The 105,188-nt window shown below is 43.4% G+C and overlaps 5 protein-coding genes across 20 annotated transcripts in view; 1 reads left to right on the top strand and 4 right to left on the bottom strand.

Moving 5' to 3' along the window:
- Positions 1–4,360: 4,360 nt before the first annotated feature.
- On the bottom strand, positions 4,361–21,007 carry LOC125750896 (trichohyalin-like). Of its 4 annotated transcripts, XM_049029239.1 has the most exons (3): positions 20,218–21,007; positions 4,711–4,977; positions 4,361–4,662 (listed from the first exon to the last, which is right to left on the bottom strand). In XM_049029239.1, exons 1-3 carry the CDS (start codon positions 20,947–20,949, stop codon positions 4,438–4,440), a joined length of 1,224 nt encoding a protein of 407 aa, XP_048885196.1. In that variant the 5' UTR covers positions 20,950–21,007; the 3' UTR covers positions 4,361–4,437. The 4 variants fall into 4 exon arrangements, with proteins under 4 accessions (XP_048885196.1, XP_048885195.1, XP_048885199.1 ...); XM_049029238.1 differs by having other exon boundaries at positions 4,361–4,977; XM_049029242.1 differs by lacking the exons at positions 4,361–4,662; positions 4,711–4,977 and adding an exon at positions 12,099–12,718 and having other exon boundaries at positions 20,464–21,007.
- A 5,546-nt stretch (positions 21,008–26,553) lies between these two features.
- Positions 26,554–64,418, bottom strand: LOC125750849 (echinoderm microtubule-associated protein-like 3). 3 transcript variants are annotated; one of them, XM_049029161.1, is made up of 25 exons: positions 64,071–64,418; positions 49,960–50,136; positions 49,517–49,631; positions 47,180–47,614; positions 45,212–45,328; positions 42,209–42,237; positions 41,335–41,364; positions 40,968–41,088; positions 40,434–40,583; positions 39,925–39,994; positions 39,527–39,637; positions 39,029–39,124; positions 38,492–38,626; positions 37,688–37,826; positions 37,062–37,213; positions 36,525–36,650; positions 36,316–36,447; positions 34,370–34,437; positions 31,326–31,414; positions 30,963–31,060; positions 29,719–29,806; positions 29,482–29,580; positions 28,269–28,399; positions 27,509–27,780; positions 26,554–27,386 (listed from the first exon to the last, which is right to left on the bottom strand). In XM_049029161.1, the coding sequence occupies exons 1-24, from the start codon at positions 64,093–64,095 to the stop codon at positions 27,538–27,540; spliced, it is 2,976 nt and encodes a 991-aa protein (XP_048885118.1). In that variant the 5' UTR covers positions 64,096–64,418; the 3' UTR covers positions 26,554–27,386; positions 27,509–27,537. The 3 variants fall into 3 exon arrangements, with proteins under 3 accessions (XP_048885118.1, XP_048885119.1, XP_048885120.1); XM_049029162.1 differs by having other exon boundaries at positions 26,554–27,382; XM_049029163.1 differs by having other exon boundaries at positions 27,528–27,780.
- A 3,321-nt stretch (positions 64,419–67,739) lies between these two features.
- Positions 67,740–82,803, bottom strand: si:dkey-28a3.2 (uncharacterized). 7 transcript variants are annotated; one of them, XM_049028759.1, is made up of 9 exons: positions 82,586–82,803; positions 76,307–79,977; positions 75,637–75,792; positions 74,713–75,357; positions 74,046–74,101; positions 73,578–73,639; positions 72,651–72,962; positions 71,814–71,938; positions 67,740–71,484 (listed from the first exon to the last, which is right to left on the bottom strand). In XM_049028759.1, the coding sequence occupies exons 2-8, from the start codon at positions 79,811–79,813 to the stop codon at positions 71,835–71,837; spliced, it is 4,842 nt and encodes a 1,613-aa protein (XP_048884716.1). In that variant the 5' UTR covers positions 79,814–79,977; positions 82,586–82,803; the 3' UTR covers positions 67,740–71,484; positions 71,814–71,834. The 7 variants fall into 7 exon arrangements, with proteins under 7 accessions (XP_048884716.1, XP_048884718.1, XP_048884712.1 ...); XM_049028761.1 differs by having other exon boundaries at positions 72,636–72,962; positions 74,713–75,306; XM_049028755.1 differs by having other exon boundaries at positions 72,636–72,962; positions 82,586–82,801.
- A 1,184-nt stretch (positions 82,804–83,987) lies between these two features.
- Positions 83,988–90,034, top strand: zfta (zinc finger translocation associated). Of its 3 annotated transcripts, none has more exons than XM_049027906.1 (5): positions 83,988–84,486; positions 85,186–85,692; positions 86,367–86,702; positions 87,400–87,840; positions 87,929–90,034. In XM_049027906.1, exons 1-5 carry the CDS (start codon positions 84,351–84,353, stop codon positions 88,357–88,359), a joined length of 1,851 nt encoding a protein of 616 aa, XP_048883863.1. In that variant the 5' UTR covers positions 83,988–84,350; the 3' UTR covers positions 88,360–90,034. The 3 variants fall into 3 exon arrangements, with proteins under 3 accessions (XP_048883863.1, XP_048883866.1, XP_048883864.1); XM_049027907.1 differs by lacking the exon at positions 83,988–84,486 and adding an exon at positions 84,523–84,966; XM_049027909.1 differs by lacking the exon at positions 86,367–86,702.
- A 452-nt stretch (positions 90,035–90,486) lies between these two features.
- rtn3 (reticulon 3) overlaps positions 90,487–105,188 on the bottom strand; it is a 19,196-nt gene continuing 4,494 nt past the window's right edge. For 2 of the 3 annotated variants that reach the window (XM_049027904.1, XM_049027905.1), the window contains 6 exons: positions 95,453–95,660; positions 95,138–95,276; positions 93,809–93,878; positions 92,883–92,929; positions 92,581–92,639; positions 90,487–92,327 (listed from right to left, as the gene is read on the bottom strand). In XM_049027904.1, the coding sequence (XP_048883861.1) occupies positions 92,285–92,327; positions 92,581–92,639; positions 92,883–92,929; positions 93,809–93,878; positions 95,138–95,276; positions 95,453–95,660 (566 nt within the window). In that variant the 3' untranslated portion in view covers positions 90,487–92,284. Of the gene's footprint in view, positions 92,328–92,580; positions 92,640–92,882; positions 92,930–93,808; positions 93,879–95,137; positions 95,277–95,452; positions 95,661–99,252; positions 102,154–105,188 lie in introns of all 3 variants that reach the window. The other variant, XM_049027903.1, reaches the window with a different exon arrangement.

The following is a 105,188-nucleotide window of genomic DNA, read 5'->3' as shown; positions in this document are numbered from 1 at the left end:
AAGATAGATGCTGCTGCTTTTAAATCATTAACAAGGTTGTTTATTGAAATGGTTTATTGAAAGGCATCTAACAATTTCAAACACATATGTAAGGAATAATTGACTCCGGGCCGTTGAATTATTAGAAAATAATGCACACCCGAGGTGGTAATGCCGTTACACCTCGGGTGTGCATTATTTTCTAATAATTCAACGGCCCGGAGTCAATTATTCCGCTTATACTACGGTTGCCACACCTCAAGACATCGATCAGATGATATATTTCAAGGGATTTGTCCGGTTTTTCTACTTAAATCGCTATTGTGAGTAGGATTATTTCTTCCGCATCTCATCCAACGACTCTTTTGCTAGTTCCAAAACGTCATTTTAAAGCTGGCCATGGAGGCTTGAGCCGTTGATATCAGACTAATGCAGTTAATAATGAAGTTATTAGAAAGAGAGCGAGAGAGACAGAGAGAGAGCTTGTATGAATTAGGCTACCTCTGTGTGTCCCTCAACAGTGTTCTGAAGCACCGTCTCTAAACTGTAAGTCTGCTTTAAGATGCAGCACTGTTATTACCTCGCTAGTGAGAAATGTCATGTGTAGCCTTTAAGTTGGTACACTAGGCTAACTAATACTGCTGCAGCCCAGTTGTTGAAAGTTTCATATTCACCGTAAATATTAAAATTTGCTTTTGGAAAATCGTCTGTCATGTTGTTGTTTTTGTTAGTCCTGCGTGCTGTATAGGTACTGTATGCTAATTTCCGTTATTACAGTTAACTATGCGAAGTGATATGGAACTGTAATGTGGTCAAGAGAGCTGCCTGGAACTACGTTCGCCATGCGTTTCCCTGAAAATAATTGCACACCTCAGAACGTTCGTCAGCCAATCAGATTCAAGCATTCAACGGTCCCGTAGTATAAGGAGATATAATAGACATTCGCCTCACAATTATATTTTATGTAATTTTATCTTTAAAGTGACCTTATTAAATTTGTTCCCCGAAGTAATAATTTCATCCCACACCCTGAGTGCTTTTGCACGCTGGTTATATGTGCTAACAGCATTTCCTACCCAGGGAGTCTGATCGAAACCCAAAATCAAGCTGCTGCTGTGAGCTCCTGCTGAGCACCCTGCTCGGAGGCATGTACACTCGACGGACGCTACGGAGTGTTGAACAGTGATTTCTATCATCTATATTCTTGTCCTCAGTAGGCGTTATGATGCTGATGTGTCACTGAACGTGTCAGCCAATGTAGTCCATATCTGGTTTGATATCGTACTCCTGGGGATACCTGCATTTCTAGGGACACATTGAACTGCTTATAGACTTTTCCCAGTTTAGACCGTAAACCCGAACTGGACTGTGCATGAGCAGATATGTATCGTTTCCGCTCACTACTGCTTCACGGCAGCTGGGCGATTTCACAAATTGATTTATTGCAGTTTTTTTTTTTTTAAACAAAGGTTGTACTTAGCACTTATTTGAATTATTGTGTATATATGTGTTTTTAGGGGGCGGCATGGTGCTGCAGTGGTTAGCACTGTTGCCTCACACCTCTGGGACCTGGGTTCGAGTCTCCACCTGGGTCACATGCGTGCGGAGTTTGCATGTTCTCCCCATGTCATCGTGGGGTTTCCTCCGGGTACTCCGGTTTCCCCCCACAATCCAAAAACATGCTGAGGCTAATTGGAGTTACTAAATTGCCCATAGGTGTGCATGTGAGAGTGCATGGTGTGCGAGTGTGCCCTGTGATGGGCTGACCCCCCGTCCTGGGTTGTTCCCTGCCTCATGCCCATTTCTTCCGGGATAGGCTCCGGACCCCCCGTGACCCAGTAGAATAAGCAGTTTGGAAAATGGATGGATATGTGTTTTTAAATTACAAAGATTATTTTATTCAAAAATAGTATTTAGCACGATTTGGATTATTACAGTTTAATAATAGTTTGTAATTATGACATGTTATAATGTATTTTTAAATTATTATAATCGTATTTTTAAATAATTTGTAATTTAAAAAATAGTCTGTGGTACATTGGGAGGAGCTACAATTTGGCCGTCATTGTTATTATGAATTATGACGTCATAAGCGGGAGGGGGGAGCGTATCCCTTATTCTGATCGGTCGAGGGGTTATCTCCATATACCATACATTGCCGATAGGGGGCCATATGGTTTGGGTGATAAGGGTTGCTGTTAAACTTTAATAGAATAAAAATACATTACATGTATTTATTTGTGTTATTTTTAATTACGTTTTTAAGGAATAATAAAACATGTGGCAGGATGAATGCAAGCTAGCGCATACACATCTAGCGGGGCCCGTCAGGCCGCAGGCACGTGTTGTTAGGAGTAGGCACAAGCGCCACGGCGTATTTTAAAAGAATGTGGGGATCTGATCGGGCTGGTAGGAGTAGTTGCATGGCACTGGTAATTACACTATATTGGCAACCACTTGAGCCAGGTCATATGACCTACCAGGAAGTTATAAAAGGCTGCCAAGATGGAATCTCATTCTCTTGCTGCTGTGTTTTACAACTGGACATGGGGTGGGTTCTTCTCCCCTGTGGGTAAGGAAAGGAGGAGAGGGTTGTTTGAGAACTTGAATGTTTAATTTCAATTTTACCAGGGTGACTGCTAGCAGCATGTAACTCTTCGTGCAGGACGCGGAGGTGACTGTTTGGAATTTTATCATTTGACGTGATCCCCTACGAGCTGATGGGCTACAGACACTGAGGCTCTGGTCACTTGGGTTATACTGTGGGATTTAAAAGGGTCTATGTTTCTTTGTTGATTGTTTCTTTGTACCTGTAGCATTGGAATGCTTCCTCTTGGTGTTGCTGTGCTGCGAGGGCATTAAGCATTCCTGCAAAGGACCAGACTAGCCACTGTTTTAGGTTTATTTGATAAGCTTGTAAGTTGTAAGTGTAATTGTAGTATTGTATTTTGGGCGGTGGACATCGGCCGCTACCCTCCCCTTATGTTTGTACATGGGATCTTTCTGTACAAGGCCGGATCCGCACAGGCTTTTGCTCTGCTGTTGGGGTGCCACACTGAGTGGACACTGTACTGTTGTGTGTAGTGTTTGTCATGTTGCATGCTGTGTGGTGTTGAGTTTTGCTGTTTTCTTTGTCACCAGGGGCCTCCTGAGCTGAGAGCTGCGTGTGCTGATCTGACCTTACTATCTGGAGGATAGTCAGCTGCCCCCCACCCCCAGCAACCTTCATTTGTCTGATTTTGGATATTTGTAATAAAGTGGATTGGGTTTTATTTTTACATGCCTCTTTGTTGTCTTTGTTACGGGGAGGGTTCGAACTTAGCCACGTTACAGAAGGAACATTAGGGGTTACCAGGAGGTGGCGTAGTCAGAGCAGTGTGGGTATTCTGTGCTTTGGGCACCACAAGAAAGCACCGAAATGTTTTAAAGAAACTTTAGCGTTAATTTAAAAGGAAAAAATAGAATCAAGGAATAACCCTGTTAATTCCTGTTTAAATAAATTAACGCAAGAGAGTCGGCTCCTTAAAGAAAACTGTGTGGCTCTATGCGCATGCGCTACATGAGAGCGAGCCAGAGAGGAGAGCGCATTCGCTAATTTAATCAAGAATTAACCGCGTTATTCCTTGATTCTTGTTGAAATGCTTAGAGCGTTTTACTTTACATTGGCAGAAAAGTGCTTCATTACTTAAACCCCTATAACCATAACGTTTATTTGAAATAACAGGCGCTCCTCTGGTGTCGCCATTTTGAAACGGGCTGGCCAATATCATTTCGACCGCTTTTTTCAAACGGACCTGCCGATTATGGCCGAGCGCTGGGACTCGCTCATTTCGCTGTTTAAATGCTTTCTTCAACCCAACACTGGTAAATACCGCTAATGTTTTTCCTTCTAATTCTTTAAGCATGTTGATTAAATGTAATGGGTTTAAGTGCTTTCTTTTAAAACGACGTGCTGTATGTTAATTGGTTTCGCTTGTGCTTGTTTGAACTCAGCATTTGCTCTTCTGCTGCTTTCGGGCATGTTTGCACGGGTTTAAATTCCGCCTGCTTTCTTCTAAAATAACGCTAAAGTTTTTCTTAAACATTTTGGTGCTTGCTTTTAAAATACGCCGTGGCGCTTGTGCACACATGGCTGCGGCCGGACGGGTCCCCGCTGGACGTGTATCTTGCATTCATTCCGTTATGTTTTATTCCTTAAAAACGTAATTTAAAATACAACATAAATACATGTAATGTATTTTCGTTCTATTAAAGTTTAAAGGCAACCCTTATCACCCAAACCATATGCCCCCCTATCGGCAACACGTGTAATAGACATTTGGAATGTTCCTGACATTTAACATCACCTACTCACATTCAATTGAAAACACATGTACAGGTCTTTTTCGTTTTTAATGCTTTATTTACAAGTATTTACATTTTTAAGTAGTACTGATTGAACATAGAACACTGACTGTCTCATCCACTACTGGCCTTGCTCTTCTCCACCATTGCCTTGTACTCCTCCACCATTGCCTTGTACTTCTCCTTCACCATTGCCTTGTACTCCTCCTCCACCATTGCCTTGTACGTCTCCTTCACCATTGCCTTGTACTCCTCCTCCACCATTGTCTTGTACCCCTCCTCCACCATTGCCTTGTACTCCTCCTCCAGTATTGCCTTATACTCCTCCTCCACCATTGCCTTGTACTCCTCCTCCTCCATTGCCTTGTACTCCTCCTCCTCCATTGCCTTGTACTCCTCCTCCATTGCCTTGTACTCCTCCTTCACCATTGCCTTGTATGTCTCCTTCACCATTGCCTTGTACTCCTCCTCCACCATTGCCTTGTACTCCTCCTCCTCCAGTGCCTTGTACTCCTCCTTCACCATTGCCTTGTACTCCTCCTCCTCCATTGCCTTGTACTCCTCCTCCTCCATTGCCTTGTACTTCTCCTCCTCCTCCATTGCCTTGTACTTCTCCTCCTCCTCCATTGCCTTGTACTTCTCCTCCTCCATTGCCTTGTACTTCTCCTCCTCCTCCATTGCCTTGTACTTCTCCTCCACCTTTGCCTGGCTCTCCTCCTTCTCCACCTTTGCCTGGCTCTCCTCCTTCACTGCCACTGTCTGGCTTTCCTCCTCCACCTCCACTGTCTGGCTTTCCTCCTCCACCTCCACTGTCTGGCTGTCCTCCATCGCCAATGTCTGGCTGTCCTCCATCGCCAATGTCTGGCTATCCTCCTCCATCGCCAATGTCTGGCTATCCTCCTCCATCGCCAATGTCTGGCTATCCTCCTCCATCGCCACTGTCTGGCTCTCCACCACCATTGCCTTTTTTCCTTTCCCTTTTTTTGTAAAAAGCTTCTTCAGCCAGGGTTTCTTTTTCTTTCCTTCTTTATCCTTTTTTCTTTCCTCCTTTGCTTTTATAGCTTCTCCAGCGTCCTTTGGTACCGCTGGCGGCCTAAAGCAATTGAGAAAAATCCACTTCATATTGAGAGATGAGATGAGATGTGTCTTATTCGAAATCAGATTTGTTTTGAACTGATACTGGTGCCTACAGCAGAATTTATACCTTCAGAATGATGACATCAGAGTTGTCACGGTGACATTGTGTTCTAGAACTCAACTGTAGGTGCCATATTTGGTCAGTGGTTCAATTTTTTTTAATTCTCTGCATTTTTTATATGCTTTATTCAGCTCATATTCTGCAGCATATATTGTATGAATTTCCATATTTACCTTAATTAGTTTACTCGCAGATAATATTCTGTACTTGCAAACAATGCAGAAACCTACCAAACATTGCCGGGGCGTTCCTGTGCTCACAGAGCGTAGTGAGCTTTACTTTACTCAGGAGGAGGACAGGCTCACATTTTCTGACCGTGGCCTTGCTGTGCTATATTGTGAAAGGTGCTGAACTTAGTGATGAGACAGTTAATACCCAGATTCTGGAGATCGCCTCCTCAAAGTGAGGCCCAGTGACTTCAAGCTGGGAATCGGGGCTTGCTAAGTTTATGCAATATCACGTGACCGATGACTTCCGATTCATCCTGAGGTGTAAGAGGCTTCGAATCCTGTTGGCTCTTCAAAACTTTTATATAAGTGAGATGATTCTAATTAGCAATGGTAGTGGAGGCCAGTTTAACCAAAGAACCAACCGCCAGGTGATGGGTCACAGCAAGGAGGGGTATGGGGTTGGGTTTCAGTGTTTGGGTACATTTAATGGAGGTGAGATAAAACATTTGGTAAGGTTTAGCAGCGTCTGTAATATCCCTGCATTGTAGGCAGAGCTTTCTGGATAGATTCTGGACACACACACCCTCGTATTGGACAAATTGATTCAGAAAATGGATGGATGAATGGATGGAATGCAGTGTTTTTCATGTGTTTTCATGAGTGGAAGTGAACTTTTATTTATGTGTTTAGTTTATGTGTAGTTAGTTTAGTTGTTCCTGGCAGTAAATACAGTCCCTGGTTTTTATGTGTGCGTCACTGACGAACGTAAGTACTAAGTTTATTGATTATAAGTGATAAGTGACGCTGTGCTAATTTAGTTTACTTAATTGCGCGGCTAGGTTAACGTGACCTAGCTTGCTTACTGTTATAATTATCGCTGACGACTGTACCGTTGTATACCTCGGAAAGATATTTTCGTTTATTTCCCGTCCAATCATTCCCTCTAATACGAATTGCTGCTAATGTAATGTATTGTTGTGGGTATAGCCGAACTTATCAATGTTAAGGCGATGTGGTACAATTATGCATTATGTTAGTGTATTATGGTAATAACCATTGTAAGCACTGTGGTAATTTGTTTTTCCTGTTTGTTTGTTATAGAACCATAAATAAATACAAACTTACTTACTTACCAACCCACTTCGTCTGAGTGTGCATCCCACTGACCTCAAGTAAGATAAGCCAGAGTACAACTAATTGCTACCCCCCTCCTGATTGAGAACGTGTATCTGGTGAAATACGGTCAGCAGCCCCCCCCCCCCCCCCCCCATCCTGAATCGTGACTGATATCCCACAGCGAGTACTACCCTCCTGCAGCAACCCCTTACAGTTTCCCAGGGGAGTGTGGCCCCCCTTTCCCACACCGCATCAAATTTTTCAGTTTCACTCATTTCTCAGTTTATGGGTTATGGGTATGAGCCTGTGTAAAATACAAATTTTTTTTTTTTGCAAACTCCAGCCTGGCTCTTCCATGCTTCTCATTCATGAAGGGCTTCTTTCTTGCTTTATGGGTCTTCAGCGCTGCTTCTAGAAGCCTGTCCTACCATCACGCTTCACACTTAATGTTTTCCATTCCTTTTGAAGGTCACTTGAGGTCATCCTCCGATTTGTTAGACACTGACGGATAAGTTGATGGTCATCTCTGGCATTAGAAGGTTGCTTCTGCCCTCTACCTGGCTGGTTTTTGATTTTTCGCAGTGTCTCCTGCTTCTTCCCCCTGTTCTTGTGTACTGCGGTCTTAGAAACTCACGAGCATGGAAGCAGCCTGCCTCACAGTGTAGCCTTCTGCCAGCAGAACCAGGATTAAACCAGAATTTAACAATGCAGATTTTAAAAAAGTATATAGAGTGGTCTCTTAATTTTTTACAGAGCTGTGTATTGTTTATATGTATCTATTTTATGTTTTGGCTGCATGTTTGAACCTGAGACCAGTTGTCAAATGGAGTCTGTCTGAGAATACTACATTCACACCCCCAAAACCTTCATATCCCAAATACTGCGTCATGAAAGGTGAAAATTGGTAGGTTTATGCTGGTGAAATAATGAAGATAGATGCTGCTGCTTTTAAATCATTAACAAGGTTGTTTATTGAAATGGTTTATTGAAAGGCATCTAACAATTTCAAACACATATGTAAGGAATAATTGACTCCGGGCCGTTGAATTATTAGAAAATAATGCACACCCGAGGTGGTAATGCCGTTACACCTCGGGTGTGCATTATTTTCTAATAATTCAACGGCCCGGAGTCAATTATTCCGCTTATACTACGGTTGCCACACCTCAAGACATCGATCAGATGATATATTTCAAGGGATTTGTCCGGTTTTTCTACTTAAATCGCTATTGTGAGTAGGATTATTTCTTCCGCATCTCATCCAACGACTCTTTTGCTAGTTCCAAAACGTCATTTTAAAGCTGGCCATGGAGGCTTGAGCCGTTGATATCAGACTAATGCAGTTAATAATGAAGTTATTAGAAAGAGAGCGAGAGAGACAGAGAGAGAGCTTGTATGAATTAGGCTACCTCTGTGTGTCCCTCAACAGTGTTCTGAAGCACCGTCTCTAAACTGTAAGTCTGCTTTAAGATGCAGCACTGTTATTACCTCGCTAGTGAGAAATGTCATGTGTAGCCTTTAAGTTGGTACACTAGGCTAACTAATACTGCTGCAGCCCAGTTGTTGAAAGTTTCATATTCACCGTAAATATTAAAATTTGCTTTTGGAAAATCGTCTGTCATGTTGTTGTTTTTGTTAGTCCTGCGTGCTGTATAGGTACTGTATGCTAATTTCCGTTATTACAGTTAACTATGCGAAGTGATATGGAACTGTAATGTGGTCAAGAGAGCTGCCTGGAACTACGTTCGCCATGCGTTTCCCTGAAAATAATTGCACACCTCAGAACGTTCGTCAGCCAATCAGATTCAAGCATTCAACGGTCCCGTAGTATAAGGAGATATAATAGACATTCGCCTCACAATTATATTTTATGTAATTTTATCTTTAAAGTGACCTTATTAAATTTGTTCCCCGAAGTAATAATTTCATCCCACACCCTGAGTGCTTTTGCACGCTGGTTATATGTGCTAACAGCATTTCCTACCCAGGGAGTCTGATCGAAACCCAAAATCAAGCTGCTGCTGTGAGCTCCTGCTGAGCACCCTGCTCGGAGGCATGTACACTCGACGGACGCTACGGAGTGTTGAACAGTGATTTCTATCATCTATATTCTTGTCCTCAGTAGGCGTTATGATGCTGATGTGTCACTGAACGTGTCAGCCAATGTAGTCCATATCTGGTTTGATATCGTACTCCTGGGGATACCTGCATTTCTAGGGACACATTGAACTGCTTATAGACTTTTCCCAGTTTAGACCGTAAACCCGAACTGGACTGTGCATGAGCAGATATGTATCGTTTCCGCTCACTACTGCTTCACGGCAGCTGGGCGATTTCACAAATTGATTTATTGCAGTTTTTTTTTTTTTTAAACAAAGGTTGTACTTAGCACTTATTTGAATTATTGTGTATATATGTGTTTTTAGGGGGCGGCATGGTGCTGCAGTGGTTAGCACTGTTGCCTCACACCTCTGGGACCTGGGTTCGAGTCTCCACCTGGGTCACATGCGTGCGGAGTTTGCATGTTCTCCCCATGTCATCGTGGGGTTTCCTCCGGGTACTCCGGTTTCCCCCCACAATCCAAAAACATGCTGAGGCTAATTGGAGTTACTAAATTGCCCATAGGTGTGCATGTGAGAGTGCATGGTGTGCGAGTGTGCCCTGTGATGGGCTGACCCCCCGTCCTGGGTTGTTCCCTGCCTCATGCCCATTTCTTCCGGGATAGGCTCCGGACCCCCCGTGACCCAGTAGAATAAGCAGTTTGGAAAATGGATGGATATGTGTTTTTAAATTACAAAGATTATTTTATTCAAAAATAGTATTTAGCACGATTTGGCTTATTACAGTTTAATAATAGTTTGTAATTATGACATGTTATAATGTATTTTTAAATTATTATAATCGTATTTTTAAATAATTTGTAATTTAAAAAATAGTCTGTGGTACATTGGGAGGAGCTACAATTTGGTCGTCATTGTTATTATGAATTATGACGTCATAAGCGGGAGGGGGGAGCGTATCCCTTATTCTGATCGGTCGAGGAGTTATCTCCATATACCATACATTGCCGATAGGGGGCCATATGGTTTGGGTGATAAGGGTTGCTGTTAAACTTTAATAGAATAAAAATACATTACATGTATTTATTTGTGTTATTTTTAATTACGTTTTTAAGGAATAATAAAACATGTGGCAGGATGAATGCAAGCTAGCGCATACACATCTAGCGGGGCCCGTCAGGCCGCAGGCACGTGTTGTTAGGAGTAGGCACAAGCGCCACGGCGTATTTTAAAAGAATGTGGGGATCTGATCGGGCTGGTAGGAGTAGTTGCATGGCACTGGTAATTACACTATATTGGCAACCACTTGAGCCAGGTCATATGACCTACCAGGAAGTTATAAAAGGCTGCCAAGATGGAATCTCATTCTCTTGCTGCTGTGTTTTACAACTGGACATGGGGTGGGTTCTTCTCCCCTGTGGGTAAGGAAAGGAGGAGAGGGTTTGTTTGAGAACTTGAATGTTTAATTTCAATTTTACCAGGGTGACTGCTAGCAGCATGTAACTCTTCGTGCAGGACGCGGAGGTGACTGTTTGGAATTTTATCATTTGACGTGATCCCCTACGAGCTGATGGGCTACAGACACTGAGGCTCTGGTCACTTGGGTTATACTGTGGGATTTAAAAGGGTCTATGTTTCTTTGTTGATTGTTTCTTTGTACCTGTAGCATTGGAATGCTTCCTCTTGGTGTTGCTGTGCTGCGAGGGCATTAAGCATTCCTGCAAAGGACCAGACTAGCCACTGTTTTAGGTTTATTTGATAAGCTTGTAAGTTGTAAGTGTAATTGTAGTATTGTATTTTGGGCGGTGGACATCGGCCGCTACCCTCCCCTTATGTTTGTACATGGGATCTTTCTGTACAAGGCCGGATCCGCACAGGCTTTTGCTCTGCTGTTGGGGTGCCACACTGAGTGGACACTGTACTGTTGTGTGTAGTGTTTGTCATGTTGCATGCTGTGTGGTGTTGAGTTTTGCTGTTTTCTTTGTCACCAGGGGCCTCCTGAGCTGAGAGCTGCGTGTGCTGATCTGACCTTACTATCTGGAGGATAGTCAGCTGCCCCCCACCCCCAGCAACCTTCATTTGTCTGATTTTGGATATTTGTAATAAAGTGGATTGGGTTTTATTTTTACATGCCTCTTTGTTGTCTTTGTTACGGGGAGGGTTCGAACTTAGCCACGTTACAGAAGGAACATTAGGGGTTACCAGGAGGTGGCGTAGTCAGAGCAGTGTGGGTATTCTGTGCTTTGGGCACCACAAGAAAGCACCGAAATGTTTTAAAGAAACTTTAGCGTTAATTTAAAAGGAAAAAATAGAATCAAGGAATAACCCTGTTAATTCCTGTTTAAATAAATTAACGCAAGAGAGTCGGCTCCTTAAAGAAAACTGTGTGGCTCTATGCGCATGCGCTACATGAGAGCGAGCCAGAGAGGAGAGCGCATTCGCTAATTTAATCAAGAATTAACCGCGTTATTCCTTGATTCTTGTTGAAATGCTTAGAGCGTTTTACTTTACATTGGCAGAAAAGTGCTTCATTACTTAAACCCCTATAACCATAACGTTTATTTGAAATAACAGGCGCTCCTCTGGTGTCGCCATTTTGAAACGGGCTGGCCAATATCATTTCGACCGCTTTTTTCAAACGGACCTGCCGATTATGGCCGAGCGCTGGGACTCGCTCATTTCGCTGTTTAAATGCTTTCTTCAACCCAACACTGGTAAATACCGCTAATGTTTTTCCTTCTAATTCTTTAAGCATGTTGATTAAATGTAATGGGTTTAAGTGCTTTCTTTTAAAACGACGTGCTGTATGTTAATTGGTTTCGCTTGTGCTTGTTTGAACTCAGCATTTGCTCTTCTGCTGCTTTCGGGCATGTTTGCACGGGTTTAAATTCCGCCTGCTTTCTTCTAAAATAACGCTAAAGTTTTTCTTAAACATTTTGGTGCTTGCTTTTAAAATACGCCGTGGCGCTTGTGCACACATGGCTGCGGCCGGACGGGTCCCCGCTGGACGTGTATCTTGCATTCATTCCGTTATGTTTTATTCCTTAAAAACGTAATTTAAAATACAACATAAATACATGTAATGTATTTTCGTTCTATTAAAGTTTAAAGGCAACCCTTATCACCCAAACCATATGCCCCCCTATCGGCAACACGTGTAATAGACATTTGGAATGTTCCTGACATTTAACATCACCTACTCACATTCAATTGAAAACACATGTACAGGTCTTTTTCGTTTTTAATGCTTTATTTACAAGTATTTACATTTTTAAGTAGTACTGATTGAACATAGAACACTGACTGTCTCATCCACTACTGGCCTTGCTCTTCTCCACCATTGCCTTGTACTCCTCCACCATTGCCTTGTACTTCTCCTTCACCATTGCCTTGTACTCCTCCTCCACCATTGCCTTGTACGTCTCCTTCACCATTGCCTTGTACTCCTCCTCCACCATTGTCTTGTACCCCTCCTCCACCATTGCCTTGTACTCCTCCTCCAGTATTGCCTTATACTCCTCCTCCACCATTGCCTTGTACTCCTCCTCCTCCATTGCCTTGTACTCCTCCTCCTCCATTGCCTTGTACTCCTCCTCCATTGCCTTGTACTCCTCCTTCACCATTGCCTTGTATGTCTCCTTCACCATTGCCTTGTACTCCTCCTCCACCATTGCCTTGTACTCCTCCTCCTCCAGTGCCTTGTACTCCTCCTTCACCATTGCCTTGTACTCCTCCTCCTCCATTGCCTTGTACTCCTCCTCCTCCATTGCCTTGTACTTCTCCTCCTCCTCCATTGCCTTGTACTTCTCCTCCTCCTCCATTGCCTTGTACTTCTCCTCCTCCTCCATTGCCTTGTACTTCTCCTCCACCTTTGCCTGGCTCTCCTCCTTCTCCACCTTTGCCTGGCTCTCCTCCTTCACTGCCACTGTCTGGCTTTCCTCCTCCACCTCCACTGTCTGGCTTTCCTCCTCCACCTCCACTGTCTGGCTGTCCTCCATCGCCAATGTCTGGCTGTCCTCCATCGCCAATGTCTGGCTATCCTCCATCGCCAATGTCTGGCTATCCTCCTCCATCGCCAATGTCTGGCTATCCTCCTCCATCGCCAATGTCTGGCTATCCTCCATCGCCAATGTCTGGCTATCCTCCATCGCCAATGTCTGGCTATCCTCCTCCATCGCCACTGTCTGGCTCTCCACCACCATTGCCTTTTTTCCTTTCCCTTTTTTTGTAAAAAGCTTCTTCAGCCAGGGTTTCTTTTTCTTTCCTTCTTTATCCTTTTTTCTTTCCTCCTTTGCTTTTATAGCTTCTCCAGCGTCCTTTGGTACCGCTGGCGGCCTAAAGCAATTGAGAAAAATCCACTTCATATTGAGAGATGAGATGAGATGTGTCTTATTCGAAATCAGATTTGTTTTGAACTGATACTGGTGCCTACAGCAGAATTTATACCTTCAGAATGATGACATCAGAGTTGTCACGGTGACATTGTGTTCTAGAACTCAACTGTAGGTGCCATATTTGGTCAGTGGTTAAATTTTTTTTAATTCTCTGCATTTTTTATATGCTTTATTCAGCTCATATTCTGCAGCATATATTGTATGAATTTCCATATTTACCTTAATTAGTTTACTCGCAGATAATATTCTGTACTTGCAAACAATGCAGAAACCTACCAAACATTGCCGGGGCGTTCCTGTGCTCACAGAGCGTAGTGAGCTTTACTTTACTCAGGAGGAGGACAGGCTCACATTTTCTGACCGTGGCCTTGCTGTGCTATATTGTGAAAGGTGCTGAACTTAGTGATGAGACAGTTAATACCCAGATTCTGGAGATCGCCTCCTCAAAGTGAGGCCCAGTGACTTCAAGCTGGGAATCGGGGCTTGCTAAGTTTATGCAATATCACGTGACCGATGACTTCCGATTCATCCTGAGGTGTAAGAGGCTTCGAATCCTGTTGGCTCTTCAAAACTTTTATATAAGTGAGATGATTCTAATTAGCAATGGTAGTGGAGGCCAGTTTAACCAAAGAACCAACCGCCAGGTGATGGGTCACAGCAAGGAGGGGTATGGGGTTGGGTTTCAGTGTTTGGGTACATTTAATGGAGGTGAGATAAAACATTTGGTAAGGTTTAGCAGCGTCTGTAATATCCCTGCATTGTAGGCAGAGCTTTCTGGATAGATTCTGGACACACACACCCTCGTATTGGACAAATTGATTCAGAAAATGGATGGATGAATGGATGGAATGCAGTGTTTTTCATGTGTTTTCATGAGTGGAAGTGAACTTTTATTTATGTGTTTAGTTTATGTGTAGTTAGTTTAGTTGTTCCTGGCAGTAAATACAGTCCCTGGTTTTTATGTGTGCGTCACTGACGAACGTAAGTACTAAGTTTATTGATTATAAGTGATAAGTGACGCTGTGCTAATTTAGTTTACTTAATTGCGCGGCTAGGTTAACGTGACCTAGCTTGCTTACTGTTATAATTATCGCTGACGACTGTACCGTTGTATACCTCGGAAAGATATTTTCGTTTATTTCCCGTCCAATCATTCCCTCTAATACGAATTGCTGCTAATGTAATGTATTGTTGTGGGTATAGCCGAACTTATCAATGTTAAGGCGATGTGGTACAATTATGCATTATGTTAGTGTATTATGGTAATAACCATTGTAAGCACTGTGGTAATTTGTTTTTCCTGTTTGTTTGTTATAGAACCATAAATAAATACAAACTTACTTACTTACCAACCCACTTCGTCTGAGTGTGCATCCCACTGACCTCAAGTAAGATAAGCCAGAGTACAACTAATTGCTACCCCCTCCTGATTGAGAACGTGTATCTGGTGAAATACGGTCAGCAGCCCCCCCCCATCCTGAATCGTGACTGATATCCCACAGCGAGTACTACCCTCCTGCAGCAACCCCTTACAGTTTCCCAGGGGAGTGTGGCCCCCCTTTCCCACACCGCATCAAATTTTTCAGTTTCACTCATTTCTCAGTTTATGGGTTATGGGTATGAGCCTGTGTAAAATACAAATTTTTTTTTTTTGCAAACTCCAGCCTGGCTCTTCCATGCTTCTCATTCATGAAGGGCTTCTTTCTTGCTTTATGGGTCTTCAGCGCTGCTTCTAGAAGCCTGTCCCACCATCACGCTTCACACTTAATGTTTTCCATTCCTTTTGAAGGTCACTTGAGGTCATCCTCCGATTTGTTAGACACTGACGGATAAGTTGATGGTCATCTCTGGCATTAGAAGGTTGCTTCTGCCCTCTACCTGGCTGGTTTTTGATTTTTCGCAGTGTCTCCTGCTTCTTCCCCCTGTTCTTGTGTACTGCGGTCTTAGAAACTCACGAGCATGGAAGCAGCCTGCCTCACAGTGTAGCCTTCTGCCAGCAGAACCAGGATTAAACCAGAATTTAACAATGCAGATTTTAAAAAAGTATATAGAGTGGTCTCTTAATTTTTTACAGAGCTGTGTATTGTTTATATGTATCTATTTTATGTTTTGGCTGCATGTTTGAACCTGAGACCAGTTGTCAAATGGAGTCTGTCTGAGAATACTACATTCACACCCCCAAAACCTTCATATCCCAAATACTGCGTCATGAAAGGTGAAAATTGGTAGGTTTATGCTGGTGAAATAATGAAGATAGATGCTGCTGCTTTTAAATCATTAACAAGGTTGTTTATTGAAATGGTTTATTGAAAGGCATCTAACAATTTCAAACACATATGTAAGGAATAATTGACGACGGGCCGTTGAATTATTAGAAAATAATGCACACCCGAGGTGGTAATGCCGTTACACCTCGGGTGTGCATTATTTTCTAATAATTCAACGGCCCGGAGTCAATTATTCCGCTTATACTACGGTTGCCACACCTCAAGACATCGATCAGATGATATATTTCAAGGGATTCGTCCGGTTTTTCTACTTAAATCGCTATTGTGAGTAGGATTATTTCTTCCGCATCTCATCCAACGACTCTTTTGCTAGTTCCAAAACGTCATCTTAAAGCTGGCCATGGAGGCTTGAGCCGTTGATATCAGACTAATGCAGTTAATAATGAAGTTATTAGAAAGAGAGCGAGAGAGACAGAGAGAGAGCTTGTATGAATTAGGCTACCTCTGTGTGTCCCTCAACAGTGTTCTGAAGCACCGTCTCTAAACTGTAAGTCTGCTTTAAGATGCAGCACTGTTATTACCTCGCTAGTGAGAAATGTCATGTGTAGCCTTTAAGTTGGTACACTAGGCTAACTAATACTGCTGCAGCCCAGTTGTTGAAAGTTTCATATTCACCGTAAATATTAAAATTTGCTTTTGGAAAATCGTCTGTCATGTTGTTGTTTTTGTTAGTCCTGCGTGCTGTATAGGTACTGTATGCTAATTTCCATTATTACAGTTAATTATGCGAAGTGATATGGAACTGTAATGTGGTCAAGAGAGCTGCCTGGAACTACGTTCGCCATGCGTTTCCCTGAAAATAATTGCACACCTCAGAACGTTCGTCAGCCAATCAGATTCAAGCATTCAACGGTCCCGTAGTATAAGGAGATATAATAGACATTCGCCTCAGAATTATATTTTATGTAATTTTATCTTTAAAGTGACCTTATTAAATTTGTTCCCCGAAGTAATAATTTCATCCCACACCCTGAGTGCTTTTGCACGCTGGTTATATGTGCTAACAGCATTTCCTACCCAGGGAGTCTGATCGAAACCCAAAATCAAGCTGCTGCTGTGAGCTCCTGCTGAGCACCCTGCTCGGAGGCATGTACACTCGACGGACGCTACGGAGTGTTGAACAGTGATTTCTATCATCTATATTCTTGTCCTCAGTAGGCGTTATGATGCTGATGTGTCACTGAACGTGTCAGCCAATGTAGTCCATATCTGGTTTGATATCGTACTCCTGGGGATACCTGCATTTCTAGGGACACATTGAACTGCTTATAGACTTTTCCCAGTTTAGACCGTAAACCCGAACTGGACTGTGCATGAGCAGATATGTATCGTTTCCGCTCACTACTGCTTCACGGCAGCTGGGCGATTTCACAAATTGATTTATTGCAGTTTTTTTTTTTTTAAACAAAGGTTGTACTTAGCACTTATTTGAATTATTGTGTATATATGTGTTTTTAGGGGGCGGCATGGTGCTGCAGTGGTTAGCACTGTTGCCTCACACCTCTGGGACCTGGGTTCGAGTCTCCACCTGGGTCACATGCGTGCGGAGTTTGCATGTTCTCCCCATGTCATCGTGGGGTTTCCTCCGGGTACTCCGGTTTCCCCCCACAGTCCAAAAACATGCTGAGGCTAATTGGAGTTACTAAATTGCCCATAGGTGTGCATGTGAGAGTGCATGGTGTGCGAGTGTGCCCTGTGATGGGCTGACCCCCCGTCCTGGGTTGTTCCCTGCCTCATGCCCATTTCTTCCGGGATAGGCTCCGGACCCCCCGTGACCCAGTAGAATAAGCAGTTTGGAAAATGGATGGATATGTGTTTTTAAATTACAAAGATTATTTTATTCAAAAATAGTATTTAGCACGATTTGGATTATTACAGTTTAATAATAGTTTGTAATTATGACATGTTATAATGTATTTTTAAATTATTATAATCGTATTTTTAAATAATTTGTAATTTAAAAAATAGTCTGTGGTACATTGGGAGGAGCTACAATTTGGCCGTCATTGTTATTATGAATTATGACGTCATAAGCGGGAGGGGGGAGCGTATCCCTTATTCTGATCGGTCGAGGGGTTATCTCCATATACCATACATTGCCGATAGGGGGCCATATGGTTTGGGTGATAAGGGTTGCTGTTAAACTTTAATAGAATAAAAATACATTACATGTATTTATTTGTGTTATTTTTAATTACGTTTTTAAGGAATAATAAAACATGTGGCAGGATGAATGCAAGCTAGCGCATACACATCTAGCGGGGCCCGTCAGGCCGCAGGCACGTGTTGTTAGGAGTAGGCACAAGCGCCACGGCGTATTTTAAAAGAATGTGGGGATCTGATCGGGCTGGTAGGAGTAGTTGCATGGCACTGGTAATTACACTATATTGGCAACCACTTGAGCCAGGTCATATGACCTACCAGGAAGTTATAAAAGGCTGCCAAGATGGAATCTCATTCTCTTGCTGCTGTGTTTTACAACTGGACATGGGGTGGGTTCTTCTCCCCTGTGGGTAAGGAAAGGAGGAGAGGGTTTGTTTGAGAACTTGAATGTTTAATTTCAATTTTACCAGGGTGACTGCTAGCAGCATGTAACTCTTCGTGCAGGACGCGGAGGTGACTGTTTGGAATTTTATCATTTGACGTGATCCCCTACGAGCTGATGGGCTACAGACACTGAGGCTCTGGTCACTTGGGTTATACTGTGGGATTTAAAAGGGTCTATGTTTCTTTGTTGATTGTTTCTTTGTACCTGTAGCATTGGAATGCTTCCTCTTGGTGTTGCTGTGCTGCGAGGGCATTAAGCATTCCTGCAAAGGACCAGACTAGCCACTGTTTTAGGTTTATTTGATAAGCTTGTAAGTTGTAAGTGTAATTGTAGTATTGTATTTTGGGCGGTGGACATCGGCCGCTACCCTCCCCTTATGTTTGTACATGGGATCTTTCTGTACAAGGCCGGATCCGCACAGGCTTTTGCTCTGCTGTTGGGGTGCCACACTGAGTGGACACTGTACTGTTGTGTGTAGTGTTTGTCATGTTGCATGCTGTGTGGTGTTGAGTTTTGCTGTTTTCTTTGTCACCAGGGGCCTCCTGAGCTGAGAGCTGCGTGTGCTGATCTGACCTTACTATCTGGAGGATAGTCAGCTGCCCCCCACCCCCAGCAACCTTCATTTGTCTGATTTTGGATATTTGTAATAAAGTGGATTGGGTTTTATTTTTACATGCCTCTTTGTTGTCTTTGTTACGGGGAGGGTTCGAACTTAGCCACGTTACAGAAGGAACATTAGGGGTTACCAGGAGGTGGCGTAGTCAGAGCAGTGTGGGTATTCTGTGCTTTGGGCACCACAAGAAAGCACCGAAATGTTTTAAAGAAACTTTAGCGTTAATTTAAAAGGAAAAAAAAGAATCAAGGAATAACCCTGTTAATTCCTGTTTAAATAAATTAACGCAAGAGAGTCGGCTCCTTAAAGAACTGTGTGGCTCTATGCGCATGCGCTACATGAGAGCGAGCCAGAGAGGAGAGCGCATTCGCTAATTTAATCAAGAATTAACCGCGTTATTCCTTGATTCTTGTTGAAATGCTTAGAGCGTTTTACTTTACATTGGCAGAAAAGTGCTTCATTACTTAAACCCCTATAACCATAACGTTTATTTGAAATAACAGGCGCTCCTCTGGTGTCGCCATTTTGAAACGGGCTGGCCAATATCATTTCGACCGCTTTTTTCAAACGGACCTGCCGATTATGGCCGAGCGCTGGGACTCGCTCATTTCGCTGTTTAAATGCTTTCTTCAACCCAACACTGGTAAATACCGCTAATGTTTTTCCTTCTAATTCTTTAAGCATGTTGATTAAATGTAATGGGTTTAAGTGCTTTCTTTTAAAACGACGTGCTGTATGTTAATTGGTTTCGCTTGTGCTTGTTTGAACTCAGCATTTGCTCTTCTGCTGCTTTCGGGCATGTTTGCACGGGTTTAAATTCCGCCTGCTTTCTTCTAAAATAACGCTAAAGTTTTTCTTAAACATTTTGGTGCTTGCTTTTAAAATACGCCGTGGCGCTTGTGCACACATGGCTGCGGCCGGACGGGTCCCCGCTGGACGTGTATCTTGCATTCATTCCGTTATGTTTTATTCCTTAAAAACGTAATTTAAAATACAACATAAATACATGTAATGTATTTTCGTTCTATTAAAGTTTAAAGGCAACCCTTATCACCCAAACCATATGCCCCCCTATCGGCAACACGTGTAATAGACATTTGGAATGTTCCTGACATTTAACATCACCTACTCACATTCAATTGAAAACACATGTACAGGTCTTTTTCGTTTTTAATGCTTTATTTACAAGTATTTACATTTTTAAGTAGTACTGATTGAACATAGAACACTGACTGTCTCATCCACTACTGGCCTTGCTCTTCTCCACCATTGCCTTGTACTCCTCCACCATTGCCTTGTACTTCTCCTTCACCATTGCCTTGTACTCCTCCTCCACCATTGCCTTGTACGTCTCCTTCACCATTGCCTTGTACTCCTCCTCCACCATTGTCTTGTACCCCTCCTCCACCATTGCCTTGTACTCCTCCTCCAGTATTGCCTTGTACTCCTCCTCCACCATTGCCTTGTACTCCTCCTCCTCCATTGCCTTGTACTCCTCCTCCATTACCTTGTACTCCTCCTTCACCATTGCCTTGTATGTCTCCTTCACCATTGCCTTGTACTCCTCCTCCACCATTGCCTTGTACTCCTCCTCCTCCAGTGCCTTGTACTCCTCCTTCACCATTGCCTTGTACTCCTCCTCCTCCATTGCCTTGTACTCCTCCTCCTCCATTGCCTTGTACTCCTCCTCCTCCATTGCCTTGTACTCCTCCTCCTCCTCCATTGTCTTGTACTTCTCCTCCTCCTCCATTGCCTTGTACTTCTCCTTCTCCACCTTTGCCTGGCTCTCCTCCTTCTCCACCTTTGCCTGGCTCTCCTCCTTCACTGCCACTGTCTGGCTTTCCTCCTCCACCTCCACTGTCTGGCTGTCCTCCATCGCCAATGTCTGGCTGTCCTCCATCGCCAATGTCTGGCTGTCCTCCATCGCCAATGTCTGGCTATCCTCCATCGCCAATGTCTGGCTATCCTCCTCCATCGCCAATGTCTGGCTATCCTCCATCGCCAATGTCTGGCTATCCTCCATCGCCAATGTCTGGCTATCCTCCTCCATCGCCACTGTCTGGCTCTCCACCACCATTGCCTTTTTTCCTTTCCCTTTTTTTGTAAAAAGCTTCTTCAGCCAGGGTTTCTTTTTCTTTCCTTCTTTATCCTTTTTTCTTTCCTCCTTTGCTTTTATAGCTTCTCCAGCGTCCTTTGGTACCGCTGGCGGCCTAAAGCAATTGAGAAAAATCCACTTCATATTGAGAGATGAGATGAGATGTGTCTTATTCGAAATCAGATTTGTTTTGAACTGATACTGGTGCCTACAGCAGAATTTATACCTTCAGAATGATGACATCAGAGTTGTCACGGTGACATTGTGTTCTAGAACTCAACTGTAGGTGCCATATTTGGTCAGTGGTTCAATTTTTTTTAATTCTCTGCATTTTTTATATGCTTTATTCAGCTCATATTCTGCAGCATATATTGTATGAATTTCCATATTTACCTTAATTAGTTTACTCGCAGATAATATTCTGTACTTGCAAACAATGCAGAAACCTACCAAACATTGCCGGGGCGTTCCTGTGCTCACAGAGCGTAGTGAGCTTTACTTTACTCAGGAGGAGGACAGGCTCACATTTTCTGACCGTGGCCTTGCTGTGCTATATTGTGAAAGGTGCTGAACTTAGTGATGAGACAGTTAATACCCAGATTCTGGAGATCGCCTCCTCAAAGTGAGGCCCAGTAACTTCAAGCTGGGAATCAGGGCTTGCTAAGTTTATGCAATATCACGTGACCGATGACTTCCGATTCATCCTGAGGTGTAAGAGGCTTCGAATCCTGTTGGCTCTTCAAAACTTTTATATAAGTGAGATGATTCTAATTAGCAATGGTAGTGGAGGCCAGTTTAACCAAAGAACCAACCGCCAGGTGATGGGTCACAGCAAGGAGGGGTATGGGGTTGGGTTTCAGTGTTTGGGTACATTTAATGGAGGTGAGATAAAACATTTGGTAAGGTTTAGCAGCGTCTGTAATATCCCTGCATTGTAGGCAGAGCTTTCTGGATAGATTCTGGACACACACACCCTCGTATTGGACAAATTGATTCAGAAAATGGATGGATGAATGGATGGAATGCAGTGTTTTTCATGTGTTTTCATGAGTGGAAGTGAACTTTTATTTATGTGTTTAGTTTATGTGTAGTTAGTTTAGTTGTTCCTGGCAGTAAATACAGTCCCTGGTTTTTATGTGTGCGTCACTGACGAACGTAAGTACTAAGTTTATTGATTATAAGTGATAAGTGACGCTGTGCTAATTTAGTTTACTTAATTGCGCGGCTAGGTTAACGTGACCTAGCTTGCTTACTGTTATAATTATCGCTGACGACTGTACCGTTGTATACCTCGGAAAGATATTTTCGTTTATTTCCCGTCCAATCATTCCCTCTAATACGAATTGCTGCTAATGTAATGTATTGTTGTGGGTATAGCCGAACTTATCAATGTTAAGGCGATGTGGTACAATTATGCATTATGTTAGTGTATTATGGTAATAACCATTGTAAGCACTGTGGTAATTTGTTTTTCCTGTTTGTTTGTTATAGAACCATAAATAAATACAAACTTACTTACTTACCAACCCACTTCGTCTGAGTGTGCATCCCACTGACCTCAAGTAAGATAAGCCAGAGTACAACTAATTGCTACCCCCTCCTGATTGAGAACGTGTATCTGGTGAAATACGGTCAGCAGCCCCCCCCCCCCCCCCATCCTGAATCGTGACTGATATCCCACAGCGAGTACTACCCTCCTGCAGCAACCCCTTACAGTTTCCCAGGGGAGTGTGGCCCCCCTTTCCCACACCGCATCAAATTTTTCAGTTTCACTCATTTCTCAGTTTATGGGTTATGGGTATGAGCCTGTGTAAAATACAAATTATTTTTTTTTGCAAACTCCAGCCTGGCTCTTCCATGCTTCTCATTCATGAAGGGCTTCTTTCTTGCTTTATGGGTCTTCAGCGCTGCTTCTAGAAGCCTGTCCTACCATCACGCTTCACACTTAATGTTTTCCATTCCTTTTGAAGGTCACTTGAGGTCATCCTCCGATTTGTTAGACACTGACGGATAAGTTGATGGTCATCTCTGGCATTAGAAGGTTGCTTCTGCCCTCTACCTGGCTGGTTTTTGATTTTTCGCAGTGTCTCCTGCTTCTTCCCCCTGTTCTTGTGTACTGCGGTCTTAGAAACTCACGAGCATGGAAGCAGCCTGCCTCACAGTGTAGCCTTCTGCCAGCAGAACCAGGATTAAACCAGAATTTAACAATGCAGATTTTAAAAAAGTATATAGAGTGGTCTCTTAATTTTTTACAGAGCTGTGTATTGTTTATATGTATCTATTTTATGTTTTGGCTGCATGTTTGAACCTGAGACCAGTTGTCAAATGGAGTCTGTCTGAGAATACTACATTCACACCCCCAAAACCTTCATATCCCAAATACTGCGTCATGAAAGGTGAAAATTGGTAGGTTTATGCTGGTGAAATAATGAAGATAGATGCTGCTGCTTTTAAATCATTAACAAGGTTGTTTATTGAAATGGTTTATTGAAAGGCATCTAACAATTTCAAACACATATGTAAGGAATAATTGACTCCGGGCCGTTGAATTATTAGAAAATAATGCACACCCGAGGTGGTAATGCCGTTACACCTCGGGTGTGCATTATTTTCTAATAATTCAACGGCCCGGAGTCAATTATTCCGCTTATACTACGGTTGCCACACCTCAAGACATCGATCAGATGATATATTTCAAGGGATTTGTCCGGTTTTTCTACTTAAATCGCTATTGTGAGTAGGATTATTTCTTCCGCATCTCATCCAACGACTCTTTTGCTAGTTCCAAAACGTCATTTTAAAGCTGGCCATGGAGGCTTGAGCCGTTGATATCAGACTAATGCAGTTAATAATGAAGTTATTAGAAAGAGAGCGAGAGAGACAGAGAGAGAGCTTGTATGAATTAGGCTACCTCTGTGTGTCCCTCAACAGTGTTCTGAAGCACCGTCTCTAAACTGTAAGTCTGCTTTAAGATGCAGCACTGTTATTACCTCGCTAGTGAGAAATGTCATGTGTAGCCTTTAAGTTGGTACACTAGGCTAACTAATACTGCTGCAGCCCAGTTGTTGAAAGTTTCATATTCACCATAAATATTAAAATTTGCTTTTGGAAAATCGTCTGTCATGTTGTTGTTTTTGTTAGTCCTGCGTGCTGTATAGGTACTGTATGCTAATTTCCGTTATTACAGTTAACTATGCGAAGTGATATGGAACTGTAATGTGGTCAAGAGAGCTGCCTGGAACTACGTTCGCCATGCGTTTCCCTGAAAATAATTGCACACCTCAGAACGTTCGTCAGCCAATCAGATTCAAGCATTCAACGGTCCCGTAGTATAAGGAGATATAATAGACATTCGCCTCACAATTATATTTTATGTAATTTTATCTTTAAAGTGACCTTATTAAATTTGTTCCCCGAAGTAATAATTTCATCCCACACCCTGAGTGCTTTTGCACGCTGGTTATATGTGCTAACAGCATTTCCTACCCAGGGAGTCTGATCGAAACCCAAAATCAAGCTGCTGCTGTGAGCTCCTGCTGAGCACCCTGCTCGGAGGCATGTACACTCGACGGACGCTACGGAGTGTTGAACAGTGATTTCTATCATCTATATTCTTGTCCTCAGTAGGCGTTATGATGCTGATGTGTCACTGAACGTGTCAGCCAATGTAGTCCATATCTGGTTTGATATCGTACTCCTGGGGATACCTGCATTTCTAGGGACACATTGAACTGCTTATAGACTTTTCCCAGTTTAGACCGTAAACCCGAACTGGACTGTGCATGAGCAGATATGTATCGTTTCCGCTCACTACTGCTTCACGGCAGCTGGGCGATTTCACAAATTGATTTATTGCAGTTTTTTTTTTTTTAAACAAAGGTTGTACTTAGCACTTATTTGAATTATTGTGTATATATGTGTTTTTAGGGGGCGGCATGGTGCTGCAGTGGTTAGCACTGTTGCCTCACACCTCTGGGACCTGGGTTCGAGTCTCCACCTGGGTCACATGCGTGCGGAGTTTGCATGTTCTCCCCATGTCATCGTGGGGTTTCCTCCGGGTACTCCGGTTTCCCCCCACAGTCCAAAAACATTCTGAGCCTAACTGGAGTTGCTAAATTGCTCGTAGGTGTGCATGTGTGTGTGAATGGTGTGTGAGTGTGCCCTGCGATGGGCTGGCTCCCCATCCTGGGTTGTTCCCTGCCTCCTGCCCATTGCTTCCGGGATAGGCTCCGGACTCCCCACCACCCAGTAGAATAAGCGGTTTGGAAAATGGATGGATGGATGGATGATAGGTCTCTTTGGGTCAAGGTCAAAGTTCATCTCACAAAAGGTTTTTTATTTTTTTTTTACTACATTTGATTATTTAAAAACAGCAAAGGGTTTAGAATAACGAGCTGATTATTTGTAATAAAATATATACTTATATGTGCTATTTGTATACAGACATTTTACTTGGTCCTCTTCATGAGAAAAGTGTTCAAGTTCTTTTTGAGCCTCAAAAAGGTATCTGGGGGTAATTTTGAAACTACACAAAACTCGCTTAAGCTATAGTTGAACCAAGTAGCTACATTAATAAATTATAATAAAACATGTCTGAGCTCTGGGAGGTGTGTATAATTCATATGTCAATTTGAAATGATGCTGCTTTATTGGAATTCTCTTTTCACCTACCCTATCTTGCTCTCTGTGACACAGATGTAGGTGAGAGTAAGCTTGGCGGAGAAGGGCGGCCAGCTGCAGAGGTCCACATGGAGATGAGGTTTAAGAGCCTTTCCTGAAGTCATTATTCTGCTAAGGCCAGGCTCAAACTGATGATCTTCCAGTGATGGACATAGAGATTTAGCTAACTGAACATCATCAAAACCAAAAATTACGATGCAAAAACTTTTTCTTTTGAAAAATCTTTTGAATTAAAATGGAATGACCTTGCGGGGCGGCATGGTGGTCCCAGGTTCGAGTCTCCGCCTGGATCACATGTGTGTGGAGTTTAAATGTTCTCCCCATGTCGTCGTGGGGATTCCTCCAGGTACTCCGGTTTCCCCCCACAGTCCAAAAACATGCGGAGGCTAATTGGAGTTGCTAAATTGCCCGTAGGTCACAGGGGGTCCAGAGACTATCCCGGAAGCAATGGGCACGAGGCAGGGAGCAACCCAGGATGGGGGGCCAGCCCATCGCAGGGCACACTCACACACCAATCACTCACACATGCACGCCTACGGGCAATTTAGCATCTCCAATTAGCCTCAGCATGTTTTTGGACTGTGGGGGAAACCGGAGTACCCGGAGGAAACCCCACGACGACATGGGGAGAACATGCTAACTCTACACACATGTGACCCAGGCGGAGACTCGAACCCGGGTCCCAGAGGTGTGAGGCAACAGTGCTAACCACTGCACCACCATGCTGCCCCCTATAATTAATATATTAAGTATAATTAATTTATCTAGCAAGAAAAGGGGGTTACACTCGCAATGACTTTGGCAAGAAGGTAGAACATGCACTTAATTTACATTGTGAACTGAAATGAGCAGAAAAACTTCTAAAAATGAATGCATGAGAATCAATCAATGAAAGCGAAATGTTACAGTGAAATCCAGTGTTTGAACTTTGTACAATTAACATTATCCCAACTTATTAGGTGTATTAAAATTATGTCATTTATAGCTCTAATTTAGCCCTCAATCATTTTCTCCAAATAGCTACAACTATGACAGTGTTAAGATCAAATAACACAAAACTAGATCAAATAAAAAAAAATCTTTCAATTTTATTGCATGTAACCCATAATAGACAATCAATTAGTTTAATAAGATGTATACTCATTTCTTCAGTTGTATTGTAATGTCAATTGTTTTATGTTTTATTCTATCAATTTAACAATGAGGTTGTATGATATGACGTAAATCTTAGTTTTATTAGTAGCACGGACTGAAAATTTAGAATGCATTGTTGATAAATTAATAATGTATCCAACTGCATAGTCCAAACAAGCTTATATGCTACAGCGTAGGCTGCTATGTATTATTCCAAACCAGTTTCTAGTCATTACCAACAAAAGCCCTCACATCTACCTCATTATGCGTAGAATGGCTACCAACCAGGCAAGTATCCTGGTCAGGTAGTTCTGTTGATGGCCCCTGCCCTAAACAATGTGGTGGTGTAAGTATGAAGTGTATGTATAGGAAAATATGGGAGAAACCACGTCCCCACGTCCACTGGGAAACATGCAATGCATGCAGTGTGATGGTAGAATATTCTGGTCACCTTTTTCTGTCCCACTCTCGCAGAACCACAAGTAATTGCACTGCTTAGGATTGTGAGGACACATTACTTCCATGGAACCTATTTTTACTCATCTCAAATTGAAGCAATCATAATTTTTTTAACTGATAAGTATTTTAAACTGAAGGTACCCCCTGGACAGGGTGCCAGTCCATCGCAGGGCACAGGGCTGGGGGGTGCAAGTCCATCGCAGGGCACAGGGCTGGGGGGTGCCAGTCCATCGCAGGGCACAGGGTTGGGGTGCTCCCTGGACAGGATGCCAGTCCTCCCTTCACCAGTGTGAAGATCTGACCCCTTTCTAACAAAAAGAACACAATCCCAGGCAAATACGGAAATGTTTTTGTTTTTACTTTTGTAAAAATACAAAGATCCCATTCAGATGTGACATTAAGGCAGGGCACAGATGTGCAGTCAGCTCACAGATATGCAGTCAGCTCACAGATGTGCAGTCAGCTCACAGATGTGCCCACGGACATGTCCAGGGCAGGGAGTGCAGTCTGCGCAGCTCGCTGCTCGGCTCTGATTTGCTGATTGGTAGCCTGTGTTCCCAGCATTTCTGTTCCTCCCCGCCTCACTCGCCATTGCAGTATGGTGGTGTCCTTTCCCCCCATGGACAGCAGGTGGCTGTCATTGTGAGTGAAGTCCACGTTGGTCACATGACTGCCGTGGCCCTCGTACCGGTGACTGGGGGCCTGAAGGGAAGAGAGACAAAACACCAGCTAGCCACATCCTACCCCACTGACCACAGACAGGGTGCTGCAAGGGCCATACACACTAATTTCCAATATCAAATCTCTATGGGTCCTCTGTGAGTGTTCAGCACTGCAATATCGCACATTCTGCTGCCATTTTCACGGATTAAGGATGTATAATATATCACTAATATCTGTGTTAGTACATTGCTGAATCCTTACACAGAAAGGAGATCCAACTTTATTGGGATAAATATTCACATAGATTAACGATCATGTGTGAATATTTCATGAATCTTCATGACATGACAAAGATCACATGACTTAAGTAAACCTTAACCGGCATATTCCTTAATGTCGACTGGTTCAGCGAGCAGCATTTAAAAATCCTGTGGATATGTGGATGAAATCCAAGATGGCGAATTTGAAACATGTCACAGGGGTAAGGGTGGTGACCCCTCCCCTTCCTCCCCTGCCACGGGGCTGACCTTGGGCTTGGGGCAGGGGTACTGGAACAGGTGCACCCTGCAGAAGTCGTCAGCCACGGCTACCATCTTCTCACAGTGGGAGCGACACAGGGCGTTGATGTCCGTACCATCTGATCCCTCTGGCCACACACCTGCAGGGGGCACTAGAGCTCCAGCACACATGATACTCTCCACTAACATGGACATAGACTATCTCAGCTGCTATTTCCACTGACAGTGTTTCCCCTACCATTATATGAGAGGGTCACCCCAACAGCACCTCCCGCCCCGCCTTGAAGTTAATTTTATTTTATTTTATTTTATTTTCTATATAGCACCAGATCACAACAGAAGTCATTTAAGGTTACCTTTCCTATAGAACATGTCTATACATTGTCCTTTTATTAAACAAACTAAATAGCCTTATGTTATTTATCTTATTTACACAACGGCTTGTAATTTTTCTCTCTACACGGTGGCGCGTTTACAATTCTCTGCTCTCTGTATCGCGCATGGCGGAGCTCTGCCCCAATGCGCGCGCACAGCGACGTGCAGGCACACACAGGTGAGCGCACTCCCACCAGCAGACAGAGAGCGCGCGTCGGAGAATATGTCGCGTCAACTACCCAGTCAACAGTGTAAGCTGTGAGAGGGACTTCTCAACCATGAACAGGGTAATGAATACGTTTCACTATGGGATTTTCTGCTTTAAACTATCACTATTTTAAGCTACCAGCTATCACCTTTAAAGCCGGACAGTTAATGTATTTGCAGGTCAAGACAAACATCCACAATAGGCTGCAGCCTGCATGCGGATCTCAATAAATGGGCCAAGCGTTTCTAACTTCCCATATCAAGAGAAATGTTCTCCCAGAAGCCCAGAAAGATACAGTGCAGTGAGAAAAGCTGCACACTTTGTGGATTATTGTCATAAAAAGAAATGTTCTGATGTTTAGTTCAACTGCTATACTGACTGTTGTCATTAAAAGAAACACATGAACACCATAAATCCTGTCAGTGCCCGTCTGCCCCCCCTCCAAAAGTTGTAAAGCTAGGGGAAACACTGACTTTAAAACTATAGGTGATGGAACTTACTGTACAAACGTGATGTGCTAATAGAATGATTTACTACCTTTATGCATCTGAACAGAGTCTGCTGTTACTCATTGTACTTAACCAATCAAAAGAGATAAGTGTCCAAAGTCCTTTGGACAGCTCCAGAGTTCCTTCTTACCCATGACGTGGAACCCCAGCACACAGGTGTAGGACGCCCACTCGCGGTCCCTGCTGTCGTAGCGGTTCCTCAGCAGCCTGCACCCCCTGGCCACATCCCCTGTGCAATGCTGAATTCCTCAGACACTGGTCCTCTAGTAAAGTTTACTTTCCACAAGTATTTGGTTCAACGCTGAATGACAAAGGCGACTAACACACCCTGCACGTGCTCTAAGCTCATACGAACAGTGATACTTACAGTAGAGAATTTCGTAGTCTCCTGAGTTTGACATGATGTATTTTCCATCTTTGGACCAGTCCAAGTGAGTAATAAAGCTGGAATGGCCCTATGGAAACATGCACAAAAGAAAATTAATCCAAGTAAAACAACTCTTGTGTCACTGTCAGCAATGACAGGCTTTTAAATCTGCACTCTGTTCATTGAGGTAAAATACTATTTCTGTTGTCATACTGATCTGATCTGCAATATTGTTCCTCCTTATTTACTGATGCGTGATATTACATTGCAAACACCCAGTGCATTATTCCCTGTATGGTAGCTTCCTTTGGGATGCTAATATCTGGCACCTGAGCAATCTGTGTTTGTGTATGTGTATCTATATATATGGAACTAAGTTATTTGTTGTTAATGTGTCCCACTGCCGTAACACAGCAATTTCCCCCTTTGGCGATCAATAAAGTCCTGTTTTGTCCTGTCCTATCCTTCCCTGAAGTGTCCTATCCTAATATGGGTCCTGTCCTACCCCTGGTTCTGGTCATATGGGGTTTGTGATATTCCTCTTGGTACTTATAGGGAATATCACACAAATGCACAGTGTTGCTCCCACAGTCCAAAGAGTGACATACGGGGCTGGTATCTCTCTTGCTTTTGGACTATGAATATGTACCTTGTCTCCTACTGTGTCCTGCGTGAGTCAGGTTTTACAGAACCTATCTGTGCTTCATATTAGTGACGAAAACACAGTTGTTTCCCGTACTGTGCATTAGGCATGTAACGATATGTCACAGAACAATAAATTACAGTACAAATTTATGACGATTCAAGTCGTGGAAATAAAAAATTAACCACAAAATAGCTCAACCTATCAGGCTGCATAATCTTAGTTTTTCCTAATTGTATGTGCATTGTTTAGACAGTAGAAGGTCTGCCCCCTACCAGCAAGAAAGTAATACAACCTGCAGAAGTTACATTATAAAGAGGCCTATTTGTTATTAACTTTTTCATTTTTAAAGGAATATTTTAGTTAACAGGCTACTATATTTTACTCCAACTTTTACTAATGTTTGTAAATAATTATTCTTGGTTATTAAGAAAATGAAACTTTTCATTTAACAAAGGGAATAATTGCACTGATACAGAACAGAAAATAAACATCATATTATTCTGGTGATAAAGTTTTCTTCATTTAACCAAAATGTAACCGTGAACTTAATATTGTGAATGGAACAGAATCAGGAATTGGGGAATCATCACATGCGTACCGTGCACTTTCCAAAGCGAGTGCAGTGGCGCCCTCCCTCGGTGATGCTGTAGATGTAGATGACGTTATCATGGGACCCTACTGCCAGGAAACTTCCATCTTTAGGAAAGAAAAACAAATGCTGAATATATCAAATCACAACAGAACACACCGCCTCATAAGCCCATTAGCATACTGCTATTAAGGATTCCAAATTAATGTGGAGGCACTGATAATATTGATCAGGCTTGTGTTTAATACAGTGAAAAAAATTATTGGATAAGAGAAATTACGATCCCTAGAATACAGCTATAGTTCGAATCCCATTAATCCACTGAATCGGCCTTTGGATCTTATATATTAATGTGAGGAAATGACCACTCACCAGGTGAGTACCTCATGACGGACAGCTGTTCATTTCCATCAGTGCAGTCTGACACAATATCTCTGGTTTGAAGATCCAGTACCAGCCATCTGTTTTGGGGGTGCGGTTATGCCGAACCGAAAAATAAAATGAACATTCCTCCCTTTCCTCTCAACTTGGAGGTGTTTGTCACTGAGAACTTTTCAACTGACAACCCAATGTTATTTATTTTTACAATTAGCAGAGTACAGCCTAGTCCATTTATTTGTGGGACTGGGTGGCTCACACACCAACAGGCCAGAACACATTGAGTTTGTAAAATAACAACTGACTCATGTGCTTTCAAAAACATACCAAATGAGATTTTTCATGATTGAATTCAGATGCAATATATTTCAATTGGAAAGTTACAACACAAACTTGTTAATAATAGTAATAATAGTGATTTCATAGGGGGCACAGTAACTAAAATTAGAATGGTAACTTGTCAGATTTACGGTATCCATCCATCCATTATCTAAAGCTTATCCGAGGTCGAGTCGCGGGGACAGCAGTCTAAGCAGGGAAACCCAGACTTCCCTCTCCCCAGCCACTTCATCCAGGTCCTCCAGGGGAATCCTGAGGTGTTCCAAGGCCAGCCAAGAGACATAGTTCCTCCAGTGTATCCTGGGTCTTCCCCGGGGCCTCCTCCCAGTGAGACATGCCCGGAACACCTCACCAGGGAGACGTCCAGGAGGCATCCTAAGCAGATGCCCGAGCCACCTCATCTGGCTCCTCTCAATGCGGAGGAGCAGCGGCTCTACTCTGAGTCTCTACCGAATGACCGAGCTCCTCACCCTATCTCTAAGGGAGAGCCCAGCCACCCTGTGGAGGAAGCTCATTTCGACCGCTTGTACTCGTGATCTCATTCTTTCGGTCACTACCCATAGTTCATGACCATAGGTGAGGGTAGGAACGTAGATCGACTGGTAGATCGAGAGCTTTGCCTTTTGGCTCAGCTCTTTCTTCACCATGACAGACTGATGCAGCACCCGCATTACTGCTGACGCCGCACCAATCTGCCTGTCGATCTCCCACTCCATCCTTCCCTCACTTGTGAAAAAGACCCCGAGATACTTAAACTCCTCCACTTGGGGGAGGACCACCTCCCTTACCCGGAGAAAGCATTCCACCCTTTTCCGGCTGAGGACCATGGTCTCAGATTTGGAGGTGCTGATTCTCATCCCAGCTGCTTCACACTCGGCTGCAAACTGTTCCAGTGAGAGCCGAAGGTCACGGTCCGATGAAGCCAACAGAAGCACATCATCTGCAAAAAGACCTAATCCTGAGGTCACCAAACTGGAGATCCTCAATGCCCTGGCTGCGGCTAGAAATTCTGTCCATAAAAGTTATGAACAGAATCGGTGACAAAGGGCAGCTCTGGCAGAGTCCAACCCTCACCAGAAACGAGTCTGACTTACTGCCGACCATGCGGGCAAAGCTCTGACACCAGTCATACAGGGGCCAAACAGCCCTTATAAGGAAGTCCAGCACTTCACACTCCTGGAGCTCTCCCCACAGGACTCCCCGAGGTAAATGGTCGAATGCCTTCCTCTCCACACCCGAGTTTTTGCCTCAGCGACCACTGAAGCCGCATCCCGCTTGACCTGCCGGTACCTGTCAAGTGCCTCTAAAGTCCTACAGGCTCACAAGGCCTGATAGGACTCCTTCTTCAGCTTGATGGCATCCCTCGCCACTGGTGTCCACCAGCGGGTTCGGGGATTGCCGCCGCGACAGGCACCGACCACCTTACGGCCACACCTCCAGTCAGCCGCCTCCACAATGGAGGCATGGAACATGGTCCATTCGGATTCAATGTCCCCCACCTCCCCCGGGACATGGGAGAAGATCTGCTAGGAGTTGAAGTTCCTCCTGACAGGGGATTCCGCCTGACGTTCTCAGCAGACCCTCACTATACGCTTGGGCCAGCCAGGCCTGGCCGGCTTCCTCCCCCACCAGCGGACCCAACCCACCACCAGGTAGTGATCAGTTGACAGCTCCGCCCCTCTCTTTACCCGAGTGTCCAATACATGCGGCCACAATCCAATGACACGACCACACAGCGTGGTCGTGTCACAGTCATCGAACTACGGCCTAGGGTGTCCTGGTGCCAATCTTATGCTTGAACATGGTGCTCATTATGGACAATCCGTGATGAGCACAGAAGTCCAATAACAAAACACTGCTCGGGTTCAGATCGGGGGGGGGGGGGGGGGGGGTGTTCCTCCCAATCACGCCACTCCAGGTCTCACTGTCATTGCCCACGTGAGCACTGAAGTCCCCCAGCAGAACAAGAGAGTCCCCAGGAGGAGAGGTCTCCAATACCCCTTCCAGGGACTCCAAAAAGGGTGGGTACTCTGAACTGCCTCTTGGCACATAAGCACAAACAACAGTCAGGACCCGTCCCCCCACCCCAAGGCGAAGGGAGGCTGCCCTCTCGTCCACCGCGGTAAAGCTCACAACCTTGCACACAAGCTCAGGCTCCTTCCCCAACAGAAAGATGACATTCCTGGTCCCTCGAGCTACAGTAGCTTCTGCAGCCTAGGATCAGACCGCCAAAGTCCCCGCCTTCGGCCACTGCCCAACTCACACTGCACCCGACCCCTTTGGCCCCTCCTACAGGTGGTGAGCCCATTGGAGGGGAGACTAACATGCCTGATTCAGGCTGTGCCCGACCAGGCCCCATGGGTGCAGGCCTGGCCACCAGGCGCTCTCCATCGAGCCCCACCCCCAGGCCTGGCTCCAGGGCAAGGGAAATCGTGGATCCATTGTTTTTCTCTTTATAAGGGGTCTAATTTACGGTAGTCTGGGCTAACTGTAAGTGAATGAAGATAAAGCCCATTTATTACGGGGGGCCTCAAATCTGACAGCTTATCTAGATAACCAACAAAGGGTTTCTGGTCTTGTAAAGAATACAGACTGAACTGTATGAGATTCAGAAAGTAACTTCTACTGACACCTACTGGTCACAAGATATACAACATTACAAGTCATTTGGGAAAGTGGACTGCGGTGCTCAGACTGACCTGCCAGTGCTGAGGCCCACAGACACCACACTGCCATTGGGATAGAAATCAGCACACAGACCAGACTCCTGGGAAAAAAAAGCAGACGGCATTGTGGGACTGCTCTCCAAAAATACAAATCCACCACTTTGACAGGGTGAAGGTTTTATGGGATTTGTTATACATTACTGTTAATGTTCCAGCTTATTTGTGTGTCAGCTTCACTATTTTAAAATCTCTCCTCAGTATTTGCACTAACCATCAAATACACCCATGTATTTATTAAATGTAATCACTAGTACACTTTGTTTAGCTAATCAATACTTCAAGAAGTGAATTCATTAATTGTGAAGATGGTCAAGTGATAAACAATCAAACGAACAATAAAAACACACAGAATAGTTGGGTGCCCTGAGGATAAATAAGTAACTTTGAAGAGAAAGGAAACCCTCGTCCGCAGTTTTGCTCACTTTTTACTCTACAATGTGTTTGTAGACAAATTTTTCTGCCCAGTGGGAAAATGCCCCCACCAAATATCAAAAAACCAAATATTATATGGATGTCCTCGCTTCCCACTAGCTTTGTGTGCTTTGAAAATATCAATAAATAAAAACCTACAAATCAAATTTATTTAAGTCTTGGAGGTTTGGAGTAAATGAGTGGTAATTTCTATAAAGAATCAAAGGGAAATCGGTACTGATGTAGCTATGCAAAAAGTGTGTGTGTGTGTGGGTTTGCATAGATCACATTTGGAGAGAAAAAAGTCCCCAAAGTGGAGTAAAACCTGAAACTTCCTTACTCTTGGAGACACTTCTTCAGGTCCCCATTTGGATAACCTCAGTTTTATAAAAATTTGTGAATGTAATCAAAAAGTAAAAGTGCCAAAAGTGTTGTATTTTGGTTGGTTACTTATGGTTATGGTTAGGGCTGGGTGGGGGTTAAGGGCGTCAAAGTTAGCATTAGCATTTTTCCCATAGAAATGAATGAGCGGTCCTCAAAAAGATATGATTAGCCGACTGCATGTATGTGTGTCTGTGTGCATATGTGTGTGGATTATGTTTATGTACCACAATGTAATAAAAACCTCATATTTTGACATTGTGGGGACCATTTTTCAGGTTCCCACAAAGATCTGTGAATGCGATCAAAAAACTAAAAATGTCACAAGTCTAGTACTTTGTTTGGTTACTTATGGCTAATGTGAGGCCTGGGTAGGGTTAGGGTTGCCATGTTGGGATTTAACTTTTAGCCTTGTGGGGATATTTCTTCAGTCCCCTGAAGGACAACCTCAGTCTTATAAAAATCTGTGAATGGAGTCAAAAAACTAAAAATGCCAAAAGTATTTTATTATGTTCGGTTACTTGTGGTTAAAGTCAGGGCTGGGTAGCGGTTTAGGTTGTCATAGTCAGGAACAGGGTTATGCCCATAAAAATGAATGGGGAGTCAAACACTGATAGGAATATATATGAACTGTGCGTGTTTGAAATGAAAGAAATGAAATGATGATACAGAGGTGCCTGTGGTTCACGAACACAATCCGTTCCGGGAAAGTGGTCGTGAACCAATCTGTACGCGAACCAAGGCATTTTTTTCTGGAAATTTTTGCTCACTAACCAAATTGTTCGTAGACCACAGCGTTCGGGATCCACAGGCACCACCATACTTTACTGATACTCCTGGTGTCTACCGCCATCTTTGCTCTCCATGACACACAGACAGGCTTGGCAGTGAAGGGCAGCCACCTGCAGCAGTGCCCATGGAGCTGGGGGTCAAGCACCTTGCTAAAAGGCCCACAGATGTGACTATTCTGCCGAGGCCGAACTAGCAACCTTCCAATCACAGGCACAGAAGCTTAGCCCCCATTTATGTGTGTCTGAGTGCGTGTGTGCATGTGTCTGTCTGTCTGCCTGTGTGTGTGTGTGTGTGTGTGTGTGTGTGTGTGTGTCTGTGTGTGTGTGCGGCCTCACCTCCAGCATGGCACACCATTCCATCCTGTGCTCCTCTGCATTCCAGAAGAACATCTGCTTGTCGTGGCCGCAAGTGAGGAAGGTGCTCTGGCTGGGGTGCGTAGTCAGTCCCCACATCTCATCCATATGCCCCTGCAAGCCATACATACCTTAACACAGGCAAGCCAACAGATATGACCAAGGAGGCAGCAGCTGTGACAGTAAGCTACCTGAACTATGGCCACGAAACCGTGTGAGAAAGTCCCTCTAAGAATGGCGTTCCGGGTTGTACCAACTAACAGCTCTTCCCCACCTACATGGACAATGGTACGGACGGCTCCATACTTCTCTGGGATCTGAAACATAGTGGGACATTGGACGTGACAGAGGAGAGAGGAGGATGGAACAGGAAGCTACAATACAGTAAATATGGCCTACTGATTGGCTACTGGTTACCACATTCATGCATTAGCAGTGTCTAGCAGAATTATACATCACACATGCACAAACTTTGGCAGTTTACTTGTAATACCTGCACAAACACTGCCATACTTATAACTGCAGTATACTCCTAATAACTGCACAGACACTGTCATACTCAGGGCTGCAGTATACTCATGATAGCTGCACAAACACTGTCATACTCATGGCTGCAGTATAGTCATGACAACTGCACAAATATTGACATACTCATGGCTGCAGTATACTCATGATAGCTGCACAAACAATACTCATGGCTGAGCAGCGGCTTCTTCTTCACTTCTCACCTCACATTCTCTCTCGGGCATCAGGTCCACAGTCCAGCGAACAACCCTTCTGTCTTTGCCTCCCCCACTGAGCAGGGTGCCCCCCTGCAGCATACACAGGGTGAAGACACTCCCCTCGTGGGCCTGCGTCTGTCTCACGATCTGGTAGGTCTCTGTTTGGGAGCAGGGACACTGACTATGTCACTTTGTGAGAGAGGAAGTGACACGGCGAGTAATGAGAGCATCAAGACAGCGATGGGGTTGTCTGTGTTCCCCTGACCCTTTTACTGATCAGTGACACTTGAAATTCACAAAAAGCACGAGCCTGTATCACGATGCTGGATTTTTGTGGTAGCAACTAAACTTGTCAAATTTAAGGTAGTCTAGGCTAAATATAAGAGACCGAAGATAAAGGCCATAATTTGGGAGCTATTGTCAAGGCCATAACAACATATAGCCTAGGAGAACATGAACTGGCAACCTACTGGTTATAAACCAGCTTGTGGTACCATTGCTGATCTTCTGGCCCAGTTTGCAATCTCCAGTCCTACGATTGTTATCTTTAGTGACCAGGCTAAAGTGAAGGAATTATAACATCAAGCTCTGCTGCTGAGCAGTGACTGGGAGCTGAATGGATGCTTGCTTACCTTTGGCCCCCTTTCCCAAGGTTTTTACATCAGCAGCTAATTTGCACCACGTCAGGATGCTGCCCTCCGAGTCTCCGGTCAGGACGTCCCCCGTCAAGCTGAACACAAAGCACTGGATGAACTTGGGCTTCTTGTATTTCTGTATGGAAAGCAGACACACACATATCACCACGGCTCCTTCCAAACTATAGTCAGAGACCATAACAGAATCAGAAAAGAACTTCAATATGCCCAAAGAAGGTGTTTGCGATTACAGACGGCACTGTAAACAAGCACACAAAACACAAAAACAAACAATACACAGTACCACATATACAACAATTTCTGTACAATATACATAACATATAGAGATGGTAATAAACTGGTGGTGAACATGATGATAAGCACAAGTACTGAAGACATGTCAATAGACTGATATAGATTAAAACAGCAGTATAGTCTAATGGCCACTAGGAGGCATGGTTTGCTGAGTTCATTCATTCATAGCACAACATGGTTTGAATTTCACTGTTTTGTAAGATGTGTAATTCATGTACATCAGGCCCTTCATTGCTTCTTAATAAGTCCTTTAAAAACACTTCGCACCCAGTTTAATTCAATTTTCATCCATTTTTATTGAGGCATGTCCATGTATCTCAGTCAGTCAAAGGGATAACAGAGTCTCTCCTTGGACTTGAACCTCAAGCTTGTTCATGAGCACCACAATACCTGCTGATTTGTCACTGCATTTTGGACCCAAACATCATTTTCACATTCAGCTGAAGCACCAAACCACAGTATGATCCCGCGCTCTCCCCCACTCACTCCAAAGATGCCCTGCTTCTTGGTCAGGCCCCCAGCGCTCATGGTCCAGAAGTAGACATGAGACTTGCCACAGGTGATGATGTTGCTGCTGTCACTGGGGTTGAACTCCACCGCAAACACAGCCTCATTGGTGCTCTGGCAAGCAGGCAGACAGCAGAGGGTCACAGAGATCAACAGACATTGCTTGATACACATAAGGGCAAATCTACATGCATGAGGGCACATTAGCAGAGCCATATGATTAACACAACCCCCAAATCAAGATTTATTACATGGCTTGCCTACCTACTGTGCAAATATGGTTTAAATATGTTTTATCAACCCAGTCTAAATGGTGCTGATGGATTCAGAACAACTGGAAACAAGGGCTCAATGCGGATATCTACATGGTACTTTTTCATTCTTTTTGGTCAAATATGGGAGCAGATAAGTGCCTTTTTTGACAGGTACTTGGTGCTGGTTTGCTAATTGCCTCCCCCTGGCTCAGCACTAGGTGCTGGGTGGCATGTCACCCAGGGCCTCTGGATGCAGCCTCACCTTGATCTCTGTTTGCTTGGTCCCCTTCAGGCAATCCCACACTGTCAGCATGTGCTCATTGGAGTCATCGATGGCAGCCAGAAACACCCCCCCATCCTTCAGGCGGGGAAAGACAGACAGGAGCAAATGGATATTTACAGTGCAGCATGTAACAGACACTGTTCATTTAGTACAGTGTGACAGGTAAGAGGCTGTGTCTTCTTTTATGCAGTGTAGCATGTAAAAGATTATTCTCATTTAGTACAGTGTGACGGGTAAGAGGCTGTGTCATTCTTTTATGCAGTATATAATAGAGTGTGCTCATTGTGTGATCAGTAAGAGGATCTGTCATTCTTTAACTTGGCTTGGCTTGCTTGAATAAGGATTCTGACTTCACTTGACTTGGATTATTCAAAGAAGCATAACTTGAGATATGATTCAAAATCTGATGCTCAGGATTAGTGAGTGACTTGTGGCTTGTATGTATGTGACTTTGTGCCATGCCTGCTATGTACTCACTGCGTGTGAAAAGGCCACAGAGCTGACTCCCCTCTCAAAGCTGCCCAGTCCGATCTCTTGCAGTGTGACAAGGGTGGCTGAATCCCAGATGTGCACGAAGGGAAGAAGGGGCTGATGTGCAGAAAAGCACATAAAGACTCACAGACACATGCGACGCAGAAATTATAAATGGGGTGCTTACAAGCAAAACGGCAGGTGCAGATTTTGTAAATTACAGAAATGCACTTATATATGAACAAATGGACGATTTCTGATTATCCTGTTGACAGTATGTGGTTGTTAGTGATGTGTCACACTGAAAAATAAGTTTGAAAATGTGTTCAGAGCCAACGAAGTTCGTGGTTTGCTTGAATGGTTTTAATAGAACATTTTCTGACGAACGCAGAACGTTCCCGTACTTTACCATCCTTGTCCACTCCAGCCATCTGACCTGACGCCACACGCACCTGGTCTGGATGAATAGCCAGACTGAAGGAAAGACAGTAAAATGCACACTCACTTGGCTAAATTGTGCATAGACCTTAATCGTCTTTGTTTTTAATATGTTGTACCTGCTCAGCTGATGTGAGTCATTTGGAAGTAATGAATCATAAATTAGAAAATTAAAGGATATAAACAAAACACTTTAGTCAAGCTCCAATTTACAGCTGTCTAACTAAAAAAAATCAGCCACTGTTTCTTTAAGCAGCTATACCCAATGGCAGTGTCAGTCAGGCGACATAGGTATTCATCTTCTGGGGGGGGGGGCTGATTAGCATGGCAAATTCACTTTGTTTCATGCGGGGGGGGGGCACTGGCAGTGAATTGCCCAGGCGCCACATGGGCCTTGACCGGTATCGCTCACTGGTTTCACATCCCCCAGATTACCATGGTGACCACAGTGAGGCAGGGCAGACAGGGTACTGACCAGCGCACGCAGTCAGTATGTCTGCAGTAGTGTCGCTGGCGGTGGCTGTGGATGTGGTGCAGCACCACCACACATGCTGTGAAGTAAACAGCCTCCCCTGACGGCAGCATGTGCAGGTTGGCTCGGCAATCCCGGCCCCGGTAACCATAGCTATGCAAAGTGTGTCAAGATTTAATCAATAAGTCAGGCACAGGTTGCACACAAAATAAGTAAATTCTGCTAAGTGACTATGTTCAGACGCTGACTGAACCATAGTTCTTAAACCAACGCACAGTATATGTTGAAATAAGGCATTTTTGATTTAACCAGTATAAATGACATGCATGAATTGCAGCAGTTTTATGGTTAATGGGCTGGACATGCTAAATTTCAGGCCTTAATGCACACATATTGATCAGATTTAAAATCAGCAAGACACGTGAGCCTGCTCCTCTCAGTTCCTTTAGTGTCAGTTCCCTAAACCTCTTAGACGCTGTGCTAAGCAGGCGCTCCCCAGCCCCTGGGGTCACACAACACTGCATGGGCAAAGGATACACCCAGTCCAGCTCCAGCCGCTCCACGGGGGGCTCCATGCGCAGCTCCTCGTAGTTTTGGAAGTTGGATGGCACATACATGGTGATTGGCCGTCCTCGGATGAACATCTTCACCGACTGCCCTGTCAATAAGAGTCAGGCCACAGTTTAAACAAAAGGTAGACTTGGAAGTTTTGAGATTCTCTGTTTCACTTCGGTGCGCTTGATACTATTTTAAAAAAATACTTATTTTAATAATTGTAATAGAAGTACAGTAAGACAACACCACAGTTAATCAAACTACACACTATTTGCATTGCGGACAGTCACAGCATTTCGTAGGACGATATGAGCCCTGAAATCATAGTTCACCAGTTGGCGGTACTTACCCTGGCTGTATGTCCCTCTTCTTGAAGTTCCTGTAAAACAAACACAAACTGCATTAACCAGTTGTGTTCTTACCAAAGGCTGATGTTCTTAAACTCTTTCCTAAGAAGCAAATTGTAACATTTTAGGCCAAGAGGGAAGTTTGCCTGTATTCAACTGCTGTTTCTATACTATAATAAGAACTCTAATGAGTTCCAATGAGTCTTTTATTTAATTCCACATCCAAAGATAAAGGGGTAAGTGATTAAGCTCCCAGATCAGGAAGAGAAGGGGATCTTCCGAAAGCAATGCTGGGCTATACATACTACCTTATATAATATAATGACTTATACTTAATTCATTTTTCATTCATCCCGACAACCACGTCTAGCGTTTCCGAAATGGTCGGGAAACTCTGCATTCCTTCCACCGTTTGAGTCTCATCTAACAGCACTGACTCACCATGCCACCGTGTAATAGTCTGCTCAAAATGTGAAACACACACTGCAGAGAACGCAGAATGAGGGGTCCAGTGTCACTCCCGGGTTCACAGAGGACCCCGGCATCTTCCATCATCTGAGCGCTGGCTACTCCTGATAATGTGCATATGGCCTACCAGAACGAGGACACCAACTGGGTCCAGGCGCTGATGCCGAAATTATGGAGTCAAAATGACCTATGACTTGCTCATCTTGCTCTGAGGCCATGTTATGAACCAGTAAACAAATGTCACTTAGTATGATTAGGGTTTTGGGTCCCAAAACAGTGCATTGTAATTAATATTTCAGGCCTAGTTAAGTCATCACTAATGCTGTAAGCACGGGATCTGGATTAGGGTGCTGTGAGCTCAGGGTGACCTGTGCACATAAACACCAGGAAGGTCCAAGAGTCACTTACCTGCACCGGAAATTTGCTCTTTGCTCCGGCTGCAGGAAAGCAAAGTAAATCAAGAGTCAGGAAAGTACATCGAGCAAAGTGCACAGAGCAGACGACAGACAGAATGGGCTGGACACAGCGAGCCATATTCAAATATCATCTGAAATCACAGAAGTCCAGCCGAGCTGAGGTCCAGACTTTCATTTGATCCCCGTCAGTCATTCTCTGCTCTCCCTAAGCTGCTGGTACCTAGGTTATCCTCATCTGGTTGGAAATGCACAAAATAGGCAAGCGTGATACCAGCAGTGATCAGGGCCCAGTTGTTCAGAAGTAATCTGACTGGATTTTGGCCAGCGGATTGGATAAAATCTTGAAAATGGGTCATTCAAAAGACAAAAAAAGATTTGAAATCAGATGTAATGCAGTTTTGGCTTATATTTTGGATCAGAACTTGAGTATGCGTTGTTCAAAACATTTTTGTAGGATTGAGATACTTTTGATCCAAAAAAAAACCAGGATTACCCTGATCCCAGCCAAAGGGAGAATTCAGGGTGGATTTCAGGAACAAAATATAATAAAACTTTAATATGTCAAAAAATACAACATTTATATCATGTAACTTATATGTTTACTTATATTTTGCACTTGAATCATTACAGTGATAAAGCAGACGAAGCTACTTTTCAGTACATTAAAGTTAAAAAAGGATTTCATCCTCATATAATAATCACCCATCAGCCATCAATATCAAACAAAAGTTATTCGACAACTATCATTCATCACTGTAAATTAATTATAAAGTGACAATCATGAGAAAAATATTTGCAAATAAATTTTAATGAGCTAGTAAATCATTTTGCAATTGGGTGTCAGGGCTCTGGGAAACCCCAGTATAACCATACAGTATATTAGAAAATACAACCCAGACTACAACTATCCTGCTGTTTTCTGCACGCGTCACCAGGTAAATTTAAAGGTCTTGTAGGATCACACATGCACATACGACAGAGCTTAGATTCCAGGTGGCCTGAGACAAGACCTACCCTGGTACAAGAGGTACACGCTGGCCTAGGCACAAAAGGGGGGTTAGTGACCCCCCCCACACACACACAGATAACAAGGGAGGCCAGCATTCCAACTTTTATGGCCCAGAGATTTAGGGACCTACAGATAGCAGAGTAGACTTCAAGGATAGGGGTCCCTCGACTTGGCATGCAACCCCCTCCCCACACATCCTGCCTTACATACCACAGACTCACCCAACACCCTAAAGAAAGTTTCTTTTAAATTCGGCTTTTGTATACCTTGTATGTTTGTTTACTCATGATTGCTAGTCTCAATATCCAGATAGGTTCTGTTTATGTGTGTCCTTAGACAATCTTAGTGTTGTGTGTGACCCTTATAACCATGTTTCACGGAGTATCACCTATTTTTTTTGAACAATATATATTTGAAAAAATAAACATGTATAGCTACCGCTGCATATATGTCCTCATAGTTATACCAGAAGAATCTTGAAAATTAAATAGTGTAACCAGGTATCTTAGCGTGTCCTAACCATCAGAGGGTCTTCCTTTGTTTAACAATCTACCCCCCTTTTTCTTCCACATTCCTCTGTGGTCCTTATCTGATCTTTGTGGTCCGTGAGCATTTCTTTGTCTTACTATTCTGCATTAAAACAACTGATTAATGTGAACATTATCTATTCTGGAGAGCAGATCAATTGGGATAAGCCACACCAACCAAAATATGTTCCCAGATGTGCAATTTAAATTGGTATTACCACAAACTTACGGCCACGCCTATCTAACGGTAAGATGTGCTGTTTGAATGTGAATATGTAATGTAATGTCTGTACAATTTACCCAAAGTGTAACATCTGTTGAGGTGCAACTCAAAACACCTGTACCGTAAGCTGGTGTGAGTCAGTAACATACACCATGTAAGAAAGAGAAGAGCAGAGAGGAGCAGCCCGGAGAGAAGCCCGCGAGATGCCCTCAAGAAACCGCCAGACCATCGCGAAGCCCAGTAAAGGAAGTTCTCCTGAAGCCTGCTGGTGGAGGCCTGCTACCCAACAGAGAACTGCAACCAAGACAAAGCCTTTCACCTTAAACCTTCACAAGGAGAGAGAATCCAAGGGGCTCCACTCCAACAACCGCTACTAACGCCGCGCCTCCCTGAGAGCCATCATCCCGTCAGCTCATCAGCCTCTGCAACCAACTGCCAAGACCCCCCCCCCCACTCTGCAACCAAGTAAACCAACTTCCTTTCATTCTAACAACCTAAACTGTTTTGTTAACCTGCTGTATGATGTTAGGGTCGTGTTTCCACAAACTGTGCTTGCTTTGCAGAACAGTATTTCCCTTTTAAGGTTACTCATTTAAATCCGGTCATTGCATTTCCATAATTACATTGTTTGTTTCTATTCCGTTATTTAGTGTTTGTTGTTTGCGTTAGGTGTTATGTCTGTCTTATGTTAGTTGTAGTGTTAGCTAGGAATAAATACATGTCTTTTACACAACTTCAGCCTTCCGCAGTTGAGTTTGGAGGAGCCGACCATTCGGCATAACAATGAGTTAATAATCATCATTAAATAATAATTCATTAAAATTTTATTAATTCCAAAACATATTGATATTGGAGATATTAAAATTTACCTGAGCTAATTTATTCCTACAATCTTTTAGGATAGAAAAAAATCTACTAAAATCATTCAGTGCAATCTCAGCCAGCATTGGCGGTCCTTATAATTGCAGTGCTAGGCAGAGGTGAGGTCAGTGCAGGACAGGGGGTTATTTACAGGCTGTGACAGGGTTCAGATCCCACTAGGTGTCACATGAGCCCTTCACTGATACATATATGACACCTGAATATTCACACTCATAACCAGACCTCTGCCCATATTTTCAAGGTCAAAATGCTTTGCCAAAAAAAAGGATGAAAATGAGATTGGGAAAAATGTTTTTTTTTGGGAAGCAGCGCAAAACCTTAACTAGACAGCCGGTGTGCAGTCTTGGCCCTCACCCCTCTGGACTGTTGGAGTGGCTCAGCAGGTTGCTGGACGACACGACCTTCCTGGCCAGCTTCTGCCTGGGCCTCTCGGGGACGTCCTTCACCAGCCGCTCCGTATTCCGACGCATCCTGACCGCGGCACAGACAGCCGATTAGCGGCGGTGCATGACAGCGTGATGCCTGATGCTTCCTCCCCAAAGGTGGCAGAAAATCAGCAAACAATTGCACTATGGGGTACAACTTTGTGATTTCCTGCATAGAGAGAGCATGTTCATTTAAGCATATTACTCAGGTGTGGCCAATCCATTGACTGTCAGTGGTTCCAAGTCAGTCGCTTAATGATAAATGGATAATTTCATTGGTGGTCAATCATGATATGATTAATATTACTGAAGATGTGCACACATACACACACACACACACACACACACACACATTTTTGTAATTATATTCTTGTGGGGACTCTCCATTTATTTCTACGAGGAGAACTCTAATCCCACCATGATAACCTTAACCCCCACCCAGCCCTAACCCTAACCATATGTACCCAAAGAAAATGCAAGACTTTTTACATTTTCAATTTTTTGATTGCATTCACAGATATTTACAGATACCTGAAATATAGTCCCCACAATGTCAGAATAACAGGTTTTTATCATATTGTGGGGGACATTTGGTCCCCACAATGTAATATTAACCTAATCAACACACAATCCTATGTGTAGATGCTACTTGAACTGTGCGATCACAGGCACATTTACCTTTCATTTATTTAATAGCTACTAACATTTATGACACGGCCCAACCTCGCCTCCTCCCCCTCTCCCTGCAGTGTTGTTTAGGGGAGTAGGGGGCTGAAAAGTGTGGGAACCCATGCTGCAGAGCACTGGTGGTGTAAAATCTTGTTATAAAGCATTACCAAATGTCTCCATGGGGGGGCATTAAAGAGTCTTTGCTGTATTACAGAATAGGTCCGCACGCTGACCTCAATGTGTGTGACAAAACACAAAAACACATACACAGGACCGGCCTCATAATCTCAGATAAAACCAGTGCACACTAGATAAATATAATCATACCATTCAAATGCTGAAAAAGTACTGAAACATGCATAAAATTATGCGGCACACATATCTTTTACTGGTTTCATTTTCAGAACAAGAAGGGGATTCATTGCACCAAGGTTAAAAACTACTGTGCCAAAGGTGAAAATTATTAATCCAACCAAGAGGTCCTATGTTATTCTTATTAAGAGCTACCCAGAGTGGAATCTATCTCTGACCACTGCGCCTATGCGGATCCTACACTAGAAAGACACTATGTTAAAATGAAGTCATCCTTGCATAAAACGCCTGTCTTGAACACTTGCCTGAACCTTAACCGGCCACCCACCCCTACTGACGGCCAAAGGAAAGTTCATGATGTCTGAGCGGCCTCCAAATAAAAGTTCTATTCATTTGCCTTCCCATTTTGCTCTTTTGAGGCAGTATACTTATGCTTAGAAAAGCAGAAAACTGCAGTTCATTTAGGGTGGATCGCTGGATCACACTGCATACATCTTGTCAAGTGGGAGACATACAGGATTAACAATTCAACAGGAAGAACTGCAGGTCATAAGGAACATTTGCCTTTGTCTATATCTGAGACCTGGACCGTGTAGTTGTTGGTTATGGATGAAAAGAGGTAAATGAGTATGGGATGAGAGTACTGGTGCTAAAAAGGACTAGGGTTGACTGGACTGGACTCAGGGCTGGCCCAGCCCTTATCAGGACCCTAAACAATATTTGCTTAACCTAGTTTGACATCTTCCTTCCCATTCTGACAGGCTGATCATATTGGACACCCCCTGGTAGCCACTGTGCCCTATACAATTGCTTACTTCACTTATACCTTGGGTGTGGCCTGACTGGAGGTACAGGATGGGTATGAGGACTACAAGTGGAAAAAACAAGAATGAAAATGCCAATGAGTAAGACCTACAGAAGTTTCTTCTGGGTGTCTGCAGGTGAGGAGACGGCAATGACCCGGTTACTTGGTGTCCGGTCCTTGGGCACAGCGGGGGAACTGAGATCCATGGTTGTGGTTGGGGGGCTCTGCTCACTGAAACACCCATCAACAGAGTTGAGGTCTTGCTCAGGCCAGTGCTGGCAGAGTGCCGTCACGCAGCTCTCGTGGATGGGCTCCTCCACGACAGCGGTCCAGGTGCTGCAGGCTGCCTCCCCACCACCGTGGTCCTCCCTCTCACTGTCGCTGAAGGCATCCTCCAGCGAGAGGCTCTGCACAGCACGCGTGCGTGCCAGCGACACTCGCTCAGAGGGCTCTGTCTGCGTGGCTCTGTCTGCAGCAGCAGGCCTCTGCCGTGAGTCCCGAGGGCAGACGGTGGCTCCAGAGCCATCCATGTCACCCTCAGGAGCACTGATCAGCCATCGGGAGAAGAAGAGGGCACAGGAGAATAAGATCACACAGCACTCCACAGCACCACCTTGATACGCTGCCCTCTGCATGCGTCTCCTCCTTCGCGGAGGAATATTCTTAAGAAAAGGACTATTATTGCCATGAAATCTCAACACAATCACATCTTCCAGGACAGCATACTGTATTTTTAGGGAAATAGGCAGTACAGTTAAAAAAATAAAGAACGTATATTACATGAAGAGCACAGAGACACCTAGAGTTCCTTATTTCTGAACACGTGACGGAGCTCATCGAAAACTGGACACCAAAGCAGAACTAAAGATCAAGAATTGCAAAACATGGGCTGAAGCAGCGTGGACAAGAGTCTAACAGGAGGGCAGGAGGCTGCAATGTGCAGCATTTACCAGCCGCATTCTTCATTTCCCAAAAGGCTCACGACCTTGGCAAGGAAGATGAGAAAAGACGGCCAACCCACGCAAACATTAAGCCTCAAGGATGAGACCCAAGGCTGTGTTTGCCTGCTGTTCTTCTTGTTATTCTCTGCAGGTTTTTCACTCTTATCTCACTACTAAAAAAGAGTCAGCTATGCATCCAAAAAAAGGACAACATAAAAGGTGAGGGGTAGGTTGCTTATTGCTTTGGGTTTTGGCTTGTTACTAGACAATTGTAGCTTTGAATTTCATGTATGTGTTTGACACACTGCACTGCTATCTTACTAAGACCGCAATGCACACATAAACACGACATAACATTAAATATACAGAAATGAATCGTCTGAATTTCATACTTCAGCTTAGAATTCAACTTATAATTGTATGTTGTATAAATCCTGCTCATCTACAGCAAATATTGCATTAAGCTGGGGAAGCCTGAAGCAATATTATGCTGCCTGGTTAACGTTTTTTTTAACCAGGCAGCATTAACATTCCTCTTAAAAAGAGGACAAATTTATGCAGTTTCTCCGCCATGCAGGAAAACAGAAAACAGGACTTTTCTGCCTTAATGTCTGTCTTCTTTGTTTTTCAATTTGTGACGGACAGACAAGATAGATCATAAGTAAAAGACTTTAACCCCTAAGACAAGCACTTTGATTAAATTATAACTTTCATTTCTGTATGCAAAATACATACAGTCCAAACAGGAAGAAGGTACTAAAATTAAATGGCCTACATTTATAATATTAGAAATATTAGATTACAAAGTAGGGTATCTATTAAAATAGTAGTAGAGCAGTGGTAGAGGTATCCAAATCTGTAGTATTGTCTCTGAACATTAGTATCAGATGGCTTTATATTTGTCCAACTGACGTTTATTCATTTTAAAGGGAAATTCTTAAGTTTATTCATTTTTAAAGTGGAATATCTTTTACTCACTGCATGTCCCTGAGAAAAGTAAATCTGCATCTAATTAAAAGGGGATGAAAAAGTGTGTGAGAGTGTAAATATTTAGACAGATAGATAGATAGAAAGATAGATAGATAGATAGATAGATAGATAGATAGATAGATAGATAAATAGATAGAAAGATAGATAGATAGATAGAAAGATAGATAGATAGATAGATAGATAGATAGATAGATAGATAGATAGAAAGATAGATAGATAGAAAGAAAGATAGATAGATAGATAGATAGATAGATAGATAGATAGATAGATAGATAGATAGATAGATAGATAGATAGATAGATAGATAGATACCGAGGAAGTGAAAGTCGGAACAAAACAATAGCACAGAAAACAGTCTCTAAAGCTGAGCAGCAAAGATAAAGGAAGCTCCTCTTTTTCAGCCGTCTGTATGAAGGTTCCAGAACAGCTCAGATATTCTGAAAAGCTCTGGCTTTTCAGCCCTCCACCCGGGAGACGCACAGCCAGACAGTGAGATAATTCCTTAAAGCTGGACAACCTGAACGTTCCGAGAAACTCCTGACTTTGACGTCTCTGTCTGGGAGCTATGCTGTAGCTGGAGAGGACACTGCCGTGGCAGAACTGGCCCAGGGCCTCAGCAGCAGCTGGGTTAACTGGAAAAAAGTAGACATAGACACTTCAGATATTTAAGACACTTGGTTAACTGATTAGTGGTCCCAGTCCAGTGGCTTTTGGTCTTTAGTATTACCCAGCATTGTCATATCTGGAAATAGAGCAAATCCAACTCCTACTAGGTGAATTTTGAAGGACAGGACAGTAACAGTAATTAAACAAACCAAATAATCAAAAACCAATCAAAGTATATTAATACGGTATAAAATGAATCTGCAGGCAGGTTTAATTTTAATAAGATGTTCAGATACTTAGTGCTTAGTGGTTTATAATGCAATTTTTATATAATATAGCTGTCACTCAAAACACCTGCACTGAGCTCTTGCCAGAGCAGGTGAGTCTGCTGCTCGTGGATGCGCAGTCGGCGCAGAGCGTCTGCCAGAGATGACTTCAGCAGCGTGACCTCATCCTCCTGTGCCCGCAGACGGGCCTCCATCAGGGAGAGCTTGTCAGGAAGCTCTGGGCCGCAGCCTCGTGACCTGTCATCTGCGCAGATGGAGAAGGCAGACGATCGTGGCTCAGGAACAGGAAATGTTGTTTTTCAACTGATATACTTCTGCATTTCATTTCAGATTTTAGCAAATGGTTTGTGTTTGTCAATGAACACAGCTAGTGCTACTATTTGGTGTAAACAAAGAAGTGTTTCATTACTTTACACATTTATAGGCATCCAAGTATTGCACATCACAAAACTTTGCGCTAATAGTGAATGCATTAATGTGTATTAATTGCATTAATGTGTATTAATTGCATTAATGTGTATTAATTGCATTAATGTGTATAGGGCATCAAGTGCCGGGGTGGGCGGTGACCAAAACAGTCTAAAGATCATCATAATTGGGGTGTGGATTTGACGATATCAGATTGTGAACGATTGAAATGTCTCCACAGTCTGCCTTTACGGGGAGATCATTAGCATGGTGCAGTTCTATGGCTCATACACGTGTCTAAAGTTGATTTGTCGGCTAAATCCATTTCCAGACACCAATAAACCAGCAACAGCAAACAGCAGGTAATGCTTTGGATTTATTCCTCTCCTCCCCCCACACCCTCATCCCACGTCCAACATATTCCCTATTTGGCCACAAAACAGCTATGCGTAAGGCACCAAAACAGCCAGCAGCAGCTCAGAATAAAACCAATCCATCCATTAAGAAAAACCCCGCCAGTCGCCCTCATAAAGCATCATCAGAACTGGAGAATCATGCTTTTGCCAAGTCTGCTATCAGAAACAGTGGCTACAACACTTGTCACCCCCATAACTGTGCAAATGTGATCACTATGATTTTCTTAAAGGTACCAAGTTTTCATACAGGAGTTGCAGTCTCTGTTCTTAAACAGGGATAAAACACAATCACATGGCTGGCTACTAGCTAAATCATCTCTGCCATGTCACACACGCGGAGAGCTCAACGCAAACCTGAACACAGCCTGCCTGAACAGAGCACTGGCCAGACATCCTACTGCTGCTTGTTAAATAGTTTCTCTTGGAGTGACAGCAGACAGCCAAGTCACAGCTTACGTCCAAAAACCTGATCCAGATCTGTTAAGAATATTACTCAGACCTTCCCTTTCTATTTATCTAAAAGGTTATAAATTAAGATCACAACAGATTAGTACGGAAAATTCTTACTACTCTCTCGTTCTCCTGCATTTCTTCAATATTTCAATTTGTGATTTTTATTAATGAATCGTGACGCATGTTTCATCTCAAGCAGTCATCATATTTGTTACTATATCTGTTAACTCTGCATACCTCTGTGAGCATTGTAATCGACTGAAGGAACTGCCGAATGAACAAGTAATGAACAACACAAGTGAAATACTGATCTCATGTTCGATCACCATTAATGAATCATGATGCGTCTTTTATCTCAAGCAGCGACTATATTTTAACAAATCATGAACAAATATAGTTGCTGCTTGAGATAAAAGAACATGAGATCAGTATTTCACTAGTTCCTCCAGTAGTTCCTTCAGTAGGTCACAAAGATTTTCAGTAGTAATTAGTTATTACTTAGTAATAACTAAGTTTTTGTGCCCCATTATCAGTATTTGTTACCATTATCAGTCATAATGCATTACATAAATATGGATTTTTAGGCTTGCAGTTCCAGAAAGCACAATACTGAATGACGCTATGGTACAAATATTTCTGCAGTAACAAACCCCCCCCCCCCCCGCACCCCGATTGAAATTCAGCACCCCTGGACCAGAGTCCTGGCTCAGCAGTGAAAATATGGCATTTTGGAGACATCTGGATTCCGTGTCTTCTGTGGCAGCAGCCAGTGTGCAAAGCATGAAGAAGCAGCAGCAGGAGGTTGCGTTGAGGTCGCAGACGGTGCGGAGTTCGGCCCAATAGACTCTCTGTTCATCATGTCACTAGGACCATCTCCAAATGAGCCGAGACACAGGCAGCTCACTTTCCTGCTTTACACCGAACTATACATTAAGACAAGAACCTAAGAAGAACCTTAGAAGATCCAATGGAATCAGCACCACCACCAAGATCAGGGTCTTCAACACAATCGTGAAGCCAATCCTACTGTATGGAGCAGAGACCTGGAGAACCACCATGAAGAAAATCCAGGTCTTCATCAATACCTGCCTCAGGACGATCCTCAAGATTCGCTGGCCAGATAAGATCAGAAATAAGGAACTGTGGCTAAAAACTATGCGAGAGCCCGTTGAGAAGGACATCCTTCAGAGACGCTGGCGATGGATAGGCCATACCCTTTGCAAGCCTGCTTCCAACATCACAAGACAGGCCCTCACCTGGAACCCCCAGGGGAAGAGGAAGAGGAGTCGGCCTAGAAATACGTGGCATCGTGACCTGGGCACAGATGTAAAGAAGTTGGGGAAGACGTGGGGACAGCTGGAAAGACTGACTCAGAACCGAGATGCCTGGAGAGAGCTGATTGACGGCCTATGCCCCCGTCGGGGCCACTGGTGGAGATAGATACATTAAGACAACATCTGCTGAAATTATTCCTTAGCAAAGCATAGGAAATTCAGTAGAACAGGGTAATAATTGGTGCCATAATCTGCTATTGTTGTTGTTTTGTTGCTTTTGTCCACAATACATTTTTATTTGCTTGTAATAATACATATGTATAATATGATATGTATAATATGAGTGTATAATATCTGTCTTGATCCTCCTACAACTTGAACCAGCAACCTTCAGATGATGAACTCATGTATGTATCCGCAAGGGACGCGCTTTTCAAGAGATTCAATGCAATTTGGAGATTTCAAATTGCCAGATGAGAGGCAGCCAAACAGCACATTGCATGTGCTTAGGGACCTGAAGAAATATGCTTGATCAATCCACTTAAGCAGAACTGATATCCAACTGTGCCAAACTGAAGCACAATTTACATAAAAATGTCTGCCAAATAAATCACATTAAAATAAAATGCAAACAGCCCCACACTTAAAAAAAATTGTACATAAACATGATACTTGGACAATTAAGGACTGCCTTTTAAATTTAAGCTATTGAAATCTGAAACAGCATAAGTTGGGGGTGGGGTTTGCAGTAGAGAAAGGCTTTGCCTGTAATCAGACAGTAAACTTTTGTCTGAGTGGTGTCCACAGAAGAGCCTGTTTTGTGCTCAGAACTACAAGTCCCAGGGGTTATAAACTCATTTCTCCATTTTTCTCTCATTGTCATTACAAAACAAAACAAAACAAAACAAAACAAAACAAAACAAAACAAAAAGGGCCCTGTCGTCTTCCTTCTTCTGTTGTAACTAATCTCAACAGACTGCAACAGCTCTGCGTGGAGCATGAAGTGAAAGATCATGTAGACGAACGGTGTGTGAGGCTGGCACAATGAGGAAGACGGCTCAGGGTGACCTTAGCACTGGGCTGATCACACAAATGGTACAAGCCGCAGATTTCACATTTCCCATTAACTTTCCATTTTCTCCCATTTTTTATGAAATTGAATTTATAAATAAAACCAGCAAAAAACTGTCACATTTTCGGTTTCTGAAATAGATGATGATACCAATAAAAGTTTTATCTTTACAGAGACACCTAAGGACTTACTATGTCAGAAATGTCCATCTAGATTATCACCAATGCAAACACCATACAGATACCAAAATCACGGAACTAAAATAAAAACAAAAGCCTCAGTGAAGACGGACACGTACATCTGCTTCACATGAGAGGGACACACATACCCTCATGGAGAACATGGGACACTTTCACTGCCCCTCACACTACAGCACAGGCTAGCTGTCACTACATGACAAGCAAGATCAAAATGGAAAAGATGGATACTTACAGGAGGACCTCCATACTTCTTATTCCCTGATAATAGTATACACAGCAGTAGCACCAGATATCCCTGCTCTTATGTGGTGGTACCATTGCTCTGTTTAAGGACCACAAACGCTGCTGTGACCAAACACACACACTTTTATTAACAGACAACTGTAAATGTACATGAAAATAAACTACCGGCATATACAGTGAGGGAAATAATTATTTGACCCACTGTTGAATTACTAACTAGAAACATTTATAAAAAATAATAAAAATAGTAAAAGATTTTTGACAAAGCAAACAAGAAAAAAATCATTATGTAATTGGTACAAATCAATTTGTCATTTATCTAGGGAAATAATTATTTGATCCCCTACAAGCCAGGAAGAAATTAGGTCAAGTACATGTGCACTAACAAAGCACAAGTAGTATTTAATTAAGTATTAACAGATCCCAAGACAGCATTCTCATTTAATGGCATTACTTTGTTACAATAGTATTATTGGGTCACTAACCTGTCTACTTCTTCAACCTTCAACCTTCAGAGACAAGACTGTTCACCTTCACAGAATGAGATACATCACCATCAGCAAGCAGCTTGGTGAGAATGTGTCAACTATTGATGCAACTATTTGCAAGTGGAAGACAGACAAAATAACTGTCAATCACTCTCGGTCTGGGCAACCCCCAAGGAAGTTCTCAGCTCATGTGGCATCAGTGATCTTAAGAATGGTGAGGGTTAACCCCAGAACCACACGGGAGGAGCTCATTAAGGATCTCACAGCGGCAGGGACCACAGTCACCAAGAAAGCCATCAGTAACACATCATGCCGCTATGGTTTGAAATCCTGCAGTGCTCACAAAGTACCCGTCCTAAAGAGGGTCCATGTTCAGGCCCTTCTGAAGTATGCCAGTGAACATCTGAATAATTCCAGTGGGGCTTCAAAGAATGTGATGTAGTCAGATGAGACCAAAATCAAGTTGTTTGGCATCAACTCTACTCGCCGTGTTTGGAGGATAAAGAAAGCTGACTATAACCCCAGGAACAGCATCCCTACCGTCAAACATGGAGGTGGAAACATTATGCTTTGAGGGTGTTTTTCTACCAAGGGTACAGGGTGGCTGCACCACACCAAACGAAAGATGGATGGGGCAATGTACTGTGCAATCTTGGATGAGAACCTCTTTCCTTCAGCCACCCCTTCAGCAGGTGGGTCTTCCAGCAGGACAACGACCCTAGACATACAGCTAAGGTAACAAAGGAATGATTCAAGAAGAAGCAAATTTAGGTCATGGAGTACTTTAGCCAGTCTCCAAACTTTAATCCCATAGAAAACCTATGGAGGGAACTCAAGCTTGGTCTATCCAAGTGACAGCCTAAAAACCGTAAAGATTTGAAGGTCTGCTAAGAGGAGTGTATGAAAATTCCTGATGATCTGCATGCAATCCTGGTGACCAACTACAAGAAACGTTTGACAGCTGTGCTTCTAAACAATGGTTATTCCACTAAGTACTAAAGCATGTGTTCCAAGGGATTAAATACTTATTTCCCTAGATAAATGACAAATTGGTTTGTAACTGCTACATAAAGATATTTTCTTGCTTGTTTTGCTGATAATCTATCTTTTGCTGTTAAAATAAACCTACCAGTGAACTTACAGAATTCTCATTTATTTATTAATGGGTCAACTTAAGAATTCAGCAAGGGGTCAAATAATTATTTCCCTCGCTGTATTTTTCTACCAACCAGCTCCTGTTGGCTACCTCGCCTCGTGTGTGTGTCTGTCCGCATGTTGTCGCTACACGTAGGACTTGTGAGAGAGGGAGAGGGACGGATTGTGTTCGGACAGGGAGGGGGCCGGTGTGCGAAAGACAGACAGGGAGAGGAGAAAGAGGCGACCTGGCGGCTGTATGAGTAAAACTGTAAAGCAGAATAAACTATATTGACATAAATGATATTGTTTCATCTTATGTCTTGCATGAAAATATATTGATATATCTTAAAAACCATATATATCGCCCAGCCCTGAGACACTTATACTCACGCAAGAAAGGACATACAGACATACTTACGTAAACACATGTATACTATATGGACAAAAGTCCTGGGACACCTGGCCATTACACCCACGGGAACCTTTATGACATCCCATTCTAAATTCATAGACATCAAAATGGAGTTGGTCCTCCCTTTGCAGCAATAACATCTGTCACCCTTCTGGGAAGGCTTTCCACAAGTGCATCTGTGGGAATTTTTGACCAGTCATCCAGAAAAGCATTTGTGAGGTTAAGCACTGATGTTGGACATGAAGGCCTGGCTCATAATCGCCGTTCTAGTTCATCTCAAGGGTATTCAATGAGGTTGAGGTCAGGGCTCTGTGCAGCCAGTCAAGTTCTTCCACACTAAACTCATCATGTCTTTATGGACCTTTCTTTGTGAACTGAAGCACAGTCATGCAGGGACAGAAAAGGGCCTTCCTTGAACTGTTCCTACGAAGTTGGAAGCATAGAATTGTCCAAAATGTCTCGGTATGCTGTAGCATTAAGAATTCCCTTCATTTGAACTATGGGGCCAAGCCCAACCCCTGAAAAACAATCCCATACCATTATCCCTCTCCACCAAACTTTACAGTTGGCACAGTGAAGTCAGGCAGGTAATGATCACCTGGCATCTGCCAAACCCAGACTCGCCCATCAGACTGCCAGACGGAGAAGCGTGATTCGGCCCTCTACAGAATACATTTCCCCACTCCAGATTCCAGTGGCGGCGTGCTTTACCACTCCATCTGATTCTTGGCATTGCGTTGGTTATATGAGGTTTGCATTTCATAAAGCCCATGAGCCCATTTCATAAAACTCCCAGTGCATAATTTTTGTGCCGGGGTTAAGGCCAGAGGAAGTTTGGAATTGCAGTTATTGAGTCAACAGAGCACTGGCGACTCAATAATATGTGTCTCAGCGATCCTGCTGTGTTACTTTACGTGGTCGGCCACTTTGTGTCTGAGTTTCTGTTGTTCCTAAACACTTACACTTTGCAATTATACAGCTTACAGCTGACTGTGGAATATCTAGTAGGTAAGAGATTTAAAAACGGACTTATTGCAATGGCGGCATCCTATGACAGTACCATGCTTGAATCCACTGAGCTCTTCAGAACGACCCATTTGTTTACAATGCTTGTACACCTTTGCATGGCCAGGTGCTTTATTTTATACACCTGTAGTAATGGGTCTGAATGAAGCACTCACACATCCACAGATGCTCACAAACACATGAACACACCGAAAGACAAAAAAAAAGATGCTTAAGATATTTAATGCCCATGTGACTCTGTATTTAAACCAACAAGGAAAACGAAAAGCTGAAGGTGTTCAGGTTCCAATACACACAGAACAGGCTGAGCAAACACATTACATTACATTTACAACCCGTTATCAAACATTGTCATGTTTGCCTGCAATGGTGTGTGGGACTCTGATAGCCTGTAAGCCACAAACCAGTCACCTTCCTGCTGAAGCTATAGGCTGAACTGATCAGGGCATATGCATCTTGGATTTTCAGCCCATGCAAAATTAGAATCTTCTCCACCCGAGGTTAGAGTGCACCTCAATAACAGAATACTCATAAGACCGGTAACAGTGTTGCTGCCATCAACCCAAGCAATCTTAGAGGATTTACTGGTTTTTGAACTGCTATTAACAAAAGAATTTGACGATACATCAACAGTTCCATGAATGCAAAGCAGGAAGCAATCCCACATTATGATTATTCAACTTATGGACAACTTGTACTTATGTACAGACTTCCATAAGGCCTATTATAGAAAAAATTCTGGTTAAAGACAATGGTTCATAATAATGAATGCATGCACTACTCTCATGAAAACATTGTGTAGCTTCAGTGGTTCTGCAGCTCGAGGTACAGTACAGTACCCCATGTAGTTACTTGTATTGTTACTGCATTATTAGTATCATTGGATACTGTATTTACTTTTCAAGTCAAGTCAAGTGGCTTTTATTGTCATCTCAACCATATACAGTGATACAGTACATAGTGAAACGAGACAAGTGTGCAAAATGTGCAAACATTGCAATAACAGGACAGTGCAGACACAACACAGTGCAGATACGAGACGAGTGCAATAGAAGAAATAGACAGGCAGAGGAGAGCTACTGGTATACAGTCCTGATGGATGTAAAGTGTAAAGTGCAACAGTGCAAAAAACTAAAAACTTCCAACTTATCCTACAAATTCAACTAAAAGACAGACTTAGAGGACATATCTTGTTTGTAGCCTGGGGACTGCCCTGTGCTTAGCATCCTGTGTCTGATGGGGTTTGTGCTCCCAAAAGCCAGCTCTCCTGAACTGAGGTGACCCCAGTAAGCAGCCTGCATTCCCAGTCTGCCGTGCATAAGTAAGGGGACTCTCTGACTGTGGTTTGTGAGTCATGAACAGGTAGCGCCATGCAGGACGACATGCCCATCCATGCATCACTCTCTCATTTCTCCATCTTACTCCTTGCCATTATCCCTTGATCCACATACATGCTTGCGTGATCTTTCTGCTCTCCAATCTACTGCCAGTCACTGCTGGAGCTGACCACCAAAGAGTGAGGCGGAATTTGCATCAGTCGTGTCAGAAATAGTCAGAGCTGCTTCTGCTTTAGATTTGCCTGAAAATGAAACTGGTGCTGAAAACCTCAAAGGAGATACACAGAAATATCACTATAAGCAAAGAGGACGTGACACAGAGAATGAGCTCTGGTCTACAATGTACCCATGACCTTGATTTCCATAGGGGATATTCTCAAAACATAACCAGATTTCCTCTGCAAACACTGTGTGCATTCAAGCGCTCTTCCTTTTTACTCCCCATGTATATATATTACTTATTCTGAAAACTTTCTTAAAAGATGTTCCTGTTAGGATACTTGCCCAAAGATCCACGATTGAAAACTAATGGTCAGTGGTTACAACTATGGTTATCCTGAATACTAATCCAGGTGACCACAAAGGCCTCTCCTCTGCCATGTATCTTAGTATAGAGCAATATGTTGAAAATGGAGTCAGACCACAGACAAAAGAGATTAAGTTAGGAAAGTCCTACCTCCACAGTGGCACTAGCAAGAAATAGTATGGAAGGCTAAGTTCAACAGACTGTAAGATGTTATCTGCTGCTAAAGAAGACAATCGTTTTGAAGCTTCAGGAATCATCTGACAGCTGTGAGGTGCGATATTAAGAGTTCTCGCATCAGGGCCAGATCATGATCTTCATATATCTAGCTGAAATACAAAATGGCAAGGACAACATTTGCTTGCATAGTTAAATATCCATACAATTTCAGAATATGCCACTGAGTCAGAGTTAAAAGAAACAGTTCCCGTGCCGTAACTCTTACAGTTCATGACTACTTAAACTGTTGGGTCAAAATGCAGGACAGACGTCACTGCAGCATTCACACAAGAAGCATAATGAACTCTGTTTGCAATCCAGCAGTAAGATCCTACAAATCAAAGCTAAGTAAATCAATAATGTGCGTTCTAATGAGTCATAACTGGGAATTATCTTGTAGGAAATATGGTACTATTCTATTGCTGTTATCTCAGAAGACTGTGAGGCAGAATTTTGTCTTGGGTATAATGAACGGTCTCCCTGGCAGGACTGTCTGCGAGGGAAATCTTAGTTTCTGAACTGTTTCATTGGGCCCATGGCCCTCCAGTCCAGAAACAAACATGTCAATCATCACAAATATCAGCACCTTGAGAGCCAGGTCTAGCCTTTTGGCAAGTGGCTGGGTCAATGTTTTGCTTGGGTGGACAAACTCAAAATAGCAAACAGAAAATGGAACAAACATATAAAAAATACTGCACACTCGGGAGTTAAATTAGCCAGTAACTGTATGCAAACCAGGTCAACCTTTGTTCATTAAATGCCTTAGGAAATCCACACACAAAGGCACCTGTGATAACTAAGGAGTACAAAGTTCAGGCAAGCCCTCGGGTATTTTATCCAGTGAGCAGCCTTATCTAGCACCACAAATCTTACACAAAACAATATTAGAACGTGTGTGCATGTTTGCTTCTAATAGATTGGTTGTCCATTTGTATGCTTATTCTACTAGTGTTTACAGCAAAATAGAATAAAATATTGTTTATGTTTATCATTCCAATTGAATGTTTTCTGTATTTGGTGCCATGATAGGTCTGTGAGTAGAACTATTGCCTCACACCTATTGTGGTGCAATTCTCTGCCTCTACTCCATGGGTGTGCAGTTTGCAAGTTGGCCCCATGACATGTGTGGGGTCCTGCGCAGTTAGACTACATGGTGATTATAAATTACTCATGGTGTATGACTGCATATGTTTTACCATGTTTTGTGATGGCCTGGCATCCCGTCCAGCATGTACCCCAGCCCTCGATCTACTGCCAGGCATAACCTCCAGGCTGCCCGTGACCAGATAGGAGATGCACGGATGGATCATTACATCCAAGGTACACCAGAAGGCTCTGCCTGTCTTTCCTGCAGCCCTGCATGCATTCAGCTTGCCTGTTCTCCCTGTGGTTCTGTAGGCCTTTCCTTTCATTTGCCTGATGTGGGTTACTGGTCATTTATTGGAATTACAGATTGTGGGAACTGAAAGAGGGGAAATTCTTGGAGTGAGCTTTCAGTGCTGCTAGCCCAGGTCATTGTGGTGGGCGATATGCTGAAACTCTGCCAGCTGCAGCATTCCAGATCTCCAGACCATGATCCAATCAGCAAGCTGTGGTTTGAGATGAATGTTTGTATTGTTCCACGGCGGCGCGTTCCATGCCAAGAGTAATGTCAAGCTGAGAATTTAATCGCCAAAGGCAAGAACTATCGGGTGAATTTATTTTATCAACTCTGCAAAGCTCAAATACTTGGGTGAGCAGATCTAATATGAAGCAATTGGGAGGTATGATGCGTGACTTTAATTGTGCTCAGTTTGTGGGAGCACTGGTCTAACCCACTAACCAGTTACCCTCAGACAGGGGCAGGCAGACTGCTGATTGAACAGAGCAGGGGGGGATTTGCCAGGGGTTTTATGGAATGAGGCACGGAAGTAAACACACATGCTTTTTCCCCTAGTCATGTTTCTCATGCCATTGCATAGTTTCTGTATGTAGAACAGTCAAAAACAAACACAGACACAAAGAAAGAAAAGTGGGACTAGGACTGTATAATAGATTACAACAGAACCAGAGACTAAAATGACTTCTGCACTTATGCTTCCATTGTGATATAGCGTAATTTTTAAAAAGATTGGGCATCTTTGTATTACTTTATTATTATAATTTATAAAATGTCTCCGTTTGCATCTAGCCTTACAGACGTGAGCCAATAGACTTGGAGAGAGAACCTTAATTCCTTCCTCAGAACATATTTGTGTAAAAGACCTTCCTTCGAGGGAATATTTATAGTAGTTAATTTGCCGAAAAGTCCCACTCCTGCATTTTCTGCTCTACCAGCAGATTAGACTAAAAAAGTTGAATGTTTGATCAACAGACGACTTTTAGAAGGTACCGCACATAATGGAATGGATGGATAGGCAGCAGATTGTCAGCAAAACAGCGTCTTACACTTGATGATGTAATTATGTATATTTCCAAACCCTTATCATTGTGACATACAGAATCATCTATGATGATTTTTAGATAACTGAAGCATTTATTTCATTTGGCTTAATTGAGCTATTGATTGAATTAATCACTTAAATGTGAAACCAATTCAACAAGACAATGGAGCATCATTTAATTTAATTTCAAAATGGGTTTCATGAGAAAAAAATAAACAAACATTTCTAAAACTCCTTGGCTTTGCACTTTTACATTTGTAGTGTTCATTATTAAATAATATTTCTTTATTGCAGACAAAGAATATATTACATTTATTTAGCTGGACATAGAAGTGATGATCAGAAAGTAGAGTCAGATTGAGTCCCTGGAACAGCTGGGATTAAGAGACATGCTCAGCTAAAACAGCACTGTCAGAGGGAGGATTTGAACCAGCAACCTTCTGATAACAGGTACACATCTCCAAACGAATTAACAAATATATCTATTCTTTTTCAAATTCCACACGTAACCACAAATATGCCACAATGTTTATTTAAGAGCATAAGAAATTTACAAATGAAAGGAGCCATTTGGCCCATCAAGCTTGTTTGGGGAGTTGGTAAAATCGTATCTAGCTCTGATTTAAAGAAACCCAGGGTTTTAGCTTGGACTACACTAACAGGAAGACTATTCCATACTCTAAAATACATTTAAGTTAAATGTATTTACGTCTATACAGAATTTCCAAATAGCATATACTACTGTGTTAAATTATAATTCTCAATCATCCCTAATAAATCAAACACTACTGCTGGATGGAAGACCCAGGTGGCGACTGTACTGTATATTAAGGTTTGATCTAGATAGGGAGATGAACAGAGCAACATGACACAGGATGGCAGGAAAAGGAGAAGATGAAGCGAGTGGAGACGTATTTAACAAAAGCAGCAGGGATGAACAAACGCTAACTCGCTATTAAGTGTGGGCTGGGTGCAGTTTTGGGGTTTGGGCGTCTTTATTGAGGAAAATCTTTATATAATGAACGCCTGAATTCACCATGCACCAAAATGTCCAAGTGCTCCCTAAACAGCGTCCCATGTTTCACGGGATGGGGAAGGCGGGTGTCTAGAGTCACTAAATCACAAGATATGGCTCATGAAGATGAATTACGGGGGCACTGCTGGCAGGCAATCCTGCTGCAGCTTAAAATGCCATTTACTCTTACTGATGTCAGACAGCTGTATGCTTAATGCTTGGACATCAGATGATAAATCGGCGTGATGACACGTCGCGGACTATTCTTCCATTGTCAGAAGGACGGAGGAATAAAACTGGGAAAACCAGCGTGGGCCTGAACAGAAAACACTTGAAATGCTACCTGACAGATGTCGTTTTGCTGAGATAAATGTTAAATTCTCCCTCATGGCCAGTGTAAGGTTCTGAGAGCCTCTGATATGGGCCAAATCATGATGGCTAGACAACTGGGTCAGAGTAACTCCAAAATGGCAGGTCTTGTAGGATGTTCCTGGTATGCAGTGGTCAGTACATACCAAAAGTGGTCCAAGGAAGGCTAACTGGTGAACTGTTGTTGGGGTCATAGGTGCCCAAGACTCACTGAGGCACGTGGCAAGCGAAGGGTAACCCATTTGGTCTGATCTCCCAGGAGAGCTACTGTCACACAAATTGCTGAAAAAGTTAATGCTGGCTATGATGGAAAGGTGTTAGAACACACAGGGCATCACAGCTTGCTGCATACAGGGTCGCGTAGCCGGAGACCGGTGAAAATGCCCATGAACCTACACAATATTAGGCATGTGGTTTTAATGATATGGCTGCTTGGTGTATGAAGGTATAAAAAACTACAGTTATAACAAAGAAGGACTTACAACATTTCTATAGCGATAAACAGTGTTAACAAAGGTATGAACTTAGCTGGTATGTTGACATCAAAGTTCAATGTGCTTAGTTCAGATATAGTAATTTCTGCACATGGCAGATGTGGGGGTGCTGGTTGTCACTTCCCATGAGAGAGCACAGAGTAACAGAAAACTACACTTTAGCATTTCATATTACAGCATGCAGTAGCTTTGGCAATAGGCTTCACAAAATCTAACCCTAAGTAAGGCGAAAAAGTGGAAGTACTTAAAAAAAAATCGAATAACTCTATTCTGTTTAATGGGGAGAGCTTCCTCTACTTCAATACACTTCAGTAGTGTTCGTTATAGACTCTATAATTTTTAATAAATTTTAATAAAATGTATTATTTTGATAATTAATTTACATTGCACTATATTGTACTTCGTTTTGGTTAATGTGTAAATGTTTTATCAGTTAATTAAAGATAGCGTGTGACAATCAAAGTATACACACTCAGAACAACTGCTATTTGTTTTTGCTTTTACTGCCACTGAATCGTCCATTCCTTAACTGTACGGCAGCCGACTACTGTAAATGGTTATCCTACCTGAAGAACACATCAACGCGCGTTTCTCGAGGAGTTTGCAGATGATTTCTTTAACATGCAAGAGGGAACGCTACTTAAAGACGAATAACATGTACTGACTTACCCAGACTGTTTGTCAATCCGTCCATATTTTATGGTCCAGTTCTTTCCAGAAGTTTGAAATCAGTGTTCGGCTTTTCATTTAAAGCTCATGCAGGGATAAAGGTAGCACTTGCATGTATGATACCAGCAGGAAAGGTTCCTGCAGATGAAGAGTTAGTAACAGCGATGACAGAAATCGCAAACTATGTGACTGAAGTGCAGTAGTGGTGCAAGTATCCAAGGATCGACAATACCGATGATAATGTTGGTACTGATATTGATCAATACCAGTTTAATGGGATCGATACTTCTGTTTCAATTTCTCTCCTGAATGCGCTGCTGCACTCAATCGCCGCTCCCGACTGTCACGTGACTCATCGGCGCCAGGCAAGCAAACAGGCTCACTTGCGCGCGTGCGCGCACACACACGCTATAATATTTATAATGAAGTATTGTAATAGTGGATCACTAAGCCATATTCGCAATAATTAGACAGCAGAGATAGTTTAATCACCAGATAGCGTTTATTGCACCCGTACCACAACAACCCACACACTCGCGCTGATCACCGTGCTCGTCGCCCCGTTTATCCTCATATATTCGGTGGGCGCACACACACATGCACACACACTATACAAACAACAATAAACATTAACCACTATACATGACATAACACACTGCACATTTATAATGACACAAGCGATTGCTGAGAACTATTTACAAGCTGGCATCAGTCTATCATGCCGCGCTGCCCGCCGGTACCTCAGCGCTACAGTATTTATTTACTTATAAACTTTGCCCAAATTCTGTCCTGGGTTTTAACTAATTAAGGTTATTTCATATCAGACAACAAAGGTCTATATCTAATTAATTGAAAAATCGCAAAAAAAATGAATGAAAATTAATTCAGCTTTAGCAATTTGATGATGCATGCACCTTAATTATTAAATTAAATTAAAGTATCGGTACCGTATCGGCGATTCTTGCCCTGTATTTACTTGGTATCGGATCGATACCAAATCTTGTAGCATCGCACACCGCTAAAGTGCAGCGCTTCACCGGATTTCTCTGTGAACTGAACTCCAGAAAACGTCGAGTCGAAATGTAGTGCTTGTTTTCTGTGACATTTAACACGTTCGGCATTACAAAACGTATTTCTAATTTAGTTTTTAGAAATAATTATATGCAAGTGATGTATTTTATATTACATACAATGTAATATACATAATAAAATATTAAATACAATATTGACAATAAAGTGCCCCGCTTTTCATACTTTTGGTATTTAGACTTATATAACCGGAAAGGTGAATGTCCAGGAACGCTTTACATCCGAATCGAAGAAGAAATAACGGAGAATTACAGGGACAAGGAACAACATTGGCAGACCAATCTGATGCAACCTACGTAGGAATTTCCCCTATGAATATATATATATTATGAATTATGAATATTATGACTATAATAATGAGTCTATATGCAAGTGTTGTATATTTCTTTTGTGATATTTAGGAAAATAAAACAGAAGAGAAAGTGCCCGAACTGTTTCTGGTATTCTCTGGATCTGGAGATGCTGTACAATTGAAGTGAAACACTTTAGGATTTCCTACTTAGGCTTCTTGTACGATGCCATGTGCCGCCACGTGGCCGCGTCGTATACTGCAGCTTCGCGGTACGTAGGCGGGGGACTGAATAAAATAGTGGTACTTCATCACCGCGGGGAAATTTCTGCCTACTGACAGTGTTCTCCATGAAACACACACACACACACACACACACACACACACTATATATATATATATATATATATATATATATATATATATATATATATATATATATATATATATATATATATATATATATATATGACAAGTCTATAATTTCACTAGTAGGTTTATTTTAACAGCAGAATATAGATTATCAACAAAACGAATAAGAAAAAAATCATCATGTAACAGTTACAGACCAATTTGTCATTTATCTAGGGAAATAAGTATTTGATCCCTTGGAACTTTCCCTTGGTGATAATCGTGACGATGTAGACAGGTTAGTGACCCCAGAATACCATTTAACAAAGTAATGCCATTAAATAAGAATGCTGTTAATACTTAATGAAGTACTGCTTGTGTTGTGTTAGTGCACATGTACTTGACCTAATGTCTTGCTGGCTTGTAGGGGATCAAATAATTTTTTCCCTAGATAAATGACAAATTGATTTGTAACTGTTACATAATGATTACACACATTTACATAACATATCTTCCTATGTTAAAATAAACCTACCATTGGAATTATAGACTTCAAATAATTAATGCCTTCAATGTTTTTCTATCAGTGTGGGGACTCTCCATTTATTTCTATGTGCTTAACCCCTACCGAGCCTTAACCTTAACCATAAGTAACCACACAAAATACAAGACACTCAGCATTCTTAGTTTTTTGACGGCATTCACCTTTACTGTAGTTCAGTTTTCCCTTGTGGGGACTGAAAAAATGTTCCCACTAGGTCACAGGAACAGGACATTTGGCCTCCACAATGTAATATATACATGCCCACACACTTGTGTGGGGGTCACAGCCCAGGGTCAGCCAGCATAAAGCAGCCCTACTGAGACTGAAAGGCTGAAGCTGGGGCTTGAACCAGCAACTTTCTGAACACAGGCAGAGAGACCTAGCCTGTTGAGGCACACACTGCCCCCTATGGACCATTTCATGGAAATGAGATTAAGAATTGCAGACACACATGGCTCAAGCCAGGCGCATGCTTTCGATTATACATCTTAAAGTGGGAAGAATGGGGCACTTTTGATACTTATAATGAACACATTGGCTCTAAGCATATGACCATGTTGGCGATGTGTGAAAACAGACTGTCTCAGTGCAGTGCGGGTTTTTTTGACATATGTTATTACTTAAATATGTATTAGTCGAATACAAAATAAATGCACTTTTAGATATTAGATATTCATACTTAAAATTCTCCTCTTACTGTGTATCCTGGCAAGCTGGAAGACGGATCCTTAAACATGTTACCAACCGTAAAAAAACGGCACCATATACAGAGGCCTGAAACATGCTGGAAAAGCAGCAGCCTGGTCTACGGTGACCTTTCTTAAAGCGATTGGGGGGATCCAGGACAAGTCAATATTCATCTACAATTCAGAGAGATGATGTGCACTCCTGCTGTGTCTAACTTAAAGAATATGCAGTCATGGATTGATTTAGACCATTGTACTGTTCTATTGAAAAAAAAATCATTAGATCAAAAGCCTTACCTTTACCTACTACAACAGCAAGGCAGCACGGCAGCAAGAAGCTGTTTGCATAGTGCCGGAATTGGGGTCAGGAGGAAGCCAGTGTTTACACACGCAAAGTCCAGCTCACCATGACCCCTAGCTGGTGGACTGTTACACTGTACGCTCCTGGCTGCTGTGTCAGCTCATTCACTATGTCACTTTGCACGACTGCTTCTGTTCCTCAGGAATCTCACTCATTTGGCTTCGGAGGAACAGAACAGCCTACTTCTGATATTCAGTATATAGCCCAAACTCCTCTCTCAACTGCGGGTCTTCTTTAACTCGATTCTCTGAAGACTCAACCTATTGTAAACACTATTTGCTATCCAAGTATTTCTTAAAACAATTTCATAAATAAAGTAATATTCTTTGCCACAACAAGAGAGACCATAAAAGGTACAAAATGGCTTTATTAGGTATGAAAAGAGTTTAAACATTTCCCTATATCAACACACAAGGAACTGGTTCCAAGAGAAAAGCACATTCTCAGCAATTGAAACAAAAACAGGAGCATTAGAACTTCAAACAGATGGGATGCCCTCTGCCAGGGATGATATACACGTTTGTTATGGCTGCTGGAGTTTTACAGTACAGTTCATTATGGGATTTTTTCAAAATCCCAGACACCAGCTGAGAAACCTCCAAAGATCTAAGCTCAAATGCAATGTTCAGTGTTCCTAAAAACTTTAAAAGTCTTTATATATTTAGCCAAAAAGTATAGCCTTAGCGTCTGCCCCTTCACACTGTACCCCAAAAACACAGACCAGTGTAACTGGACTGGCAGGCTGGGTTGACAGTTTGAGCCCGATTTCAGAGCATGCTTTGCAGTTGAAAAGCCTGTGGCCAACAGGATCAGATCCTTAAAAGCTGTGTAGTTTATGGGGATCTGTCAAGACTTTTTTTGTATTTTTTTTAAGTTTACTTTGTTTTAATGAACATTACCTAATTACTTGTGATACATGCATGGTGAAATAGGCACATTACAGAATGACAAACAACTAAAAAAACACTTGCATGGTGCCATTCAATTTCAAAAACATACAGAAAACGGTAAACAGGCCAAAAAACAAAAAAACAAAATTGTCATTAAAGCATCACTTAAATATTTAAATATCTTTACATATATACAAATGATATAAATCACCATTACAAAACCACAATGTTAAAAATGCTGAAATGAAGAGGTCACATTATTTGCCAGTAACACCTAAGGGAAGCACAGCTGGTAGAGGGTCAGCCTGCAGCCTCCACAGGGCCCGATCTGCGCTGCGTAACTGGAGCTTGCAGGTAACTGTGCGAGGAGGCCTGGTTTAGTGTCTGTGGGCCTGGATTTCCCTCTATGGACTGCCCGCAAAACCCATATTCATCAGTTTTGTGATATTACTGACCAGTAAAAACTACACTGTGGTTATACACAGAGTAGCGGTAACTGCCGTCAGTGCTGAATCATACCAAACTAACTACCAACGCAGTCATTCGTTGTAATTCACCATGCAGATTGCAGTCTAATTTACAATGGAAGACTTACATCAGACAGCGAGGTGAAAAAAAATCCCAAGCAATTTCCATAATGCTACCTCAAGTGGGTCTTTATGAAGACTGGCGACTGGTGTCAGGGCGCTGAATGTCTCTCATCCTTGCCGGCACGGCCAGCTCCTACACTACTGACACCTTTCATAAAGGCAAAACAAACGATGTTCACGGTGATGGGCGACAGAATAACTGACATTACCTCATTTTCACACTCCAATGAGAGAGCAGGAGCTACGGAAGAGCATAATATAGCTCCTTCGGATGGAGAGAACGGAACAAAGTAATTAATTAGTAAGAATAACTTTTGTTTGACTTTCTAAGATTCTATGTGGTCGTCAATGATTTAAATTCAAAGATCGTGCGTTTCTTTAAAAAAAAAAAAAAAAAGAAGATTTTCCTTATTTTGACCCATCATCAAGGGTGCCTATACTTTTAGAGCAGACCATATATAAAGGAATCGCAATCAGCCAAGCCACAGAGCAGGCTGCTTAATTTATTACATTTCTTAATTCATTGATTGGATATGCCTCATTAGAAAAAGCAATAAAGCCAAAAAAAGCCGTAAAGAATATATCTTATGTCAATATACTAAATATATTAGAAAATATGTAAACTTTTTCTATGCCCTTCAGTGCATATACTGTACAATATTCTGAAATGATAAATACTAATGCTCATACGTCACCCAATACATCCAGCTTATGTAAAGGAAAATAGCAGTATCTTGATTAGCAAGTCATATTTTGTGCATGTTGCTTTTGCGTTAGGGAGTGTGCGGGGAAGACAAAGGGTACGATGATGTTTAGAACTGCTGCGAAACAAAACATTAATGTTTTATTGCACTGCTGTCCAGGGGCTTAGGTCAGTGTGATAAACAGCCCAGTGAAATGTAATACGTACAGTGAGGGAAATAATTACTGAATTCCTGTTGAATTACTAAGGTCACCCATTTTAAAGAAATGAGTATTCTATGATTTCACTGGTAGGTTCAGCATCAGAAGATAGATTTTTAACAAAACAAACAAGAGAAAATTCGTTAACAGGTACAAATGTAACAGGTCATTTATCTTAGGAAATAATTATTTGATCCCCTACAAGCCAGGAAGAAATTAGGTCAAGTACATGTGCACTAACAAAGCACAAGTAGTGTTTAATTAAGTATTAACAGGTCCCAAGACAGCATTCTCATTTAATGGCATTACTTTGTTACAATAGTATTATTGGGTCACTAACCTGTCTACATCTTCAACCTTCAACCATCAGAGACAAGACTGTTCACCTTCACAAAGGCAGAATGAGATACATCACCATCAGCAAGCAGCTTGGTGAGAATGTGTCAACTCTTGATGCAACTATTTGCAAGTGGAAGACAAAATAACTGTCAATCAGCCTCGATCTGGGCCCCCCCCCCCAAGGAAGTTCTCATGTGGCATCAGTGATCTTAAGAATGGTGAGGGTTAACCTCAGAACTACACGGGAGGAGCTCATTAAGGATCTCACAGCAGCAGGGACCACAGTCACCAAGAAAACCATCAGTAACACATTATGCCGCTATGGTTTGAAATCCTGCAGTGCTCACAAAGTACCCGTCCTCAAGAGGGCCCATGTTCAGGCCCTTCTGAAGTATGCCAGTGAACATCTGAATAATTCCAGTGGGGCCTGAAAGAATGTGATGTGGTCAGATGAGACCAAAATCGAGCTGTTCCACCAAGTACTAAAGCATGTGTTCCAAGGGATCAAATACTCATTTCCCTAGATAAATGACAAATTGGTCTGTACCTGATACATGATGATTTTTTTCTTACTTGTTTTGTTGATAATCTTTTGCTGTTAAGCCTACCAGTGAAATTATAGACTTCTCATTTCTTTATTAATGGGTTAACTTAAGATTTCAGCATGTACATGTTCACTGTACATTTTAGAATATCAAAAAACAAAAAAAAAATCTTAGTGGAGCACAGAATTATGACAACAAACAATATTAATAAGGAAAGGAGGTTTGTAGCCCTAATACCGGCATTGCTGACTGGTTCTGTGTGCTACAATGCCCCACTGACCAAATCATGGTGTGGATTTATATTCCGTACAGATGGGTGCTGAGCCATTGAGGCAAGGAGTGTTTAAAAACAGTTTCTTTTGCCTATGGCCACTGTTAAAGTCAATCTGTTGATCTGGCATGCGCCTGTGAGCAGAGGACTGCCAGCATTGAATGATGTAAACTGATCCCTTTTACATTTAAGACAGAGGTTGAGAGCATTGCAGAATTAATGCAGAGCTGTGTCTGAGGCGTGTGCTAAGGGCTCATTTAAGCTGACATGGGAGTCAGCAGCACATCAGGATCCCCTACAGACGATGTGCCTTATTTTACCCGAATCTGAAGTATAGCTTGAACATACATTCGGGCTTAAGTATGCCAGTGTCCACACAAGGTGACAAGAGCTTTTTTGCACTTCCTTGTTCCCAGCATAAGATTTAGTCCACAAGTTGCAGGACTGAAAGAGTAATGAACCATGCAAACGAGTGCCGGGGAAATTAAAAGTTCTCCTTTGATGGGAACCACTGCTTCCGCTTTTTCCATTAGGCCTCCCAAGGTTCCTGTTCTTCCTAATACCAGAATTGAAACAAAATGTTAATGTGACTTTCAGCCAAAACAACAGGGTCATGGAAACATGCACAGGTGGGCCTGGGGTGCGGCATTTGGTTGCGGCATTTGGTTGCTCATAGATCAGGTCGTAACGGTTTTAAATGGTTCTTAAAGTCAGAAGATTTGTTCATAGTGAACATTAGTACACCATGCACGGGTGACGTTACTTGTAGGAGAACTGACAGGGCAATCCGTAAGATTAGCTCTACGTGACTTGGCATCTCACAGAGATAGTCCTGTAGGATTTAATACAGTTAAGCTTCTTTTGATCATCAGTCACTGAACTTACGAGGGAGTAGGACGTCATCCTCTACACTTTCTTAGGAGTTCTGTTCTTTGATTTGGTATTTTTCATAGCCGTGAAATCCTCAAGGTCAACCAGGACTTCAACTTCAGCTGGCGGGTCATCATCCTCTGAAACACCCAAAAACATGATCACTAATTGGCGATTATAGATTACAAGTGTGGGGGGTGCAGTCCATAGCATGGTTGCCTCACACCTACGGGCCCAAGGATCAAATCTCTACCATGGCTCTTCGTGTGAGAAGTTTGCATATTCTGCCTCTGTCTTCATGGGGTTTCTTCTGGGCTGTTTAGTTTGCCCCACACAGCCCAAAAATATGGAGGTGAATAGGAATCGCCAAATTACCTGTAGGTGTGAGTGTGTGTGTATTGACTGAGTGCCCCAAAATTGGTTCTTGCCCCATCCTGGGTTAGCTTGCGACCATTAAGAGGGGTATTGAAAATGGATTGGTGGATGGATGTTATAAATGTTATTGCTGAAGAATTTTGGACCTGATAGGAATCATACATGAAAGATTACATAGATAAAACAAGACTTTCCACACAAGGATGAATAAGGTATCACTATTCTTTACCATACACAAACACCCAACAACAATACTTTTAAGTTATATAATATTGCTTCATTTAATCTGTGACCTTGCACTGCAGTAGTGCAATGTTCAGAAGGAGAACAAAGTATTTTTAAGCAGATTTGGCATATATAATATTTTATTTGGCATATATATTTTTAAGCAGATCTACTGGCAGCTTGTGCCCCATACAAGACGCACTTTATCGTACGTTAAAGCTGCCGTAAAGCTCTCACCTATGATGGCGGTACCTTGCTGCTGCATCTGGCTGCTGAAGAAGCGCTCGCGGACAGACACCTGCTCGTCCCAGGCTTCCTGGATGTGGCGGTGCTCCCGGGGGCCCAGGCTGGCTGTATTGGGATGAGCTTCCTCAATGTGAGCCCGAACGCCCTCCAGAGTGTGGGAATGCTGCAGCTCCCCACACACCATGCAGACCAGCAGCTGGTTCAGGGGGTCATAGTCCATCAGGAAGCGGCTCCTCCACATGGCCGCCGAGGTGGGTGTGGCCACGCTGTCTTCCTCCTCATCCTCTTCCTCACCCAGGAATTCCACCTCCCCTTCACCTGGAAGTGCACTTTTAAAGATTACTTCTCCATGCAAAAGATACTTAAATTGAAGATGCTAGAACCATAATACAAGGATACCAAACCAGCAAGCAACACTAAGAGGTGTGTTTGAGTGAGTGAGTGAGAAAGGAGTAGTGTCCAGCATAATGACGTGGTTCCGTGAGATTACAATGGAGCTGAAATATCGCCATAGCCTAGCAATGTCGCAGCCGTCGTAATGTCATGGAGTAATGTCATGGAGTAATGTCATGGAGTAATGTCACTACTTGCGTGTTTGTGGTGGTACTGGTGTAAACAAACTTACTGTGCTACCAGTCGTATAAAAGTATAGCACATACATATACAAACAGAATGTAATACTTGATAATGATAACAAATGTTACTGGTGTATGTATGTACTATACTGTACTTTTTATCCCCAGAGTATACTCTTCTTACTGTGGTGGCCTAGATGTGTAGTAGACTATACCATCTAGGTTTCTGGAAGAAAACTATAATGTTTGCACAGCAACGAATCACTTAACGACACATTTCTCAGAACGCATCCCTGTCGTCAAGCGACGCATGACTGTATGCACATTAAGTGTGCGTGTGTGATGAGCGCGCTTTCACCTTTCACATCTCCCGTCTGGTACAGCTGAGGCAGCAGCCCAGGGTTGTCCTCCAGGGAGGTGCTGAGGAGTCAGGCATTAGGGTGAGCGGTCAGGGGCAGACTGCGGGTCAGGGTGAAGCGACACAGAGTCCTGCTGGGGGCCAGGGGTGAGGGACCACCCATGTACCACTACAAATCTACATTCACACAATTTCAATGTTTGCCAGGTTTCAGAGCCGCCCAGAGAAGGACCTCTCTCTCAAAAATGTAAACATTCACGTGCATTGCATTGATCTGCCTGACACGAGATAAATTAAAATAAAGAAAGTATTAGTGTCTTGCTCAGTTATTCATAAGAAATCAATTTTTTCCCCTCCGCTTCCTATGGAAGTCAGTTCGTCTATGTGACGGCTTTGTCACTCAGTCTGAGTGGGAGCAAACAAGCTGAATATGTAAAAGCAAAGTTAAAGTGCGACGTGCCGGCTCACCTGTGACAGAGCGACGGATCTTCTGCATCATTAAACCACAGGCTGGAGTCCTGCCCCTTCATTTACAATGGAAGATGTTAGTTGTGTTATTTTGCAGTTGATGCATTGGCTTACAGAAGGACATTTAATGCTTACAAAGCCATCCTATTAAAGCAACATACAAGTAAAACTAATGAAACTGGTATAATGTATAATTAGGACCAGTTTACAGATGAAAAGTAGAAATCACTGCACTTGAGCTACCATGTAATTTAATTTCATTTTCAGTTCAATTAATTCAAACTTTTCAAAACAAAAAAAGAAAAGCTATAGCCAAATAGAACTTAGTATGGACCATTTAAGACTGTTTACTGCGAAAGGCAAGTCAGTAGTTTATGTTTATGTTCTGCTTAACTTGGCAGAAAGTTCCTACTGCTACACTGACAATTCACTCCTATTCAAAGATTTAAGAAAAATTTCCACAGAAAATGAATTTAAACAACGTTTTAATGACTACCATGACAACCTAAATGCAAACTTATTAGAGAACTGATACATTTCAACTAATAATACTGCTCCAAAACAGTATTTGAAATGGGCTATTTATTATAGATTTTTTTTCCCGTTTTATTTACACTTTGTTTGCCCAATAACTATATCATCACCCTGAGTTTCGGCTACCCCATACCTGTCCCAGGCCCTCAGCCCTGGCGTGCCCTTCAGCCCCCTCCAGCTTCAGCTGTCGTTCCCGCGCTGCCTTCCTGGCCCGCTGCTCCCTTTTCCTGCCCCTCCAGTATTCCCTCTTCTTCTGACGAAGATCTTCCTCCACCTCGGCAGGGGTCCGCGTCACCTTTGGGGCTGTGCCTGCCTGTTTCGTGCAGGGTGGTGTTTTGGTGGGAGGGCTTTGACAGTCAAGCCGCCTCCTAGACTCCGCACCAACAGCACTACTGCACCGGGGGGTTTGGGAGTGAGAGGTCAGCTGCCCGGGTGGGGTCACTGTGCCCCCCGCGGCCTGCAGGCGCCAGCGTCTCACTCGTGCCGACTTGGGACTTGGGCTGGGGTCCTCGTCCAGCAGCAGTATCCTGCCCTCACTGCCCCCAGGCCCAGGCAGGGCCTCCGCCTCCACCTCTGGCTTGGTTCCACAGCCAGGAGACCCCTGACTTGTGCCATCCAAAGGCTTGCCGGCATCACTTTCCACACGGAAGCTGTTTGAGGAGGGATTCACTACCAGGAGCGTGGAAAGGGGGGAGACGAGGCTTCCACCCCCAGTAGGGAGCAGACACTGCAGAGGAGGAGCAGGTTCCTGAAGTTTGACCAAACAAATGTTCTGGCCCTTAAAAAGAACAATCCCACAAAAAGCATTGCGTCATATTCTAGTCTTACAAACAGCCGGAATTGCTCCAGCAGCTACGCTTTTGGGGCAAAGTTACAGGGTATTAATCAGTGAACATTTCTAACCTGTCATTTGCGGCATGCATCAATCTGCACACTTCTCATAATATTGTGATACGCATTATTAAGAATATATATTTTTTTCAATTAATAAAAAAACACTCGAGAGTCTGGTTGGCCCATTTTCACAGTATCGTGCCAAATTCTGACTGTAATTTACCTGCTGCTTCGGCCTCTGAGGTGCTGCTTTGGCAAGGAGGACAGGCTTGGAGGCCCAAGCTGGCCCGTCTCTCCTCACCTCTTGATCTAGCACTGCCTTGCTGGCCATCTGCTCCTGCTTCTTCCAACATCGGTCTTCCTGCAACTGCACAGGGGTCTGTGGGCGGGGACAAGCTCTGAACCTGGCACCAACTTCTGCGTGCAATATTCACCAATAATTTTATTTACATGCCATTTACAAGGCTGTGTATAACATACAGGTCGAAAGCAGAGCTCACACACAACATAAGCCTAAACCTAATACCAAACTTGCTGCGTTATAGGAAGTATAGAGTTCTAATTATGCTTCTGAAGAGTGCCATAATTTTAATAAACTTCTCAATACATCATGCTCAATACAACTTTTTTATAAAGCAAAATTAATAAGCTGAAAATATTTGTAAAATCGATAAATGCATTAAGAGTCTAAAGCACAATATTTTAAATCCCGCATAAACTCCATAAAACCATCTAATTCAAAGTATTTGTATGGTCTAAATAAACAAAAAAGAAATCTATTTCAAATTATTTGATTTTGAAAGTAAAAAACAACGAATTTGCATAGCTTTCCACATGCACATGGTCAGCGATGATAAACAATGATCAGTTCAGAGCTCCTGCAGTGCTGGTACCTGGCTTGTAATGGCTCTCTGCTTCTTTATCTCCTTCTCCCGCGCTGCCTTCCTGGCCCGCTGCTCCCTCTTCATCACCCTCCAGTACTCCCTCTTTTTCTGAAGGATATCCTCATCAGGCTGAGAGGTGGCAGACAGCTGCTTTGGGGGCTCGGGGGAACAGCAGTGACCTGTTCTCTTTGCGCGTAGCCTCAGTGCTCTGCGGAGAGGTGGGGGCTGGATGCAGCGGTGTTTGCTGCAGCGTGCTGGAGGAGAGGGATCTGGACCAGTAGAACACATGTGGGATGGTACCTGACTGGTGGAAGGGACTTCTGAGGGCTTGTGGGAAGAAGTTAGGACAGTAGCCTCATTCAACGGCCTGTCACAAGGGGACTTGGGACAAGTGAACATCTCTTGTTGCTTTTGCCCTGCGTTCATGGCCTCCTGGCTTTCACCCAGAGGACACTGCAAGCTGGGCTTAATGTCTAGGTCAGTAGCTTCCTCCTCACGCTTACAAGGCAGCACCTCACTCTTGCCAGAAGACAGACCATTACAATCCGTCACAGTGCTCAATGATTCTTCCAGGAGCTTTTTCATGGAGGCAACAGCCAGAAGAGTGGCTTCCTGGCTGTCCATGTTTAATTCTTGGTCAGGTTCAGTCTGCATCTCTGAGGGTGACAGAGGTGGGGGTTTAATATCTTGACATAAGGACGGAGAGGCAGGACAGTCATCACTCAAAGAGGACTCCCTCTCCTGTTTTACATTTCCCTGAGGGGAAATGGACAGCTCAGAATCTGGCTTTGACAGAGGCTCGCTCTTAGCCAAAGGCAGCGGTATTGTGTTGCGATTTAAGGGCACTCTGTGGTTCTGCTGCCCCAGTATGGCCGCGGTGTGTTTGAACGGTTCCCTCCCACGGGCAGAGCGCTTTGCCCTTTGCTCCCGTTTCTTTATCCTCCAGTATTCTCGTTTCTTAGCCATCCTCTCCTCTTCCGTTAGCTGTGCTGATCGGCAGGGCACTTTGACAGCCACCCCAGAGGTTGAGGGAGCCACCATTAAACTTGGTCTTTCTTTGAGAGCAGTAAGTGAGACATTTTCTACAACTCTGTTGATCGGTGACACATTCGGTGCAGGCTTGATTAAAGTAATTCTAGGGTAAGTGCTTTGGACACTTTGAGGATGCCTTTCAGCTACACAAACTTGGGGAGCAGCTGCATCAAGGTTCTGCGAGTTTTTTGCAACATTACGAAACACAGTTCTGGTGGCACCAAGTTGATGGGAGTCCTTCACCTGAGTAGAATCACGCAACGATGTTGAAACATTTACTTTTACACAGCTAACCAAGCTGGCTTTGCTGGCATTGGCTGAAACGTCAGCATTCTGAACTGGCAGTGCTAGCAGTTCAGGTGTCATTTTTGGTCCTAACAGCCTAAGGTGAGTGGAAGTCTGCGGAATCTCTGTGGTCACCGTGCCATCCTCCTTTATAAATCCCCCAATGGCTTCTACATCTCCAGTGAGGGCATTCCCTGCAGGCTGCAGACCCCTGTTTCCTGTCCCAGCCCTGGCCCTGCGCATCTCTTCCAGAATGCACTGGTACCGTTTGACCCGTCGCAATAAAGCGTCCCTTTCTTTCAACCTGGCCTTCACCTCTGCAGAGAGCTTCGCCCGTTGTTCGCGCTTCTTGATACGCCAGTATTCTCGCTTTCGGGCCAGTTTTTCCTCAGCCGTTTCTTCTGCGCTGCCTCTTTTGGCATATGGGGTCAACAAGGTGGCGGCATGAGAGAAGGGCTTCCGCATGCTTCTGTGGCTCATCATTCTCTGGGTTTCGAGAAACCTCTGCCTTGGGGTTTTGGATCGGACGGATCCCCAGCGTTCATCTGTATCTTGCCTCTTCTGATGACCAATGGTTGCTTGCAGCTTTGGAGCGGAATGGGGGAATGTGCCTGCAGCGACCCCCTTCAATGCTGGGGTCTCATGTGACCTCTCCGTTTTTGTGGCGACTGCTGGCTGATTATAACACGATGGGGCCGGACTACACAAAATTGCACTTGAATGGGATGGCTCCTTCTTAACCGTAATGCTGGAGTATTTTGAAGCTGAGCACGACACCGCTACTGCCCTGGCATTCCTAAGCAGCCTTCCTGCCTTTTGGAGGCTTACGGGAATAAGAGGAGTTCGAACTCGGCTCCCAGGCTGTCTCTGCCCATCTTTGCACCAAGCAGACGGACGTTCCAGCACCATGCAAGATGACGGCTCGGTTTTCTGCATGGCTGTGGTCACAGTCCTCATCTTGTCTCTCACCTTTGCTAACCTAGCAGTCAACTTCGCCCTTTGTTCTCGCTTTTTAATGCGCCAGTACTCCCTGCGTCGGGCGGCTTTCTCTTCCTCGGTATCCAATGTGACTATTACTCCAGAGGTCTGGCTCCCCTTCAGAGCTGCCGGAGGTTCTCGAGGATGGGGTTTGCTTTTCCTTACTAATGGGGCTAAATTTGTGCTTTTACTTCCTGAAATCTGGCTTGTGATTACATCAGTGGGATCTCCTTTTATCTTCACTTTTGTAGCAATACCAGTTTTCAGTAGACTAAGGGAAGCATCTCTTGGCTGAGTGCCAACTTGCGTACAGCAGTTATTAGTTTGCCCTAATGTTACCTGGGGGTCTGTGTGGTACTGAGGCGGGACTGAGGCAGAGCTGTCATGGACAAGAGAAGTATCATTCTGATCTTGGCTATAAAAGGAACTGTTAAACTGCAGTTCCATCTGAGCAGCAGGCACTTGGGAGCAGCTGTTAAACAGTGCTCCGTTAGGTTTAGTTGTAGAAAAAGTCCCTCTTTCAGCATCCAGTGGCAAGCACTTGACCACATCTTTGCTGACATCAGCATTATCGGGATCATACAATGACTCTGAACAAGTCTTAGGGAACTGTAGCACATTTTTCTGGAGTTTCACCCTCTGCAAACTGCTTTCCTTTTCGTTCGACAGAGTTTGCCGGCCTTCCTCTAAAAGACAACTCTTGGGTGGAGCCAGCTGGCTCACAGATACTGGAGCCATGACACCAGTGCTTTCCCAGTCTTGTACTCCATCAACAGGGGAGAGAAGGGACCCCTTATTATCCTGAACCTGCGGGTTGTTCCCAAAGAAGCCAGGTGAAGATGAAGTCACTGCTGCTTGGTAGGACCCATCACTGTTAAGTAAGGCCGGCCCCAAAAGATGCAGAGGAGCAGTGACGAGGCCATGGCATTGGAGTGACCGTGCAGGTGCGGGGGCACGAGTGAGCACTGCAGATGCTTCTGAAAACACTGCCGAAGCGGCCAGTGCTTGCTTACAGTCGGTGGTGCCTTTTGTCCCAGGTTTCTCCTTCTTCAGTGCAGAAAGCTTTGCTCGCTGTTCTCTTTTTTTGGTTCTCCAGTACTCCCTTTTGCGGGCAAGCGTAGCATCATCAAAATCTGCAGCTGGCCGGTAACGCTGGGCCCGGGACCCGTTCATTCCCGCCAGTGTGACTACTCCTCCTGGGTTTGAAATGGCATTATTCATCTTCTGTCACATCCTCCACTGTCTGCAATGGGCAGTGTGTTTTAGCTTTAAGGAGACTGTTTTATTTGTCACATGCTGGGGAACTTCCCTGTCAACATCTTTTCCTGTTTGCAGCTATCACACATCTTTACTCTCCTCCGCAGCTGTCAGGAAAAGGCGTGGAGCTAAATCAGAATGAGCAAAACCTCTTAATTAGTTCAGTTTTTTTAAATTTCTTTAAACTTCAACAGTAAGTGCTGCAAAATGGCATAACTGGATTCTCCAGAAAACTTTAGGATACCATGCCAAAGGCCAGGGATATACAGTTATTTTTCCCTAAGGGCCAGATTCAATTTTATTTTAGTTTCCCTTCAGTAGATGTCACCAGCTGGAGGTGACTGAATTGTGAGGTCTTGATTAAATTGTGTTTTGGTTCGGTTGCGGACCAGAGTAAACCAACTGAGAACCCCTTGCTGTAGGTACTTACAGAAAGCTCATTTAGACTGATAAGGGACAATGAGCTCCATTGAACTACCCAGACGTACCAAGTCGTTAAATTTGCACGTCACTTTAGATATAATATTACCCATATGTAAACAGAGAAATATTTTATGCAGATGGGTCCCTGCAGCAACAGGAACTGGAAGAAACATATGTCCAGTGACAGTGAAACATTTAAAACTTGATTAAATGTACAGGAGGGATATTGTCTAGCATACATTACTTTAACAATCCTACTATTACTACTTGGAAAAAAAAGAATCATACTGGTGGTATATATCGTCACAAGTGAGCATCTGCATCTGGCCCATTTAAGAAAATCTTATACAGGGTAACACTAAATCTAAAAAAAAAAAAAAACTCTACTCAAAAAGAAGACTACAGCACAAACTACAAACCATGCAAATGACTATGCATTAGAGCTGCGTGGTATTTTAACATTATTGTAACTGGGTTCACAGCCTGCCATATCAAAATATATTGATCACAGTGTAGCAAAAAAACAGACACTTAACCTTAAGTATACCAAAAGCTCTAAAACAATACTACCCTAGCTCAAGGCTAATAAAACATCAAACACAGATTCATCACTAATTGCAATGGAGTACAGCAGGGACCTTACCCTGCAAGGCAGGTGAAAACCATCTGACTTCAAGCTAAGGATCACATACCAATGCTTGTAATATGTAAACTCTACCACATGCTACCTAGATGGAAAATGCTTCTTAGCATTACTTTAGCAGACAATTGTGACTTTGATGTCGGAGCAAGCAGAAGCAAATGCATTAAGACAAAGGTCATGAATGCAACACATAATAGGAAACCACAGAAAATTACGCACTGGGCTGCTTCATTGGCTTTGGAACTTAAAATACAACATGCCAGGGGGTTTTCAACCTTTCCTGTACCAGGGATCTCCAAATGAAAAAAGAATAAAAACCAGGAATTTTACACTTACTATATAACTTAACTTATTGTTGTCATGCAAGTGTTTTTTATATATAAAAACTTTCTTCTCCTTGGTTCTTTCTTGCAACTCCACGTTTCATTCAACCGTTTATGTAACCACACAGTACTGTCAATAAACCAAATAGGTTATACAGAATTTTTCAGTATAACTTGTGTATGCACCATTAATGGTTCCCATTTATCCATTCTTAAGGTAGGCACAAAATTCCAAACAACTTAAATCAGTAAAATATAGAAAACTCGTTCCCCATGATACTTTTTTCCGGTTTATTGTCCAGTTTACAACATAAAGGTATTCATTTTCTAGAAGTAAAAGAACACCTGATACAAGGCTTTGCTTTCCTGCTGCAACAATATCTAACGTCAAAAGACAAACTTAGTTTCGACACTGGCAAAAGTAACTCACTGGAGAATGTAAAAAGTCTGATTCTAGAACTACAGAACCCACAGAAATGCCCAGGTACGGAGACATGCATCAGTAAAACGCACGAAGTTAAACTCACAGAAACAAATGTAATCATCAAGCTACACAGAAAGCTCTATGTACCTCTTTTGCAACGCGTTTAAAACCCATAAACAGATGCAGGTTGCTGAAAAACAGATGCAGGAGTATCATCTCAACTAAGGAACCGCTGCTAATAAATCTTAAATTTCATTTTTGTCACTGTAAAATAATGATATTAAGAGCTGAGCGCAAAAGTAGCGCCAAGAACATATAACACTGAAACATATTCACAGATAGCACCGATGCAGAGTAACTGGTTTAAGGGCTAAATACATTTGTATTTCCTGTAGAAAACGACCCCAAAACCTTGAATAACGAGAACTAGGAACAGGCGTGTTTCTTATTCCAGCACATACGAACAGAACGCACTGCTATAAACACGCTTTGAAAGCGCGTCCTCGTTTGTTCAACGGCGTTAAAATACGGAAACAAAAAATTGATACTGTCTCTTTAAAGCTCTGTCCCTCCGTCTGTCACGAATGAATTCTGTCGATAGCCATTTTATAATTCTTATTTTTTGTGTGCAGTTTAATATTAACTCGCTGTCTACGCATATCTTATCAAGAAGGCTAAAGACGGAAAACACCGAAGAAAAGAATACGGAAAACGGGGCGATTGAGGCATTCGTACATATCCTCTTCTTGTCTCTACCATGCCACCTACAATGGACAGGCTCTTCTTCCTACTCTGTCCACACGGACTGACGGCTGTCTACCGGAGTTCCTTGTATTTATTAACCGATAGGTAGAAAGAGGAACAAACGGCGAGGAAAAAGGACTGTTTCAAACATGTAAAAAAAATACATGCACATGCATTACCTGTGTAGTTACACCTAACTTTCCGGGACAGTTTGTAAACGTTTGGACATATGCACTATCAGGACACTGCAGCTACTTTCCGCGAGCCAGCCTTTCTCTCTTGCCGCTGCCTTGACAACGGGGGGAAAGTACCAGGATGTGAGACCTGGCTTCTCGTGTGTACGTTGCGCAAACTGCGTAAACCACGCAAACTGCGTGGATGGACAGAACCTCCTTAAAGCACCAGCGCCTCCAAAAAGACGAGTAGCTCAAATTACTCCGCCTTGTTAAAACATACACTTGAAACAGTTTCAGATAGGTTCGTTGTGTAAAGATACCGTTTTTGTTTTTAATTATTATTAGCAACAATAAAAGTTACTGTCTTAAAGGGACAGTTTATTTTAGATCCTATATGTTCATTTCCTAAAGAGAAACTCAAATAACAAAAAATGGTTGTGCCAGACTATTGGAAATCTGGATTATCTGGATATCTGTTATAGTAAAAACTATTAAAAACTAACAAAACTATTCACTCCCTTCGTACAGATAACTAATTACTTGCAACGTGGCAAATTATGATTAATAAAAAAATTATGATAATAATAATAATAAAATGCATGAAGAAAGGATACATTTCCGACTCAGAATGTTGTTCCTAAATATTTCACACAATCATACACATCTAGGGGAAATATCGCTGTATCAAACAGCCATTACGTTAACTAGATTACAAGACTGGCAATTGGCAACTATATTAATCCTGAAATAGGAGCATCAGTTAAAGTAACGTTGTAAGTACCAAGTATAATTAGCGCAGCAAAAATAGCCGTTTAATGGTACATTTTTTTTCGTTTAAGATTTAGAGTGCAACCTGCTACGCAGCTCTACTCACGATTAAAATTATTGTACACTTCTATTAATATATGTCCTGTTCAAGGATTAGTGGATTATACAGGTTTAGGTAAACATTGTGGCAGGTGGTTTATTTGATTTTTCGCGTTGCTATTCATTTTCTTGACGTTGCTCCGTCAGATGGAGAAATAATACAATTAAATATTTTAACACAACCCAATTATTCTAAATGTCAGTTATCACAGTTAGTATATTTGACTGAGATCGAAATGTCAAAAAAGCCCTTACCACAAGTTAATGATTAAAATTTCTCATACATTATTATATTGTTTTATAGGCGATGGGATTTATGAAGCGGCGTATTATTTAAGGTGAAATATCAATAACTGCTTTTTAAGTTAATTCGTCACCAGCCTCAGTTTCCATTAAACGTGTTACTAAAATACATAGAGGACAGGTAATTTCTTATTCCATTTCTCTAAGTTGCTCGCAGGTGGTCTTCCGTATACGGATGTCGCTGCGAGTATACCTCTACTGTCTCTTTAAATTTACCCAGGAGCCCCTTAAGGAGCCCCAGGGGCCCCTAGCACGGCTCCCCACCCTGAAGACAAGCTGAGCATTAAATCCATGCAGGAGGCCACTGTAGCTAACCGTGATCAACACACGCGTACTCCTGCTGGCTCGAAAACGGCGCTAGGAGCGACCCAGTTGCGTATTGATATATATCAGAAAAGTTAACTTGGCTCCTGCGCCGAGCGTGCGGGGGGAGGGGTGCCGCGTTGAGACAACACGCCGCTCAGTTATGGGTGCATGCGTGCTTCACATCTCTTCGTAAAGGGCCTGCCGGATGATCAGTGTTAGTCACTCTCCGTGGCCGCCGTGTAAGTCACTGAGCAAGCAGGAACGGTGATCGAAACTGCTGCATTGTACAGCCATGGAGGAAACCGGGCCGAGGGAATCGGAGTCCCGGGTCCACCCGTGCGTAAAAAATACGGACTCCGTCTCATTAATAATAAGTGCCGAGGAGGAAGCAGCGCAAGGGCGGGACGACTTGAGGCTCTGTTCAGAAGGTAAACGTCCGATTTCTATATTTCTCAACTCGCTTTTGCCGCGCACACTTTAGCAGCGGGTGATCCGTGTAACGGACAATTCCATTAAAGCGGCATGGCCCCTTGTCTCCCCGGCTCCTTTATAAACAAAGACGAAACGGAGACGCTGGCTGCTCAGCTGTGAGCGACGGGCGCCACCCAGCGGAGCCCTGTGGTATTATCACACAAGTCGCCGCCCCCTTTACACACACGGGACGCGTTGCGGACATGAAAATGAAGAAAAAAATTTAATGAGATCGTCAGATCGCATTCTAATTAAATACATTTCATAATTACTGTGCAGAATCCGTCCTGGAGACGTTTCGTGCGTTGTATACCTTGCAAATGCATTGCAGCACTTGAAGCGGATTTGGAGTTGTCTGGTTAAACAGTCAGATGGACGAGCTGCCTTTTTTGAAGCCGTGTGTTGTTTTAATATACTTATTTATGGACATGAAAAAAGCAAGTAACACGTCCTGTAATTACAACCGCCTTGCTTAAAAAAGAGTCACATTTTTGCGCGTTAGGAGTAATGGATTTAGTCACAGTTTGGGTGGGGCTTGCGCTTTTATACTTCAATGTGATATAAAATGAGGCCTTTGCGCGAATAACAGGCGGCAGACGTATCATCGCATGAACACTTCTACAACGCGGCTTACAGAGATGTGTTATGTGTTTCAGCTGAGGATGGCGTCATGAATGGTTGTGGTGAGGACGGACCTAAGGATGACCCAGTTACGCCCCCTTACTCCCCGGGTACGAGTTACTGGAGCGTTACAGAGGGTCCCAATTGCCCGCCCCTCCTATCACCAGCTCCTGGGCCATCACAGCGGAAGTCAACACAGTCACGCTCAGAGAGGGCCTCCAGGCCTGGCCTCAGTCGCATCCCCGGGCGGGACCACCGACGCTACTACCACGAGTATTGGCGCAGTGAGTACTTGATGGACTTTGACCCCCGGCGGCACGGCATGATCTGCATGGTGTGTGGCAGCTCCTTGGCCACACTCAAGCTCAGTACCATCAAGAGACACATTCGACAGAAGCACCCAGACTCCTTGCTCTGGAGTACAGCTGACAAGGAGGTCATCCGGTCTGGATGGGAGAGCCACCTGGGGATGGAGGGGCGACAGCGCCCCCTGGAGGACCAATGCACAGAAGACATGTTGGACTGTGCACGGCGCTCCACAGGTACAGCGTTGGGCTTTAAGGATTTAAGTATGGATGTTTTTATTGGGCGTATATCTTAAATTGCTGCATAATTCGATTAGCAATTTATTCAACTGATTATATGAGCAAGAATGTGAGCTGGCCAGCACTATTGATCTTCAGCAGTGAGGCCTGGAATGCCATTCCTATTCTTCGTATGTTACATTCACATTCATTTAGTAGACACTTTTTTCAAGTGTGGATGTGAGAGCAGGTTCACACCGTGTCCTCAGGGCGGTTGGAGGGCCTTCTTCAGGAACCCAACAGTGACATCACTTTGTCAACCACGGAATTTGAACCAGCGACCTTCTGATCACTGACATGGAGTTCTGACCCACAGAGCCACACGATGTTCTCATGTTCACCCTGTGATGTGTGGGTTTCCCTGGATACACTGGTTTCATCCCATGGGCTAAACATTTGCAGTTAGTGGAATTTGCATTCCTAAACAGCTCATAGTGTGAGACCGATTTTGCCATGTGATGGACTGGTGTCCCCTCCTGGGCATTTTCCCATCTTGTGCCCTTTGCTGCTTCTCCTGACCCCTGCAACTCCACTGGAGGAGCAGTTAGGAGAGTTAATAATGCACATTTTGGAAGTTTATTGGGCTGCTGAGTAGGAGAGCTGATGGATGTGGATATTCTGTTTCCACTCAGGGAAACCTGGCAGTGGTGCAGCCAAATGGCAGTCTCCACCCGACAGTGCTTCCGTTACTTCTCCACCCTGCTCCGAGGTCAGGGATCCCCCAGGTCCGCCGGTGGACACCTTGGAGCGCTACCTGAATGACTCGCTCCACGCCTGGTTCCGCCAGGAGTTCCTGATGGAGTATGAGGCGGAGGCGGGCCGCCTGCTCTGCATGGTGTGCGGCGGGCAGCTGCCCTCGCTCCACCTGGACCACATCAAGAGCCATGTGCTGGACGCGCACCCCAACTCGCTGGTGTATAGCGCGGAGGAGAAGCACTGCATCCTGCAGACCTGGGCACAGAGGCAGGGTGAGTGGTAGGTCTGGGATGTCAGTGGAGTGGGGTGGGGGGGGGGGAAGTGAATCCTCTGTCCGTGTCTCAGTTACAGGAGGGGGTCACAGGCGGAGTCACCTTAAAACCAAATAACCTGAATTTTTGTTTGAGCAGGTTAAACCGCGTGAAAACTTGTTATAGTCGTGGATAAAGGTTTGACGCCACATTTTCCATTCTGTGACAAATTATTGACTGATGGAGGTATTTTTGTCTTGTGTTGAGAAAATGTCATTTTATACACTGAAAGTGCAACTGAGTTCAGATCTGAAGGTTGCATACTGGGGTGCTGTGTGGCTCTGTGGGTTAGGAATGTGTGCCCAGAAGGTCACCACTTCGAATCCCACGGCTGACAGAGTGATCATATGACTCTCGAATAGGCCCTTTACCTCAACTCCTTCCAGAGTGCTGGATAGACAGCTGAACCCAAACTCTGATCCCAAGCACTGGTCTCACATGTGTCTGTGTGTCTCACTGGAAGGCCAGAAGATCTCACCAGAAGATTGCATCTTGTTGTACTTACTACCTGTACAGTGACAATAAAAGCATTTTTCTTCTAGAGTGTCTGGCCATTTTCTGGAATATTTCAGGGTCCACTTGTTTATGGCCACAGATTTCCAGGGAATGTAATGCCCCTCAACCTTATGCTCTCCGTCTCTCTCTGTCTGGTGTCAAGAGTCGGACCCCCTGCGGGACGACAGCTCTGACAAACTGGACCCTACGGCTGAGGAGGACGACAACGACGACAACGACGAGATGTTTCCCCGGGATGTGGCAAGTGTCTCCGCTGCTTGCAGGCGGCTCGGGGAGAACGGCGACCAGGCTCTAGGGGAGCCCGAGGCCTCGAGAAGGAGCGGCCCTCGCTTCCGGCCTCGGGCCAGGATCCGGCAGGACAGCTCTGCGAGGGTCTGGCGTATGGACTACCTGGTGGCCTACGGGGCCGATAGTCGGGGCGTGGTCTGCATGGTCTGTTCGCAGGCGCTTCCCACTACGCGTGTCGGCTGCTTCCGCCGTCACATCCAGGACTGCCACCCGGAGACGGCGAACCTGAGCCGGCATGAGCGGGAGGCATTAGTAGCTGCCTGGGCCAAGTCGTCAGCCCCCCCAGTAAAAGAAGGTAAGAGCAGGACGGTCAGCCACCTGTCCTGGAACACTTTGTCGAGTTTGGAACACTTTAATAATCCCTCGTGTCCCCTTCTTTGCAGAAACTCCTCCTTCAGCAGCTGCTACAAAGAGGGGCAAGGCCACTGCGGGGACGCCGGACGTGAACGACGGGTGCTTCCCTGGGGGTTCTGTCAAAGATGGGCCGGTCGGTCGGCACGGACACTACCCGGGCAAGGACCAGCGCCGCAATTACCAGGTGCGCTGGCGTGTGGATTACCTGATGGACTACGACTGCCGACGACACGGGCTGATCTGCATGGTGTGCGGGGCAGGTCTGGCCACGCTCAAGGTGAGCACCATCAAGAGGCACATCCAGCAGGTGCACCCCCACTCCATGGAGTTCAGTGCCGAGGAGCGGCAGCAGGCCCTGCTTAGCTACAACCAGACGGCGCTGCACTTTGTCCACTCTGACGACTGCTTCTCAGCCGGTGACCATGGGCACGCGGCTCTGGAAGGGCTCCTGGCCTCCTGAGTCCCACCTTTAGCGAAGGTGTCTCGGATATTTCGCCTGCGTTTCGCGATGGTCCTTCGCCCCTCGAAGGAGCAGACGGTCGTGCACCAGCGGATTGTTCAAGGGGTGCGCGCTGCCACACTGAGCAGTCCGCTCCTGGAGTATGACTCTCCTGTACTTCCCATGTAGAACGGAGGCTGCTCCTCCTCACCTGCACTACCTGGACCCAGAAAAAGAGACCCTGCAGAAAAAAACAGCCTGAAATAGCACAGTCTACAACTCGGAAAGAACGGTCTGGAGGCTGCCCTCAAAGAACAGTCAGTTAGTAGACTGATTCTAAGAAGCTGGAACTGATTAATATAATTGGTTCATTCCCAGCATAAACTGAATTGTACTGAACTATGACCTTCATTCAGACGTGCACGTACCAAATGATGTGCATGTAGGCCAGCTGCACTAGTTCCATCCTTCCAGAACATTTACAAATCATAATTTTAAATGAATATAAGCTTTTGTTCATTATTTGCATGATATCTGCTATGCTGATGGTCAGGAGTGTTCAGTAAACAGGCGGCTGTATACGTGGAGAGCTCTCTGCCCAAATTGTTTTGGGGTTACAGACATCGTGTTTTTTTTTTTTTTTTTTTGATTTTGGACAATCATGGGTCGTACGTATTAACAGGATGGAGAGACCTTCCCCTGAATGGATGAGGGTCAGGAGGGTTCCAGCTGGCCACCTTGCTGTTTCACTCAAGTTGTCGTAGGTTAGGAGGCCTGGGTAACAGCCCCCCGAACCTTCGCGGCCGGTCACGCTGCTGGGACGCAGCTTCAGGTATGCGCTAGTGTGGCTTCAGGCCGCAAATCCCCAGTGCTCACCATCCTCTTGGGTGAATCTCAGTTTCCGAATTCTGAATAGTGGGACTGAGAGCATTTTTGTGGGAAGCCTGGACTGAAGGTCTGCTGTCCCTTGCAGGTTCCAGCCTGCCTCGTTCCCAGGCACCGGAGAGGGAAAAAAAAGTCAATAGATGAACTGAAAATATCATTTAGCATTTGCTAAAGCACTTGGACAGATCTGGTAATCACGCCCAGTTTAATTTTTCTTCTACAATGTGTTCCTTTTCCAACCCATTCAGTATAGCAGTGCTCTCAGGGGTCATTATCTGCTGTGCTCGTTTGACAGCTGGGTTCAATTTTCACGTCTCATTAAGCTTACCAGTGAAAAGTGCCCCTCTTCATGGCGGGTTGGGGTTAACAGCCCTTGTGATTAAAATGGAGGCTGCTGGTTTAACCACCCCAAACAGTCACATTCCAGAGGGTTTCCAAACTCCAGGAACTGACAGCTCTACATCCATGTTAAATCATTCTGAACCTACGTCAAAAACCTGCTTCATGATTAACTTCCTAGGCTAGAGGGCCACTGAAATGAAAAGGCTGGAGAGAGGTTTCTTAAAATCTTTTGAAAATATTTATTTATATATTAAGTGAAGTTGATCCCTGATCTTTAAAGCATGCACTTCAGGCATTACTCTCATTTTGGGACCTTTGCATCTTCAGAAATACCAAATGACTGTAGAAATGACCATGTTGGCCTGATTCATTTCTGCATCCCTTACCTCCATCCACCCCTTTATCTCAAGTTCTGTTTGTGTATGTTTTTCCTGAAATAATCTTGTATTAAAAAAAATGGACTTTGGAAGTAGAGTTTGTCTGGTGCAGAAACACTTCAAGAACATGAACCATCCACCTAACAGACTGTCATCCTCCAACTGCCTATATCAATGAGACTAAATTAGTAGTTGGGCATGTTTCTCAAACCGGTCCTTGGGGACCTCAGACGGTCCATGATTTTGCTCCCTTCCAGCTCCCCTATGGGGAGCAAAAACATAGATTGTCTGGAGGTCCAAAGGGACCAGGTTGGGAAACACTGTTGTACAAACAGATATACAAGAACTTGGAATGCACTCAGGGCACAGATCACGTAGACGGGTACTAAACAGAGGTAAAAGCCATATTTATAAGCTTTGAAATGATTACAACAGCTGTAAAATCTGCTTTTATCGAAAACACAGAGGCCCTATACATAATGTACATGGCGTTTAAGATGTTCTGGATTTTTTTTTGGACTGACACACACACCACACAATACAATGTTTTTATAACTATTTTATTAATAGCACTTTGACACCAGTATAGAACAATTGCTCTGCTCATGTTGACCAGCCTTCCCGTAGCTCCCAATAATGAGCTATATACCTAATAACTTGAATATAAGTAAACACAAATTACCCAAATAAGAACCTGAAGCTAGACCGGCCGCAACAGGGAAGTGCTTCACCCGAAAGATATGAAGAGTAAAAGCAGCATGCTACAGGGGTGGGACAGCAGGTAAAAAGATTTATTTTCTCCCATCCAAACTCCTTAAGAGAAACACGGCAGTAACAATGGCTGAAAATAATTCTTAATTTGGAGTAGGGTGTTGTGTACATATATATAGGCATCTTAAAATTTAGCTTCCTTAGCCTTAAGAAAAGATTCTAAAGACAACAAAGAAAAACCTACACAGCAGATCAAAGCTTATATAATTAAGAACACCTATGAATTCCTGTAGGCAAGATGTGTGAACAGGGTGGGCTTTAAGGGAAAAGTCACACGCAAAGTTAAATTATGCTTATGAAAGGAACAAAGCATGAACAGATCCTTCTCAGTAGCGTTCTCAGGCCGCGTGCGAACAGGCTAGTGACATATATACAGCTCAGAGGCTCCGGGGGTTAGCAAAGCTCTCCCAACACACACTGACAGCCTTTCAGGCAGGAGATGAAACTGGACGATGCTTAGATATATGCAAGTGAGCACCGATACATCCATAACGGTCTGGAGATAAACGTGCTCTGTGTACTTCACGGCAGTCAGAGTGCAAGATGTGGACAGTTTGCCGTGTTGGATGCAGCGACGTCACTTTGATGATGTTCTACACAGGCGTGTTTCTGTTGGGCCACTTACACCATCAGGAAGGAAGGTGCGTCTGCCAGGGAGCTTTCATGTAGTCAACGAATGGCCACAGCCGAAGCACAAGAAGCAGCTACTACTTTACTACTAGTAGTTATAGTAGTAATAGTAATAAAATAACAATAATAATAATGCTAGAGGGGGCCTGTGACAGATGGCATCATGAGAAAGAATCTCTCCAAAAATGATTTATCTTCATGTTCCTTATCAGAAAGCCTATTACAGTCCTATGTACATAAACATACTAAAAAAGAAAGAACTAGACCAAATACGTCACAGCTGGTTCCTTCTTTTAAGATATTTGTTCATTTTGCAATATATTCAGTGCATTGCAGGTCAATACAGATAAACAAGTTAAATCAGGGCAAAAAGGACAGACAGGCTGAAAAGACCAAACTGAGAAAAAAAGAAAAAAAAACCTAAAGCAGTCTCTAAATTTATGATTGTGACCAAAAAAAATGTTTTATGCTCCAACAAAGTCTGCTGAAGATATCCCTCACAACCTACGGACAGGGGGAAACCAGACCTATATCGCAACTACATACTAAGCACACCACTTTCCTATCATGTCATACTACTCCGCAAGTAAGCGCAAAATGTAGTTCAATCCCCACCATTCCCCCAGTCACTGCAAAACCAGGTCATAGATTCAGTCTAGTTCACGAACCCTGCCTTGTTCTTTGCACCAGCATCCAGTTTAGCTGCCGGCATTTTCACCACCCTCAGGACAAAGTGCAGGGCTGACGCCGGCTCCGGCAGTCTGTCCACGATGCTCATATAGCTCAGGCACGACGGACAAATACTAACTTTAACATAAGCTTCTTATTAGCTGGTTCAATGCAGACTGAGAGACTGGTGCAGGAGTTTGGAGGATAGGGTGGGGCTGGGGAAATGAACCAGCTAGGGGACTGGGGGGGGGGGAGGGGAGGCGCAGGGGTGATCATTCAGATTTAGGTTTCGCTCCTGGTAGCTTCTTTTGCAACCTGATGGAACAAAACAAAAAAATAAAGTCAGGCAAAAACTTAAACTGACCAAAGACTTAAAGCAATATGGGCTCAGGCACACAAAGCAACTTCAGAACCTCAATGGCTTAAACACATTTTAGAATATTCCCATTAAAAAAGCAGCATTTTTTTGTACGAAAATTTCAGATTAATTAGAAAAAAATATATACTATGGTTTCCTGACAAATCCAGACAAGACAGAATGATGCAAAGTAATTTGTAGAGTACTTACGTAGAGATCAGGGTGTTGATCTGATTGCGTGCAATTCCCACATAGTTATCAATCTGAGTCTGGTGGTACAAGGAGAAAAGTGAAATTGCACCATATAGGGTATATAAAAATCAAAAGGATGTCGTTTAAGACCATGACTTGACCATCATGTTTCTGAAATTATCGTTAGAGGGCACCACCAGAGGCTCCTCACGGTAACACCCGTCTATTAATACTTTTGATCTATGAAATAATGCTGTAACTAGACATTTTACTTAATACTGTTCAAATGTTTCAAGCTGCCCAAAAGGTAATATTCTCACCTTGTTCTTTTCATACAACAAGGGCAAGGTGAAGAGAAGAATATCAGCTAAAAGAAATGGCAGAACAGAATAAAATTAGAACATTCAGAACATGGGATGTGTCTGTGGAAGAGTCATTTACAAATTTTAAAATGCTGCTTTTTATAAAGGTATTAAGCAGATGCTGCCTTCGAAACTAGTACAAATTTTGCAAAGGCAGCTTGCCATGGAAAACAGAGGGAAAGAGAAGCAGAATGTCTCCCTATGAAACACCATTAGTCTATATTCATCCCATGAACCAAAAACTAGAACAAAAACAGCCTGTATGCTAGAATCACAGCAGAGACCCAGAAGCCTCTGCGGAGGCAGTGACCAGTTCAGCCAGTAAGCCTTCTGGCTGCTGTGACGGGCCCCCCCCGCAGTCCAGAAACCCGCTTCATGAACATTAACAGAAAGATATAATAATCTATTTCAAAAGAGGCTACCTAGATTGGATATTATGCTCTGTGAGGGATAATATGCTGAAAGTAAACAAGTTAAAATGACATTGTGTTCCTCGTAATTCATCCCGAATGTGCAGTGGTGGCTTAATGGTTAGGGAAGCGCACTTGTAAGTGAAAGATTGCAGGTTCGATTCCCCGACCAGCAAGGCACGACTGAGGTACCCTGTGTAAGCTACCTCCCCCAAGCACTGGTCCTCGGGTGCTGAATTAGCTGCCCCCTGCTATGTCACAAAAGTCACATATGGGTTAAATGCAGAGGATGCAATTATGGATTCGTTGTTGTGCCCTGTGTGCTGTGGTGTGTCAGCAATGACAATTAATCAGTTAATTCTAATGTTCCAATCTATGATTAATTTGATATGATTAATGCCCATTTGCCTTGCTTACAGCACCTTCTGTTAGTCGCCCCGTGGTTTGTAGAGTGTGGTCGACGCAGCCACTTACCCAGGATGAGTACAGTGATGCCATTGAACACTGCGCCGATGTAGGTCAGCAGCCACATCAGCACCGCCAGCTGGACAGCAAAGGCACCGTGTCATCACGCCCATTCATTCAAGCACATGCTGACCTTTGCATCCTAATCCTAAGGGTGCCTAGCAACCTTTTTTCTGTATCACACACACACACAAAAAAATAAAAAATAGGACATCGACCTGGTCTGCCCCTAGGGAAGGTACCAACTAGCCTCAAAACTCCTGCAATGCAAAACTGTCCCCTTTACTACTAGATGGTTACGGGCCATAATGTTTGCAGGTAGTATGATCTTGCCTATTTTGCCACAACATCACAGGCTCTACACTGCAGCTATGAGCAAGGTAACAGCCAGGGAGCTCTGCTTACTGTCCTGGCCTTGTGGGAGGGGGAGGGTTTAACCCTCTGGGGTTGACGGCATCGTCAGCGATGCTGCACATCTTTCTCATGCATTTCAGCTCATAACTCACCGAAATTTTATTGTAGAAACGATAATCTGTCTCTTCAAAATGTCCATTGTCGGAAGTTTTTAAAATTAGGTTAAATAGGCAAAAAAGTAAACCACATCACCTTTTTTGTTTTACCTGCATGGGGGGCGTGTAGTGCCGCTCTCACCTGAAGATCGCTATTCACATTCTAAATAGCTACATATTCAAATCGCATTTGAATGGTAATTAGATGAACAACGCAAAGGTGAAATGCGATCCAGATACATCCCCATCAGCACCATAAAAGGGGGGGGTGGGGTGGGGTTGTGGCCAGGTGTGAATGGCTCATGCACACATGAGAGCCCCCAAATATTCAATGGAATACCAGAAATAGTGACGCGAGTTAGGTTTTTCTTTTATCCAACTGAATGTTGCAACTACACCATTTAGTCATCTTCATGTAGCCAAGACTTACAGTTATATATCTGGGATCAAAAGAAACTGCCACCATTGCTTACTATGTACTTGTATGTTTCTGCAAGTGTTCCAAACTGCATTTTGCAATGTCTATACTTTGATGTCAAATTACAAACTTCACATAAATCTGACATATTTACAAAGTACAGATTAAGATGAATGCAATGCCAAAACAAGAAATAAACTTAATTCATGGCAAATAAATTATGATATTGAATGAACTGTGTGACCATGCCCCAGTCAGTGAAAGTGTGTTCCCTACCCCTAGACCCCAGAGGGTTAAACAGAATCTGACCTGCTGCAAGTGATATAAATAGGCTGGACAGCTGTGGGAATGGCCAAGGACTGAAGTAACACACATATAGGAGGGCAGCGAGACAGAGGGGGCATGTCACACCTTGATGGAGTCCACCAAATCCTCCACCAGGAAGAGACGGCTGGCGTGCTTGAGACCCTGGTTGATGTAGGACAGGCTGGTGTCCACGTAGTTGCGGAAGGTCTCTGGGGGCACGCTGACGTCTTTTTCCATTAAGGCCCTGGGGAGGGAGCAGGAGGCAGCTCAAGTTCACAGACTAAACCTCAAGACAAACTGCTGCTAGGAGGACTTCCTGTTCAAGGGGGGAACAACCGGCTGCAGAATTACACATGCTCAACAGTATATTACTGCAATTAGTCCCGTCAAGTACTAAAAGGTTAATCCCACACAACTCACTTGAATGGATGGCCCTCATTGGACTTCTGCACAGCCTGGATGACGGATTTATAGATACGGAAGCTGATGGTTACACAGAGCAAGGCCAGCAGGATGTATGAGACCACGCTGATGATGCTGAACGCGGCCAGGGAGAGCAGCAGCAGCAGGGAGACGCTGAACACCACACCCGTCTTTTTGGGGTCTCGCCAATACACCAGGTCTCGTACTAGGATAGTGATGGGGGAGAGAAAGAGCATACATAGTTACGGATAAGAGATGAGGCACAGAAATTCCAATCGATCCTCATACAAATTAAGCAGCCTGCCAACACCATGGAGATTACTCACGTTCCTCAGTGCAGGAAGTCACCAGCTTCTTACCTCAATTAGCCTCTTACCTCGATTAGCACCATTCTGACCTTGACATTTTTTTTTTGTACTTTACTGTAAGCAGAGGGTACAAGATTGGGGCGAAAAACCAGTAAGAGCCAATGAGATCAAGTCTGATCCCCTAGCTTTGGTGAGCTGCTGATTTGTGTGCCTGTGCAACTGCATAGATACACACACACACCCTGTCATTATAAAATTACAGAGCAGACTCTGGAGGAGTACCAAACAAGGAGGAGGGGGTTAGTTAAACACAGTGGGTCTCATTTTAGTGAGGTGGACCCCCCAAGTGGAAGTGCATGTCCAATACCAGCTCAAGCTGTTATCGGTGAAAGGCAGTGAATCCCTGCCACGAATGTGCAGTGGCCCCACTATACAACTTTCCAGCTGCATTTTATTTACCCATTGGCAGATACCTGCTCCTCCTTCCCTCCCGTCAGTGTGAGGGAGGCACCCACAGCACATGTCCAAATGCTTCCGCAGCATTTGCTCAAAGCCAGGTGACAATGCCATCCTGAGGCCTCACGCGCTGTACATCAGGCTGACCCTTTAGGACATGAAGGCTGAATTCTCACAATTACAGCCGCTCAAGGAAGCCAAGCCAGTTAAATGGAGAAGAGCAGCCAATTCAGAGTCATTAGTACCATTATCTCACTCCTGTAAAAAATGTTAATGCTGCTAATTGTCAAACTCTGGGTAAAAATATGCTGCGACCCAGGAGTAAATTCCGGTTTTCCCATTCCATACTACCCCCTCAGACTAACATGTAAAGTCATGCTGCTTTACCTGTTCAGTCACGACTAAAACCGATGGCAGTTAAAGAAAAAAGGGAAAAAAGAGCTACAGCGTGAAGTAAACTGCAGATTTAAAAAAGGAAAATCCCAGCTCAATTATTCTGCTGTGCAAGATGCTGCTGGTATATTTAGAAAGAAGAAATAAGTTTAGAGGGGCAGGATCCTAAAAGATATTTCCTATTTAAAGATTAAGAGATTGAAATTCCAGTAAGCCAGGTTCTCATGGGGTCGTCAGTGATGAGGGCACGTACATGCCCGGCACCCTCAGGGATCCGGTCACATCCCAGCATGCTCTGGGGTTAACCACAAGAAGCAGTGCAAATTGACAGCCCCTCCCCTTACTCAGTGCAGCAGGCCCAAACTGCAGCAGCGTGCCCCAGTGGTAGTGCTGCCGCAGTGGCCTGCTTTTCAGCACTGGCACGGTGCAGCTCTTAAAGGCACAGCACCAGTTCTGCCTGCATGACCTCATTGCAGCTCAGCTCAGTGCACCTTCTCCATCATCCTTACATCCACACAGTATTTAGTTAGACGTGCTTACTACAAAGAAAGTGAATCTGGTGTTTAGCTTTAGCTGATGCTCATCTACTAAGCATCTTACAAACCTTACAACTGCATTTTGTCATTATCTAAAAAAACCCACTTCACACTGAAAGATCCCAAATGTTGTGCACATGAAGAATGAAAGGGCCCTTACAGTTAACAGGCAATTACATGGTGATTACATGGTTTTCTGCCATTATAAATACCCATATCTGAGCTGTACCATAAAGAGACTAGTTACAGCACAGTTCCAGCTCACTTTGGTTTTCCACTGCAAAAGGGTCGGTTCAGTAAAGCCATTGCCGAGTTTGGAGAGTGACAGCGATATAAAACTAAAAAAAACACCTATTTACCGTTTACGTGGTGTACATCATGCTTTACTGTGAGTGATTATCGCTATACACTGTGCGCTAATTCCCCCTAGCACATCTGTGAGAACTGCCATATTATGCAAGCATCAAACGCTAGTAGAGTTAGAATTCGTTTGCCTAAATATTTACGAATCCATTCTGTTCAGTTGTTCAATACTTATTTTTTCTCCTTAAGTACGAGTTGGAAATGTTCAAGTTCCAAGTTTTTGGGAACGCATCATGGATGTGTGATACTAATAAATGATGAATAAAATACATAGAATATATGCTTTTTCCTTCAGATAATCCATGTGCAGAACACCGGTGTGTCTGCGCATTTTGACCAATCAGATGGTGGTGACCATCAGGTGACGTGGTAAAGGCCGTGTCGGCACGGTTACAGCTCAGGAATGGCTTGCATACTCGTTTGCCAATCTGAGGTACAGGTCGAGTATAGCTCGGTTCTTAGTGGCAGTGAAAAAGTACTAGGTGTGTGACTGGTAAACGAGATCTAAATACACTGTCAGTTTAATAAAATAAAATTTTTTAAAAAAAAAATTTAAAAAATAGATCACCCCAGCCCCAAATTCCCATATACAATAGGATATCCACTAATCGAAAAGATACAATCAGCATCCGTTAAGTGTACAAACCACATTGCGGGGTGGTTAAAATAAGCACAACTCAAACAGAATATACACAATGTGCATCATGTGCTCAGGGACAATATCGACCTCCTTGGCTCAAGCTTGTGTCACTGATGCAGTTCTTGGACACCATCATAGCAGAACAAGACACATTTAGTAAACATGTTCAGGCTGATGTATGGGTGGCAGGAATGGTGTGCATGAATGTGACAGCTACCATAGCGGTCTATAAATATAGATCCACATAACAGTACACGCAAGAAGGGTCCTCTTTATACCTGCGTCGAGGGCATGTTTACAGGGGGCAGACAACCCCTGACAGGCTATAAACTTTCCATTGAGTAATATATGGCCAGAACAAATGACTGAAATGGCAGTACATTAAGATATAATAAAAATCACCACGTAATTATATAATTTAATGCACCATTTCTTCAATCCTGGAAATGTTGACCTGTATTAGACCTAAAACTACATTTACTTTTCTTGAACATGCCCATACAAAACTCCAAGCAATGAGAGAGGGGAATTAATGTTGCCCAGAGTAATACAATTTTTCAAGGAACTTTGACCTTCTAAATGCTTCAGATTCTTTGGTACCGTTTTCACCTACCACCTCCTTCAAGCTGCCGAAGTATCAAATACAAACAAGCCAAGCTGTCTGTAGTGTTTCTCTAAAGCTAAATTAAAACATTTCTGTTCTTTAAAAAAGGTCATAACGAAAAACCTGCTGTGTAAAAAGAAATTTAGCTTTTTCAAGTGACACATAGAGAGACACCCATCCCCCCAGCCCTATATACATGTTATACATTGTTATATGGTATACACACTAATAAAGATACTCAGTCTTTATTCAATTGTTAGAGGTGGTTACCATTTTACTGGGTAAGTCACATAAATCCATTGTTGCATCTACCCATTATCCTAACACATACTCATTGACAGATTCACCTCATTAAAAACACACAATTCAATCTTAGACCACAGATTCCATTTACAATTGTACCAGTTTAGGTAAGATACAGCAAGTAGATTATGCAAAGCAGCAGTGTTGCTTGTGTGAGGAGTTAGCAGGCCAAATGCCCAGGAGAGAGATGTTACCTGACAGGTGGGTTAGTATTGCTGTCAAAGCATGCTCTGCAAGATGGTAAGCATCAGTCACCCATGCGTCGATCCTGTCTACCTCTTCGATTGTAGACTCTCGGACAAGAGGCTCACTAGTGGGAGCCGGACGGGGAGCAGTGCCCATCGTTTGTAGTTGGGATGTTAGTAGGGCAGCGGTTCCTTCCTTGGGTGTTTCTTGGGAGCTCTTCTCAATGGGCAGGTCTTCATCCTCTTCTTGACTGCTGCCCAGCTCTTTCAGGGCACATATAGTAAGACGCTCTTGTTCCAGATCCAAAACCATAGCAGGTGGGGAATGAAAGGACTGTGCATCAGTTTTAGGAAACTCCTCAGTACCCATGCGACAGCTGCCGACATCAATAGGTTCCCCATCCTGTCGTGATTTCAGACACTCTCTCATGAACTCTACAAAGCTGTCAGTTGCATCAGAAATTGAGGACTCTAGCTCAGGGCTTTCAGGGTCACTCATGGTCTCTGGGGAAGTTTGTTTTGGTTGAGAAATTTCCGGTTGATTGTCTTGCCATTGATCCACAACAGATTTTGGCAACAATCCAGACTCACGTGAGGTCAAGACATCCTCACTACTCAGGCTTGCTGGGACCTCAACCTTCCCCAGGTTACGGGAACTAATTTCTGAAACCGTGTCTTGGTCTGGCTGAAGTTCAGTCGACATTTCCCAATGAACATTCTGGGGAGTGTTCTGCAAGCCTGAAAGTGAATCTGGGGTAATGGCTTGAGGTGAAGGCTTTCCTCCTACAAGATTTGGAAGGAAGTCTTTGGCAACTACTTTGAGATCATCTGCAAAATCTGTCTCAGTTTCGGTAGTGTTACAAACTACACCAGAAGACGCACTCAATGGCACACACTCAGCCCAATTCTGTACAGGAGAATCAGAGGAAAGAACATTAAAACCAATGTCTGAGCTTAACTCTATGTCCATGGACATGCTTTTAATGCCAGGAGGACAGATCTCAGCTTCAAGCTTTGTGTCACATTGTGGAACATGCTCAGTGCTATTCACATCCTGTTGAATAAGTTGAGCTGTTGAAGTTTTACTTGACACATCTTTACTTGGTTCATCTTCCAGCACAGTATGAGGGGTAATATTTTCTGGAGAGGAGGGCAAGGTAATGGAAGGATTCTCAGCAACACTATTTGCTAAGTCACCAGGTGGGATTTGTTTTGCTGGATCAAAGATGGCAAATTGCAACTCCGATGACTTTTCTAGAAGTTGGTCTGAAGACTGCACTGTGGAGAGAGCCGGTTCATTTCCAGTCTTTGCATTCTCTTGTGTGAAAAACTGAACTTGGGTTACGTTTGAATATTCCATTTGTTCTGAAACTACAGAACGTCCGGCAATTTCCTTTGAAAGCACATTTTCAGAAGATGCATTTTCTGTTTGAGTGTCAGGTTTATTACTTTGATCTTGAAGTGAAATCTCAGCAAGAGAATCAAGGGGTGAAGCGTCAGTATCTAAAATGGTCTTTGATGGAGGAGACTCATCCTCTGAGGCATTCTGTTGATGCAGATTCTGTGCAACAGAATCTTCATGTAGTTCCGATTTCTCCTCTTCAAAATTTGAACTAGGTGGTTTGGGCTGTTCTTTATCTATATCTTTGACAACCTGAAAACCCTCCTCTTCTGCCTCCTCTTCATCACTTAGAGCCGGTTCATCAGTTTCAATTACATTTATAATAGGCACCAAAACTGCTTGCTTCTCTTGCTTAGCCGGCAGACTTTCCTTCTCCCCACAAGCTGCCGAGGGAGCAACAGTGATGGGGTCCTCAAGGTCAGACACAGGACTACTACATACAGGAGCTTTAACAGACACCGCCTCTCCAATCACAGTATCATCTGACTCTCCTGAGCTGTCCAAATCTACAATCTCGACAGGATCCATGTCAGAACTCCAGGGAGCAGGTTTCACCGGCAAAGCATCAAGTTGCAAGGCAGGCGGAGAGGGAGGGGGCGTAGGGGATCCAAAACCAGCAGGAGGGGGAGGGGAAGGAGGGAGCTTTGATTCATCAAGTGCTGGAAGTCCCCTTATCTCATCATCTATTTTTTCTTGCTTGTCCCATATGTAGGCAGTGGGTAAAAAGCTCATGTCAAATTCAGATTCTTCTTCCACACTACTCTGCTTAGTTGATTCACTGGTTTGTTCCATCTGTTGAAATGTTTCTCTCGGAACATCCATGAATTCATCAGGAACACTTGCCACTACTGTGGTTTCTGCCTGAGTCTCCTCAAACTCGTGAAGACACTTGGATACCAGAAAGTCTGTAGCCGCCTTGATTTCGAGCTCTGGGACAGTATCAAAGTCGGGTGCGGGGGGCAAGTGAGCTCGCATCCAGTCTGCCGTGTCTTCAAAATCGTTTCCCCGCTGTGTGTCCCCCAAAACCTCAAAAGGTGATTCTGGGGAGCACTGGTCTGGGGATGTGTCCTTCTTTGGGAACAGAGAGGACAACTCGGTCGGAGACTTCTCATAGTGGCGCTCCTTAAAGTGAAGGAATCCTCCATCGCTCCAGGTGTCAGTTTCACCCTTCTTTGCTGCAAGAGCTTCCAATGCTTTGATTCTTTCAGATACAGGAGAAGTCTTAATAGGAGATGTGTCATCCCACAGTGGCCCAGTACCGGTTTTTGTTCCAGTAGAGGGGCCTTGCACAGAAGAAATTGGAGCAGCTCCAGTGAAAGGAGAATCTATCCCACGGATCTCCATATTTTTCTGCTTGTCCTTTGTACAGTGGCCAATACCTTCACCTGCATTTCCCAGTGACTGGCTGCCGAGTGCAACTGGAGTAAAGGAATTAGGTTGAGAGCGAAAGTGAAGGGAGGTTGGTATCATGTCTGTAGGTTCACCAGGTCCCTGATGGACCCTTTCACCTGCAATTGTCAAGCAGGAGGGGAATACAAAACAATAAAAAAATTCAAGATGCATATTCAACTCCCATGCATATAAATAAAACCAGTGGTCTCTGCTTGTAGCTCTATCAAATACAAAAAAAATCACAGGGGGGCCACACCAAGTAGATCAACCAAGATATGTAAATCCAGTATTTAATATTCTCATCTTTTTTAACTTCAACCAAATCAACGTCATAAGACAGAACCAGAAGCAGAACCACTATCTTCAGCACACTACGGTAGAGGAGCAGTTGCTCTGTGCAGTACAGTACCATCCAATATAGGTCATGCAGTCATGCATGGAATGGGGTACTAACAGTGTATGGAGTCTTGCTGCGTACTATGTCCACAACTTTAATAAAAAAAATAAAAATAAAAAATTAAAAGCTTCCCATTGAGAAAGTTCCTCAAAGGACAGACAAGTGACTTACATGGCATATAATAAAAAGCCAATCACACTACTGAAACAAAGCGCTAAATTAAGGGCTTCTGAAAACTACCCGAGAATGTTTGTTCATTTTTAGCAGGACAATGGCTAAACTGTATTTAAATCAAATCTGTTGGTTTTGGGATTTTTCTTTTCCTTGAATTGGGATCAATGCTTAACAAAAATGACCGAACAACACAGAAATCAATTAAAGGATCCTAGTTTGTTCCTTAGCAGATTTTCTTTGGCTGTGATTGCCAAGTTCACTGATAATATTAACAGTGGCTTAGTTCATGGGATCAAAAGACTTATTGTACAACAAAAGCAGACTGAAGAACAATTGTGTGTTGCAGTTGTACGAAGTTCAGAGGTCAATAACTACTGAAGTTCTCTCCATGCTTAATCTTTTAAAAGTGAAGAACTACAAGCTTACTCAACAGAAAAAAAATGGATAAAATTATGCTCACACAAAGATTTTAAGCTGTTTCTTATTTAGGGAATAAGAAACCGTGCAGCTCGAGTGCTCAAACCAAGATAACATGGAACACTTTGCTAACAAAGGCGACTCGTGACGAAAATACTCCACATTTTGAAAAGGTTTCTATGCGACCTGTCTGTGCTAAAACCACTTAAAAACTTGTCCAATATAACATATAAACACTTATGCAACTAGAATGTTAATTTGTGGATGTAGGCCTATTTCAAAATTTATCGGCAGTATCCAAATGGAGGCATTGATCAATTTACCAACATTTTATATAATTTCTATTAGCAACAGAAAAGGCATCTGGATAATTATATACGCAAAATATACTTTGGAAGAGTGTATAAATTTGATTTAGCATGTAAATGTTAGGCATAATTTATACTGTGTGTACACAGTTATTTATATCTTATCTGACTCAGGAATGTTGGAGATATCTCAGAGGGTGCCAGGGCATCTGAAGGATGTCAGTCACCTTCCAGCCCACGGGGAGCCGCTAGACACGCCAAGTGTCACATGACTGTATAGCCAAGGTCATAGTAACTTCTTGCTGTAGCTGCCATTAAATCATATTTAGCTGTACTGTTTTTGCATGCACACACACAGACGCACACAGAGCCAAGTCCTCCTATGCACAAACCTTGAACACAAACTTTGTGACTATAGCACTATTCTGGCTTGCAACTATTTTTATCCCACCAAGCTTCTGTTGGAAATGCACTCATGGAATGAGTCAGGCTGCAAGGTGTCCATCCGCCCTCACGCGCCCTATTCAGTATTCTTCACTCCTTGAGAAATGTTCACATAGTTCCTGCCAGGCTTCTACAGTGTGACATTTCCAGTGCACACTGGAAATTTAGTGCAGCTAAAAGTCAATGTGAGAGAACTACAAAAAAAAACTTCCCTCCTGAGTGTGTGAATTGGACTGAGCAATGACGCCACTAGCTGTAGTTCTTTTTGGAAAGCTACACTGAATTGACTTAACAGTTATGCAGGTTAAAACTAATACTCAACATGCATTACACTGCTAAATGACCCAGTACTGAGCGGGCAAAGCAAAGAAAGCAAAGCATTTCCCAGGATGCTTAATCACTTAAGTTATTAACGATAATGGTATTAGCTAATGAAAAATGAAACACTAATTATTTCAAGTGGAATGCTGATACAGAGGACCAAGAAGATGAAATTGTCTCAGAAGGAAGTAACGATTATGCCAGCAGTGCTGTTAGCACTGATGACAAAAGCTGGGAAGATTCTACGAGATACAAATTCAATAGAGAATGGTTTAAGACACCAATACATTTGCAGTCAATTGCAAAACAAAGTTCCACTGTAACATATCAAGGGAGCCCCCCTGATCGATGAAAATTTACCTAGGGGGACCTAAGTAATGAGTGTGCTACAAAATAACTTAATAGCATGTGTGCTACTTGGTGAAATAGCTAGCATGGAGCCCTGGCTCCCACTATTTGTGCCGGTGGGGGGGGAGGGGGAATAAATAAATAAATAAAATAAATTTTAAAAAATCATTTTTTGAGTGAACATACACAAAAAAAAAAGTTTACCCAAGTCTGTATGTGCCCTAAGCGCTGGCAGTGGAAAATTCAAGAGTGCTCAACACATTTCCTTCGTAATAAATCAAACACAACATAGTGTGGAGTCTGCCATTTAACCCGAATGGATCCATTTGTAACATGACAAATTTCAATTATACCAGCAGGCTTTCAAAACGTACCACTGTCTAACCAAAATGTGAATTCCATCGCAAATATGTTTGCAGACTAACAGAGTGTCTAAGCAGACACTTTAGTTCAATTTTTAAGGGGAACATAAGGTACTGTGCGAAGCACTTCGGCAGACTGCATTGAAACATTGAGCATTATGTCAGCCTTTGTCCTCTGCCAAGAAAATGATCAAACAGCACTTTAGAAGATGTCTGACTGAGTGTGGGCCCTTCCTTAACATTAACCTGCAGAGACCCGCACTTCTCATGACAGCAGAACGGAAGTAGCATCTCTCAATAAGCTGCTGTGTTGTGGACAAAACACATACAAAAGGTTTGAGGTGAAAAATAAACCCAGGCTCCAGGGTCATCTGAAGCTG

The sequence above is a fragment of the Brienomyrus brachyistius genome, chromosome 10, assembly GCF_023856365.1.
Source record: "Brienomyrus brachyistius isolate T26 chromosome 10, BBRACH_0.4, whole genome shotgun sequence".
Lineage (NCBI taxonomy): Eukaryota > Metazoa > Chordata > Actinopteri > Osteoglossiformes > Mormyridae > Brienomyrus > Brienomyrus brachyistius.
The sequence above is the reverse complement of the archived record's forward strand: the minus strand, read 5'-3'. Positions and strand labels throughout refer to the sequence as shown.

Bases quoted from the DNA above. Each gene is read 5' to 3' on its own strand.
- LOC125750896 (XM_049029238.1), bottom strand. From the start codon at position 20,949: ATGAAGTGGATTTTTCTCAATTGCTTTAGGCCGCCAGCGGTACCAAAG. The intron at 4,978-20,217 runs GTAATGGAGGAG...GAGAAGTACAAG, and splicing joins TGGTGAAGGAGGAGTACAAG to GCAATGGAGGAGGAGAAGTA.
- zfta (XM_049027906.1), top strand. From the start codon at position 84,351: ATGGAGGAAACCGGGCCGAGGGAATCGGAGTCCCGGGTCCACCCGTGC. The intron at 86,703-87,399 runs GTGAGTGGTAGG...TCTGGTGTCAAG, and splicing joins GACCTGGGCACAGAGGCAGG to AGTCGGACCCCCTGCGGGAC. The intron at 87,841-87,928 runs GTAAGAGCAGGA...CCTTCTTTGCAG, and splicing joins AGCCCCCCCAGTAAAAGAAG to AAACTCCTCCTTCAGCAGCT.
- si:dkey-28a3.2 (XM_049028757.1), bottom strand. From the start codon at position 79,813: ATGAATAATGCCATTTCAAACCCAGGAGGAGTAGTCACACTGGCGGGA. The intron at 75,358-75,636 runs GTAAATTACAGT...GTTCTTTTTAAG, and splicing joins CTCAGAGGCCGAAGCAGCAG to GGCCAGAACATTTGTTTGGT. The intron at 72,963-73,577 runs GTGAAAGCGCGC...GTGCACTTCCAG, and splicing joins CCAGACGGGAGATGTGAAAG to GTGAAGGGGAGGTGGAATTC.
- LOC125750849 (XM_049029161.1), bottom strand. From the start codon at position 64,095: ATGGACGGATTGACAAACAGTCTGG. The intron at 38,627-39,028 runs GTGAGGCTGCAT...CCTGCTTGCCAG, and splicing joins CCAAGCAAACAGAGATCAAG to AGCACCAATGAGGCTGTGTT. The intron at 28,400-29,481 runs GTAAGAAGGAAC...TGCCCCCTGCAG, and splicing joins GCTGGGGTTCCACGTCATGG to GTGTGTGGCCAGAGGGATCA.